The sequence below is a fragment of the Oryza brachyantha genome, chromosome 12, assembly GCF_000231095.2.
Source record: "Oryza brachyantha chromosome 12, ObraRS2, whole genome shotgun sequence".
NCBI lineage: Eukaryota > Viridiplantae > Streptophyta > Magnoliopsida > Poales > Poaceae > Oryza > Oryza brachyantha.
Window position 1 is genome coordinate 13016663 of NC_023174.2, and position 124464 is coordinate 13141126.

The 124464-nt window shown below is 39.6% G+C and overlaps 17 protein-coding genes and 1 long non-coding RNA gene across 28 annotated transcripts; 8 read left to right on the plus strand and 10 right to left on the minus strand.

The window, feature by feature from the left end:
• The first annotated feature begins 5205 nt into the window (after positions 1-5205).
• On the plus strand, positions 5206-8254 carry LOC102712039 (rho GTPase-activating protein 2). The gene is made up of 5 exons (XM_006664011.3): positions 5206-5732; positions 6490-6610; positions 6725-6844; positions 7003-7233; positions 7540-8254. The coding sequence occupies exons 1-5, from the start codon at positions 5371-5373 to the stop codon at positions 8029-8031; spliced, it is 1326 nt and encodes a 441-aa protein (XP_006664074.2). The 5' UTR covers positions 5206-5370; the 3' UTR covers positions 8032-8254.
• Positions 8255-8495: 241 nt separating this feature from the next.
• Positions 8496-12452, minus strand: LOC102711758 (VIN3-like protein 1). 2 transcript variants are annotated; one of them, XM_015843205.2, is made up of 4 exons: positions 12229-12452; positions 10725-11370; positions 9949-10259; positions 8496-9843 (listed from the first exon to the last, which is right to left on the minus strand). In XM_015843205.2, the coding sequence occupies exons 1-4, from the start codon at positions 12269-12271 to the stop codon at positions 8729-8731; spliced, it is 2115 nt and encodes a 704-aa protein (XP_015698691.2). In that variant the 5' UTR covers positions 12272-12452; the 3' UTR covers positions 8496-8728. The 2 variants fall into 2 exon arrangements, with proteins under 2 accessions (XP_015698691.2, XP_006664073.2); XM_006664010.3 differs by having other exon boundaries at positions 12040-12452.
• A 2390-nt stretch (positions 12453-14842) lies between these two features.
• On the minus strand, positions 14843-17141 carry LOC102712316 (DNA-directed RNA polymerase I subunit rpa43-like). 2 transcript variants are annotated; one of them, XM_006664012.3, is made up of 6 exons: positions 16911-17141; positions 16413-16564; positions 16065-16174; positions 15822-15907; positions 15244-15354; positions 14843-15143 (listed from the first exon to the last, which is right to left on the minus strand). In XM_006664012.3, exons 1-6 carry the CDS (start codon positions 17018-17020, stop codon positions 15008-15010), a joined length of 705 nt encoding a protein of 234 aa, XP_006664075.1. In that variant the 5' UTR covers positions 17021-17141; the 3' UTR covers positions 14843-15007. The 2 variants fall into 2 exon arrangements, with proteins under 2 accessions (XP_006664075.1, XP_015698511.1); XM_015843025.1 differs by lacking the exon at positions 16911-17141 and adding an exon at positions 16782-16840.
• A 2371-nt stretch (positions 17142-19512) lies between these two features.
• Positions 19513-24480, plus strand: LOC102712594 (phenylalanine--tRNA ligase, chloroplastic/mitochondrial). The gene is made up of 10 exons (XM_006664013.3): positions 19513-19809; positions 20233-20426; positions 20615-20821; positions 20895-21012; positions 21104-21180; positions 21293-21472; positions 22238-22282; positions 23261-23365; positions 23992-24105; positions 24187-24480. Exons 1-10 carry the CDS (start codon positions 19554-19556, stop codon positions 24235-24237), a joined length of 1347 nt encoding a protein of 448 aa, XP_006664076.2. The 5' UTR covers positions 19513-19553; the 3' UTR covers positions 24238-24480.
• Positions 24481-25106: 626 nt separating this feature from the next.
• Positions 25107-28660, minus strand: LOC102718419 (mitochondrial substrate carrier family protein ucpB). Of its 2 annotated transcripts, none has more exons than XM_015842699.2 (8): positions 28562-28660; positions 27286-27347; positions 26903-27139; positions 26659-26823; positions 26521-26570; positions 26308-26440; positions 25832-25869; positions 25107-25461 (listed from the first exon to the last, which is right to left on the minus strand). In XM_015842699.2, exons 2-8 carry the CDS (start codon positions 27322-27324, stop codon positions 25365-25367), a joined length of 759 nt encoding a protein of 252 aa, XP_015698185.1. In that variant the 5' UTR covers positions 27325-27347; positions 28562-28660; the 3' UTR covers positions 25107-25364. The 2 variants fall into 2 exon arrangements, with proteins under 2 accessions (XP_015698185.1, XP_006664603.1); XM_006664540.3 differs by having other exon boundaries at positions 28164-28659.
• Positions 28661-31225: 2565 nt separating this feature from the next.
• LOC102718704 (bifunctional 3-dehydroquinate dehydratase/shikimate dehydrogenase, chloroplastic-like) lies at positions 31226-36095 on the minus strand. 3 transcript variants are annotated; one of them, XM_040529260.1, is made up of 11 exons: positions 35797-36095; positions 35372-35477; positions 34846-35064; positions 33844-34190; positions 33656-33719; positions 33452-33557; positions 33236-33376; positions 32369-32517; positions 32127-32289; positions 31981-32028; positions 31226-31533 (listed from the first exon to the last, which is right to left on the minus strand). In XM_040529260.1, exons 1-10 carry the CDS (start codon positions 36036-36038, stop codon positions 31982-31984), a joined length of 1584 nt encoding a protein of 527 aa, XP_040385194.1. In that variant the 5' UTR covers positions 36039-36095; the 3' UTR covers positions 31226-31533; position 31981. The 3 variants fall into 3 exon arrangements, with proteins under 3 accessions (XP_040385194.1, XP_040385193.1, XP_040385192.1); XM_040529259.1 differs by lacking the exon at positions 31981-32028; XM_040529258.1 differs by lacking the exon at positions 31981-32028 and having other exon boundaries at positions 33844-34199; positions 35797-36094.
• Positions 36072-43476, minus strand: LOC121055959 (bifunctional 3-dehydroquinate dehydratase/shikimate dehydrogenase, chloroplastic-like). 5 transcript variants are annotated; one of them, XR_005812907.1, is made up of 11 exons: positions 43060-43476; positions 42416-42521; positions 41679-41897; positions 40351-40706; positions 39877-39940; positions 39675-39780; positions 39451-39591; positions 38772-38920; positions 38521-38683; positions 37222-37825; positions 36072-36131 (listed from the first exon to the last, which is right to left on the minus strand). XR_005812907.1 is itself a non-coding variant. In XM_040529255.1 (10 exons), exons 1-10 carry the CDS (start codon positions 43464-43466, stop codon positions 37719-37721), a joined length of 1818 nt encoding a protein of 605 aa, XP_040385189.1. In that variant the 5' UTR covers positions 43467-43476; the 3' UTR covers positions 36851-37718. The 5 variants fall into 5 exon arrangements, 3 of the variants coding, with proteins under 3 accessions (XP_040385189.1, XP_040385191.1, XP_040385190.1); XR_005812908.1 differs by lacking the exon at positions 36072-36131 and adding an exon at positions 36174-36190; XM_040529255.1 differs by lacking the exon at positions 36072-36131 and having other exon boundaries at positions 36851-37825.
• A 6471-nt stretch (positions 43477-49947) lies between these two features.
• Positions 49948-51630, minus strand: LOC102718980. Its single transcript, XM_006664542.3, has 2 exons — positions 51346-51630; positions 49948-50604 (listed from the first exon to the last, which is right to left on the minus strand). The coding sequence occupies exons 1-2, from the start codon at positions 51598-51600 to the stop codon at positions 50332-50334; spliced, it is 528 nt and encodes a 175-aa protein (XP_006664605.1). The 5' UTR covers positions 51601-51630; the 3' UTR covers positions 49948-50331.
• A 1159-nt stretch (positions 51631-52789) lies between these two features.
• LOC102719261 (acyl carrier protein 1, chloroplastic-like) lies at positions 52790-56341 on the minus strand. Its single transcript, XM_040529207.1, has 4 exons — positions 56149-56341; positions 53808-53918; positions 53337-53459; positions 52790-53251 (listed from the first exon to the last, which is right to left on the minus strand). The coding sequence occupies exons 1-4, from the start codon at positions 56221-56223 to the stop codon at positions 53123-53125; spliced, it is 438 nt and encodes a 145-aa protein (XP_040385141.1). The 5' UTR covers positions 56224-56341; the 3' UTR covers positions 52790-53122.
• A 9133-nt stretch (positions 56342-65474) lies between these two features.
• LOC102719546 (protein RTF1 homolog) lies at positions 65475-68108 on the plus strand. The gene is made up of 2 exons (XM_015843215.2): positions 65475-65604; positions 65691-68108. The coding sequence occupies exon 2, from the start codon at positions 65704-65706 to the stop codon at positions 67711-67713; it is 2010 nt and encodes a 669-aa protein (XP_015698701.2). The 5' UTR covers positions 65475-65604; positions 65691-65703; the 3' UTR covers positions 67714-68108.
• A 319-nt stretch (positions 68109-68427) lies between these two features.
• LOC102712871 (probable 2,3-bisphosphoglycerate-independent phosphoglycerate mutase) lies at positions 68428-71206 on the minus strand. Its single transcript, XM_006664014.2, has 5 exons — positions 70863-71206; positions 70315-70460; positions 69940-70216; positions 69169-69441; positions 68428-69088 (listed from the first exon to the last, which is right to left on the minus strand). The coding sequence occupies exons 1-5, from the start codon at positions 71187-71189 to the stop codon at positions 68609-68611; spliced, it is 1503 nt and encodes a 500-aa protein (XP_006664077.2). The 5' UTR covers positions 71190-71206; the 3' UTR covers positions 68428-68608.
• Positions 71207-71615: 409 nt separating this feature from the next.
• Positions 71616-78400, plus strand: LOC102713147. 2 transcript variants are annotated; one of them, XM_006664015.3, is made up of 13 exons: positions 71616-71783; positions 72967-73056; positions 73278-73364; positions 73677-73723; positions 73802-73859; positions 74411-74530; positions 74734-74859; positions 76078-76137; positions 76963-77183; positions 77268-77457; positions 77856-77931; positions 78031-78149; positions 78239-78400. In XM_006664015.3, the coding sequence occupies exons 2-11, from the start codon at positions 72981-72983 to the stop codon at positions 77918-77920; spliced, it is 1050 nt and encodes a 349-aa protein (XP_006664078.1). In that variant the 5' UTR covers positions 71616-71783; positions 72967-72980; the 3' UTR covers positions 77921-77931; positions 78031-78149; positions 78239-78400. The 2 variants fall into 2 exon arrangements, with proteins under 2 accessions (XP_006664078.1, XP_015698855.1); XM_015843369.2 differs by having other exon boundaries at positions 78035-78149.
• Positions 78401-86814: 8414 nt separating this feature from the next.
• LOC102719827 (HIPL1 protein-like) lies at positions 86815-91657 on the plus strand. The gene is made up of 6 exons (XM_040529870.1): positions 86815-87071; positions 89165-89915; positions 89999-90071; positions 90807-91021; positions 91380-91520; positions 91637-91657. The coding sequence occupies exons 1-6, from the start codon at positions 86815-86817 to the stop codon at positions 91655-91657; spliced, it is 1458 nt and encodes a 485-aa protein (XP_040385804.1).
• A 1689-nt stretch (positions 91658-93346) lies between these two features.
• Positions 93347-94110, minus strand: LOC121055951 (the record flags this gene model as incomplete). Its single annotated transcript, XM_040529220.1, has 2 exons — positions 93347-93949; positions 94039-94110. Coding segments are annotated over 2 exons (450 nt in total), but the record flags the coding sequence as incomplete, so codon positions are not given.
• A 1708-nt stretch (positions 94111-95818) lies between these two features.
• On the minus strand, positions 95819-97752 carry LOC102720107. Its single transcript, XM_006664545.3, has 3 exons — positions 97454-97752; positions 96781-96899; positions 95819-96385 (listed from the first exon to the last, which is right to left on the minus strand). The coding sequence occupies exons 1-3, from the start codon at positions 97659-97661 to the stop codon at positions 96101-96103; spliced, it is 612 nt and encodes a 203-aa protein (XP_006664608.2). The 5' UTR covers positions 97662-97752; the 3' UTR covers positions 95819-96100.
• A 2315-nt stretch (positions 97753-100067) lies between these two features.
• On the plus strand, positions 100068-105379 carry LOC102720390 (conserved oligomeric Golgi complex subunit 8). Its single transcript, XM_040529701.1, has 12 exons — positions 100068-100298; positions 100402-100554; positions 101910-102058; positions 102258-102335; positions 102413-102506; positions 102733-102807; positions 103117-103413; positions 103496-103563; positions 103660-103714; positions 103925-104063; positions 104230-104414; positions 104531-105379. The coding sequence occupies exons 1-12, from the start codon at positions 100140-100142 to the stop codon at positions 104900-104902; spliced, it is 1824 nt and encodes a 607-aa protein (XP_040385635.1). The 5' UTR covers positions 100068-100139; the 3' UTR covers positions 104903-105379.
• A 5190-nt stretch (positions 105380-110569) lies between these two features.
• On the plus strand, positions 110570-114753 carry LOC102713427 (E3 ubiquitin-protein ligase MIEL1-like). The gene is made up of 12 exons (XM_006664016.3): positions 110570-110735; positions 110967-111054; positions 111609-111653; positions 111750-111782; positions 111875-111952; positions 112042-112085; positions 112160-112200; positions 112661-112743; positions 112808-112899; positions 113008-113077; positions 113373-113411; positions 114116-114753. Exons 1-12 carry the CDS (start codon positions 110653-110655, stop codon positions 114284-114286), a joined length of 867 nt encoding a protein of 288 aa, XP_006664079.1. The 5' UTR covers positions 110570-110652; the 3' UTR covers positions 114287-114753.
• Positions 114754-116332: 1579 nt separating this feature from the next.
• Positions 116333-119405, plus strand: LOC107305407. Its single transcript, XR_001551558.2, has 3 exons — positions 116333-116653; positions 116888-117106; positions 118229-119405. It is a non-coding gene; the product is annotated as an uncharacterized LOC107305407 (long non-coding RNA).
• The last annotated feature ends 5059 nt before the right edge of the window (positions 119406-124464 follow it).

The window sequence follows — 124464 nt, forward strand, 5'->3', positions numbered from 1 at the left end:
AAATTTCTATAGGAATGAAATCCTATAAAATTTCTATGAAATTTCTTTGAATCAAATGGGGCCTTAGAAGTCTAGAAGGAGTTTTGAGAAAAATCCAACATCCTTCGTATGATACTAATGGGTGTGTACTCTAATGTCTTGGTCCCTTGGATAAAATCACTATGCAACTTGCAAAACCGTCCTAGGGGTTATAGAAAGAATTGTAAAACACAGAAAAAATATAGGAATGATCGTTTGATTGAACCACAGGAAAAACAAGAATTTGAGGAGAGATATAGACTCAAAGTATTTTTTTCCATGAGGTTCAATCTCTTGTTAAATTTTCTCCAAAACTTGCATAGTAAGTTGCATTCCATAGGAATTTCATAGGATTTATTCCTTTGATTCAAAGGGCTTTATAGCAAAAATTCCTATAGAAATAAAATCCTCTAAAATTCCTATAAAAATCTTTTGAATCAAAGGGGGCCTAGGCTTTTAGTGTTAAGAATACCGAGCAAATATTTATTTCAAACTTTATGGTGTACATATGGATTTTTTTAATCATCGTAAGATCAACATTGAAATTTTCTGGAGACTTGAAATACTGAGAAAATTAGGGCTCCCGTAGGTTGGATTTTCTTCTGAAATGCAAAATGGCTTATGAGTAAAATAATAATAATTTATGGGTAAAATATTTATATAAGTGTCGGTAGCGATTTAAAAGAAAATATTATAAAATAAACTACAATAAAAACCACAAAATTAACTCGAAAACTATTGTTTATAAATCACATTGTTTATAAGCAGAAATATAAGCAAATCGTGAGCGGAGGTTTTGCAGCCATCCAACCTGCAATGGATGGGTGAAATTAATGTGCTGCAACAATATGTGATGCACAATATGAATTGGTAGTACCACTCTATTTACTAAGAACAATTACTATCGGCAATGTTGACAGCTACTAGTGTTTCTTTTTAATGTACATGCTGACTTCTGTAAATCATTATAGTAGATTCTTCTCTGCCTTTACCTTTGTGCTTGGAATTTTGGATATGTTATATGTAGCCTATGAAATAATAAAAAGATGGAGACAATTTCTCCATATTCCTGTCCTATTCTTCTACCTAGACGAAGGTAGCGTTCGTTTCTTTCCTTCCTAACTGCTCCATTGTTTTCCATGCACACATTTATCAAATTGCTAAACCGTGTATTTTTTAATTAAAAATTTTCTATAAAAATTTTCTTTTGAAAAGTTATATTAATCCATTTTAAGGTTTCTAAGCTATTACTTAATTAGTTATGAGGTATTCCGTCTCTCTGTTATACGTGCCGAGGGGAGAAGTTCTGAATCAACAATACAGAACACAAACTAAGGCAATGTTAATTAGAGCATAATTAATTAAGTATCAAAATGAGATGTATCATTAGCTCGTAATTAATTAAGTATGAAAAACATGGAAAATTGATTTGTTTGAATTTTTAATTCTTCTATATAAAAAATGTTGCAAAAAATATACATTTAACAATTTAAAATTTGTGCCCATACAAAACAGAGAACTAGAGCCTCTTTGGTTGGAGGCCAAGGGCCTAAGAGGGTGTTTGGTTAAATGCTTCATATTGCTACACCACAGTCTAGTCATGTCATAGTTTTGTAGGTGATTGTTGCATTTGTGGCTAGTCAAACTTTTCATTCATTCGGACTTATCGCAGACTCAATTTTGTACATAAGTTCGTCTAAAGTGTGACCAACTATTTGCTAGCCACACTAAGACCGCGTTCGGAAGGACATGTATAAGTTAACTTATGGTATGGTACGCAAAACATAATAATAAATTAGTACATAATTAATTAATTATTAATTATTAAAAAATATAAAATAGATTAATATGATTTTTTAAAACAACTTTTCTATAGAAATTTTTAAAAAAAATACACCGTTTAACAGTTCGGAAAGTGTGCACACGAAAAACGAGAAAAGTAAGTTAACTAAGGGGAGCTTCCCGAACGCGGCCTAATTGTGGCAAGCCACAAATTGCCCAAGTTTTGATTTGCAAAATTAGCTACCATCGAAACAGATTCTAACTTTGTCGTAGCCCCAAGTTGCCGAAGGTGTGGCAAGCCATATAAAATATGGCCAACAAATTATTGGCCACAAGTGTGAGGGACTTGTTTACTTCGCGAAAAAATTTAGATTGTGTGTCACATCAGATATTTGACTGGATATCAAAAGATTATTTCGGTGACTAATTGAAAAACTAATTATATATAGGGTGTCAAGAAACCACGAGACAAATTTTGTAAGCCTAATTAATCTGTCATTAGCACATATGAGTTACTGTAGCAGTTATGGCTAATCATGGACTAATTAGGCTCAAAAAGTTTGTCTCATAAATTTCTTCCAAACTGTGCAATTAGTTATTTTAACTATATTTAATGCTATATATATGTGTCCAAAAATTCGGTGTGACGGGTGAATGTGAAATTTTTTGAGAACTAAACAGGGAGTATATAACATGTGAGTCAACGAGTTAGAAAAGCATGGTTTGTCACAATTGTATTATCTCCATTCAAAAAGACTTTATGTTTGACTATGTCTCCACAAAGACTATTATTAAGCAATTACTGCATTAAAGTTTGGTAAAATACGGAACAAATGCATTGGTATTTGAAAAAATAGGGGACAATGGGAGTGATTGTTTGGCATATTCACGAGAAAAGACAAATGACATATTTGCAAATAAAAACAATTTATAAATAAAACTTTATATATGTGTTCATAGCATTAAAAGTCTAGACTGAAAATAAACTACAATAAAAAAAACCCAAATATACTCTAAATTTAAAGTTAAAATTTCAAATTTTGGCTTATAAGCATAAGAAAAAGCGAAAAGGTACGACAGAAATACAGTAGGGTTTGAAAAAACAAAAGATATTATAGTTTTTATAGTTTTGTATGAGAATAAAGTTTTTTTTTGAGATACTGGTAATAATAACCAAATATTTACCCAACAAAATATGAGAGATGCATAACATGTAGCGTGTTAAACTGTAGGCACAAACCAAACAACCCCTAAGCCCAACCAAATCTTACATTCAAACAGCCCTAAAACTCTCATATTCAAATTTTAGACCACAATAACATTACTTCAGGATCCATTCTACCCCTCTACTAGTATCTGTGGGAACCGGATCCTAATGCTAATGCAGAGGGTGGCATTAGCTCAAATCTGATCCATTCATTTTTATCCAACGGCTGCAGCTAGCTCAATCACTTCTATTATCTTTGCTATTCTCTTGTTACTGTTACTAAATAAAGTAGTTTATGAGTCCTCTTTTTCACATTAATGCTAGTATTGTATTTCGTTTCATCTACAAAAATCATGGACTAAAGTTGTGTTAAGTATTTTGTTTGTTTCATTAAAATGGTCATAAGGCCAGTTCATTTTAGCTTAAAATGGCTTGCTACTCCATGTATTTCACTAACACATATTTTAAACCCTAAAATAGTGTGTTTTGTGTGAAAACTTCTACAAAGAAGTTGATTTTAAAATCAATTAAATATATTTCTTAACTTTTAATGATTATTACTCAATTAACCATGTCAATCATATTGCTTGTTTTGTGCATGGCTAATGAGCCAAGATGAACTGTTGAGCATGCCCTAAGTCAACACGCCCTAAGTATAGAAGGTAATTTACGTAAGGAAAATAGCACTATATAACCTAATATTGAGATATTAAGTACAAAATGCATCTTAAGAAGGAAGATAACGGTATAATCCTTAAGACCTTACACCAAATGTGGGCTCCCATCGTTTCGCTTTTAGGAAAAAATGTATTTTTATAAAAAAATAATTTGTGTAAAACTTTATACATGTTTCCATAGTGACTCAAAGAATAAATAGTAAAATAAATCATGATAAAAAATAACAAATCCAATTCTATAAGATATAATTTTTAAAGTTTGCTTATAAGCAATTGTAACATTATCACCAAGTCCACCTGTCTGAAATATTTTGCCTCCACCAAATGTTATAACATAAACCGGTTTGTTATGTTTGACGTTGTTGGTTTTTAAACATATTTTTGATCACCCATCTTATTAAAAATAAAACTATAACATAATTACTATTTATTTTGTCATGGTTTATTTTATTATTATGAAAATTTAAGCATGATATTTTTTTTCATATTTGTAAAAGAAAATAAATAAGATTGAATGGTCAAACATGTGTCTAAAAATCAACGATATCAAACATAAAAATAATCAGTGTAGCAATTAATATATACCATGCATGAGTAGACTACGTATTTGCTAAATCCAATTAAGCATAAGTTGAAGTTTACCGTTAGTAATTTTTTACATAAGAAGTTAAAAGATGGATATCATCCAATGGTCATGTACTGAGAGCACAACAAGGAAGAAGGAAACAAGTAAGGCCCCCTTTGATTCAAAGGAAATTCATAGAAATTTTAGAGGATTTTATTTCTATAGGAATTTTTCCTACAAAACCCTTTAGATCAAAGGAATAAACCCTATGAAATCCTACGAAATTCCCATGGAATGCCTCTTCCCATATAAGTTTTGGAGAAAATTTAACAAGAGGTAGAACCTCATGGAAATAATCCTATGAGTCTTTATCTCTCCTCAAATTCCTGTATTTTTCCTGTGATCCAATCAAACGACTATTCCTGCGTTTTTTCTATGTTTTACAATCATTTGTTTTATACTTATATTTCCTATCAGAATTCTATGTTTTTCCTATTTCTCCTGTTTTTTCATTCCTGTGATTCAAAGGGCCCTAATTAAGCTAAAAAAGCACCAGAGCTTGTTGTAGCCATTGGATGAAGATGGATGGATAGGATTGGAGCTAATGCCATCCTCTGCATTAGCTTAATGTTGAGGATCCGGTTCTGTATTTGTGTCACTCAAAACCTTCATTGTGCAAATTGTGTGTCTATAGTACAAATTTTTCAAAAACTTTCGTTGGTGACATAAAAAAGGCACACGAAAACAACAACAAAAAGAAACAGTCTGCCGCAGTCACACGCTTTTCGGTTTTCTGCGGCCAAAAGGGCGCGGTCGGGTTTGAAAAAAACCCTGCCCTACACATTTTACGACTCGCCCCCTCCCAATTCAAAAATATTTACATCCAGGTCCTTTCCTCTCCTCCCCCCTCATTAATGCTCTCTCTGAGCTCTCTGCCTCCAAGAAGACGAAGGCCATTGGTTGGTGCAGAGCGAGGAGAGAGAGAGGGGAAGAGGAGTAGGAGGGGATTTTGTATCCCCAGCTCCCGAGAAGCGGAGAGAGAGAAGCTTCGGTCCGTTCGTGAGATTTTTGGTGGCGAGTTTTGCAGTTCTTTCTTCCAAGAATCGGAGGAGGAGGAGGAGATGACGGGGGTTGTGGTGGTGTCGCCGTCGGGGTGCAAGGGGGGAGGAGGAGGGGCGGGGAGGGAGAGGGAGAGGCAGCAGCTGTCGGTGCTGGAGGCGCTGCTCGCGGCGGTGAGGAAGTCGGTGGTGGCGTGCAGGGTGGAGCGGGAGGACGGCGGCGGCGGTGGGTGGGGGGAGGATGGGGAGGGGGATGAGGAGGAGGAGGTGGCGGTGGCGGCGGCGGCGGCGATGGGTGAGATGGAGATCGGGTGGCCGACCGATGTCCGCCACGTCGCGCACGTCACCTTCGACCGCTTCCATGGTTTCCTCGGCCTCCCCGTCGAGTTCGCCGTCGAGATCCCCTGCCGCGTCCCCAGCGCCAGGTAATCAATCCCCCCCAGCATTTCGATCTCCCCCCAATCTCCATCAAGTTCAAATATTCTCCTATTTTCTGGACTTCTGCTTCGAATTTCCATTCAAAAATAGCATTTTTGCCGCAAATTTTAAATTTTTTCTTCAGTCCTTGCTCTTGTGAACTATAATGTATTAAGCAAAATTTGAGCTTGCAAGAGGTAGATCTGGCGATGCGGAGGGAGAGACGAGAGCTTCCGCCCGTTTCAATTCGGTTGTTGAACTGCCTTTCCCGTCATTGATTAGCTCTTGCTTTCAAAACAAGACTCAAAACAAAAGTACATCCTGGACAACAGGTTCAATCAATGTATGATTTAGATAGCGTTTATGGGGAGCGTAACAGGACGCTTGACTTATTCAGCTGATTGTGGTACTAGTGCATAAGTGCATTTGTACCTAATAATGCATTTATATCATTGTTTGCGATTTTGCGATATGGCCATTTCAAGATTTGTTATGGAGACACCGGAGCTTGCAACCTACTGTACAATTGTAGAAAAGCTGAATGAAAGTTTGAAGAGCAATTTTATCGTACTTGAGAAGGTACCAGGAAGAGGTACCAAATTTTACATAGAAAACAGTAGTACCTCGTAGTATTTGCTCAGGATGGGAAAAATGCTCAAGTTTGAAATTGATCGCTGGAGACAGATTGGCTTGCTGCTTGAATCGCGTTAGCTTGATGAACTGTGACCAAAGATGCTTACATTAGCCTCTGATTTTCCCCTGCAGTGCTAGTGTTTTTGGTGTCTCGGCTGAATCGATGCAGTGCAGCTACGATGGCAAGGGAAACTCAGTTCCCACTATACTGCTGCTCATGCAGGAGAGGTTGTATGCTCAGGGAGGCCTAAAGGTCAGGCGTCAGAAATTTGATTGTTGGCCCTCTTTGATTCTGTTTGATATGGATTTACAGTTTCATGACATCGAACATGGATTTGCATTTAATCCGAGTTTTTGGCATTTTAAGGCTGAAGGAATCTTTCGCATAAACCCGGAAAATGACCAAGAGGAGCATGTGAGGGACCAGCTGAACAAAGGAGTTGTCCCTGAGGACATTGATGTTCACTGTTTGGCAAGCCTGATTAAGGTACAATTATCCTCCTAGCAAAAACATGAGACAATCGTGTTCATGCAACCATATTTCCCTTCTCTTAAGATATTATCATTTACTTCCTGCTCTGAAGTCGTACAGCAATTCCATCATGGTTTTGCAAAAGGAAAGAACTAAAACCTTCTCTATCCCAGGCATGGTTCAGGGAACTTCCAGAAGGTGTACTTGATAGCCTCTCCCCTGAGCAAGTGCTGCAGTACAATTCCGAAGAAGAATTCCTAGAACTTGTGACGCTTTTGCGCCCCACCCAAGCAGCGCTCCTCAATTGGGCTGTTGAGCTAATGGCTGATGTTGTCGAAGAGGAGGAGCTGAACAAGATGAATGCTAGGAACATAGCCATGGTGTTTGCTCCCAACATGACTCAGGTAATCTTCATCTCAGTATTTTTTTAGAGTTGGCATGTGATATGTTCTTCAGTACTTTCTCTAAAAAAGATCAGACTAACCCCACATCTTTTCACTTCTGCTAATGCTTATAAGCCAAAGTTTAAATCTTCAACCTCAATTTAAAGTTGATTTTCGAGTTTTTTCACTGAAGTTTCTTTTCCGGCCTTTGCTTTTAGATCGCTAAGAATACTTATATAAAAATGTTATTCACAAATTATTTTTCATTTGTAAATATGTTGTTTGGCAACCCCCCTAAGGTTTACCTTATTTTTTTGTTCTATGCAGATGTCAGATCCTTTAACAGCCCTAATGCATGCTGTCCAAGTCATGAACTTCCTCAAGACATTGATCTTGAGGACACTTCGAGAGCGTGATGATGCAGCCAGCGGAGATTACACTCCATATTCATCTCCAGCTTCATCCAGTCAGCATAACGATGCTGAATACTACGGCAGCGAGCGAGACATGGACAGGAGCTGCGAGATGAGCGACATGCACAGCGAAATCAGCAGGTCCGGCCGACAGGTGGATTTCCTCGTGAGGTACAACACCTGCTTCGACGGCGAGCAAGAAGGCGTCGATCCCCTGAGCGACGTCGAGGAAGTGTTCTTGAAACAGCTGGAGAGCGATCTTGGAGTGGATAAACGAGAGGAAGGTGCGAAAGAACAGGATGAAGTAACCTCAGAGGTGATGGCTGTCAAAAGTGCTGAAGCTGAGCTGAATGTTGTTGAAGCAGGTGACAGACAGAAGGAAGACGGTGCAGAGCCGTTGCAATGACGAACTGTTCAATGTATTTTGAGCCTGTAGATCTCATGATTTGCTGTACTGGATTGTTTTCTCAACACATGGTTGAGTGTAGTGCTCAATGGATGTTTGACTGTAATGTAGCATTATGTAAACCTAGCTGATCCCTTTATCCTTGGATGTGGGTGATAATTAGTGTGTGTGTCAATGTTAGTGTCACGTGAGAACTGGGAATGCTGTTGCAGATGTGAATCAATGCCTTGAATCTCCATGTAATGATTTCCATGAGATGGTTGTAACAAACCAATTTTCCCTTGGTAATAATATTCATCATCGTGTAGCAGGAGAATGGATTTTCATCGACAAGTTGGATAGCATATGGAAGTTGGAATTTTGAATACAGGTACACCAGAATGACTATATTCAACTGGCTATACTTGAGGACAAAGAAGTTTATCTCATACATTTTTCCTGTTATAATTGAAGGAAGATATTGGTTTTTAAATATGATACGGGTATTCATTTCCCAGTAAACCAGATACAGACATTTAAAGTTGCAAAATATCATCATGATGGCTGGCTGGGCGCCAAGCACAGCATCAAAGCTAACTACATATACATTTATCAGTAGTTAAAAAGTAGCATTTCAGCAAAGTGGAAAATTGTGGCCCCTGCAATTTCTCCCCTTGCAAGAATATAAGATAGCGATTTCAGCTTTCACCTGGATGGATTAGTGCCATAACTTGCTGCAGAAACCCATTCTTGGCTTCTTACATGAAACAATTTCTTCAAAGGAATCCAAGAGCTGTGCTGCCAAGCTACTGGGATCATCAGCAAGGGTGCGGATAAAAGTGACCACAACCCTGCGCTCGTGTTCTGTCGATCTCAAGCTAAACCAGGTTAGAAATTTCATCCTAAAGTCCTTTTCGATGTGTCCAGAACATTCCAACCATCGTATAACCTTCACACAGTATTCATAGTTATCATCTAGCTGACCTAACCTACGGGAGAAGTGCTTGGGTGGGCTGATGAGCAAAGTGCTATCATCAGCACCAGTTTCTTGCTCTAAATAAGTCTCCTGCTCTAAGTCTGATGTCTGTTTCCGACTTTGTGATCGGGATTCCATGGCTGGTGCCTCTCCAACAAGCCCCTCTGCACAGGTATCAGACTCACCGCAACCATTTGACTTTCTCAGTCCATTCTTACCTGAAGTAGATATGTTCTCGTTCCGGAAGCTCTCTGTTGGCATCACTACCTCTGCGTTTAGGTCTGGGACTGAGGATTCATTAAGATCAAGCTCATGGGGAACAACATGTGCAACATGATCCTTATCATGTAATGCTGAATCACTTTGACAGCAAGAATCTTCAATCTCATCTTTGCAGGCCTCATTGGGGCAACCATTCTCCTCAGCCCAAGCTTTCCGCAGGACTTGACCCAGCTGATGCACCTGGAAGCCTGATGACCAGCCATTTCGACCCTTGCCATCCCTCTTGGCAGTAGATGAGCAACCTTCTGCACCATGTTCCATGTTCTTGTGAATGATTTCCACACTCTTGGTAAAACACTTACACTCTGAGTGGCCCAGATCACCATGCTCAGTAAATGAAATGATCCGGAAAGCATATTCTGTGCAAGGCTGCAAACTGGAAACCAGAATTCTTCTTTGGTCTTTGGGGAAAATTGCAGGCACCCGAGTGGAAGGTGGTTCTCTGCTATTCCAATACCAGAGTTTATAGCCTCTGATAGCATGATACTGTGAAGAAACAGCTTCTTTCAGAACCACAACTAACGATGAAGTTGTAATATCTTCAAATCTAAATCTGCAGGCAGCAGGAAGTGTATCTGCACCATGGAAAGAAGTCAAATGATTTGTAGAATTATTAATTTCATGTTGCATTCATGAGACAGAGGTAAAAATTATATATGCAAAGACTGTGAAATCATTACCAATTTGTTTTGTTTCTGCTTGACCATTTGACTTCAGCCACTCATCTGCCTTATCAATTGCTAAAGAGCAAAGTTGCTGCACATCAGCAGCCACAGGCAGTCGGCCAACAATTCCACGGGCCATCTTGGAAGACGTACCATCAAGGGGGCCCACCTCAGTTTCCAGCTTTGCTTTTGCATCTTCTACAATCTTATGAAACTCTTTAAAACGAGTTGTGCCATCCAATAGTCTGTGGCTCAAGTAAATGCGGGAACAAAGGATATCAACACGACGAGCATCTTTCGCAACCATTAGCTGTCTTTTCCAGCACCTGCATCACGTAATTCAAAAGAACCATAAAATAACCAACCAAATCAAAGGTGAAAATACACAGGAAGAAGTATTCACCACAACATAACCCTATAGTTGCTACTAGTTATAAATAAAAATATATATATATGATGCTTTAAACAATTACATTACTATGTTATCTTTCTGTTGTATGCTTCAACTTGAATATTTAGGGTACAAAGTGGTCTGCAGTTGCAGATATCGAGGAGCACTCAATAAAGTATTTGAAACCCAAACTAAATTAACCATATTAGTTTAGGATCAGCTATCTAATGAGAAGATCAGTGTTTTGAAACTCTAGCATTAAATGAAAAAAATCAGCAATTCTCTTGGTATAAGCCATCATCTAGCATGAATACTTTAAGAAAGTGTGTCTAAGGACATTCCCATAAAGAAAATAAGAATATTAAGGCAAATAGCAAGATGTCTAAGCAGAAACACTCACCCAAGTATTCCAATAACCTTTCCACATGCCGCGCAGCAATAGTTACCATCGAGCGGCATCGATTGACCAAGATCAATGCATCCTATCTTTTGATGCTGGAGTGCACATTCAATGTGGCAGGATGACTCACAGCAATCTCGGTCACCAGTTTCTGATGAGCAGACCAGCCAAAGGCTAGGATCTTTGTTGTCATCAAAAAGATGACAAATACAACATGAACACCTCTTACAAAATGTATTGTCAGAGGTCAATACAGCTTTGCAGGCTGCATTTTTACATATCCACGTACCAGGAGGCCTTGCATCCTGAAATGGTTCATTTCCACGTAGTTGGACAGGATGGTCCCCCTTCCTTGGAAGCTTTCTAGGAGCCTGGTTACCAGTGAGGCACGAATTGTTATTGCTATTCGAGACGAGTTTCTTGGAATCCATGTTCTTACATCTCTTTACAGCTGCTGTTCTTGGTATGTCTTCCACTGATTTGCATTTTGATGAGCTAGACTGTTTCTTTTCTGTGCTAACACTAGCATCATTCGACTCTTGATCTAGAAACCCCAGTTGTTCCAGGGTATTATCTGAAATGGTATTGCTATCATCAGCATGTCTATTTTCTTCAAGCGCACTTGCACCAATAGAAGTGTGTAATGCTAGCATGGCAAGAACAAAGCAGAAAAAAGAAGTTCATTAGTATGACCATGGACAACCTGAATCATCAGCAAGAACATAGTTCAGTTTCAGATAGCAGCCACACAAGGAAATCATAACACATTTATATACTCCTTTGAAACACTATCATTAGCACATAAATCCAAGTTAGATCACATAATTTAGGCCATGTGGGAAAAATCTCTACATAACCCTGCCAATAAAAGAAAAACAAAGTGGTTTGATGATGCTTGGAAGCAACAGTCTCATCCAAATAAGTATATCCAAGTCAATATAATAACCCGGACGTCGCATGACAGTTCAACTCCAACAGCGTTTTACAAGCATTTCTAATGATGCTTTAGCACAACTCGCCGATTTCCATCATGATCACAGCTAATATCATCTCGGTGTATTCACGCACAAAACTCCATACAGAAAAAAAAAATGCCATCTTTCACGCATATATCGAACCACAAAAATCGACGCAAGTAGCATGATCCACCACAACTAGATACGAGCTCATACTGCTGGAATCGAAGATTCCATATCCCATAAATTTGGCACCATTAAAGCATTAACCAATCCAGAATAATCTCACATTAATGCGATGACGCTTTCATCCCCTCTCCCCCCAAGAAAAGATAAAATCCCCTGGCTGAAAGATTTACCATTTTCAGCCACGCAGCAACCTCCATGAAAGCGGCTAATCAGCAAGCAGCAGCACGAGCACCAGTAACGCATGAGGAAGAGCAAGAACCGGATCGATCGATCCGTGGATCTCCGAAGGGCGGGTGGAGCCGGAGAACAAACGAGAAAGAACCAAAGCAGCGAAGCTTCAGTTCAGCTTTAGGGCTCACCGGCAGCAGCGAAGAGCCCCGGCGGCGGGTCCCCTCCGGCCATCCCGGCAGAAGTATATCAGGGACCTACGCGTCGCCGCCGCCGCAGGACTCCACGAGGCAAGGACGGAGACGACGGCCGCGGCTCCTCGGGCCTCGGCGGCGGCGGCGGTGGCGGCGAGGAAGGAGGAGTTTCTGTTGCTGCTGCTTTCCTCCCTTTCCTCTGCGAAAAAAGGAAGCTTTTTTCTTCTTTTCTCTCGTTGATTGATTTGTCGCTTTGGTGGTGGTGCGCCGGAGGCGAAGGCTGAGAGCGACCAGGCCAAGTGGGAGTATGGGCCGGGCTGGAAAAGGCCCGCGCAGATGGGCGGCCCACGCAGATCCAGACGCTTCCACGTGGGCCCCACATAAAGTTACGGTTTTTCGGAAGTTCTAGCAGTCGCTACTTCTCAGAGCAAGTTCTAAGCGAGTTAAATAGCATAGCCCACTGCTACTGCTAGCTCTAAAGTCAATCTAATAGGTAATTTATATAATAGTTATCTATAAAATATTAATACATGGTTTCACATGTCATATATAAATTAGTAGTTTACCTTCTTTCTCTCTCATCTTATCTATTTAAAATATACTTATAGCTGGTTTATAGCCTGCTATTGTACCTGCTCTCATAGAATCTCAATAAAGTCATAGGCTCCCTAAATATAGTTGAGTTTTGTAGTGACAGAATTTACGAAATGAACTAGAAATTAAAAGTTCATCTAGTTTTCTTATTTTAAATTATAACCTTCTCATTGGCTGCTTATTAGAAGAGAGCTAGAAAATCCTCATGTCCAGAGAATCCTCATGTCTAGAGCGGTGCTAACCGAAGGTTAACGGGTCATCGTGTTTGCAAACGAAAAATAATTTAGTATATTTATAGATAAAAAATAATTTATACATAAAAATTTTATATATATGTTCTTTAGATATCTAAAAGCAAAGGCTAAAAAATAAAATACGATAAAAATATATCAAAATTATTTTTAAATTTAACACTAATATTTTAATTTTCGCAGCAAAATGATAGCCCAAAAATCATTTTATTTTTTCTCTAAAAAGCCAAACCATCACCACCAATTCTATCTAACAATTCAATATCCTGCTTTAAACACTTCTTCTGGAGCTTCAGAGCATCTCCAAGAGAATGGCTAAATTTTGACTATCCAAATTAAAATTTAGTCATTCGTTTTAGTTTTAGCAACTCGAATTTTGAGAGTATCTCCAAGAGACTCTTCATCCTCACTCTCCAAATTCTAGCGAGGCGAGGATGACACGGGGGTTCCACCCATGTGGGACCCACGGATAACAACTAGTGAGGGAATGAGTTATTAAATTTGGCCACTAAGGATTCAAGTTTAGCTATTCAAATAACATGATAAGTCAAATAGCGACTCTCTTGAAGGACATTTTATATGCAAAATGACCAAATTTAAATATGTCAAGTGAGATGGTCATTCTCTTTGAAGATGCTCTCATGCTCGGGATCCAGCTTTCTGCGCCTAGTTTACATGTGCTGCTCACACGAGCTAACTTTATTTCACTTTTCTGAGCACTTATTTTAAAGCGCTAGACAATGTATTTTTAAGGAAGAATTCTTTCATATAAAAATAAAATAATTATCTTTTAAAATTTTACTATAATTAACATTTAGTTAATTATACGCTAATAACACATTGTTCTCCCTGCGCCTAAAAGATTCAACAAAAAGAACACGATCAAACCACGAACTATCATACAAAAAGAAGTTTAATCGAAAGAGTCACTACCGTGCCAGATAAAGTACGAGCCTGGATTTGATAAGAGTGTCTTTTGATTGGATTAATGGGGCTGGATGGGAGATGCCTACCTAGAATTTTTGGGATAAGATAACTAACAAAGGAATATATTCTTTTTAATATGTTGAATAAGTAGACCATCCAACCATCAGGAAAGCCGTCCATGTTTGCTGGTATACTCTAATTGGCTGCGGCGTGCCTAATTTTCTGTTAGCAAGTTTTTAATGATTTTTTTCTTCCTAATCATTTGCTCAATATATGATTTGATTAGAGTGTTATATTCATTACAATCAAATGTTTACTTAAATGTTTAAAGCAAGATCTCAAATTATTAGATTTTGAAAACAAATATATATAACAAATAAGCCCTACCATATTTTGGCATAACTCACATCTTTTCACTTATGCTTATAAGTCAAAAATTTAAAATTTCAAACCTAATTTTGAGATTTTTTTTGCCGAAGTTTATTTTTGTCTTGTCTTTTAGATCGCTAAGAATACATACATATACATATACACATACATATACATATATATATATACATATATATATATATATATATTATTTATAAATAGACAATCCCATCCATACAAACCAAACCCAAAAAAAAAATGATCATATCCAACAAAATACGGATAGCCATATCCCATTCACCCATTACTAAACCAAACACGCTCTAAATAGACGTTAAACCCGTGATGTCCTGCGTTTGTCTATTGTATCTACGTTAAAAAAAGGGAATCATATGTTGTTTGCAGGTGTAAATACTACAAAATCGCTCTCAGAGCTGTGGATTGTAGCTTCTGACCAGGCAAAACAACTATCTACTGAAATGGAACATGTCTCTCTCCAATGAGTATCCGCAGGCAGCACAAGCAATTTCATGTGTCCCCAAAACAAATCAGTGCTCTTCAGTAGCTTACCATGTTCCAAACTAAGAGCTAAACTTTGTACTACAACAGAATCCTTTGTAAACTTATAAAATGCATCATTCTTCTAAAGCCCTCTTTCGGGACTTGTGCGGTCGTTCAGAACTTATCACGCCATCTTCATTGTCCAATGTTCTGTGATCTTGTTCGTTCTGCTCAATTTTAATTCTAATATTGCCTGATCTCCTTATATGACTGCAAATTGAGCAGCACATGTATTACTCAAAAGCTAAAAAATGTTAAAGAGGGATAAAATATTAGTTTAACAACAGGGAATATGGTAACATATGCACACCTGTTGATTTCTGATGTATATTCGGCATCATGGATTGATAGCCAATGCATGGATCCAGTATGAGGTGGGATTAAAGATCCAGTTATGTGACAATTCATTTCTGTATCCACCCTACAATTGAACATCGGAAGAATGGACATGATTAATTTATGTGATTCAGAATGCACATGGTCACATTAACTATGTCCAATCACATCAGGATCTATCATGTGGTTCTTGTATAAATCTTAACATACCAGGATCTATCATGAGGTTCTTATATACATCTTATAGACATGAATCAAGCTAAAAAGCTAGTGCTCTATGCCCACTATGAAGTGGCATGGGTACCAGGAACACAGAACCCTGTCCATATTACTGACTCCACCTGACACATTATTTTAGAATGTACTATACTTCAGTTAAAGTTGCTAGTCTTGGGAACCCCTCAATCCCTCATCAGCACAGCAGGGGAAATATATTGATATCCCAGGACAGAACATGTATATGTGCAACATGCAGTCAATACAAAAAACATAGGAAAAATACAAATATATAAAAATACTCTTAACGATTTGAATCTGACAAAAAGCCTCTACCTTTTTACAGAAAACCGTATCATGCTTCCCTTTCTTATCACATGATGTTTGTCCGACCGGCTTATGAATTTTCCTCGATCACCTCTCTACATGAAAGAGGATATCAAATGTAACTGAACATAACTATCATTATAAGGATTGTTCAATTGGTAATAAGTGAAATTCATTCAGATTTATATAGGGAATAAAAAGTGTTAGTCAAATGTTCATCCCCCTCATTGTTAAGAGAAAAGCTGGTCTTACTCTTTTGAACTTGAACCTCTCATTAATATCATCTGACATGATGGCTGCTGAGAAAACCCCTAGTACAATGGCATGGATTGATTCCTTCCCAAGCAGTTCAACCTTCCCCTCTGAAGTTAGAAAGCATTTAAACATCAGAGCAATTCAAACTTTTACCACATAGCACACAAATAGCAATGTAACAGTGGCAAACATATTACAAAACAATGCAAAATTGGTCTCTTCAAGGTGCTGCAATTTCATACAATAAATATAACATGATGGTTTGAGCTAATGATACAAATGTTGTTCAGCAGGTCCATATCTACAATTCCAAAGTTAGCGGAGTCCACCAAGAATCGAACTTACCAAGGATCATGTCCGGCTGGGGAGAATAGAGCAGCAGATTCGCATGCACCAGTACGCCGAAAAATGGCACCAAACCATTCAGGATCTTCGCTTGACCACCATCGACGATAACCTCATGAGCTAATAACACACCGTCAAAGCGGTCTTCATACCTGTGCAGGATTACCAGTCATCCAAATGGCTCACCATATCAAAGCTCACTAAACAGAGAAACGAAATGACTGAAACTTTGCAACAGTTCCAGACATGGAATCAGAGTGCACGGCTTGTATAACCTATACACCATCTCCCTGAAACATCTAGTCTAGCTTAGCTGCATTGATCGATCGATCTAGTTCCAAACTAGAACTCCCAGAAATTTCACCATACATGTCTCCTCCTCTAATCCAACCAAGATCAGCGGAACCTCGCATTGCCCGACCGAGCGACGTACAGGGGGGCCGAGTAGGGATAGCTCTTCGCGCGGACCAAGGGAGTGGAGAGGAGAAGGGGACGCACGAGAAGAGGGTGGTGCTGAGCTGGCGGGCGACGGCGCGGCGGACGTCGGCGGCGTTGGAGGGGTGCACGTACACCGTCAGCTCGGCCTCCGCCTCCCGGAGCGCCTGCATCGCGGCGGCGGCGGCGGCGGCGAACCGTAAACCCTAGCCAGCGGCCGGGGGGATTGGAGCGTTGGAGGGTGGGAAAGCGAAGGAAACCGCGCGCGCCGTAGCGACTCGGGCGCACGGCCCACGTACACTATGGGCGGCTGCCCACAGGCTCCATAGCCAGTATACTATTCACTTATTAGTGAGAGCATCATCAAAGAATGCTACTACGTCCATTTCGTAATCCAATATGTTTCACTTTTTTTTAAGTTATTATTTATCTTATTTAAAAATTTAGTATAAATATAAAAAATAACAAGTCGTGTTTAAAATTTTTTTATAATAAATTAAGTCACTAACAAAATAAATAATATTTCCATAATTTTTTGAATAAAACAAATAGTCAAATAGTACAAGTAAAAAAGTCAAACAATATTTTATTTTATATATATTTACATTTGCTTATCTTAACAATATTGCTTGTAAAAATTACACACTATTCCAATAGAAATCTAAAACTGAATAACTTGTATTATGAATACAAATTTTTGTCATAAATTTAGGATACAAATGAGTTAATTTAGGTATGCGTAAATATTATAAATGTATTTGGTAACATGTTAGAGATATATCTTTAGTCTAATTCTCAAATTTTAGTATTAGGGCTCAATTTTAAACATCTCTTGGAGATGCTCACGTTATAAGATTTTTTGAACTTGTCTACATTTATTTATATGCTAATAAATCTAGAATATATATATATAATGTAAACATTAATATGGATAAATTTAGACAAACCCAAAAAATCTTATAATATACTCCCTCCGTCTCAATTTGATTGTCGCTTAATGAAAAACAAAATTCCTAGTATGATCGTCATATTTGTGTCGAACGACTGCTTCTTCTCGGGAGCGATGTGGACATTGCTTTGTTTTCGGATAAAAATCAATGCACGACCGTTGAGAGTTAATCTCTGAATGCACATGCAAGCTTTGGCCACTGAAAATTGGGTTTGTTTTAATGTCAACCTATTTTCAAGTTTGACTAAGTTTATAGGTAAACATAGCAATATTATCAACATAAAATAAATATTATAAAATATATTCGATATTGGATTTAATGAAAATAATTTGGTATATGGATGGTACTATAATTGTCTATAAATTTGGTTAAACTCGAAGAAATTTGATTTAGGGTAAATTCAACTGACTTATAATATGAAACGGATAAAGTATTTTTTTAGCTGGGATTGGGGAAAAGGTTTGTAAATTCTAATAAAATATTGTCCTATTTGTCCCAAATTTTAAAAACTTATAGTGTTTAAACTTTATCATATGCATGGTTATTTAATTTTGCTACTTCTCTGTCAATCACCTTATGTAGGGCATCTTTGGAACTTATGATTTTCATATGAAATATTTCAATTTCTCCAAGATTCTAATGAAATTCCTCTAGACCAAATAGTCATTTAATTCTTGAAAAAAGTTTACTATGGATACTTAAAACATGTATAGTCTTTGCTAGAGAACTCCACAAGAATGTGGTTTTGACCCTAGACACAATAAAAAATTGTTATTTGTTGGTGGATATCACACATATTATTATATGATTTCTTAAAATTTTAGAGAAAATAATCTATATATAATATATGTAATGACCGTTTTGCTACTGGAAACAATTGTCTCTCCCAACAAAGTTGGTTTGAGCAAGATACCATAGGCAGCAACCCATCATCCCCATGACCTCAAACCATAAGTTGAGCACAATGACTCCAGGGCCATTACAACAGATAAGGACGATGTGCTCAACCGACACATATTATGTTAAGATGAATCAGTGCTCGCGGCGGGCAACAATAAAATGAGTGCTATGGCGTCTTCCATCGGTATCATTATATATTAATATTTAAAATATAATGAATTGGAGATGATATAACGCGCTTGTATGAGCTTTATACATAATAATAGCCGGTGGGCGATGGTGTGGTATGTTTGAATGTTGAGTTTTCTAATTAGTGTGTTTCAACTATATAAAAGTAAAATGTATAGATACTAAAATGTTTATGTTTGGGACAGAGGAATTATGAAATGCATCATGGGTTCAAAATCATTGATCATAGATTTAACAATTAATTCACATATATAATAGCGTATGGACTTTGGGTGAAACATCTAAAAGTTATGGCTATCGATAAAATCAACGGAGTTTTAACATTATTGGATGTTGTTTTTGGTGATGTGGCTTAAATGTGTAGCTTCACGATATTTGTAGCTTAAATATATAACTTTACGATAGCTTTTGGTTCGAATATTTATAATATTTATACTCTTATAAAATCAACTTGTATTTCTCTTTTCCTTTTCAAAGTACTTTAATAAACTGAAATTTGGAGTGAAACCTATGTGTTCCTTCCAATCCAAGGATTATATTTTTTTCGCTATGAATTAGTATCTCCTTGACCACCGTTTCTTCTCCCCTTTAACCCCTTTCACTCATCTCCTACCTTTCGCTTTCACTCACCCAAGAAGCCCAAACCCCCCTCCCTCCCGCGGCAGCCATGCGCCCGCTTATCCGAAGCGCCTCCAGCCACCTCCGCGCTCGTGTCCGCGCCATGGCCACGCTCCCCGCGCCCCACGCCGCGCGCTGCTCCCCTTCCCGCGGCCCCGCGCGGGCCCCTGGTCCTCGCCCCCCGCTCGCGCGCTTCCTCCACTCCTCACCTCCGCCGCCGCCGGCGCTGCTCCGGCGGAGGGCGCTCGGGACGTCTGCCGCGGCCGCCGCCGTGGAGGTGGGCGGCGTCAAGATCGCGCGGGAGGGTGAGTTTGTCGCTGACTCCGCCCCTAAAGGCGGGATCTTGGGCTCTATAGTGGGCTCCGGGGAGAGCCGTCGTGTAGAGTTTGCGGGGTTTAAGTTGGGTAATCATGCCATTGTGTTGACAGCATTATTGAAGACTGTGTGGGCTAAGGGGTTTGCATCCTGGAACCACATGCTTAGGGTGTGAGTGTAGGAGTTACTGCTAGCCTTGTCAAAATCCCGGAAAGAATTGCTAGCCTTGTCGAAATTCCGGAACTGTTGTGAGTTTATAGTAGGTAGGTACTAGTAGTTTCAAGTTCTTGAGTTGCATGGTTCAAATCAGCGCATTCTAAGGCCTGAAGACAATATACAATGTGTCGTGCTCCATGTGATGTTGGCAGCTGCTGGATGTTTTGAATCCACTCATTTTCTTATGGCATTTGTAGATGTTGTGAAGGAAGGGGACCCGACAAACAATGTCCCGGACACAATTTACTCAAAGATTGGCCTGCAGCTGCATAGGAGGGATAATCACCCTCTAGGGATTCTGAAGAACACTATTTACGAATACTTTGATAAGAATTTTTCTGGGCTGTTTAACAAGTTCGATGACCTATGTCCTCTTGTTTCTATCAGGCAGGTATGGGCTAGCAATTGGTTGGTGTGATGTGTTTAACTGTTTGTTCCTTCCATTTTGTGCCATCTTCTACTGGCTTCACTTTGCACACTTTGCTTTTTTGTGGAATACATGCACAACTTTATACCTTACGTAAGAATGTTCTTTGAAGCATATGATTATTGCTAACCTTAAGGTCATGCTTGCTGCAGAATTTTGATGATGTCCTGGTCCCTGCTGACCATGTGAGCCGGAGTTACAATGACACATACTATGTTGATGCTCAAACTGTCTTAAGGTGTCATACCTCTGCTCATCAAGCAGAGCTGCTAAGGGATGGACACACACATTTCCTTGTAACTGGGGATGTTTATCGTAGGGATTCTATTGATTCAACTCATTATCCATGCTTCCATCAGGTAAAAAATATATCCAGATCACTTGAACTGTTTCCAAAGAAAGGTTTGTTTTGATGATCTTTTATACACGCAGATGGAGGGCTTCCGTGTCTTCTCTCCAGATGAATGGTCGGGTTCTGGCATGGATGGGACAGCATATGCAGCTGCAGACCTCAAGAAAACACTGGAAGGCTTAGCAAAACATCTATTTGGTAAACTATTTATAGGCTGTTCTGTCCTTATCATCAAGGAAATGATCAAATATGCATGCGTTGGTTTAATTATAGAGAAACATGTGTGCAGGTGCTGTGGAAATGCGATGGGTTGACACATACTTCCCATTCACTAACCCATCCTTTGAACTCGAGATATATTTTCAGGTTGTTATACAAGTGGATCTACCTATTCTCTTATGGTTTCAGGCCAAGTAAAGCATGTTACACAACCTATGTTGGCATGATTCTGATTTGATGAATTCTCTTGCCTTTGCAGGATGATTGGTTGGAAGTTCTGGGATGCGGAGTCACTGAGCAGGAGATTTTGAAAAACAATGGCAGGACAGATCATGTGGCATGGGCCTTTGGACTAGGTTTGGAGCGCTTAGCGATGGTCCTGTTTGATATTCCAGATATTCGACTCTTTTGGTCAAATGACAAGCGATTCACATCCCAGGTATTTCTACTATTAGTTATCCATCATTTTGCGCAATCTATTCTACATTAGTTTATATTCAGTAAATAAAATAAAATGATGAATATTTCTGGGCAAATTTGTTTATATTGAGTTGGCTACTATGGCCGTCCCATCTGTCTCATGATGATGTGTAAATCTGTTGCCAACATTACGGTTCTTCAGCCCTGTCATCTTTCTTAGAATGATTTGGTGAAGTCTGAAATGTATGTTCTATTTTCCTTCAGTAAAGTTAACTCTCTGCCACCTTTATTTACTCTCAAGGACTACATTTATCAATTTTCTCAATTATAAAATATGAATGTTAAATGTATCTAAAGGTTACTAGCAACAAACTTGAAGTTATGGTTAAAAAAAATGGTTCTTGATATAGTTCACTCGTAATAAATGATGATTTTGGTTTTACCCTATGCTCAATCTATACTTTCTTTAGTTAATTTACCATATTTTAAAGGACTAATTTCTTGTATACCACTAAAGTGATCCCTTTGGTGCCACTCATTGTGACACACTGACATCTGTGGTATGTAGACGATGAGTTGGTGGGGTAAACTTTAAGTGTCTGAATCACCCCTAGTTTAAATTTCTGCAGCAATATTTACAGGATCTAGTTTGGCTTTATTGACCTAATTTGGGGTTGGCAAGGCTGTCCCAACTTTGTTGCATTTACTCATATAGCGTTGTGGGTAAGATGTGAGTATTGTTATATAATATTATAACTAAAATGTGCATATTGTCATCTTTCAGTTCTCAGAAGGCAAGCTTGGTGTCAAGTTTAAGCCATTTTCTAAGGTATGTAGCCACAACTTTCCTTTACCATATGCAATCTATTATCTATGCATCATCCATTCTAGAATAGTTCAGTTTGGTATGCCAAGTGCTTCTTCATCTGTCTTGGAAAAGAGTAAAAATTTAAACAATTATAATAGCGGAGACAACATTTTGCTGGACTTCAGCACATCCACTTGAACAGATCAAACTAAAGTATTTCGGTGCTTGAAATTATTTTAAAGTGTCACTTACATTATTTGGACCATCTAGCAGAGAAGTTCGATTAAGAATGCAGTATTCAAATATGAAACTGTTTACATCAATAGTTCAATATGATTTGCATTTATAATACCCCAGCCTCTCCACGGGCTCCTGGGGCTCTACTGCAAGTACTCTCTCTGTCCCAGGAAAAAAAACAATTTCTGGGGGACGAGAAATTTGTTTTTTCTGGGATGGTGGTAACATAATCAGCAAATAAATTCCAAGATGTCCATGGTATATATTGCGTATATTGAATCTTTGAAGCTCCAAGCCAGGTTACACATGTCATATAAAAAAGTAATGATTAAAAGGGCAGATCTGAAAGAGCAATAATTTAGGTGAAAGATAGTATCCAGCACTTATTACCAATAATTCAGCAGTTTATCAATCTTTTTCCTCAGTGGACTTGTAAAACTGGTTAACTCCTGGTGATTACAATTGTTGGGTGCTATCTGTCATCTATTGTTGCCCTCTCTATCTTCTCTCTTGTTCTTGCTTTGCATATGACTTGTTTCCTGCAAGGTTCTCAATGTTAGAAATATATAAGCTGAAATATATTTGTAATGTTGAGTTGTAGTGCACCCGGTGCCTGTGGATGGATATATTGGTTAGCATTGCTTATCATAAATATATATTTACATTTTATGGCAATTGCATCAAGCATGTCCAATGATAACTTTAACTTGCTTATTTTTTGTATAAATTGCCGTGCTAACAGTTTTTTTGGCTGTTCTACAGTTTCCACCTTGTTACAAGGATATGAGTTTTTGGATCAATGAGGAATTTACAGAGAACAATTTGTGTGAGGTTGTCAGAGGAATTGCTGGAGATCTTGCAGAGGAGGTATGGGCCTAGTAAATTTGGTCCATAGCAGTAGATTGAATTTACAATACTGGAGTTAGTCATTTCAAGTTTGTTTTATTGTATAATTGTTCACTTATTATTACTGCAAAGAATAGCATAATGGCAAGGATTTCCATGTTTTAGTGGGTATTAAAGTTCCCGATTAGGTGAAGTATATGTGCTAGTCTTAACAGGCTTATAATTTTGTTTTATGTATATCTATGTTGATTGTTGCTAGTATTATGCCCTTTTTCAGAACAATTTTATCCGTATCCACACAACATGAATGCTTAATGCAAACTCCTTTATTGGAACATGCTTTAAGTATTTTAATTTCCTTAACTTAGATTATTACTCCCTTCATTTCATATTATAAGACTTTCTAGAATTGCCTAGATTCATCCATGAATCAATGCATATGTTTTATTATGTGTCTAGATTTATTAGCACCTGTATAAATCTAGGCAAATCTAGGCAAGACAGAAAAATGTCCATGGAGGGAGTAGCATTTACTGGTGAATCTGGAGGGCTAACTTTGGGCACCTAATATTAGTGCTTAGCAGTGTGGTGATATTTTGTGAGGCTCATCAGAATCCTAGCAAGCTAAAGTTTCTGCTTGTTTGCAGGTAAAACTAATTGATAATTTCACCAACAAGAAAGGAATGACGAGTCATTGCTATAGGATAGCCTATAGGTCAATGGAACGTTCACTTACAGATGAGGAGATCAACGACATGCAGGTATGTATCATGACTTCTATTATATGATTTCAGATACTGTATCTTTATTTTATAATGACCATATATGTAATTTGGCTGCAGTGGAATGTCCGAGAAGAGGTGAAAAATAAACTGAAAGTCGAGTTGAGATAAAATAGAGCTAATTCATGTGTTCAAGAAGAAATTGATTGTGACCATTTTCGTATGTACATTCATTGGAAAGTGTATTGATATATGGAGAAAATTCATCAGTTCTTTCTTGATCCTTGTATTCTGCTGAGATAAGGGAAAAAAAAAACCTAGCATCACTGGCACGTATGACTGTAACAGTAATAAGACTGCTCAATTTTGAATCAAACCAATATACGGAGAAACAAAATAAACAGCCATTTTGCAGCTCTTATTTTTCCTCCTTTGTACTACAGAATAAGACGATAAAATTGTTATGTATGAGCATGTCCGAGGCTTTTAACCTTTTGCTACTTTTATAAATATTCATAACAGATTTATCACTGGACTTATATATTATAGACTCGGAAGGGCCTACGTGTTATAGCAAGTGGCAAATCTGTTTTGAATACTCGTAAGAGTGACAAAAAGTAAAATTTCTTGTCAAATAATGATTGTTGTACATGATGAGGCCATCGTTGTAGAGCATGAAGAATTGAACCGTAAAAAGTTCCAGTACAAGTTATCTGACATTCATGTATTTTAGTGCATCATCTGTTTGTGGCAATTTGGAAGGAAATAAATAGCATTTCAATTCCTGTAGGACTTGGTGCTATTCATCCGAAATCGGACCATAAGATTCGAAACATTTATTAAATAATTTTTTCTTTTGTGACAACCAAGGCAAATCAAGCAATGAAGTTCCAACGATCAATATTTGTGCACATTGGCCATGCCGATTGTACATGCTCTCAACAAAAAAATAAAAATAAAAATAAATCCATCATGGATCTGATGCAGATTGAATTAGAATTTAGAAATAATTCAATGTATAAGATAATTGAATTATTCACTTCTGCTTTCTTCTGTATACTTTGTCAAATAATTGTTACTTGACAAGAAAGTGTGACTGTACCACTATAACAAATAGAGTTACATCATTTAATTGCAAGCCAAAACAAAAAAAATCTGGAAGGTGCTTGGAGTTCTGATGGATTTCCATCGGTGTAAATTGTAATGAATCCTTAAAAATGTTGATAATGCCTGGAGTTAAAGAAAAAATGCCACCAGCTAAGCATCTATTGGAATGCATCCTTCAATGTCATGCATTGTCAAATGGCAGTCATTCCTGCGAGTTCACGAAGCTTCTCACACACAACAAAGGTGATTGCTGTCTGAGGACCTAATCTTGCAAAGGCGGCAAACCCACTGCAAAAATGAGAGAAGCTGTCAGAAAATCTAGTTGGAAGAACATACAAGATCACTGGATATGGGCTACTTCACGTATAACCTGTATTACCTGTAAACCATGCAACATAAATGGCTAAATCCTGCAACAGAGCCTTCTACTTGTATATATTGACACACAGAACTTTCAATTTCTAACTTTTAATGCTCAAAAGCTTAAAATCAATGGAGACGTATACAGAAACAGTGCATGGATAAAGAGATAATCTACAATAAGCTCTCCTACTGATACTTGGTTTTACACCATTTTCTATATCAGTTAAGCTACGATGGATTTCTCCTTTTCCTCAGGCATGATGAGGAACTATTATATGCAATGCATGAGACTCACCCTTTATAAAGCGATGTTACGCCCTCTGTCAGAACAACCTGTAAACCAAGAAAGGATGAAATATCAGAAGATAGCAGACACTAGCAGACAGGTAAAAAAGGTCAGATAAACTGAAGTTGAGGATGTGCTAATATTTAGGTATTCTAGAACTATAATAGAAGGAAATGGTCATATCAGGAAATTTTTATACTTCATTTCAAACAAAAAGTATACAGTATGAGCTGCTTAGGCACCGCACGTCATCTGATAATTTAGAGCAGCCACCTCTTGTGTTGCCATTTTAGGCTTTCTTGTTAATTGCTGGCAATTTATAAACTAGTGCATTCTAATTTGTGTATAGCTTTTCTCAACTTGCACCCCTACCAACTAGTACTCAATCTGATGCTGCTTTTAGCAACAAATTTTAACGGTTCGCTAACAGCCCTTTTTTGTGAGGGCAAAGTTTGCAAACGGTTCCTAATTTAAAGGATGAATACCTGGTATGCACAATGGAAACCATTCCTGTATACTCTGGCACCTTTGCACTCACGTTGCAACATTAGCCTTGTTTTGATCATGTCTATAGGTGCAGTCGCGAGAGTACTAGCTGTTCCAGCTATGCAACTTGACCTTCGATCAGAAAGAAGATAGCCGTCAATTTATTTCATTGAAGGATAGGCATGGAATTTTAGGAAAAGAATTCACAGTACATGAAATGTAATTGGAGACCTTCTTCAAGTGGTGTCCATTTCAGCAATGCCTAAAGCAAATAGAGACAGAAAAAAACATAAGTTAAGATATTTAAAGGGCTGGTCATTATCATAAGGATACATCAGAATGGTACATACCTGCTTAGCCTCATCATAAGTAGCCATTTGTGATGCCGTGAGGCAGCCTGCCCTTGCCATTGCTGGGCCAACTCCTTTCCAAAGTGCTTTGATCCCTTCCTCTTCTACAATATTCTTAAGCACTCCGATTGTACTGGTTCTGCTTGTACTCATTTGTGATCTTACCTACGGGATGTGTTTAATCCATATCAAGCTCATAAAACAAGCCATATATTTTGATGAAGTACATACCTCAACAGCATACCTTCAAAACCTCTGTTGGATTCGTCAATGCAGTTGCCAGGGCACCTGCAATTACTCCAGATGCAAATTTAAAAGCGAAGTTTGTTGACCCAAATGCATAATTGCAGACATATTTGCAGGGCTCATATAATCCTAATCGAAGGCCACCATAGATGACAGATCTAGTCAATGCTGGTGCAAGTCCCAGGTAGAGTGACCTAGGCCCTTCCAATTGTACCATTTGTGTAAATATTGTCCCCTGACAGATTTCAATGTTTCATAGTATTAACATACTTAGAAACAAATTTAGGGTAACAAAACCTTATGCATAAGAAACCATTATATGGTGCGACACTGAGAACGTTGTACAAAGGAAACTGTATTATATTGTGTGAGACTGAGTACCATTCCAACTAAGTTTCCTCTTTGCCCAGCAAGCTGCATTTGGAGCCTAACTTTGACAACATCTGCAGGGAGAAAGTGATGGTACATATATAAGGAGTCACTTATGTTCCAGAAACAAAATATATGAATATCACGAATTTTCTTGTGTGTTCTATTCAAGTTTAGTTAAATCCTTCTGTGTTTAGTTTAGTTTAACTCCAAATCAGCCATTTTGTTTGTGGTGCATGAAAGTTATTTGTATATTAGACAAAAGCGTCATTCGCCGAATTCTTCTATCTTCTTTTCTAAAAGAAAAGGCGACAAGCTATATAAAATGTCTGAACGTTGGAAACCTCAGTTAGTAAGAAATTATATTCTAAATCATGTTCCTATTTTCTTTTGTGCAGTAAGCACAGAAAATTGCACTGAACACTCATAACCCTAAAATTATACCCATCCCTTCTCCAGTACTCGTCTCATCTCGGCTGGCTACCATGGAAAGAAAGATTATACCACCTCAAAAAAACAACCGAAACCAGACATTTTTCGCTGGTTTGCTCCACACAATCTACTCCACAAACAACCATGTTGCAATGTAGAAGGAATTAACATCGCTACAACGCAGGCATCTGATGGGTGGAATTAGACCTGAATTATGCACCCACAATTTTGCAAGCAAATCTCCTTTGCTCAAGTGCTCCCATTTTCCAATCCCCACGCACTACTCCAAACTAGATCTCACACTTCCAAGAATTTATAAAACATGTCATGAAAACCTAGCCAATGTGCTGCTCCATGTTCCACATCTCCTCCTAGGGTTTCCCATCCCCATCCTCTCATCCTGACACCACAAGCAGCAGCAGCGTGCTGAGAAAGAGAGAGCAGGTCGGCTGACTGACCGAGCGGGTGCGTGACGGCGGTGGCGGCGGCGACGGCGACGCCGCTGGTGCCGAAGTGGTACAGCGCGTAGTAGGACGCCGCCGCCCCCGGCGCGCCGCCTGGCGCCGGCTGCATTTCTCTTCCCCTCCTCGCGCGCACTATATCTCGGATGAAATCGACTCGGAAAAGATTGGCGAATAACTAAAAAAAAGAAGAGATTTTTGAGCTCCTCGAGGGAGAGTCTGGTCGAGAAGAGGAGCAATTTCCACCCGAGGTAGAAAAAAAGGAAGAAAAGATTGGAATTTTTCACACGGGATAGTTCAAGAAGCAAAGGATCAGGATCAAAGATTCGAAGGAACAAGAAACGGGGATTCGAGGTGAGGACGAAGAAGAAGATTTTGTCGGGATATTCACGCACCGCGCGCACACCTCCCAAACACACAATAGTACCACCTCGCCAATTTGCGTTCGCGATCACCCCCTTATAGGTGCCGTGGGCAGCTTCCAAACCACCCGCACGCGACGAAGTGAGCGAGCCCTTTGTGGCTCTGGAAAGTCCCCGGGCTTTTTAACCGCAGAGATGCGGCCGCGGCAACGCGGAAAGTCTCGCGCCCGCGCCCTCCTCTTCACGAAGAGAGGGGTCAGAGACACGTGTGGAGACCTTGGGCGCGGGCCGAGACTAATAAATGGCCAAATTTAAACAGTTATTCACTTGATCCAATTCTTGGATTAACAGAACGGGGCTTACGATCGTGTGCAAACCCTTTTTTTTTTTTTGTCTCACGATTTAACCCGGGCTTATCATCGTGCTTGATTTCCTTTTTCTCAATTTACACACTTAACCGGGCTTGCCATCGTGCTTGCTTCTCTTTTAAAGACATGAACTTGCTTGCCATCGTGCTTGATTTTTTTTTTCTTTTTTCAAATTTGCGCACTAATCTGGGCTTACATCGTGCTTGATTTCCGTTTTCTCAATTTACACACTTAACCGGCTTACTATCGTGCTTGTTTTTCCTTTTGAAGACATGAACTTGCCATCGTGCTTGATTTTCTTTTTTCCCAATTTTCACACTAATCCGGGCTTACCATCGTGCTTGATTTCCTTTTCGAAGACATGAACTTTTATTTGGTCAATTTACACTTGGGTCTACCACCTTGATGAAAAAAAAAACTCTTAATTTAACTTAAAAACCTCTTCTTGGAAAGAAAGCTAGTGCTCTTCTTGCCTTCTTGACAATGCACACGCACAACGAAAATTTCGTGAACCAGGGCTTTCGATTATGCCTGATTTTCTTTTTGAAAGACATCAACACACCATTTTTTTTATTTTCAAACGTCACCTCACCTAAAGTTTTGCAAACGACAGTACGCTGAATTTGTCTACTACCTACTTCATATAATCTACTAGTACTATTATAATTGAAAATAAAGAGTGTTTCAGTTATCCGCCTCTTGTAGTACTCACGCGTTTACGCGCTTAATTTGGTCGTATGTCTCTAGCCTTAGTTGCCAAAGTGCCAAACCAGATCCAATTCCATTAGGGGTTGAAAAAATCTACCAAGAACATGATAAACCAGTAGCAAGACTCCTGATAGATTGTCAGAAAAAAATTGCAAGAGGAGGTCGATCGTAGATCTTGGCGAGAGAGATGATGCTCACCTTGGAGAGGTCATGGAGATCCATGCCAGCGCCAGCGCCATGGCAGCAGCGGAGGGGTGCGACGGGGCGGCATGGTTTGGGGGTAGACGAGAGGGCTCTTGCCATCGGCGGCGACGGAGGCAGTGACCGGGAGAGAGCTAGCTATTCATGGCGGTGGCGAACAAGAAACATGACAAAAATCGGCAGAACCTCAGAGAAGTCACTCAGAATCCCTCCAGGTCTGCAACATCTTGATGAACTTGAGTTGCGGTGTCGTCGATGACCCTGACAGGACTTGCTAATCACTAAATCCTGCATAACTAATAAATGTAATTAAACTATCGTGGTTTTAATGATTTCTTGTTGAACTCGGATTCTTCTAGATAAGTTTTTCATTGGCTGATTGTGATCTTTCTAAAAACGTGTCCCCTGAATAATCTTACCAAAATTTAGCGTTATCAATGTTTTATTTACACTTTGTAAATACATATTAATACAATACAATTGATCTATCTGTTATCAAGTTGTGTCGTCTTGTCCTTGAGCGGTCGAACCAATGACATAAGGAAAATTAATATCTAACATGTTATTTCATCAATTTTAAGGTTATTTTATTTGTGCTAAAAAATTGGTTGATCGATTTTTTTCTACCATTCATCCCCTACGGTATGTTTGGTCTTGTATCTCAATCCTACAAACTACACATGTATCACTTTTCGTGCTCTCGCTAAATTATGATAACGTATTTTGATTGTTGCTTGAGGTGTGATATTATATTAGAAAATAATATTTTTGATGTTATTTTGCGCTGCGTGCCGCCTGTCCCCGGCTGCATTCCTCTTCCCCTCGAGCGCTCTATATCTCGGATGAAATCGATTCGGAAAACATTGGCAAATAACTACAAAAAGAAGAGATTTTTGAGCTCCTCGAGACAGAGTCTGGTCGAGAGAAGGAATTTCCACCCGAGGTAGAAAAGGAAGAGAAGATCGGAATTTTTCACACTTTCTTCTTTTGTTGTTTCTCAGTTCTGTTTTCCTTTCTTTAATTGCATCTTCCTCTCTCTCTCTCTCTTTTTTCCTTTCTGTTCTGTTTTTCTTTTGCTCTTCAATTGCATTTTCCTCGCCTCCGTTTCTATTATGTTTTTCTTGTACACTATTTCATGCTTATTACTATCATGTGTGCATCATCCATCATATGAAGATAAAACTGTTTTATTCTACCGTACAAAAATACTACAGAATTACTATTGTTTAAATGCGTGATTTTTTTTGTTGTCCATGTAACAGCCTGACATGGTATAAAAAATAATCTATTTTACTCTCGTTATCTAAAACCTGCTAATAGGGAAGGCAGAAAAACTTTTTTTCTTTACCATTAAATATCATAATGTATAATTCTGTGCCACTTAATACTATCGAAAGTTTAGAGAATATTGGATTGATGATAACGAATGGAACATGACATGATTTATTATTGCAAAACTACATATAATTCTGAGGAGCCTCACGAAATCTCCAAACAAGCTTCCTTCCTGATCTTTCATGCAACCATGTAGGGGCAAAAAACTTGTCCAATACAAAAATGTAATACAATTTGAGAGAATTTCAGTTGAAATCATCCCATAATCTACCCATAAATATAAGTAAACTCAACCACAGACTCACAAACGAGCCTTTTGTGCTGTCATCCCAACTCCATTTGCATCGGGATTAACCACGGAATTTGCCAGTGCTCGGAATTTACAATCGTCCACTGAAAAATAAAGAAAGTGTCTATTCAGTATTTTCCACATTGATATTGTAGATGATTGCACCCATTAATACATTATTAAGCTAGTGTCATTCAGTATTTTCCACATTGATATTGTACATGCTTGCAACCATTAAAACATTATTAAGGAATTAACAGGTTATGCAACCCTGATGACATATAAGCTCTCTAAAAAGGTTGAGCCAGTTCCCCCACAGGTTGAGAGAAAAAAAAGGGTTGAGTCAGAATATATCTTTGTTGAACGCCAAGTTAATATAGAAAAATGCAAACATGCTGAGATACTGAATCTTCACGATCAACAGGGTAATTGTGATAAAAATGGGATCCACACATGGTTTACAGACAGTGGTTTCTAAAAGTTGAGGGAGGACAAACTAGGACAAATTTTGTAGAATTATGATTGAAGGGGAAGTTGCTATTTGGACAAACCTTACTGTATCTTTGTCAGAACAATATCACGCATCAAGCTATCTGGAGCTGTACGACGAGGCATATGAGAAAGAAAGTAAGACATACGACTATAGATGGGTGCTTACTCGACAGCATAAAAGAAAATGAAAGAATAAAATAAATACCTGGCATGCCTGTAAAATGTTCAAACTGACCCATTGCTTGCCTTATGAACATCTCCAAACCACTAACTACTGTGGCTCCACACTCAGCAGCCTCTCGGAGAAGTCTGGTCTCCTTTGGTGTATAGACCGCATCAAAGACAACGGCATAAGATTTAAGTGCTTGCTGCAAAATTATGATTTGTCATTAAGGAAGGTAGAAGGTACTGAATACATAAGTCATTAAGTAAGAATAAGTTCAGAACCTTGGATAAAGGAGTTTCATTGACATTTGGATGCATTCCAATTGCAGTTGTGTTTGCAAGAATCATCCCTTCCTCTGGATGGTAATTTTCCAACTCCGTCAAAGTCAAAGCAGGCGCACCAAGTAAGTTACCAAGTTCTTGAGCACGTGCTGGAAAATTAAAAGAAAAAATGAATATATGTTGAACTCTGAACGTCATGCTCCTTGTCCTATTACACCTTTATCTCAATAAACCAATTGGCAGAAAATAGAAGTTTTTAAGGAAAAGAAACACTACTGAACTTAGGTAATACACAATTAAAATTCAAGGAAAAGCTTGTACTGCAAAGGTATCTACTTCTCCATGTATCACCCCAACTAGACTGCTCCAAACCAACCAACACATCCAAATAGGCACGGAAGTTTTTGAAAAAAAAAAAAGTAGTGTAAAATGGATTTTCTCCATCACTTATAGGGACAGACCTCAGTGAACTATTTCCATTTTTTCAGCAGAAATTTTCCTTTTTGTGTCCTGATGTGTACATCTAAATTTTGTGGAGTGATGACCATGGACATCAAACTCTATGAAATAATATTAATTTCCAAAAAAAATTATTGACTATTTGTAAATGTTTTGGTTGGTATGGAGCCCTTGCTAACGTGCTTTATGGAGCACTAGATATCTTAGCACGTACTATCTATAGGCTAGGGATAAACACTAATTTGGATTGAAAAGGTCTGAGCATTTATAGATGACTTTGCCATGAAAAGCTATCCAAAGTGAATGCTTACTTATAAGAAACAACATATTTAAAATAGTCCAAATGGAATGACACTATTTATAACTAAATGATTTAAATCAGTATCAAGTTATGGAAAATGTGCATACCAAAAGTGCGGTTTGCTATTACAACTCGTGCTCCCTTCTCTTTTGCACCATAAGCTAGTGCTTTCCCTGCCCCTCCAGCTCCAATAACAACAAAAAGCCTACCAGCCAATGGTGAAGCAGCAGTGTCCGTTGGTTGAGTAGCTGAAATTTTGATACACTTGTATAAATACTAAACAGAAGCAATCCTGGAACATAAATTACTTTGCATGTATAGACCTCTTATTCCATCCTCGATAGCAGAAATTGCACCAACATAGTCAGTATTGTAGCCTACAAGTTTTCCATTAGGTTTTCTGATGATTGTATTGACAGCTCCAATGTCCTGGAGAAAATTATTGCTTACAAATGTTACTTTGGATTTATCAAAAGGTTCAAAACATCTCCTAAATGGAAAAGCAAAAGAAATGCAGGTAAAATCACCTTGGCAATAGGGTCAACTTCATCACAGCACCTAACAGCAGCTTCCTTATGGGGAATTGTGCAACTGCATTCCAATAGATGAAATGGATAAGGTTACACATGGAATATTAGAGCACGCAGTCAAAAAACAAGTCTGAAAAAAATATGCATCAGAACAGAAGGTTGCTTGGCTCACAGAAATTATGTACCTGAAGCCAGCAAAATCTGGTGACGAGTATGTACTAAGAAAATTAGCCAGGTCATCCACCAAAAATGGCACATAAACAGCATTCAAACTCACTGATCTGAAAGCTTCATTATGCAAAATTGGGCTTTTACTGTGGCCAACAGGCTTTCCGATAATACCGAACACTTTAGTATCTGGACCAATCTGTTTGATGTTGTACACATTAATCAAATCTGTTATAGTTGGTTGCGCCAGCGCAGATTCTTTTCCTTTCTCAAGAGAGGCAAAGGTAAGGTATCCACCAAATTTGGGGCAAATCACTCGAGAAATAAAACCTCTATCATTCATCACCAGTCCAATGATTGGCACCTGCTTTTCCTAATGCATTATCCAAATAAAAGAAAATGTGAACTAGAAATCATATTCAAGCACTTGAGAAATGAGGCATGGGCGTTATCATATAGCATAATATTGTTCTCAAATGTGAGATGAGATCTCCTGAATCAATAATCTGTGCAATAGATGAAATGGCTAGCTACTAGTTTCACTCTAATCTACCATGTCACTACATACTTTTGCTAAGAAAAGTCCAAGAAAGATGCCTTACAAAGATGATTAGGATTCAAGCACCCATGATGATTTATATTTCTTAAGGGACATTACACCTTCATTACTATCCAGCTGTCCAGTAATAATCTATGTGTAGAAGTAGCAATTATTCTAACCCTGGATAATTGTACACCTTATTACCTAGAGACAGCCACTTTACAAACCTACATTTGAATTAAGAAATCCTCAGAATGTTAATATGCTATTTAGCAATCATTGTACTGAGGATATGTCAATAAAAGTTTTGACTAAAGTAGAATTCTCATGAAAAGTTTAATTCTTATTCAAGCTAACAGCCAATGAGAGACTGCAAGGCTGCAAGCTAGTGAGGTCAGAAAAAAAAACTACGTGGACTATATTACCAAGACACTAACACTTATGGATAAAACTGAACAGAATCATATGGTAAACTCACCTGACAATGTACAAGTGTTTGAAACATTTTTGCCACATCAACAATTTCAGTGGCAGTGGTTGCAATTTTCACTATGTCAGCTCCTGTTGCTTGTATCTGAGCCACCAAATTCCCAAGCTCCTCTGCTGAAGGAGTGTTCTCAAAGTTATGGGACGAAACAATGAGCTTACAAGTTTCAGGTTTCTTTCCAGAAATGAGTTTCATAAATTTGTCAGCAACCTGCATAAACAAGAAAATTACTATCATTCACTGGTTTGGAATAGATATCTACTATGAGTTTTCAGTATTGATAATTTTACAGAGTCGTGAGCTCAAATTGGCAGTTAAATAAGCATCACCATTGAAAAAAAAAACATTTTTACTCTGGGAAAGAAACCGGACAGGCCTACATTTTCCATTTCGTTTAGCTTAAAATAATGATACGCAATAAAATCAAATCACAAATATTTCTTTGAGGAGTTTGCGCGGGTGGACATAACCTTACAATTCAGTTCATCAGAGGAAAAAGAACAATGGTAAGTTTAACCTTAAGCTCAATATCAACATATTCAGCCCCCATCTCCATTGCCAATAGAAGCGCCTCAAACCGTGGCTCGTCATCGCCTTCATACTCACCTCCTTCCCACTTCGGCCTACGCAGGAAAACAAAAATAGATCAAAGAACACGCTTAGCTCTTTTAACGCTGCAAACAATCTGAAATGTCCCACAGGCGATTAACCGGATAAAAACTTGGATTTTTTTTCCTGTCATGTTGTGATGGCGCGAGGTAGAACTCTCAAGCATCTCCATTAGATTCCGCTAAAAACAGCTATAATAAATCTCTAAAAATCCCAAGATTCGATTCCGATTGCCCAATTGGAAGCGACCAAGTAGCTCTCTCCCTCTCTGACATGTGCAGTGCAAGTGCAGTTCCCCCCGAGGGGAGGAGGAGGGGGAGGGGGGGGGGGCACCTGTAGGTGACGAGGGCTGGGAGCGGGCGCGGCTGGGCGAGGAGGACGGGGAGGTCCCGGCGGGGCGCGAATCCCGAGAGGCGGTCGAGCCGGAGCTCCGCCACGTCGGCGCCGAGCGCCGCGGCGGCCGCCGCCTCCGCCGCCATCTCCCGCGGGGCACGCGCCGTTGCGGGCACGCAGAGCAGCGTCCTCGCCGCCGCCGCGGCCGCCGCGGGCGGGACCATCGCCGCCGTCGCCGACATGGCCGGAGCAGGAGCAGGAAGCCGGTAGAGGTGCAGCCGTGTGGCGGCTAGACACGGTGGTTGGTGGAAGACTGAAAGGTGGGGTTTTTATACCTGGAGATGCTCCTTCTCGGTCAAGGCCATTCCCAGCTCACGTTTGATATTCAGTATTACTACTAAACGAGAATATTAATGATGTTTTTAACACTTTAAAATTTAAATGAATAAGACAGTGCGTATATAAAACATGTTCACAATTCATACATAAATATAAATATAGCCAAGATGTCTTATAATATATAACGAATGATGTATTTGTATCGTAGGTCTATTATTGTTTAGATTCATCGAGTAATCAATATATGCATTTTAATTCATTAATGAATATAAATTTCATAAATACTAGAAAGTCTAGATCAAATTGAGGATATCAAACGAATTTATAAAAAGAGAAAATGAACGGGTTTTTATCATATCGTGTATCTAAGAAGCAGAATGAAACTCAAATCTAATGTAAATAAATCGTTCCATCCTATACTTTGGGAATGGAAATGAAACCTATCAATGTCACTAAATCGTTTCATAACATAATCTAACACTTAAATTATGGGGTCATTGGTCGGTTTTTTGAAGGAAAAAAAAAATAAAATGTCACATGCATAACGAAAAACAATATGTAAATAAAATTTTTATATATGTGCTCTTTGTGATTTAAAAGAAAAGACTAAAAAAAGGCTACCATAAAAGATCCTAAAATTAAATCTAAATTTAAAGCTAAAAATTTAAATTTTAACTTACAAACATAAAGAAGAAACAAAAACGAGTGTGTAAATTATATGATACTAGAGATGGCATAAGGAGTGATGCCAGCGTGGCAGTGGATCCGATGTGAAAGAGAAGCGTTGACACATGGGTTGAAGCACGCATGAACAGTGCAGTGTGTTGAGCTTGGTTAGTTAGGAACTTTTTGGTTTTTCTAAGATAGTGGAATTATTTTCTGTCCCCAAATAAACTAAAACCGATTATCATATATTTTACATGTCGAACAATATGATTATCAAAAGTAAACCTACTAATTACTGAACCCTAGATTGGCAATAGTTTGTCCATGAAATGGATACAAATCACCCCAATCACCAGTTCACCACCAAGTTGGTACAGAATCGTTACGGATGGATCAAGTATGTGGATTCTTGGACGGTACCTGAACTGCTCCTGCAGGAGTGAGCCAAGGACATGTCGACTTTTTTTTTTACTTTTTATACATTTTTAATAAATATTTTTATTAGTAAATCTCGAAGAAAAATATTTTCATCGTATGAACCTTTTGGCTATGTCAGCGTTGATAGCGTGACAAGACAACGATAGCACGCAAGCTAGTTGGCGCGGCATGCACGCTGTACCTGCCACGTCAAACATTCTGCGTGGCAACGTTGTCTTACCACACCAGTGTTACTGGCGTAACTAAAAGGATCATACGGTAAAAAATTTTGCATTTAAGGTTTAGTAATAAAATTATTTATTAAAAATGTTTAAAAAATAAAAATAAAAAATCAAACTGGTCGCCCTCAGCTCCTGCCCGCCGTTGTCCTGTGCACCGCCGTAGGGGCAAATAGTTGGTCCAATACAAAAATGTAGTACTATTTGACAAAGTTTCAGTTGAAACCATGTCACAAGCTACCCGTACATATAACGGTAAACTCAGAGACAGATACACCAACGAGTCTTATGTGTTGTGATCCCAGCTCCCTTTGTTGCATCAGGGTTGACCAAGGAATTTGCCAATGCTCGGAATTTACTAGCGTCCACTGAAAATTAAATAAAGATAATTGCCCATTTCAGTTGAGAATTGTAGATTTTTGCACCGTTAAAACATTATCACAATCATTCAACATGTTTTGCAGCCTTCGGGACATATAAGCTCTTTAACAATGTTCCTCGCAAAAAAAAAAAAGAGGTTGAGGCAGAATGTATTTTTATTGAATACCAAGTTAATCACAGGGATGGTAGAGATTTACTCCAGTCCAACAAAAAGTATCTCACAATAACAAATCGTTTTCTATCATTGGATCTAACAATGTCTATCATACTCAGCTAGTCTAATGATAGGAAATGATTTAGTACCTTGAGATACTGATATCTCGAGATACTTTTTGTTAGACCAGTGTAAATCTCTTTTTTAAAAAATACTTTAAGTTACCATATTTTTCAGCGTAAAAATTTAGTAACTCGAGATACAATGTCCCTTAAGATACCAAAATTTTACACTAAAATTTTTTATATACTATTCAAGGACGATAAAAAATCTAATTTTGTAGAAATTCTGACCGAAAGGAGGCAGCTATTTGACAAACATTACTTTATCTTTGTCAGAACAATATCATGCATCAAGCTATCTGGAGCTGTATGACCAGGCATATGAGAAACAATTTAAGACAAAAATACTACTGCAGACGATTAGTGAATAATGACATCAAGAAAAGGAAGGAACAAATATAGATACCTGGCATGCCTGTAAAATGCTCAAATTGGCCCATTGCCTGCCTTATGAACATCTCCAAACCGCTAACTACTGTGGCTCCACACTCTGCAGCCTCTCGGAGAAGTCTGGTCTCTTTTGGTGTATAGACCGCGTCAAAGACAACAGCATAAGATTTAAGTGCTTCCTGCAAAAATTATGATTGTCATTACATTTAGTGAGGAAGGAAGAAGGTGCTGAATACAGATGTCATTAAGCATGAGTAAATTCAGAACCTTGGATAAAGGAGTTTCATTGACATTTGGGTGCATTCCAATTGCAGTCGTGTTTGCAAGAATCATCCCTTCTTCGGGATGGTAATTTTCTAACTCCGTCAAAGACAGTGCAGGTGCACCAATTAAGTTGCCAAGTTCTTGAGCTCGTGCTGGAAAATAAAAGGAAGGAAAATATGTCGAATCACAAACACCATGTTCATTGTCCAATCACACCTTTATCTCTATGAACAAAACTGACAGCAAATACTCCTTCCGTTTTATATTATAAATTATTTTAGGTTTGTCGTACGTCAAATTTTTTCATGTTTGATCATGTTTATAGAAAAACGTAATAGCATATATAAGACCAAATTAGTTTCATTAAGCCCATTATTGAACATAATTTTCATAGTATTTTGTTTTGTACTAGAAATACTGCTACATTTATCTACAAATTTGGTCCTAAACTGACATACAATATGGAATGGAGGGAGTACAAGTTTTTAAGCAAAAGAAACACTACTGAACTTAACGACTCTTTCCATCTCAAAAAAATAGGAATCAAGGTGCATAGCTAATCAGCTCTGTTTTGGGGACGGAGGGAGTAGTACAAGGTTTAAGTCAGACTAAAAGTATCAAAGTTATGAAACTGTATATGATCAAATGATTTAAAAAGAAAAGTTATGAAAAATGTGTGTACCAAAAGTACGGTTTGCTATTACAACTCGTGCTCCCTTCTCTTTTGCACCATAAGCTAGTGCTTTCCCTGCACCACCAGCTCCAACAACAACAAAAAGCCTCCCAGTCAATGGTGAAGTGGTAGCATCGGTTGGTTGCGAAGCTGACAGTTGATTAAACATACACTTTGATGAACACTAATCAGGAATGACACTGGATATAAAGTATTGTGCATGGAGCAGAGACCTCTTATTCCATCCTCGATAGCAGAAATTGCACCAACATAATCAGTATTGTAGCCTACAAGTTTTCCATTAGGTTTTCTGATTATTGTATTGACAGCTCCAATGTCCTGGAGAAAATTATTGCTTACAAGTGTTATTGGATTTATCCAAGGGGTTCAAGAATATCCTAAATGGAAAAGGAAAAAAAATGCAGGTAGAATAACCTTGGCAATAGGATCAACTTCATCACAGCACCTAACAGCAGCTTCCTTATGGGGAATTGTGCAACTGCAGTCCAAATATCCAAATAAAAAAAGATAATGGTCAATACACTTGAAATGTTAGGGCATGTTTAAAGGCAGAGCCTCGTCCCTGTTAACAATATTATCTTATTTTATAAGTGTATGTATAAAGGTAGAGTCAGATATGATTTCTTCATTAATATAATAAAATATTTTTTATTACTCTTCTTTCCTTTTAATTTATCTCATGCAAAAAAAATTCCTTAAATAAATGCTAAGAGTCAACTCTAAACCGTTGTCATGCATAATAACCATTTTTCTTTCTCCTTCGCTCCTCTTTCCTCCATGTCAGCAAATTTGCATACGCGGCGTTTAAGAGAGTCAGCTAATAAACACCGTTATACGTGCTCTTAGAGCATGCAGTAAAGAAACAAGTCTTAAACAAATATTATGTACCTGAAGCCAGCAAAATCTGGTGAAGAGTATGTGCTAAGAAAGCTAGCTAGGTCGTCCACCAAAAATGGCACATACACGGCATTGAGACCCACAGATCTGAAAGCTTCATTATGCAAGATTGGGCTTTTACTGTGGCCAACCGGCTTGCCAATAATACCAAACACTTTAGTGTCTGGACCAATCTTCCTAATGCTGTACACATTAATCAGGTCTGTTGCTGTTGGCAGTGCAGGCTCAGATTCTTTTCCTTTCTCAAGAGAGCCACAGGTAAGGTATCCGCCAAATTTTGGGCAAAGCACCCGAGAGATAAATCCTCTATCATTCATCACCAGTCCAATGATTGGCACCTTCTTTTCCTAATGCATTATTTTCGAATAAAAGATATAGTGAGCTAGGAATCATATTCAAGCACTTGAGATTGAAACATGGGCATCAGCATACGGCATGATAATTTTTCCTCAAATGTGGGAACACCTGAATAAGTAATTAAGCTCGCATCATAAGTCCATTAATAACCAAGCTAGCTGCTGGTTTTACTAATCTATCATGAGTTAGGGTCCGTCTCCGGTGCATTCTACTGATAGTAAAATTTAATCGACACCGTTAATCTATATTTATCGGATAACTATGATTAAATTATACTACCAACAATATTAGGTATAATAGAAATTTGAAGTGGTAATATTATCCTTTTTATTGCGATCTTTATTGCCAAAAAACAAAATTACAAAATACTACTAATCAATTAATTAACAAAGTAAAAAATATATTTTTTTAATCAATGACTGAGATTAGTTCTACTGGTAGTATAATACTACCAGTAGAATGCACCGGAGAGGGACCCCATGAGTTAAGGGTAAGTATACCACTGTATACTTTTGCTAACTAAAGTGAAAGCAAGCTGCCTTGCACCAGATGGCCAGGATGCAAGCACTCACGATGATTTATATTTACAGTCCAGCTGTCCAGTAATGATTGTGTAGAAGTAGCAATTATTCTAACCCTGGATACTGGTACACCGTACTACACCTTACTACCTAGAGACAGACAGTATACCAATCTGCTTTTAAATTAAGAAATCCTCAGCATGTTAGCATGTTGATTTAGCAGTCATTGTCCTAAGTCTATACTGATAAAACTTCAGATTAACAAAAGTAGGATTCTCACGGACAGCATAATCCTTTCAAAAGCTGACAGCCAATAAGAGACTGAAAGTTAGTGAGGCAGCAAGAAACAGCTAAGTGGAATATATTCTTGATACAGAAATACATACCAAGACACTAATACTTTGGATTTTAAACTTGAAGAGAATCAGGTGGGAAACTCACATGGAAATGTGCAAGTACTTGAAACATTTTTGCCACATCAACAATTTCGGTGGCAGTGGTTGCAATTTTCACTATGTCAGCTCCTGTTGCTTGTATCTGAGACACCAAATTTCTAAGCTCCCCTGCTGAAGGAGTGTTCTCAAAGTTATGGGATGAAACGATGATCTTGCAGGTTTCAGGTTTCTTTCCAGAAATGAGTTTCATAAATTTGTCAGCAACCTGCATAAAAAATAACGATTACTATCAATCCATTGCTAGTTTTGAATGTATAGCTAACTGGTATGAGTTTTCAACATCAATGGTTTTACATAGAGCTTATCAAAGTGATTTAGGAACTTCGAAATTGTGAGCTTAATTTGGCAGGTTAATAAGTAGAGTTTTTTACCATCCTTAAAAAAATACCCTAAGGTATCATACATTTTAGTGTAAAAGGGGTGGTACCTTGAGATACTTTGTATCTTGAGATACCAAAAAATTGTACTAAAATTCTTGTTAACTTGAGATACTTTTTAAGGATGATAAAAAAGCCCTAATAAGTATCACCATTGCCCACAAAAGGAAACATTTTTTGCTCCTGGTAAAAAAACTAGACAAGCATGTATTTTTAATTCAGTTTACCTTAAAGCAAGGACAACTACCAAAATCAAATCACAAATATTTCAATGAGAAATTCACATGTCTGAACAAAACCTTGCGATTCAGTTGATCAGATGAAACGGAGTGAGGGTAAAGCCAACCTTAAGCTCAACATCGACATACTCAGCCCCCATTTCCATTGCCAGTAGAAGCGCCTCCAATCGCGGTTCTTCATCGCCTTCATACTCACCTCCTTCCCACTTCGGCCTACGCAAGAACATCATCAAAAATATGCTTAGCTTTTCAACACTACCAAAAAAAAAACAAATCTGAAATGTCGAAAGGAGATTAACCAACTTCTCCTATGTGGTGATGACACGAGACAGAGTAAAATTCTCATTCCTCTTCATCCAATTTCGCAGGAGGCATTATAGCGCGAGCATAATAAGTGTGCAAGGAGACACGTGGAGTAGAGAGAACAAACGAGCTACAGAGTTATAACCATCTACAAACTCTAGGACATCTAAGAACTTACATTAATGATAGTATATTTTTTTACCGGAAAATGATATAGTATATATTTATATGTAAATATTCTGTGTTAATTTTTAATGACATAAAAAATTAGCTAGTAGCTGGCTCTTCTACTGTGCTTGCGGTATCTGAAAATTCCAAAGATTTCAGTTCCGAGTTGGAAGCAACCCAAGCAGCTCTCCGTCATGTGCAGTGCAAATGCAAATGCAATTCCCAACCACGGCAAACCCCGAGCGAGGAGGAGACGAGGCGGCCGGGCAGCGGGGCTCACCTGTAGGTGACGAGGGCGGGGAGCGGGCGCGGCTGGGCGAGGAGGAGGGGCAGGTCCCGGCGGGGCGCGAAGCCGGAGAGGCGGTCGAGCCGGAGCTCCGCCACGTCGGCGCCGAGCGCCGCGGCGGCCGCCACCTCCGCCGCCATCTCCCGCGGCGCCCGCGCCGTCGCGGGCACGCAGAGAAGCGTCCTGGGCCGCGCCGCCGCAGATGGAGGCACCATCGCCGCCGCCGCGGTCGCCGGAGCCGGAGCAGGAGCAACCGTACTTGGTAAAAGCGGCGGGAGTGGGGGCGCTTTTATAGTCGGATTCGGGGGTGGTTTGATTCTGTCGAAACTCCCGTGGGAAGTGACGTCAGCATCCGACGTAGGCTGAGTTCTCCTCCCGCTACTAACCAACCCACCTTTCATCGTTCTTCGTTTTGTCGCGTTTCTTTTTTTTCTAAAATTTTTATACAGAAGTTATTTTTTAAAAAAAATTATTTATTATTTAATTTTTATAATTATTAATTAATTAATCATGTACTACGTTTTTCATGTCAGATATCTTTGATAAAAAAAAGCATATACCACTTGTAATAGGGAGTTTTTCCACGTAGGATAATTCCGTAAGAAAAGACATGTGCGCGTCGTGGTTCACTGGCTCACTGCTACCCCATCAGACGCTATAGCGGACAGTACCATACCATCTGACTCCCCTTATCTCTTCGTTCGTTGAGTTAGAACCAATTCGTCTTTTTTAACGTACTAGAGTAGACGGTGTGCGTTGCGCACCTGCCAGCTCATCTACGATTAAGACAATAAAACATTATTTTTAATAGTTGGGAATACTTTTTGTGTTAATTCACATTTCTAAGTATATTTAGTTTGCGAACAATATTTGTATATAAAAATATAATATTGATAGGAGTACAACGTAGCTTTCATTTGAGTACATATTGGATAAAAACATATAATTTTCGATGTGCTTGCATCAACTCCTCTCGTGCATGTTAGAGCGTGATCGAAACCATTGGTTCAAAAGCTTGTCTCGAAAGTATAAATTGGGCAATCTTTATATGGTTCTTCAGAATAATCGAACTGGCGTTGCAGTGATCATAGTGGCTGCCTTTCTTGGAGGGGTCTGGGATCCTTTGCTTGCTGGTGTATTGTTCACATTTGCTAATAATCTAAAGTGACAATTGGTAATGGCATTGCATATAAAGTAGTAGCAATCTGTGGTAATAACATGCATAAATGTGCACAACCAGACTACAAGCCATTTTTTACTAAACATATGTAGGCATTACTATTAAACCAATTTTATGATGGAACTATAAAAGAACATAAATCAAACAAGGTCGATAACAAAATAATGTCACTGTGCAAACAAGTTAGACAAAGGAAAAACATTTTCCTTCGAAAAACCAGCTACGGAATGTTTTGGGTCGGGGTGAATCACATGTCAAAAGGGAAGAAATTAGATAAGATGCCAAATCAAGTAAATTAGTGTTAACAGATAAAAATCTTACTACTAATGCTGAAGACACAGATGTCTATACTACCCTTTAAAACATAAATGTATATAGAGACTAATATTTCGTATTTGATACATGGTATTTTAGTGAGAACTGAGCAAATCCACAGAACAAAAGAATTCGAGAAAATGAGATGTGGCAGAGTTTATACTCTCAGAAGACTTTTATTAATATATACCTGAAAATAAGCGCTTGACGATATAAAAACAAATACATACTGACTTCCTATAAGTCACTAAAAGCACATAATGGATAACCCTTGCTATCTAAAGTTTAAATGGCAACCTGAGAAAGTTAAGGCCAATATATTGTTTACGAATTAGAAACGCCTCAGGCATAGTATAGTATGAAAGGTGGAGTACGCCGTTTGGGCACCCTACCATATATTTCGCGTGTGATTTAGTCAAAGGATCCAATATTAAACTTTTGGCCAGTCTGTTAGCCACCATTATTATTCTGCTAACTGAGAGAACATCTTAAGCTCATGGAAGATCATGTTACACAAGCTGACAAGAATTTGATTTTTTTTTTACAATTGTCAAACAGGCACATAATTAGTTTCATACTTAATGATAAGTTTGATCTAGACCTATGCAAGAACACAAAACATATTATGAAATCGGAAAAGGGATTATCACTCTGACATGATCATAGCACCTCTCCACCAATTTAGTTAGCCGAGTTAATGGACCTGAAGGTGTTATAGCTCCATCAATTCCCTTTTCTCATCTGAAAGTAGTCCAGATGAGGGAGGACACAATTCAGCTATTATTAAAACATAGAGAAATAAATTCATGGGTAATTTTCAGATAGGTAAATAATTGTTATCACCTCAAGTATAAATAATGGGTACATGGAAGAAGTATGCATAATTCTATTCGAATGAAACATATGTTTCATTCTTTAGGGGGCAAGCAAATAGTCAGGGTAGTTTATTCATCAATTATCAAAAAGGAAAGAACATGTAACTCTGAATTGGGAGAGGGATCTCAAAATTGTCTTACATCACCTTCTAGTTTGAATTCCAAACAGACAATATATCTGTCCTGAAAGAAAAACAATAAAATTAGTGTTGATGTACACATGTATCTGATCTAAGTTAAGCACCACACTTACCAATTAACCGACAGGATCATCAATTGATTATAGGATACATATATACTTAATTTGATTGAGCGAAAGCCTTGGTAAAATACTCTACTTGTATTCACACTTATAATTTGATTGAGAGGCAATAAGGTATAAAATCAAGCTCATGAATAATTTATGGAGTAAACATGAGAAGTGTAGTCCCAGTTAGAATTTCATAGGACTTACCGCAAACTGCAGCCCACATCCACCCAGGTCAAGACAATTAAAAATGTGGCCTTCCAATCTAGTATGACCAATGGCCATGGTAATATGTGTGATTTCTGCAACTAAAAGTGAGCCACATGAATTAGCTTTCAAGTAATGCTAATTAGTATTGTTAATTCCATCTAAAAATGTAGATTAATTCCTTTAGGATAGTCAATAAATTTAACTAAAGTATGAGCATCATGTGTATTTTAGAAATGTAGTTATATCATTTACTTCATGTAATCCAGATTTATAAAAGTATTTGAATAAACGGGAGCTACAAAAAATCATGCAACATAAACTGTGATAGACAACCTGAAAACAGTTATCTTAACCATGGGGTTGCACAAGAAAAAACCTACAACAAAGTAAATGCTCTGAGACAACACAAACCTTGTAATATGACTGGCCGGAGTATTTTAATAACATCATTCATAAAGTGCAAGCAAACAAATCAATAAGCCTGCAGACATATAATAGGAATGCAGGGCAATAAATTGATAAATATATATAGTAAATACTATCTCACCATTGTGGGCAACATTAGCACAAATCATCAATTGATGATTGCTAGCCTACCTGGAACAAATAAGAAAAATCATATTGATCAGAAAATTAGACGCATATTTCAATTGCTGTCTATGTTCTGCCTCCATGACATGTAAAATGATCATATATATTTTAAATATCGAAGTAAACATGATGGGCCAGTGTGCAACAAAATCAACAGAAATAACAAACTGCTTGTTTTATTTATAAGATGCGGATAATAGCAAACAGATTAGATCATCATACAGACACATATTTCAGCTCGTATCATATAGTAAATAATAAACAAGCCACTTCATAAATTGGACATCAAAACCATAGACAAATAAACAGGTAGGCGTGTTTGTCTGAAGTTGTGGATGCTCCCCTGATGCATAAAGCTGAAAAAGAAAATCTTTGCTAGGTAATAAGTCGGACACTACTGGCACTCCACCAACATCTAATCTACCATGATCGATTTGAGTATGAAGCAAGAATTGAACGTACCAGTCCAGTCCAGATGGAGGTGGCCCTATGCCGGCATGGTCTCAATGCGGACGAGGGGGTGGCTGAAGTCAGAGCAGCCAGTAGAGCAAGCAGGAGAGAGAAGGGAGAGGATGGTGGCAACAGAGCTTACCAGGTGTGCTTTCGTCAACCCGCGATCCGCTCGCAGCCGCCGCGCCGGGCTCCGCCCGTCTACGTCCCATGCTCCCCCGCGGCCGTCACGCCGAGCTCCGTCCCTAGCCGTCACCCCGCACAGAGCTCCACACTCCCCCGCCGCCGCCCTAAGCAGATGAAGATGAGGGAGTGAGAGAGACAAAAAAAGATGAACGGAGGATTAGCGCATAGTTTAGTGGGCCGTGTCATCGCTCCGAGCCCTCCCGGCGAGGCCGCGCCACTGGCCGAGCTCCCTCCTACGCCAGGCCAAGGTCCTCCTGGCGAGGCCGCGCAGCAGCACGAGCTACGCCTCGGGCGCACCGAGAGAGGGGTGATGAGAGAGGTGATCAGATTGAGGTGAGAGCCTAGCAGCTCGGACACGCAACACCCACCAGCTTTAACATTTACTCTGACAAGGCGGGCCTGCAGGTCTGCAGCACATGGAAGAAGAAAGCAGACAAACCATGCATCATGCACGCAGCTCACAACCCATACAAAAGAAGAAGGAACCAGCAAGCAACACGATGGGTGGAATTGGTCCATATAGGCAACAAACAACACCCCATGGCTACAGAAGAGCAGGCACAACAGCCAAGTGAGCCAGCCCCATGGCAGGCAAAAAGCAAAAAAAGGAACTGCATGGCCCACACAACAGTGACACAACAACCATGGACCAACCGCACCCGGCGTAGCAAATGGACCAAATGAGCAAAGAGCAGTGAAATGGAGAAGACGTGTATGCAGCAGAAGGACAATGAACAGCACCAAAAAGGCAAGCAATTAACACAGACAACAAGAGAGAACCGTAAGAGAAAGCGAGCCCACCATGCAGCCGAACGGCTCACCGTGCACCCAGCGCAGCCAGCCACAAAAAAGGTCTGCAAGAACGTGTCACCAAACTGCAATGTCCACGACAGCGTGAAATGCTGGGAGAGCCTCAAATCCCGGCCGGGTTTAAGATTTTAGATTTTAGATGTGTCATAGTATCTTTCTTTCACGCTGAAGCCGAGTTCGGCCACGTCTTATATATTTTTATGAGTAGGTTTATCGAACGGTTAAACGGTATGATTTTAAAAAAAATTATATAAAAAGTTGTTTAAATAATTATATTAATATATTTTATAATTTTTTATATAATTAATAATTAATTAATTATGTGCTAATCTATTACTACTTTTCTGCGCCGGTTACGTTTTCATATGCCGAATGCAGCCTTAGAGCAGTTACAATAGCAGGCTATAAGCCAGTTATAAACATATTTTAATGAGATAAGAGATGAGAGAGAAGAACAATAAGCTACAGATTTGCAGCCAGCTGCAACACGGACTCCAAGACGCAATATGTGTATGATAGGTGGGACACGGTAATATATGTTTTATAGATAACAGTATGTATTGACTATTAGATTAGCTATAGATAAATTAGAGTCAGTAGTTGACTGTACTATTAAACTTGCTATTAGTATCATTTCTTATTCAACATTGAGGATGTCCTAAGACCTCGTGTAATGTGTGCAGGGCTAAAGATATCCAACTGCATATGAAGATGTTGAGAAGCATGGGGTGCTTCCATCATTTGAGCTATGCTGATTAGGGGTATGCAAAGTAAATTTAAACCGAAATAACCGGACCGAATCCGAACCGGAAGAAACCGATTTTTTCGGTCGGTTTTTGTCAGTGGTATCAACTAACCGAAATACTATGAATTGTGATGGGCGGATGGAGTGATGGCTATGATTTATAACTTAAAAATGTTATAATTGATGCTATTTTGTTGAATTGATTTATTATAAACCATTGAGTATCTTGTGCTATTGAGTTGTCAAAAAAATTGTCCTAAAATAGGGTAGGTTCTCTAAAAAGTTTGTAAACACTCGTTATGTTCTTCTGTAGTCTGAATATGCTATAATTCAGTTATAGCCAAAACCGAAATAGAATTAACCGAAATTCTCAGTCTTGACTTCTCCCATAAACATTTCGATTTTAACTGTTAGCTAACCGAATTTTGCGGAAGCTGAAAACCAAATACCCAAGCTTACTGCTGATAAGAGGTGAAAAAAGAATGAAGCAACAAAAGGAATAATTTATTGCAAAAAAATTACATATGTATCATTATCAGTTTACAAGTCAATCTGGAATAAAGTATGATGACTTGACGAGAAAACCTCCAAAATCAACTTAGAATTAAGTTTTAAAATTCAAATTTTGGTTCCAACCAAAAAATTAAAAGATGGACGAGAAGTTAAAAGGCGCAGATTAAAAAAAATGTTGGGATGGCTAGAAAGAGCTAGTCATCCAATGAAATTAAGAAAGAAATGGAATTAAGAAAGAAGGAGCCACATATTTCCAGCCCTTCGTTCCAGACGAAAGGTGAGAGGTTTAGGATTTAAACCCTAGCTGCCAGGTTCACCATGGAACACCTATGCCAACTGCGCTAGATGCGCAGATTACAAAGCCAGTGTCATGGAGTCATTACTCGTACCCTTGTTTACTAGTGCTATCTAGGTATATGAATTTAGAAGGAACTTGGTAACTATAATATCAGAGGTGCAAAATCCGAATGGGATGCCAATGCCGATAGTGATGTCTCACTAATTTCCTTTTACTGTTGTTTCCCCTCTTTTCCTCTTTTTTTTGTCGTTTCCCCCTCCTTTTCTTTTTTCTTTTCCTTCCTTCATTTTGTCCCACCTGGCCATGCATGAAAAGGAACGGAGAGAAGGGGAGGCGAATTGAAGATGTTAGAAAAAAAAAAACTGGCCCCAATATCACCATCCATAGCCAAAAATGAAAAAGGAGGGAAAAGAGATAGGGACAAAATAAAATGTACAAAAAGAGGGAAACAGATTTGGGACCTTTCATGGTATATTTAACAAGCTGAGACTTCAGAGAGAGAGAGAGAGAAAAAAAAAGGAGCATTTTCAAGTATTATAGACTTTGACAACATTTGATTCAGAACCACCAGTAATATTTTCCTCAAAATCACGGTAAGCCGGTAACTGTTGTAGACAAGAAGCAAAATTTTGGATCAGTATATCCTTAGCACTATACTTACAGTTACAGGATTACATCTTTCCATTTTTCTCCAAACCAAGCACACGCACTCATGGACAAAGAAACCTGATGAGCCCAATTCAGTAAGCAAAGAAGTGCTCGTGCCAATCAGATCCGAGGAGTCGATTTCCTGCTAGAATGGTTTGCAAACAGCAAAACTCACCTAGCACTTTGCTTGCCCAGTGATCAGTCATCCGGTGACGACGACTCCATCCTCTGTGATATCAAACGCACCGCGGCATTGGCAGCCGAGAACGCCCCATGGAAGCTCTCCTGGTACGACAGCTTCTGCAGATCTCCGACCATCTTCAGTAGGATCTCTCCCAGGTCAGACTCTTTTGCTGTGAGGGACTCGTAGTATGACCGCGCAGCGGTGTTGCTGATGTCCACGTTGGCCGGCTCGGGGCAGTACTCGTCGTCGAGCCACTTGTGCAGTGTTTCCCTCAGCCATTCGGATTCCTGTCAGCAAGTAGAAAGCAGAGTTAATATCACATGGTAAGAACTGAGATTTGTAGCTGCAATTGAGCTTTCATATCAACTGAGTAGAGCATAATCACAGACAGGCATGAGGGAGAGATCATCTCTATAATTTGGAGTAAGAACAATGGGTAATCAGCTCAGAAGAAATGCCATTTCTTAATATGATCATCTACTTCCTTTTCAAAGCATTAGAAGATTATTCACAAGTATCGTTACTCATGCATACACTGCAACTGCAGAGTTTTCAGTTTCTACTTGAGCTTAGTTTCTCTTTGCATGAACAAATTCACTGGTTCCTTGTTGATTTCTTCAGAAGTCAGAACCGACTACCTTTTGGCATCCTAGCAGAATTCAGAGATCACTAGGTGACAGGAAAAGAATGCACTGTCGCATTCAAACAGAAGATAAATATAAGCAACCAGATGCTCACACAGACCACATGAACAGTACCAAATATGATTTCAACTAGCACAACACATTCATGTGCAAATTTGTTCACTGAGATAGCATAACATTTCAGGTTAACTTGCAAGTACTGTGACACAGAACTACTGCATAACTACCAAGATTCCTTCAGAAGTCATAAATATGGACATCAAAATTAAAACCTACTGATTACTGAACCCTAGATTGGAAATGATATCCAAGAAATGTACAGAAACCACCCTAATCACCACCAAATTGCTACAGGATCGAGGAGGTGGATTCTTGGGACAGTACCTGCTCTGCACCTGCAGGCGTGAGCCAAGAACTGGGCACCCTCAGCTCCTGCACGCGGCCGTCCTGCTCCCCGCCGCTCGCGCGAGGCGCCGGGAGGGCCCGCCACGGAGAGGAGGCTCGAGCGGAGGCGGAGGGCGAGGACCTGGCGGCGCTGCGCCGGGCAGCGAGGAAAGGTTGTGCCTTTGAGGTGGGAGAGGGGCGGCCATGAGCGAGGGCGAGGAGAGGGGAAGCGAGGGAGGTGGAAGAAGATGACATTTTTTTTCTTCCCTCTTCTTTTCACAGGTTCGTTTTGTCCAGATAGGTCCCGTTCAGTTCGAAAACTTTTTCAAAAACACCGCATCAAATCTTTGGACATCTAAATAAAATATTAATTATATATAAATACTAAAACTAATTATATAGTTATGGGAAAAATCGTGAGATGAATCTTTTAAGCCTAATTAAAACGTGATTAGTCATAAGTGCTACAGTAACCAACATGTTATAATGACGGATTAATTAGACTCAAAAGATTCGTCTCGCAGTTAGACAAAATCTGAAATTTGTTTTATGATTAGACTATGTTTATTACTTTAAATCTGTGCCAAAAATTTGATGGAATGTTTTTGAAAAAAATTTTATAAACTAAACAAGGCCATATTCTCTTGACTTCTGAAATTCTGAACAGAGAGCTCACAATCTGAACGAATTTTGGGAGGCTCAAAATACGCTTACCTTAACAGTTTTGTTTGAAATTAACAAGGAAAAAAAAAGGCAAGTTGAGGCGGAGTTACAGTAGGGTCAGCTTACATCCACGACGGTGAAATCTATGGTTGAATTATTTAGCTAATATTAGTAATAGAGATAACACGATGTGATTAGTGTATTCCGATCGTGATGACACCGATGATAAAATTTGTAAACCCTGATTCCTCTCCAGTTCTCTTTCTCAGATCTGCTTTCAAGCCTTCAATAGGTTTTTGCCTGTAATGTTTTGAAATTTTCTTTTTAGCTTTTTTCTAGTGGTTTATAGTTCTAGTGGAAATTGTGTAAAATTCCCACGTTTTGGAAGGAGACAGTGACTCATCCTATATATAACTCATTTTTTTTTACGCCGTTGGATCTTCATTTAACCCTTTATCTTATTTAAAAAATTATATAATTACTGACTATTTTATTATGATTTGATTTATTACTAAAGTAACTTTAAGTATGATTTATAATTTTGTATATTTGGATAAAATTTTTAAATAAGATGAAGATCAAACGTAAATAAAAAATCATCAGCGTCTAAGAAAAACAGAGGAAGTACAATCGATGTGGTTGTTGTTCCACCACAAGATTGCCATCCACCTCAAGCACAAAACATGGGACCATCAGTTCAGGAGCTGCTTTTCCTGTCCACAAGTCTACAATTACATCATCTCATTTAGATTTCAGAGTTTCAGAGGATGCGAACGCAGCAAGCCTCATCAGAGACCCAAAGGGAGATGAATCAGTGACTCTTGACAAGTTTATTATCACTTTTTCTACAAAAGTATACAGCACATGAAATGGAGGTGGCACAGAACAAAATGGTCTCAATTAATTTGCCTCATGTAGCCTGTGGCTTAGTACAAAACCCTATCCTGAATGATCGAGGGAAGAACAAATGAGGTAGTAGCAGTGTAGCACGAATGGCTCAACATACAGTACAGATGGAGCGAAAAATTTGGCCATAAATTCTAGTGGAATGAATCTCTCTCTCAAAATGCGATTGCGAGATCAAAATATCGCAGTGAGAACCAAGGTGCATTCTTTATGCAGCCTTCTCCAGTACAAGCTTCTCAATCAGGTTTGCTGCGTCCTGCACGGTTGCAATGTCCTGCGCGCTTGTTTCGTCAACGGTGATGTTGAATTCCTCCTCTAGGCCCATCACAATCTCAACCTACAGAAGAGATTCAGCATTAGTGAGTCTGTCACAGAGTTGTATTTTCAGAACTGCTGGAATTTTTTTGGCCGGCAGATGTTACCGTATCCAATGAATCAGCGCCGAGTTCAGAGAATTTTGATTCACCAGTGACAGCAGTCCCATCAGGGAGTACCAGTTGCCTCTTAACTATGTTACAAACCTTGTCAACTGTCTCTTTTTTAGCCTGTTCAAGATAACCAGTGATTACCAACATTATTAAGAATCAGTTCTCCCTGTTGTGGTATCAATTTCTTAATAATATTGATCAAGTGCAAATGAATCAAGCACCCATGCATCAATAGAAATATAAGAACCGTGCAAGAACTCAAGAAGCCCGTATTTAATTATATCTATTTACTTGCCAATTTACTAATGTTCCAACATCCAAACCAGTTTGGAATAGACAAAAAATTGCTCCAGACGCCTATGAAGATTGTTCAAAATACATGTACGTAGCAGAAAATGTGATGATAAACTCACAAAACATTAGCAGAACCATTGTTAGTGACTGAAGGAGAAAAGTTAAGCATACCGAGCAGCAAATCTTAAAACGAAGCTGACTTGGCCTTGAGCGAATGGACATAAAATTCATCCTCTGGCTGTTGAAGGAAACTGAACTCCGGCTCGAAATTTCATTAGTTGCCTGAAATGCACAGCAACAAAAGATGAGAGTACTACAGTGGCTAGTATGAATGAATGACATCAAATTAACAAGGAAATTTGCTTCATGGCATCGAAAAAACGCGTAATTAGCCGGTGAACACCGTAAGATCATAAATTTAGTGCAGGGCACCACAAAAGTGTGGTAATTAGCTATAGGGCACTCGGCCAATTTTTTATTATTTTCGGAGTCAAAAATTCTAAAAATGACGAGATTGCTCTCGGCGGCCAACCCGTTATGTCGACTGGGGCCAGTCGAACCAAACCCAGTTGGTCTCGGCGCCGCAACACACCTGAACCCTAGCCTACACAGCGAGTGAGCAGAAGGCGACAGTGCCGACCCAGCGGTGATAAGGGCGTATAACGGGTTGGCCACCGTGGGCAATCTCGTTATTTTTAGAATTTTTGACTCCGAAAATAATAAAAAATTGGCCGAAGTGCCCTATAGCTAATTACCACACTTTTGTGGTGCTCTGCAGCAAATTCATGATCTTACGATGTCCACCGGCTAATTACGCGTTTTTTCGATACTCTGTAGCAAATTTTGCCAAGTAACAATGTCCAGTCTGGTCAAGGAAATGCTAGTTTGTTTCGAAACTTTTGAGTGCCTGAACACAAGATTGCAACAAATAAACATACATACAAAGTGTTTCGTTAAACAGATTACTTCAAGTTGCTCCAACTATCCTCGCACACAAAAAAAGTTGCTCCTACTGGATGAACAACAAAAAGGGAGAGTGTTTGGCAGCTAGACTCATTTGTGAATCTAAATGCTCGCCAACCTCACTAACATTATGAAGCGGGAAAACAACAATATTTTTAATTCAATTAAGCACACAAAGCTAATATATCTACGGCACAAATATGAATTATCATGTGACATTAGCCTCCTGGCAAGCAACCAGCACATGCAAATCTCTGGTGAACGGAATGTTAGAGATATATACGGTTAGAGATAACAGAGTCCAATAAAAACTTTAGAGATAAAGATAAAATCGTAGAGAGATGCGATAAAATATTTATCTTGTACTCCAAGTTTTTATCTCCTATGTATGCTATAAATATACCCACGAAGGTCAGTACAATATACAACAGATCATAGGATTTCTCCCTATTCAATATTTTCCATATGGAACTCATCTGGTCCACGGTTAGAAATAACTTAACATGGACAATACACAAGGATGCAGCCACATATCAACCTCTGGTTTCGCATGTTGAAACCCAAGTATACATGTGGAATCCCATGAAGCAGGATACTCCAGGTCCACTAAGATGCACATGAAAATATTAGTCTACACTTGTAACAAGAAAGGACGGCATTTTATATTCAGCTAATGCATCAACATTGATGCAGAGAAGCCAAGTGTTGATAAAGAATCATTTTTTTAATTTCAGCAAGATCTAAAGCATGTGCTGCCATTTGCTGTCCTCAAGTGGTTCTCAGAACTCTTTTACAGTGTCTTTCAAACTAGGCTGCATTAGTTTTCTCAATTTTTATTTTAAAATAAGTCCAACGGACGATCCGATCCAGTTAAAACTTACAATGTCTGTTACTTTAAATACAGCATTTTTGGAATCTTTGCAGTTTGCACATTTAAATAAAGAGGAAATGCGACCATATGTTCATGAACCATGACATGACAAATTCCATCAACCCAAGGCTAATTTACTTCGTAGCTTATGTGTCAAAGCCTTTGCACCAATTGTTCTAAATTGTAATCACATTTGCATGCTAACCCACATCTGTCCATTTTGGGTGTAAGCTCTAAGCACTGGTTATGCTACACTGTTTTGGTCATTTTGGACATGTAATAATCATAGACAGACAAATTCCCCCCAATTGGAATAATATGTACCGAAGATAACAATACAAGTTATGCATTCTACATCGAGCTAGGAAGGAACTAACCTTTCAAGATATCGAGGAACATTGCTACCCAGGGAACCTAAATCTAATCGGAAGAGACCACAAAATCAAGCTGAGACAAACAATCCACAGAGCTAACCCAAGAATCCATCCATCCACACATCAAACCACCCAGCCAAAGAACAAATCCAAGAGAACGGAATCAGTTCGGTGTTCATCCCTCAAACCCTTCACAGAATCTGTCCGAGAAAGGCACCCCCCCCCAAAACCAAAATCAAGAAACGCCCCCCCCCCCCCCCCCCCCAAGAAATCAAATCAGCAGCTACAAGAAGAAGTGGTGGACCTGGCCGGGCAGCCGCCGGCGGGCGGCGGGCGGCGAGAAGGCGGCGGCGGCGGCGGCGGCGAGGGAGTGCGCCATGGAGTGAGGGGGAGGCGAGGTGTGGGGAGCTAGCTACCACGCAGTAGAGTGGCAGCAGAGCTCAGGTACGATGAATAGATAGGCTTAGGATAGAGCAGAACACATCGGTCCAAGAAAGCGGCAGATGCAGCTTTGCCGCGAACGAGAATGGCGATTGCCAATTATAGTAACAGCTTCGTAACCATTCATCTAAATTTGATTATCTATATCTTATATCTTAATTTAGATGATCATCTAAAATATTTTCATCTTTTATATCCATTTATACTTTAACGGATCATCTATATATATGTGGTATCCTCTATATCTATTTGGAGGATTAGAGAGAACATCTAAATATAGAGTTTCTCTCCTAATATGAATGACATTCAAAAATAGATTATGAGATAAATGTTTTGCTGGAGGTTAACTTTTACTCTTCATTCTGGAACATGGGATGAATGAGCTATTGGGGATGCTCTAAGGCCACCTCCAACAATAAAATAATATCTCTAACTATTCTAAAAGATAACTTTTCAGTAGTCTAGCTTTTAACAAATAACTTATGGTACAAATGACCTCACAATTCATTCTTACTTGATATTAAAATATGTGCAAAAGACTATCTCTTGATTAAAAGATGGTTTTTATCTCTATTCTATTAAAAAATTATATAGTATATAGATACCTATTGGAGATAAACTGAGGTCATATCAAATCATCGTAACACTACTGGTGAAACGCCAACAACGCAATCATTCAGCTGGAGTAATACTATGTTTTCCTATTTAAATAGACGATTCTATTAATAATCATTCATCTTATTTAAAAATTATATACAAATATAAGAAACTTAATTTACAATTAAGTTATGTTTGGCAATAAATCTCATTGCAAAATACTAAAAATTAAATACGTTATTTAATAAAAAAATGGTCAAATATGTATTTAAAAGTCAACACATTATGTATTAAAATATGGAGTACATAGTTTTGTTAAAAAAATTTCAAATAACCAAACAACGATAGATTTACTGAGGTTTGGATACGAGAACATTGTAATTGACATTTATTTAGCACATGCCGAAACGATGATGTACCAGCACAGTTATATGGACAAACAAAACCATGTTCTTATTCAATTTTATACCTCTTTTCTATCTTTGGGAGTTTGAGATGGTATTATTTTTCTATTATTTTTTTCTAAAGGAAGGACGAGTGTCATTTCATTTAAATAAGATAGTGAGTTGTACGGTGTGCGAGAAAAGAAAAAAGAAAAATGTCAGGCCTGTAAGTGGGCTTTAGGCCCTAGCTATCCAAGGCTGAACCACTCGTTGAGCCTTTTTTTGCCCGCCAGGACCCATGTCTTAGTCTCGTCCTTAATATTTTGCTAGTAGGTTAGTCGCCGATAGCTTCTTTTGTTGTTGGAATATTCTGCTGTTCTTTTCATTCCAGATCTCTCAGCCCACTAGCAACATGAGGGAGCATAGTGCCTTCTTTGGGGCCTCCTTTATGTTTGCCACTGCCTCTAAGATCGTTGAGGTGTCTGACAAGTGGTTAGGGTTTAAAATTCATTTTTTCGAAAACTTATATCTGTTATTATTATTTAACAAAGGTTGCATGCAAAATACATAAGGTATTTTGAACTCCGCAAGAGTGAGGTGTTGATTCTACCGATCGGCGGACAAGATGGAGCGTAACATATATGTATAAGATTGTAACACTCCCTTCTCGTAGGTGCTTGAGCAGTTGAGCTAGCTTTTTTCTACATTTCTAGATATTCGATCAGCTACATCATTTATTCTCCTTGACATCCATTTGACGTTGACTGGTTGATCATGCGTAAGGAGGTGAAATTTGGACTGCAGTGGCCTTATGCTCCAATGTCCTAGGTTAGATTCAAAGTCATGTTTGTTAATTGTATCCACTAAAGTGAAATTACTCGGAGAATGAGACTTCCCAAAATTTATGCTCGGAAATTCTCATTGAAATTTCAAAAAAAAAAATAACGATGTGGTTTAAAAGTTTTTCAAACTCCCTTTGCAAAATAATCCCCCAAAGCTAGTGCAATGATTTTAAATAATAGTTTACAATGATATATAGATTAGGTTTGGAATAATAAAAGGTTACCAAACTAAACTTTGTTAGTTAATACTGTAGGTTAAACACTTCATTATGTTCCCTCTGAACCGTGAGTTAAAATTTGTGGATTTTTGAATTCTTCTATCTCAAACTTCCAAATTTTACCGATATGACCTAGAACGGGTTGAAAATTGGGTAGGATGGAAAATGTTTGTCTGTTGCCCTAGGTTGTTTGGAAGAATGGCTAACCTATTCATCCGATAGCTTCTGAACATATTGAATTCTGTGCGGTAGAAATATAGAGAATTTAGGACCTCTCTAACTAATTATGAAAATTTAACTAGTCATGCATGTGACGATGCTCTGAAATATGTAGTTAGTTGCATTAGCAATTTTGTGTAGGCCAGTTCGTAGGTGCTAAAGTTTTAAGATTTTTCTAGTATATTTTAGACTCACGTGTGAAGAACTATGAATTAACCTGGACTTTTTAGGTCACTATTGTTAGAGGAGCTTGATCTGCGACGGTGGATGGGAGCACGAAGAGGAGTTAGGATGGAGTAATGGGCATGTCTACGAAAACCTCTCTGGTTTTCACCCTATTGAATCATCTATCTTATTTCCCTTCATAAATAGCTATCGGGGAGCTAGGATGGAGCGGCAGGCACGATGTCGAAAGTTGTATCCATCTATCCTCATTGGCTAAAGGTGGAGAGACATGAATTTTCTATGTTGGCAAAAACCACCAATAATCCTATCAAGAAACTTGATTTGTGTTGTACTCAAAATATAGGGATGCACTATACTTGATTTTTTTGGTTTAAGGATGCGAATAATTCATATTTCCCATTTTCCTTAATTTTTTTCATATGTTTTCCTATTTTAGAAAATCCCATATTTGTCTTCTTCTCCTAATTGTCACGGTTTTTCTTTTTTTTTTCTATTTTTTCAAATTTTATGTACCAAACTTACAAACTTTCAGTTGCTTTTAGATCACTAAGAATATGTATATATAAATTTTATTCACAAATTATTTTTTGTTTATAAATATGTCGTTTTCATCCCTGTTTTAGTAACATGACATATTATGGACAAGAATAAAAAAAAAGCAGCCAATCTTAGCTGAGAAATGCCTTGAAAGTTCGTATTAAGTGGTTGCTGGATTTGAATTATTTCCAAACTAGCTACGCCAAACAGTAGAATAGCATATCCATTTGGCTTGCAGACGTGCTCCACAGCTCCACTTGACATTATCAAAATTTTGAAAATATAAGGTTAAACGGCAATTATCCAAGCATGCCCTAACAACAAGCAGGAAGGCATCATACATACCGGTGTGATTATTCATCATATCAATATAAACCAAGAAGGAAAGCTTTTCTCCCATTCCGAAGTGTCATCATTGCATCCTTTTCACCGAAAATTAAAAACCCAACCTGTCAAGTTGCAAGAAATTAAGAATCCAAAACTAAATTTATGCAATGTGAAGATCATTTCAAAGGCAACAGGAAAAGTATGTACAATGGCGTTTCTTTACTTTTCAGTCACTTGAAAACGAAAGCAGACTAACATATTCAGATTTCAGAACCGCTCTTACACATCTGGAACCACAGTATTACAACGAATCATTCTCAAACAAACTGAGGGAAGAAGATAAGGGAGAGTTCTTTCTCCATTCCAAGTCTTAGAGAAGTTAGTTTAGGCATACTCCAGAACTTAGCTCAGGCAGCGAGGTGGAGAGATAGAAACTACTGAAAATATAGAGACACTAATGCATAATGTAGAGACACTAATGCATATGCGCTTGAAAAAGAAGAACCTTCTGAGAGGTTAACTATACTTTAGTTAGCGGAAAAAGGTTTGCAAAACTGTTTCTGTAGATCTCTATCTATATACGACGTACTTACAACCACTGTTGTTGTTGAGCGGCTACTCCATGTTCTTAAAGGACTTGCTTATGTACAGAACAAGAAGTAGTTACCCATCTGGATTGTCGGTCACTTGATCCAACTGTTAAATGAGGCAGGAAGCAAGTCTCTGAAGACTAACTTCATCATATCCTCCAATATCAACACTCTAGGGCGAATCCTGAAATCAGACCCTTGAGCGACGAGTGTTTTAATTGACTTGGAACGTGATGTTAACGTCAAAAATGCGATCACACAAAGGCATGGGAGTCGATCTTAGACAACTCCAGTGCAGGATCTAAATTCTTAGAATATGCGCAGGCGTGCCAGTCAGTTTGATCCTGCAATTGACAAGATAAACAGTAAAACAAGCTGATCGGCTTGCGAGCCGATAGGTGACTAAATATCCAGCCGATCGGATACTGATGCAGCAGCGTTTAGCCGATAGGATGAACGATCGGCTATAAAAGTTTGGATCGGCTAGAAATTCACTAGAAATAGACTTAAAGTAAATATTAGACCAATGCGATCCGCCAAGTTACCTATTAATCTTAGTCGATCGGACAAGCCCCTCTAACCAGATCGAACTAGACATACAGAGATTGGACTTAACCAAGACAGTATGCAGTCAAGCACGATATGATTATAGGAAACATGAAGATCAATAAGGCTAATAAATAAACCGACGAATTACTTGAAATAAACAATGAATCATATGTTACGATCGGCTAAAACCAATTTGCATGTAATTCTTATAAGCCGATGCAACATAAATAACCGCCGATCTAACTAAATCAAGCTGGTTGGTATAAAAACAATGCAGTAAGGCAATCGGCTGCTCTATTGATGTACATATGATAAGCATGTAGATCGGCACAAATCATCGGTTATAGACGACGGATAAACACCCAAGATCTATAAAATACCTAGCCTAGATTGCTAAGAATAATCATAGAAGATCGGACCCAACCGAGACAGTTCAAGATTAAACCTAGCAATGTCAGACTAGATACCAAATAGATCTAGATTGCTATCAAGCCGATGAGCCGATGACTGATAACCTATCGGGTGGTACTCCGATAGAACAATGAGCAAAATACATCAATCTGATATAAACTATCTGACAAACGCAATCTACTAGATCGGACCTAACCGAGACAGTAATAAATTGAATATATGTCAAACAGCAAATATCAAACCCACGTAGATTGTCCAAAGTGGTCGACCAGATCAACTTGACACACGAAAGTGATCTAAGTTGAACCTGATACGATAACTAGCAATCGCACAACTAGATTAGAAGATCAGACTGAACCGAGACAATTCTAATCTAGCCGAACGATTACCGTGGCCCCGCAGAACGATGGACTTACCCCTCCACCGGAGATCGAGACGATGCAGCCCCGCGTCAGGTGTCGTCGGAGTTGAAAACCTCGGGCAAGAGGGTGCCGATGCACCGAAAATATTTGATCTAATTGATGTGTAAATGATTTACAACGAGCCCGGGCATACATATTTATAGCCTCGGGTGAATGCTAGTGCGTGTCAGACATAACTCTTAATAGATAAAAAGAAATAACAAACTCCTACGTAGATTCTATCTCTAACATACGAGTCTCGATTGGACTTTAACTTCCTTAGAGATAAAATAAAAATCCTAACTAACTCTAATTAATAGATAAATTTGCGTCATCAAGCCCTGAATCTTCACGATTCCTTCTCGAATTCAGCTTCTTGTGGATAAGATTTTCTATCGACGATTGCATCTTTCCTTATCTAAATCCAATATGGAAATTTATCAAATTTTGGTGTTAACACGTGCATCTTCACAAAATATTATTGTCACCCTTGCGATAGCTCTTCTTTGGTTAGTCACAATTGGATCGTTTAGTAAGAAATTATTATCGGAGTTCACATTGCTGAAATAGGAATTCAAGAAAGATTGAGGCCCCAGGTAACTTCATCCTTGTAAAATTACATAATGTAAGTCATTACTCAATATTAAATAAATTTCATTGTTCTAAAGTATGTCATCCATATTTGTTATATGACATCATTAACTTTTATGTTTATGTTTAACTATTCGTATTATTCAAAAAATATAGTTATTAATTATTTTTTTATAATTTGATTTATTATTATGAGAACTTGAAGTATGACTTATAATTTTGCATATTTAGATATATAATTTTGCATTTATTTGGTTAACCAGGAGTTGAACAGAAGGTAATTCAGTCATGTCCAACGATATAATATGCCAACCCTTCTCTTCTCGTCTGTTGTTACAGGAACATACTAAAAGTATGTTCTGCTCTTTTATAATACGATTGTAGCTTTAAGTGGACAAATCCCTCAAGTTAATGTGGAGAATAGTTACATCCTATAAAAATAAGTATTCATTTAGTTTTCTACGATCAGCACTTGCACTTTTGCAAAAATATCATAAAGATATCTTTTGAATCAGTATTTGAATCTTTATGTGCACTTAAAAAATAGTAAATTGTTTATTCACACTGAGCAAGTGAATAAAACAAAAAATAAGTTTACAACATAAGAGTTCAGAGCTTTGTGGTTGTCTATGAATTAGCGGTCACACTAATGTTCTTCTTTACAAAAAAATAAAGGGTGCAAACATGCATGTGAAACAAGCACTATTCACATATTATATCTTTTTTTTATTCTCTTTCGGTGTTGTGCTTAAACAAAAATTTGCTCTATATTAAATAAGCCATGCAACTTCATTTTAGTTAGTTAGTATAAAAAACTATGGAAAGAACTTCTTTTAGACATCAAATTTTAGTTAACTCATGATAATAAATTTAGAGATTTTCATTTTGTTACTGTTGGTACTAATTATTTTGTAGAATTGGTGGGGGTAAGGGAATAGAGGAGTTGATTTGTTTTTGTGTCTTACTAAATAGTTAGGCTTGTGTGGAGTAAGTTGTTAGCTAGCTTTCATTCACTTTAATGTGCAAGAGTACATCAACTTCACCTACCCTTGGATGCCTATTTATAGGCCACAATCCAACCTATTGGATGACTAGGTTAAATTATTCTACAAGTAAGTAGATTATTCTAGACCACATGAACATATATAGGAATACTACATTTTTCTAGAGATTTACATATATTTCTACTACTTGACTATTGTTTCATGAACATTTGAGAGGCTAGAAGTTTTCATATATTTCTGGCTATTACTTGATATTTGTTTCATGAATATGATAGGTTTAGCCATGCATGAGTTGGCTAGAAGTTTCAAGAAATAAATTAGCTTCTCAACCATGCATGATTGATCTACATGTTTCAAGACATACATTATCCTCTTAGTTATTCATGAGGTATCAAGAAGATTTAAGAAAATGAATTAGCTTCAACAGTTGCTAAAGAAATAGCCAAAGTGCTAAGCACCATTTAATATATATACTCCTATAAATAATAAACTAAACAATTTACATACCTGCATCATGAGAAGCTTGAATTACGTGCTCTCTAGAGGCTACATTCAAGAGATGAGGATTCGAGATGCTGTTGTACGTGATCAAGAGTGAAGCTTCGTGTTTACCGAAATGCGGCAGCGCGCCGGAAGGTCAAGGTGGCTGCAGGGTGGGAGTAGCAGTGGCAGGAATCAGAGGTGAGCTCCTCATAGTGGATGGCAGCGAGCGACGAGGGTTTCCTCCCCGTGGTGAGGTAAGGAGTCACAGCGCCAAGCCTCTCTACCTCTCCTGCACGCGTGAGGAAGGTCGAGGTAGCCGGTTGTAGGACGGGAGCAGTAGTGGCAGGAGTTAGAGGCGATTAGCAGAGCGAAACCTCGTAGCGGACAATGGCAAGGGTGTGGCTGTGGCGGGCGCCGGGCCTTCCTTCCTCCCCGGTGCTGATTCAAAATGAGAGCCTCGGGAGTTGGAACAAGCTTACTCCGCAAGCTACATCATCGACCGTCTGATCCAATATGGTCCAACCGCTCTGATTTGTTGTTCCCGGCCAAGAGGGCACGAAACGGATTGCTCCATCGCCTCGGCTGCTACTGCTCTTAGCCTAGTATTTATGGGAATTTTCTCTTAGCCTAGTATTTATGGGAATTTTTTCTCGTTCCGTTCAAGACAAGGGTATTGTGTGTTCGGCTATTCCTACAACTTATCTAGATTCTCTTATTTTTCGGGCGCACGCTTTCCGAACTACTAAACGGTGTGTTTTTACAAAAAAAATTATAGAAAGGTTCTTTAAAATATCATATTAATCTATTTTTATTTTTTATAGTTAATAATTAATCAATCAGGTACAAATCCATTACTACGTTTTCCGCGTCGGATAACTTACTCCAAAACAATACAAAACGAACATGGTCAAGATAGGTTGCGTTCGGTAGGTTGGTTGTTAACCAGTGTGAAAAACGTGGTAATAAATTAGTATATGATTAATTAATTTTAAACTAAAAATATATTTGAGAATATTTTGCAGGCATATTTTTCTTGAATTCTCAAAATTTAATTTTAGAAATAAGTTTAGACATATGTTTAAGAGCAAACTGTGAGAATTTAATCTTCTACTTTTTTATTGTCTAATTCTTAAAATTTAGTTTTAAAGATAAATTTAAATATATGTTTGAGAGCAATATGGCCATTCATAACTACACACCCCCTCACCCATCCCACCTCCGAAAAGAAAAAAAAATACGTGGCTACAAAAGCACTGAAAGTCAAGGCACGAACACAGTGCTATGCAAAGAGCAAAATATGACAATGTGTTCTCCTATTAAAGATGAAAGATAAAATTTTATCTAATTTTTTAATAGCTATTTAATAGTATAAATGATAAAAATAATTACTACAAAGTTAAAAAATAAGTAAGATGATGAATTTTTGTGTACAAACTTCTAACTCACTGTTTAGCGGTTTGGAAAGCACGTCTATAAAAGTAAAATAATTTAGATAAACGAATGCATATATACCAAGATTATTTTTGTAGAGCACATATTATCCTAGCAAGTCTCTAATACTATTGTTGCCTAGTAACTAACCACCAAATATATTTTAAAAATCATATATTATTAAAAATTACAGTCTATACAATAATTGGCCAAAAAGTACTAAGTCTGAATATTTAAAATTGAAACAACTCCAATAATCAAATTAGCAAATTTTATTTGACACTCTTTTTTCTCCTCCTTTCAAAACCAAATCACATGCTCACTATCGGGTGGGTTTATTGGGCTTTAAGGGCCCAAGTCTAAAGCCCTCTTGAGGCCCATGATCCCAACCAAAATCTAGGGCCGGCGCACTCTCCTCCTCCCCTTCCGCCGCGACCGCCGTCTCCGCCGCCTCGAGCCATCCACCACGGCGACCTAGCGACCGAGCAGGGCAGCGGCCACCCTCTTCGTCCCCACCAGCGTTCGCCGACGCTGTTCCGGCTGTCTCGAGGTGGGTCTCATCTTCCCGCTGTTCCGCGCTGTCCCAGATCCCTGGCGTTTCTTGGTGTGACGGATTTTGGTTCGTGGATCTTGTAGGATTTGGTTGGCCATGCCGGACAACAACCTGGAGGATCTGCTGCTGCAGGCGGCGGGGCGGACGGGGGCGGGGAAGGGCGGCGGCCAGGCAGCGCGTGGGTCGTCGAGCCAGCGGTGGTCGCAGCAGCGAGGGAAGCGGGGGTCGTCGTACTCCGGGGGGAGCGGCTCGGACGACGATGAAGCGGGGGACTCCGACGACTCGGACGCCGCGCCGACCCTCTCGAGGAAGCGGCCGCCGTCGGGGTCGCAGGTGCCCCTCAAGAAGAGGCACCAGCCGGAGAAGGGCGGCGGCGGCGGCGGAGGGAGGGGCGGTGGGTGGCAGGAGGGGGACGACGATGACGAGTTCGACGAGGGGAGGCGCAGCGGCGACGATTCCGACAGCGCGCCGTCCGTCGGGAGTGACCTGTACAAGGACGAGGAGGACAAGGAGCAGCTGGAGAAGCTGTCGGAGCTGGACAGGGAGATGATCCTGGCGGAGCGGAGCGCGAGGATCGATGACTACAAGCTGAAGCAGCTGGCGAGGGCGTCGTCGTCAAAGACGGAGAAGTCCCGGAGGGACAGCAGCCCTCCGCCGCCGCTGAGCCGCGCGCGGTCGTCGACCAGGACCGACAGGTCGGCCGCCAAGAGCGCGCTGGACGAGCTGCGGGCCAAGCGGATGAGGCAGCAGGATCCGGAGGGGTACCGCAACAGGTTCAAGGATCTGATCCCGCAGAGCGGCTCACCCCCAAGGCGCAGGGCTGCGAGCCCTCCCAGTGATGGTAGTAATGATGGTGATAACAGGGGGAGGACGAATGACCATGGGAGGATTACCGATGATACTCGGGACGATGAGTTTGATGAGTCGCCCAGTAGGCTTGATCCTCTGAAGTTTGATGATGTGAAGAGTATTACCCTAAGGAGATCGAAGCTGGTGAAATGGTTCATGGAGCCCTTCTTTGAGGATCTTGTGTCTGGGTGCTTTGTGCGGCTTGGGATTGGCAAGACAAAATCAGGCATCCCCCAGTACCGGCTGTGCATAGTTAGAAACGTGGATGCGAATGATCCTGATCGGCATTACAAGCTGGAGGGCTACACGACATGCAAGTACCTCAATGTTGTGTGGGATAATGAGACTACTGCTGCTCGGTGGCAGATGACTCAAGTATCAGACTCCTTTCCCACCGAAGATGAGTTCAAGCAGTGGCTACAAGGGGCTGAGAAGAATGGTGTGCGCATACCAACTCGGCAGGAAGTATTAGAGAAGAAAGAGGCCATTCAAAAGGCTTACACCTTTGTGTATTCAGCAGATACTGTAAAGAAGATGCTGCGAGAGAAGAAATCAGCTGTCCGACGTCCTATCAATGTCGCTGCAGAGAAGGATCGGTTGAGGAATGAGTTGGAGATGTCCCTGGCCCGGAGGGATGAAGCTGAAGCAGAAAGGATCCGTACAAAGCTGAATCAGCTGCAGAATATGTCGCAGCCAATGTCAAATAATGTGAAGGCTGCCAAGTTGGAGGCGATGAACAGGAAGAACCGAGCTGACAACTTCAAGAACGCATCTGAAATGAAGCCTGTTAACACAAGTTTGAAGGCTGGAGAGGCTGGTTATGATCCCTTTTCAAGGAGATGGACAAGATCAAGAAATTACTATGCAGCAAAGCCTGAAGGTGAGAATGCTGAAGTCCCCAATGGTGACAGTGCCAGTGCAGTAGCTGGCAATGAAGATAAGAAGAATGGGCCGCGAGGTGGTACAGCAGCCACAGCAGCAGCTCTAGTGGCAGCAGCAGACGCCGGAAAGCTGGTTGATACCAATGCGCCTGTAGATCTGGGAACAGAATCAAATGTGCTGCATAATTTTGAACTCAGTATATCACTGGCTGGTCTGGAAGAATTCGGCGGTCCCAAGGGTCTCTTTGATGGTTATATGGCCAGGAAGCAGAAGATAGAAGCAACCATGGGTTACAAGGTCCCTGACAATGATGGAAGGAGGCATGCTTTAACCCTGACTGTTAGTGACTACAAAAGGCGACGGGGTTTGCTCTGAACTTCTGAGGTTATCTGTGCCTCTGCTTGCTGTTTGATGGATTCATCTGACTTCTTGGCCACAAGCTCATCGGCACCACACCATCGTGTAAACTTGTCCGGATGATCACTTGCATTTGCATTTTAGCTTTGAGAGTATAACAGGATGAGAGAAGCAGATTACACATTTTCTTCTCATAAATAAGACATGTATGACTGATTTGAGTTGTTGACATTTTTTCGCGTTTATATTTGTGGAGCGTCTTATTAGTTTATCCTTGTTGCTCTGCATAAAACAAGCGATGTTTAGAGAGTGATTAGAAATGTTCTGTTGTACGTGTACACTATTTATTTGCCATGAAAAAGGAAAAAAAATACTAGTCAAGTTCTTAATGTTCCTTAATGGTTTCGATCAAATGCACATTCTGCATATCAAATTCATGTGTATGATACAATGGCAATGGTCCCCGAACCCTAATACCTTAAGCAAAAAATTTTTTGCTGCTGGAAGAATGCAAAATCGGCGAAAATCGGCATAAAGCTATGTGTAAGTATAAGATTTTCTGTAAAGATAAGCTGAGCATCCCAGGGAGCTTCATACGCTGAACTGCTCACGAAAGGAATACACAAAAAGGCTTAAAACCTCCATTACAGGTTACAGAAGCTATTAAGCTCAATTGCGAGGCTGCTGCAAACAGCAGCAGATTTATGTTTATGCTCTCTGCACAAAGTTGGATAATTTTACACAGCAGGTCAGATCGTTTATGCTTTTGCGTACACGCTCAGGATTCAGGGGAAAGACTTATTCATCTCAGGTTGAGCCTTTGTTTCTCTGATATATACTTGTTTCAATTATTACAGAGACATGGAAGTCTTAAGGTCAAAGGATTACACAGACGTCAGCACTTGAACTGACACTAATCGTTCTTTGCTTTGATGAACTTCTTGATGATGCCCATCATCTCACTTCCAGGGAATCGTCCAAGGCAGCCCCTTGCAGCGGCTATCTCGTTGAATTCACTGACAGAATCGCCGCAGAAAGCTTTGCGCTGATCAGAATTGCGAGCAGCTACTTCTATGATCTCTGATACATCTTCTCCAGATTTCACTGAAGGAAGTGGGAAATCATCTAGGGGGAAGTTGATGACATTGTCCTCCCCAATAGTTCCTACGAAGTCTCTCAGTCGGCATAATGCGAATGGAACGGGTTCAAAGCTATGGTCACCATACTCAACAGGAGTAGAGTGGTCTCCAGTGACACAAAGGAAATACTGGTATTGCCCAGACTTTTCAGCTTCCCACAGGAGTCTTGCAAGTTGACCAATAGCACGATCAACAGCTTCTAGGCCCAGTACCTTCAGCTTGACAGCCTTATCATGACCAGCATCATCGATGGCCTGCTTAACCATTATAAATGAAGCTATCAGAATGGCACAGTTAATATAAAGTTCAGAAAGTACCTGAATTCTATTTTCACCTTTATGTGCAAGAAACCAAAATCATATCCATTTTCCTTTCCAGATTTATATTCATCCTCTCCGGGCACAAAAACACGAGGTGGCATATCTAGAGGGGCAGATAGTGCCTTGGCTATAGCTTTAGCTTTGGAAGTCAATAGAGTTCGATAATCACCAGTTGCTCCAGGTGCTTCAAGGATATCAATGCCCAATGAAAGCCCCAGCCCAGCTATTATCTTTGTAGGAGCCACCATGCATGGTGCAAGTCCATGCTTGGTTTCAAAGGCAGGTACCTGATATAGCCACACAATACTTCAATAAAAAGATTGAAAGGAGGTTTCAGTGGTATCTAGTTCCAGTACAGCAAAATATGTCAATTGTCAAATAACACCAGTAAATTCTCAATTCTTTGAGTTTTTCCTTCATCTTGTTTTGAGTTCAGAATATGCTTGTTGAAAATAGTTCTCTTAGAGAATAAAATTATCCAATGGAAGGTCTGACCAAAACTGCAAATATTTTTCCTTCTGACCTTTGAATGATTTAATCTTTGTTTTGTTTAAAAGTTAAGAAAACTGCAACAATGACCTGAACAAGGTGGCCTAAGCATAGGCTGCTACAACATCCAATGATCACAATGACAGCTTGACAAGATCTGGACCGTGTTCATCTATAGTATTTAACAACATAATGAATTGGAAAGCTCTCCAAACTTTTGTCATATTGCTAACCTCAAGAGGGCCACAGAAATGATGGACAGAAAGCAAGACTAAAATTAGGTCATTTAGACTAACCTCAATCCGGATACCACAGCCTCGCAATAACACCACATTTGCAACGTTCTTCCCCTCGGCAGCACGCTTTGCATTTATAGGGTGAGACACCAGTATACGTGTGATCTCCTTAGAAAGCTCATTGACCACAGCTGCGGTGTTTTTAGCTTCTTCTGAATCATCCAGAGGTTCAGCCTTTAAATGCAGGCGGTTGTCCTTCAATGGATCAGTTCCAGAAATATTCCCACTCAACCTTGGTCCTTTCACAACCACGCCACACCTGTGTTCGGTAGCATACCTGCAGAGCAGTGGCCAGCAGTGTAAGTTGCTGTAACAAGCTAAAAGCAAACTACATAAACACTTCGATGCCCATGAAGAACATAATGGATGTTATACCTTACTCTCACTACATATTCAGGAAACGATGGGAGCTTCATCCCATCCAACGCAGCGCAGAGGATTGGCCCTTCCTCCTCAAAGTGCCGATCCGCCCTTCTGCTGACAATGATCCCTGTGCTCTCATCCAACGTAGCAAAGTTTGACTGCAAGCAAGCTATGCCCAAAATTTAGTGAAGGAAACTAATGCAATCAACAATTGAATAATGCTTGCCACAAAAAAATATATAAATATCACTTCCAAGTGCCATTCTATGATCTGAGCCATTACAGCACTACTGGCTAGTTAGATGTTATGAACACGGTACAAATTCTGATAAAAATGAGCTGCAACTTAGTATTTCCATTTCAAGAACATATAATCTAAGCCATTTTTAACTAGGCATGCAAAACAACAAAAGGAATCTTGTTTAACCAAGAAATAGAAATATAGAATACACGCTACGATCCAAACTAGCACTAATCAATTATGAATACCAGAGTAAAACCTAGACTAGTTTAGTAATTCCAGAGGAACTCGCATAATTTGGTGCTCCGAGAAACCCAACCTTGAAGGCGATGTCGCCGGGGGCCATGGCGAGGCCGGCGCCCATGGACTCGAAGGCGCCGCGGCCGCGGTAGTAGACGCGGGGGTCGTACCCCAGCAGCGAGAGGTGCGCCGTGTCGCTCCCGCAGGCGAGCCCGGGCTCCACGGGGTCCATGAGCCCCACCACCCCGGCCGCCGCCACCGCGTCCAGCCGCGGCGCCGCCGCCGCCTCCAGCGGCGTCCTCCCCCCCAGAGACGGGATGCTCACGTCCCCGATCCCGTCCACCAGCACGAACGCCACCCTGCTCCTCGCCCCCCTCCCCCCCGCCGCCGCCTCCATCGCCGCCATCGCCGCCGCCGCTCGCATTCGATCTCTCTCTCTCTCTCTCTGCTGCTTCTGATGCAGGAGCTGGTTGAGTCGGACCAGGTCGGTGCGGGGTCCGACCGGGTCGGTCTCGCGCGGTAGTACAAGATGCGACCGAGCCCGACTGGCTCGGGCGGGCCACAAATCTGCAACACTTGGCGCTCGCCTCGCCTCGCCTCCTCCCCCTTCTCCGCATCTCCGCCTCCCCCTCGCCGCCGGCGATCGCCGGAGGTGCGCCACCGCGCGGAGGAGATCCCGCGCGTGCGCCCTCCCCCCTACCCCAACTCTCCCCCGCCCGCCGCGTGTCCCTGTGGGGGGGTGGGGGGGGGCCTCCGCCTCTACCAGCGTGTTTTTTTTTTGGGGGGGGGGGGGGGGCATGTGACGCGGGGGGGGGGGGGGGGTGGGGGGCGCGACGCGGCGTGGTGGGGAGAGGAGGCGCCGCCGAGGGGGAAGGCGGGCGCGGATGCGGCAGCGGCGGCGGTCCGGTGGTTGATCCCCGAGAATTTTGTTGATTGTTTGGATTGTGTTGGGAATTTTTTTTTGAGAGCGACGCGTCCTCTTCGAATTTGTTTGTTCCAGGTGAGACTCGTCAAACAAAAAGAAAATCGTCCATGCTTGTTTAGATGGTTATTTGGTCAGTTTTTGGTTCGATGTGATCTGTCGTGAAATGCCGTGGAATCTGCTGCAAAGACATTGCTGACCTCTGATTTGCACATGCCACATTATTAGATTGTATTGGATGAACTACTGGTTGGCTCTGTGCGCATTGTCAACTGGAACCTTGAAATGTGGTTTGATCTGAGTTTTGGTGAGGACACATGGTGTAGTTGCTAGATCAAATCTGAAGTGCCAGTGTCGTAGGAACTTCTGTTTATTTTTGGAGCAATATGAGATGCTGGAGTATTAACTGTGTAATATGGAGCGATTTTTAAAGTTTTTTTTCTGGTAAGTTTAGGGTTCTTCTTACAATTTTAGTTTGATCTTTTGTGGGTGTCGAATCTTTTGATGGAACACCCAAGTTATCTTTTTGGCCAATACAGGCTGACGAGTGTGGACCACAGTTTTGTTTGTGAGCAGTTAACATATGAAATGCATAACAAAATGCTGTAAAATGCAATTATGATAATTTTAAGTATGGAATTGATGTGCTGATCTTGTGAATGAAATTGTAGCCAACACAGGCTGACTAGTGTGGCCTTGATTTTGTTCACTATCTTTTAAGTGCTAACTGTATGAAAGGTGTAACAAAATGCAATTACGATAAAATTACTAGTAAAATTACTAGGAGAGTTTTTAGTTTGAATTGTAATTGTACTAGTGTTTGATCATTCTTCCTTTATTTTTTCTTTTGAATTCAGGCACGCAGCATCAAATTCATGATGGTAGCATTGAAAATGTGACATGTCAAAAATCAAACATCAGTGTTACTTTTTGTTCCAGTGTTTGAGTAGACCATCTGGTTTGTAGTTTGAAATGCAATTTGAACCACAAAATGGTACTCTAGATGTTCATACCATATGGTTTTATCTGTGGCTTGTATGGTCTCATATAGTACCTGCATTTGAAATTTACCAGAGGTGATGCATGCATTATACACGCATATTTCTGTTTATTCCTGGATATAGTAACTGTTGGAAAAACTACTTTCATTCTATTGGGCATATAATCTAGGTACTACTTGTGAATTAGCTGTAACGTTCACAGTTGCACCACAAAAGTTCATTGCTCCAACTGATATATTGTGATTGTGGCTGTAATACAGATTGTTACTACAAAATGGTTTGCATGTCTGGACATTTTAAAATGGCTTCTGTGCTGAAGCTTGTTATGATGGAAAATCATGCAGCACCAGGTAAACTCTGACTGATTTGTTAGATTCTTTTGTGCCTCCATCTTGTTTATTCACTAAGTATAGAGGATTCTGAATTTCTGATACCTAGAGCCAAACCTAGACTAACTTATATTAATCTAACTTTGGACAGTCCACATAGCATTGCAGTTCCACGTATGCAGTGACATTGTATACCTGCTATGTATTCGAGATTGAATATATTCCACCCCTCATTTTCGCAGATGACCTGACCGGTGATAAGGGTGCTGCACAGATCCTACACAAACAACTTATTGATGCACATGAACCAAATTTACTTGACGAAGATGGTATGTTCCCTTTTCTAGATCATGTATTGCAGTTATTTCCTTTATGACCCCAGCCTGTCTATATCTTGTGGCCCTGCTTTGCTAGGTAGAGTTGTCAGGTGTCAGCATTGTGCAGTATGTGTTCATTTGGTTGGATGTGATTTCTCTGTTTCTTTACTGTTTCTAGGTAACATGTTCAGTATTCTCTATTTCTACTATGTTGTGTTTGCTTTGTAAGGGTGGTGCTAACTGCTATTATACTGTATATTGTAGTTCACACTTAACATTTGATGTCATAACTTATATTTTTAGCTATTCTACAATGTTGTGCAGATATGCATATATTTGGATCAAAACCTATGGCTGATCCGTTGGACCTGGTATTTTTTTATGATGTTCTGTGTTGCTCTCCATTCATAATTGTTTCATTCAAGTTGTGCTGACATCCTATATTTAAGGTCTGTTGTAATACTTGCAAGAAGCCAATAAAGGCCAGCCAATATGCAGCTCATGCAGGTATCACACCAGACATTATTTTGGTGCAAGTGTAGTGACTTGATTTTTTAATCCATTACTGTTGTTCTGCAACAAAACTGTGAAGTGTGAACTCTTAATTTAGCATGAATCCCGACTTTTGAATGCATAAAGTACATATGTTTCAATGTGCATATGCTGATATGCAAAAGTTTATAAGTTATTAGTACTTTATTTGATTTTATCCATGACAACTTGTGCACAATTGTTCAAAGATTGGAAAATCTTCTGCAGCCATGATACAGTGGAAACATCTTATACTTATATATCTTGATAGAATAGTACTTTATTAAATTTAATTATAACAGGCGATGTATGTGGAACTTCCATTTAAAGTATTAATTGCACAACCAGCCAATAACCTTAGTCAACATGGACTATGTTTTTCATATTGTATGTCTGATGTGTTGACTAGAAAGCTATATTCGTGTTAGCCCTCCTTCCTCCTCTTTGAAGAGTATTACTATGAAACCATTTCCAAGGAAGCAGATAAGTTGAAAAATACATTTATAAGTTTATTTTGACTTCTGCAGAGCGATGTAGTTCAGGGAAGGTAAACCCAAATGATTCAATGGGAACGGGTATAAATGATGATTGTACTACCAAGAAGCCCCCAAAGAAGGGGAGAAAAATAAAGCTGACAACTAATGGAAGTATCCTATTGCTTATGGAGTATGGACAAGAGCCTGCTGTTTTTATTTGTTTTACTGATTGCCATGAATGCCTACATGATGCTAGTTGCATTCTCATCATCTCGATGTGGAATATTTTCCTTCTTACCTGCTGTTTGATAACTGTTAACTGGATCCTCCATGTTGTGGAACTTTGCGAGCTTTGCTACCTTGACATCTGATAGATCAAAAAGTACATATAAAAGTGAAAACAAAGTCTCAATCTGAAAACAAGAACATCGCCAATGGTTTTGAGTTGGACAATGTACATGCCAGCAAAGTTCAACCTATATGTTCCACTACTGATCAAAGTAAGCAGTACTTTCTTTCTTCTTCCACTAGTCAGAAATGAGTTTAATCATTGAATGTCATTGTCCTATTCAAACAAAGTAACTTCGATCTCAGTTATATCACAGTAACATAGTAAAACCTATCAAAACTAGAATGTTATTATGATAATATTTCTGTTTTTTTACTAAAGGTAGTACAACTGAATGTATAGCTAGTGTAACTGAATGTTACTATGATAATATTTCTGTGTATTTCTGTTTTTACAGTAACATAGTAAAACCGAATGTATAGCTAATGTAAGTATCCTTACAGATGTTCAAATTAAAAATAGTTTGACTTTATTTATTCTATTTTTACTAAAGGTAGTAGCTCAATCCTAGTATTTGATTTGGTTAGTCATTTATTCTATCATTTTGGTTGAATTCTTTCTAGGGACATTTCATCATTCTATATAGGCTGCATTCTTTTAGCCTAGGTTATTCCTCAGCTTTTGCATGCACTATTACCGAACTGTTAAATGGTGCATTTTTTTTACAAAAAAAGGTTTCTATATTTATCATCTCACATTTGTAATGTAGATTTTCAATTTTATAATAGTTAATTTCATCGTTTATAAGCTATTAAATAGCTATCAGGAAATCATATAATCTGTCGTCTTTCATCAACCAAAAAAACACAACCATAATGCTCAAATGTTATTTTCTATGGTGTTAGCAGCGAATCAGCCTCCCCACCTACTCCGATTGTAATTTTTACAAATTACTCCTTTAACTTCTTAATATTAAGAAACAATCAAATCTAAATGGATAACCATATATGAAATCAAATTAAGGGGAATATTCCCTATAGAAAAAAGATGGATAACACTTTTCATGGAATATATATTTTTATTTATTTAGCCAATATTATAATATATTTTGTTTTATCCATAACAAAAGCATGGGACTAGTATTGTTAAGTGTATCCATAGCAAGAAATTTTGTTTTCTGACATTTGGTTCGCATGATTGTTATAAATTCGTGGGCCTTGTGCAAGTATCTCAAATCTATTTCTGGTTTGCCCCTTAGATATATTTTTAATTGAACAATATAATTTTTTGTGGCTTTTCTCAATAAAAAATGCTCTTCAGTTTATAATCATATTTTGATTGTGCCAAAAACCAAAATACTGATGTATTGTTTTTGTCATGCGCTTATGCTAGGGCTTATTTGCATGTTTTTTCGTCTTTTGCACTATAGGGTTGAAAACATCTGCCAACAATGCAGCTATCACCAGTGTACCTGGAGGTCACCGTAGAGGTACAAATTACTTCTCAGTAACGAAGCAGTTGATTTAGGAATGGATACTTAAGTCATGTGCTTTGTAGTGAGATACTATTTAATTATATCAGTGCTCTGGGTTCCTATGCTGATGCTATCACACAAAGTTATGATTTTCTCTTTTCTAAAGAAGTGATTTATATGTTCCAGAAAACCTTAACTTGTCAGAAAGCTGATGGTTGTATTGATTGTAACCCCCCACATATCAAGCATATTCTGATTTCTGAGCGTTGTATTTATATTCAGAATACGCTTGATATGTAGTGGTTACAATCAAGTTTTTTTATTGTAGTTGTAGCAATGAAGGGTTGGGTGGCATGTGTGCAACATTGCTTTGTAAATTTTTTGCCAAATGGAGCCATGTGGTATTCACGTGGCATATGTTCTGGTCCTATGTCTTGTCAGTTGAGTGCAGAACTTTGTCACTTTGTGAATTAATGAAAGTGGTACCCTGAAACACCAGAAGGGAAACAGATTTTGTCCTTGGTAAAATACTTAAAGTAGTAGCCTGAAACACAAGAAGGGAAAGCATATGTTTCCTGGTACGTGGTACAATTGTTTCCCTACCATGATAAAGGTTGATGCATTCATTCAATTTGGGCCAAATAAAATTTACTCCTTAACTTCTACAGCAGTAAATGTTAGGCTGGTCTTCACTATTCCATTTAGCTGTGACTCTTATTGAGGTGCATGTTTCATTTTTCATATCTTGCTTTTGCTTCAGTCTAATTATCTTATTCAATTCCCATTGTGCTATTATTTTTGGTCCGACATTTTTGTAATTCTCATTTAGTCTTTTATCAGATGCCCCAGTTCCTCTTGCAACAAAAGTGTACCACTCACAGGGAAACTACCGGCTGCGATTGGAACTCGGTCAGATTTACCGCCAATCATGTCCAGAGCATTCAGGCAGCTATTCAATTCAGAACTCATCACAGGAGAATGGCGTGATGGCTTCATATTTATCACCAAGAGATAATTCATCGTTAAATATTGCTCAGAAGAGCTTTATTCCTCAAACAAAGGTGAAGTGCCTCTTCCTCGTGAGCATGGCATATAACTGCATGTTCCTTACTCAATAATGCATATGTTCTTGTGGTGCCCCTCAGTCTATGGACCAGCTTCTTGCGAGCACACCAGAATCATGCCCAGTAGTCCCTCAGCAAGTAGCAGCAAGTGTGCCAAACCGACCACAGGCAATGAGTTCTCAGAAAGCAGATTTTCACATATCTGCTGTTAAAAACGAAATAGCAAGAAGCAGATGCAGCAAAGATGTTGTTCAACATTCAAAAAACACAGGTTAGAAAAGATCATTCTCCTGTAAAGTCTGATTAGATTCTTGAAACTGTTCCAAGGGTACCAAATATGTATGTAAGTGTCAGTTTATGGCAATTAAGACATCACAGAAGAAATTTAAATCTCAGTGCCTCAGTGCACTGCTACCTTATATACCCTAAAAGTAATCTAGGAAAATGGCATCATGGAATTTGCAATCCATCAGGTGAAAGAAAATCTCTAGGGAAATCAGGTATCTCAAATATTGTTTGTGAACAAACTCATATTTTGGATCTTCAATGAATTTTGTGTCAATAATCGATTGTTTTAACTTTTTCAGTGAAGACTTTGATGCATAGTAACTTCCTCAGGCAAAATGAGGCATGATCCTTTCACCTAACTACAGTTTTCCATTGTCTTAGGTAATAAGAAGGCGCATCAGCAAAGAAACGGAACAGTACCTGTGATTAAGTCCTCAGTAGACTAGCCCATTGAGTGGTATCTACTGTCTTTGTTTCCTGTTAATTTCTAACATGGCTCACAACTCCAGCATTTGTTGATTGATTTGCTGGTCTGTCTTTTGGTGTTTTTTGGCAGATAGCTTATTGATGTAGCGGCTTCATCTGTGAACAGTCTTTCCTTTTTGCTCTTTTCAAATGGAAATCTGGTTCTCGGAATGATCTTGGACTGGACAATCTGAATACAAGATCATTTTGGTAATGTCCAAATATCTGGAATTTAGGGAGGAAAAGGTTTACAATCTTTCATATTTATGCTCCTAACCTGGTTTCATCTATTTGTGCAGGTTCGTTAACTCTTGCAACATGCTAACAACTTTTTACTCCATCTCTGATGATGGAATTACCTGTAAATATCGTGGCTGCAAAGTCCTTTCTTTTCTGCTCACCATGTTATAAATGACAGGACGATGAACATTTTCAATATAGCATTTATCATTTCATAGCAATCTTTGCAAGTTTTCTTGTGCAAAATTCCATTTCCTGCCGTTGAAGGCGATACAAGAATAACAGAGAGCCTTGAGTTGTCAGGGCTACATGTACAGCAAAGGCACGACAAAAATTTCAATTTGGATCAGAATTACAGTTCTGTTAAAAAATCTCACATCCCGTTCCAAGATGAATTTGCTAAAAAACATGAAACATCACAAGCACTGTGTCACGTCCGGAGTTTTATCCCAAGCCTAAAATCGTAAAAGAAATTCGTAAATAACAATTGGTTTAATTAACTCAGGAAAAATCCCTCTAAAAGGAATTAATTCAATTAAATCGAGGCTCGCAAATCGACTAACTGGATTTAAATTCAAATTGCAGAACAATAAAATTTGATCAAACAAATTAATTTAAAACTCGGCAAAAGTGGGGTTTTCCTTTTTCCCTTCTTTTTCCTTTCTTTTTTTCCTTCCTTCTCAAATTGGGCGCCGAAGTCCAATTTTCCTCCCTCCCTTTTCTTTTTCCTTTTCCTTTCTCTTTTTCCCTTCCCGGGCCGGCCCATCCGAGCCGGCCCACTTCCTCTCGGCCGGCCCAGCCGACCGGCTCCAGCCTCCTCCGCCCGCGCGCACCCCGCCTATGTCGCCGCCCGGCCCAGCTCGCCCGCTCGCTCGCCCGCGCTCGCGGCGAAGTCCGTCTCGCCTCCCTCCTCCCTTGCGCCACTGACAGGCGGGCCCCGCCTGTCAGCGACCAAGCTTCGTCTGCGCCAGCCCGCGCCGCGCCGCGCCAGCCGACTCTGTCTCCGCCCGACTCCTCCGGACGCCGCGCCGCCGCTGCAACCACCGCCGCAACTCCCGCCGCCGAGTTCGCCGCGTACCACCGCCGCAACTCCCGCCGCCGAGTTCGCCGCGTCGTCGACTCGGTCTCCACCGGCTGCTCCGCCCTAGCCGGCGCCGCCACCTATAAAATCCCCGCGCCGCCGCCCTGCCGCCACTTTCCCCCTCTCCGCCCGACGCTCCCCACCGTCGCCGTCAGCCGCCGATCTTCTTGTCGGCCGTCGGACGTCGCCGCCCACCGGCGTCACCGCCGCCGCCGCTACCTCGCTGACCTCCCGTTGGCCTCCGTCGCGGCCGGTGTGCACCCGAGTGTCGTCGCCGCCCTTCGTCCTTCCCGCCGCCGTGCCCGTCGTCTCGACGCCGTCAGCCGATCTCGTCACCACGCGTCGCCAGTCGCCGCGTGTCTGCGTCATCACCTCCGCCCCGCCCTCGCCGACGCGCCGCCTTCTTTGTCGCCGCTGGTGAGCGTTTCCCCTCTCCCTCTCCCGTTCCCTCCATCATCGCCTCCGAGCTCACCCCCGCGCCGTCGTCGTCGGACTCCGTCGCTCACCAACCCCCTGCCAGACCGTCGCCTAGCTCCGCCGTTGTCACGCTGTCCTCGCGCCACCCGCGCCTTCCCGCATGGCCGCTTCCCGCGTCCGCCCGCCGTCGCCGTGCCGCTGGTCGCCGTGCGTCGCGCTCGGTCGCGCGCCACGCGCAGTCGTCGGACGCCGGTCGTTGTCGTCGCGCCGTCGTCGCCGCCCGCTGGTCGCCGCCCGACGTCGTCGCCGACGCCGTCGTTGCTGCGCCGACGCCGCCTCCCCGGCTGAACGCCGCATCCCATCCCCCTCTCCCTCGCGACGCCGTCGCTGAGCCCCTCCGCCCGCCGCACTGCTGGCTGACTCACCGCCGCGCCGCCCCGATCCCTCTCCCTCTCGGCCGTGTCTCCACGCCGCCGTTCCCCACTTCGTCGCAATCGTCATCTTTGCGTCGCCGTCGCCCCTCCGCCCACCACAACCTTCATCTCCGCCCTTCGTCACCGTCTTTCCCTCCCGCCGCTCGCCAGTCGCCGTCGCCGCTGTTCTGCCGGGTTGCGCCCGTGCGTCGCCGCTCGCCGGTCGTCGCCGTCGCGCCACCGTCGCCGTGCGCCGCTGCCGCCGCGTCGCCCGCCGGTCGCCGCCGTCCGCCCGAGCCCGCGCGCTCTGCTCCTCTCTGTTCCCCTCCCGCTGACGAGTGGGCCCCACTCGTCAGTCGTTCCCCGCGCCCCGCCTCCTCTCTCTCCTCCTCGGGCCCGCGTGTCAGTCTCTTCCTCCCCCTCTCTCTCACCGACAGGTGGTCCCCACCTGTCAGCCGTCAGTTTCCTCTCTGCTCGCTGACGTCAGCAGCCCCATTAATTGCGCAATAATTGATTTAGGACTTTTCTGTTTAGCTAAAAAAACCCAGAAAACTTCTAAAATTCATAAGTAATTCATCTAGTCTCCGTTTAGGTCCATTCAAGTTTCATTAAATTCATAAAATTGTCAAGAATCCATTAAAAATAGTTTCTTTCCCTGTTTCAGTAGTTTTATAGCCTGTTTTGTTGGTTTTGCCTTGTTTGTCGTAGGTTTTGACCCCGTCGCAGCGCCGTTCGCTCCCGAAGTCATCGCCGAAGTTCCTCGTGGGTCTAAGCAAGGCAAGTGGCACCCTTCTTTGATCATATTGAACCTATGCTTATAAAATCCCCCGCTTTTACATTCAAACATGCATTGTTTTATGCAAATCTATTTATTGTATTTATCTATTGGGAATTTACCAATATATCCGCTGATTCTCATTTATTATTGTCATCCCAGGGTTAATTTGACTAGAATTAGGGTTAGTCAATGCTTAGTCATGCTTAGTTCAACTAGCTCACCAATTATTATTTAATTATTGTTGCACTTTGGTAGACCTTTAATGGTTGTAATCATTATTAATATCCCGTTGAGGATTAATACAACTAAAATATTGCTTATGGTGGGCTGTGGGTGCATGGTTTTGAGAGTCGTGCCCATGGCAATTAAGGACCGGTTCTCAGGAAACCCTGAAGGTCTTACACGTACTAACCACAAGCCAGAATGGGCAACGGTGAGACTCGTAATCTAGCTTGTCCCTATTCGACGTACCCAGGCAAGGGTAGGCGTGATGGAGTATGGACGGGCAATCGTGGTGTAACAAAAGCTTCTCCTGCTTCCGGATCTACCAAGGCACAAGAGGGGACTGCCCGACTTGGTGTAAAGGAGGGGGTGAAACCTGAAGTGTGGTGCGATTGTCTAGGGAGGGCTGGGTGAAAGGTCTTATCATGGTTTCCGTACTGAGGTATCGTGGTGATACGTTGGGGCATGGTAACATGCTTGGCAGCCATGTCTTGTGGGTAAAGTTGTACACCTCTGCAGAGTAAAACTATTTGAATAGCCGTGCCCGCGGTTATTGGGCGAACTGACAGACTCACTGGGATTAGTTGAACCCCTTTAATAATTTTATTAATCTTGGAATTGGTTTGACCCTGCGCAATGTGGTGTAATGTTGGCAGTGGTTTGGGTCTGTCGCAACGTGGTTTAACGTTGGACAGAGGGTTGACCCTGTCGCTACGTGGTGTAACGTTCGACAGCGGTCTGGGCCTGTTGCAACGTGGTGTAACGTTGGACAGTGGATGTTTATTTTAAATGTTACTTTACCTTTTATTTCAGTTTATTTTATCTACTGCTTTGCTAAATTACTGCAGCTTTGTGCAATTTAACCTTATCCTATCCTTGATACCCTATTGCATTCATTATTCTCCCTCTCTTGGGTGTTACTTGTTGAGTACGGCGGTTTGTACTCAGCCTTGCTTAATTTTTCCCCCACCAGAGCAAGTGCCAGAGCCTGTGTCAGAAGAAAGTTGTTCCGAAGGTTGAAGTAAGGTTCAGTCCGCCGTCAAGAATGCCTGTGGTGTGGAGCCGTCTTCGCCAGCTGAAGCTGAAGAGTAGATGGTTTAGTTTGTTTTTCTTTTTCCGCTACATTTCGATAGATAATTGTTTTTATTTGTTTTTAAGTCGTGGAACTGTGTATTAATTTGTCATAGTGTGTACTCGGGCTGATGCCTGGACCGTGATGTAATACATGCTATTGTTCGGAAATTTGGTGTAAATTTCTGGGCGTGACACACTGCAGCTTGCAGTGCCAAAAATTACTTCCACATTCTGCTTTAAAGTTTGAACTCCTAAAAAGCCTCAAGTTTCAATGTACAGCTCAAATTCCATCCCAATTGTCGATTCCTAATGCTGAAATTTTAAGAAAGCTTTGGTTGTAATGTTGGAGTAACAAAATGGTGTGCCGTTGCCCATGACCCTGGCGGAGCCCTCCTCGATCGCCATCGGCGCACCAGCCGGCGTCGCACACCCCGTGCCGGCCGCTGCGCCTGGCCACTTCACCGGATTTTCTCGCGCCAGTCCGATCGCAGCCAAGCGGTGAAGCAAACCGTCTCCACTGACCTTGGGTCATAATAGGGGTGAATAAAAAGCTTGAAACTTGTGGCTTGGATCAGCTCGTATTGAGCTCGGCTCAGATCTGCTCATACCCGTAGTCTTGATGAGTCAAATCGAGCTGGTGTTTTAGCTCGTGAGCTTTTAACAAGCTCGCACACGAGCTACTCGTTTAGCTCATTAGTACTATTTAGATCTTCTTAGCTAGTGTTTGGCCCTATAATCATATCTAAACTATTATATCTAGTGAGTAATTTGTTAGTTTGTATCCATTCTTATATTAATATATAATAAAATGATAAATTTATAAATTATAGGGATAATTTAAATGAGCCGAACCGAACTAGGCTTTTAGCTTGTTAATGTTACGAGCCAAGCTGAGCTGGTTTGTTAAGATATCAAGCCCAAACGAGCCGAGCCGAAATGTCTCGTTATCCACCCCTAGGTCATATGACACACCATTGGGTTTTGGGCTTCAGACAGCCCGACACTCATATGCTTACCCTCTCGGCAAGGACAAGGCCAAGTCTTGAGAGGTTGCGAACCAAGTCATGAGAAACATGTCTCGTATCGCTAACAACTAGTTATTAAGTATAGATCGAGAAACATCACTTTATTAAAAAAATCATCGACGAGGTTTGACTCTCTAGACTCTCTTTAGCTTTACGTCAACAAGTATTCATCCATCATGTGTTTTCACTATTTGAGCAATTCATGGGATAATTTACAAATCAAAATACGTGTTTTTTTTCTTTTTTTTTTTCTAATCAAGCCTTACCGAGCTATTCGAGCTCAAGCTCGATCGCCGGGCTCGCGAGCCTTAAGCTTAGCTTGTCTAGTATTCGAATCGAACTATCACGAGTCGAGCTTGAGATGTTTATGAGCTCACTAATAATGGATTCCGCCCTGTGCCGAACTATTCGATACATACGACAGTCATACAGGTGACAACTGTCAATCTCATTTCAGGCAGCGTTTAGGTGGAGAAATTTTTTAGAAGAGAGGTCACGTTAACGCGTATGATCACACATTTAAAGTATTAAATATAGTCTAATTACAAAAAAATTTCACCCAAAAACATCGCATCGAATCTTTAGACACCTAAATGGAGCATTAAACATAGATGAAACAAAAAAACTAATTGCACAGTTATGAGAGAAATCGTGAGACGTCTCGTGGTTTACTGTAGGCCAAACATCGAACGTTTGGCTGGATGTCAGAAGCAGTTGTCGGACACGAATGAAAAAACGAATTTTACAGCTCGACTGGAAACCGCGAGATGAATTTTTTGAGCCTAATTAAGCCGACATTAGCACATATTGGTTACTGTAGCACTTATGGCTAATCATGGACTAATTAGTCTCAAAAGATTCGTCTCAAGATTTATCCCATAACTGTGTAATTAGTTTTTAGTTTTATCTATACTTAATGCTCTATTTAAATATCCAAAAATTCGATGCGATGTTTTTGAGAAATTTTTTGGAAACTAAACACGCCCTAACTACGTGCTGACGTTGCTCTCCCATCCCATCGACTTGTGCCGACCAAAGCGCCGCCCGTGCTGCTCGACGTGGCCGGGCTCCGGTTTTGCTCCAGCCGCGGCGTCGGCGACCTCAGCTGCTCCGATGCCGCCGACGACGCCGCGCCGGTTCGAGGCGATGGGCATCAACCGCGCGCACGGAAGGCGGTTCGTGATTATGATTTATGCTATAGATTCATATGTCACCAACCATCCTAAAAAAAAGTAAAGCATTAACGATATCTTTCACAAGAGCAAGCAAATTAATTTTCAAAGAGCTGTGAGAATGTAATGCAACTTACACAAGGTTATATAAAGAATTTAAATTAAATACATGTTACCGAGATTGGCGAATATTTGTGATGATGCTCGGCTCCATTGTTAAATATAGTGAGAACCACTTTCTTGAATAAGCCAAGCTTTCAATGCCTCTCCATGTACCTCTATTCTCATTTGAGCAAATTTAGGTCCCAACAAAATTGGGTCCATCAATATTGATTACCGATTATGAGGCACCCAAATAACCCTCCTTTTAGGTACAAGTGTAGATAAACCAAACATATCTTGCAAACACATTGTGTTGCCTATTTCTCCTAAGTACATAATCATCACACATAATAGTAGGCTTAGGAGTGTTAACTATGAGACTATGTTTACCAATATGTCCCTTTCTTCGGTAATTGTAGCAAGATAGGCTTTGATCTCTATGAGTTGTCTTCTTCCTTGCTTCTTGTTGGTTTGTCTCAATTTTGATGATTTTTGCACTTCTCATCATTTTTTTGGGGGACACACCAAGGCAAAGTGTCTCGTCTCGTAGCAACCAAAACATGTAATGTGAGAGTGGCTTTTGACCATATTCTTCTTACCATCTTTTCTTCTTATCATCTTTACTTGTAGCTTGGTACTTTCTTGTATGTTTTCGCAATGTCTTGTCTTCTTAGCATTCTCCTTGCAGTGAAAACCAATCCCACAGTTGTCATTTGTGCTTATTTGCATGCTTAATATTTGTTTGACCTTTCTGATTTTACTCTACAAGATCAGCAACTATATCAGATCTTTACCCGGTGGCTACTACTATTGTTCACTCATACTTGGTATTATATTCATTAACTAATACGATGAAACTTTTCTAAAGCCAAAATTCCTTTCTTTAAAATTTCTTAGCTTGCAACGCCAATAAGCCAGGCATGACAGATAAACTATGCCACGCTAGTGAGCCGGAGATGGCTGCCCCGGGTCAGGCCTAGCCACGGCAAAGTTCGTGGCGTGGCAGCGCCCATGTTAGGTGTGGCGAAAAGATTCATTTCTAGAAGTATTTTTTGTCGCGGTCTATCCTTAAAATTATTTATTTTACTATTAATAGGACAGCGTGTTATATGGGTTATGTTAATTCTAATTGTGTAAATTAAAATTAATTTTAAAAATAAAATTGAAAATACAATTGTATGTCTTATCGAAAATAGTATATTATGGTTAGCACACGATTGAAGGGGCCAAACGCAAAAATTCGTCGAACCGTCGTCACCGCCTTCACTACCATCCGTCGCCCCGTGTGTCACGTAGGCTTTCTGCCCCCTCCTAGAAGGAGACAGGAGGTTAGATCTGTGATATTTTCAAAATAAAAAAATCAATTTTATGAATTATTTAATAAATAAAATTAAACATCCAAAAAGGCGCGTCGGCCCACGAGCGACGCAGCAGACGCAGTCACAGCGCGACGCAGCGGTAGCGCGCAAGCGCACGCGAGAAGCTCTGCGCAGAATCGTTACTCTCTTGTAATAGTGTTTGTATGTGTATATATATAAGCTGACCTTTATGATATTAGAGATATAATAGTAGAGATTAGTTTGTAATATACGGAGTTAGGCCATGTTTCTTTTAGCATGAGATTATTATAATTCGGATTATTGGAAGTAAGCTGAAAGAAACAGACAACTTATTGAAATAGTTTATTATAATCTAGAGCCCAGCTTATTATAATCTAATAAGCTCATTTAGGTGAGTTTTTTCTAGCTTATTAGGTGAAAAATTACCCTCCATGCCACCCTACTCTCTCTTTAGACTTGCAAACACAATAATCTAGACTCTAATAATTTAGGAAAGAAACAACTCACAATTTATTTTATTACAGATTATAACAATCTAGCTTATAATAATTTGACTTAATAACCTAGATTATAATAATCTTAAGTTGAAAGGTCTTATTAGTATAGACCTCAGCGTGCTTTGCCGCCGTTTGCCCTTTTGTCCGGTTTCCCCTCCCCGCGCGCCCCGCGTAAATATATACCTACGTACGGTCTCGGCGCACCTCTCCCCCTCTCCAAACGACGGCGTTGCCAATGGCGGCAAGTAATCTCAGGCTGGTCCTGCCGGTATTGTACGGTAGTCTTCTGCTTGCTGGCCGGAAACGCCAGCCTCCCGCTCTGCACAGACCAGCTAGGGTAAGCCATTTTTCTCGGATCTAGCTTGTTTCGGTGTATGCGATCGAGCAGCTTCATCAGCTGCTCGCCGTAGTTCGTTTTCTTTGTGTCGATCGGTTCCGTGGGCAAGCTCCTTTGCTAGCTTATTATATTAACTACGTACTGACGTTGCTCTCCCGTCCCGTCGGCTTTGTGCCGATGAAAGCGCCGCCCGTGGTGCTCGACGTGGCCGGCCTCAGGTTCTGCGCCAACCGCGGCGTCGGCGACCTCAGCTGCTGCGATGCCGCCGCCGACGCCGCGCTGGAGAGCCGGTTCGAGGCGATGGGCATCAACCGCACGGGAGGCGGCCGCTGCGCCGGCCTCATCAAATTCATCATCTGCGAGGTAGCAATCTTTCTCTTCATTTTCACTTCTGTGACTGTGAGCAGTGGAGCTTTGGTTTCCCAACGGGAAAGGTCGGGTTGAAGACGAAGATCGATCATTTCTCGTGAGAAATTCGGTTTCGGTGGGCCGAAATTCCGAATGCATGTGGCCTTTTTAATGGGCCTAGTTTGGAGCCCAAACAGATGAGGCCCAAATTGTCTAGTACTACTCCCTCCATATATATTTTTATGTATGACACCGTTGACTTTTAGAATTACGTTTAATCATTCGTCTTATTTAAAATTTATATCCAAATATGCAAAATTATAATACATACTTAAAGTTTCTATAATAATAAACAATATTATAATAAAATAATTAATAATTATATAATTTTTTTGAATAAGACGGATGGTCAAACGTGGATAAAAAAAATTATAGAGGGAGTCAAATCTAAAAAAAGTCAACGACGTCATATAAAAAAAATATGGAGGGAGTCGTTTTGATAGTTTTTTCCCCAGTCGCAGGAAGAAACCGTCGCCGTCGCCGGCGTCGAGACGCCGGGCTGGTGGAGGACCCATGTCCTCTTCCTGTACGGCTTCCAGGTCTCCTCCCGCTTTCTTTCCATTGCTCGGGTTTCGTTTGATTTCGTATTGATTTCCACAAGTCAACGGCATCGTCGGTTCGCCGACCGCCGCGCGCTGGGGGTGGGTCTAATTAGCGATTGGTCGCGGACGCACTGCGCGAGCGAACGGATCATCGCTTGATCGCTTCTACGGTTCTACCTTTCTCGTAGGCCCACACGCCGCCGGCCCAGCAAAATCGTCCGGACTGCCCGCTGCCGTGCACCAGCTGCTCCCCTCTCTCTCACACGCACGCACGTACGTACGTACGTACGTACGTGTGTGTATATATATATATATATACTTTATAAATATAATATTATATCTACAAACTTTAGACATGTAAAGTTATATTAATAAACTTTATACACGTAAAGTTATATATATAAACTTTATACATGTAAACTTTTGTATATATAAATTTAATATATACACACATACATACACTCCATATGAAAATATAAAAACTATATATACATAAACAATTATAGATATAAACTTAATATTGAAAAATCTATATACATATAAATTTATACATATTTATACATGTAAACTTTATATACATAAAGATAAAATTTCTATTTTGTAAAAATAAAATAACCTTACACCTTGCAAATACTGGGCCTTAATCTTCTTAGCCCATTAAATCTCCATTGCTGGCGGCCCAACAGTGCACGGCAGCAGAACAATGCACTGGTTTTTGAGAGTGTTCACGCGCGCTCGCGCGGGCGAATTAGCCTTTTCGGCGCGCTGGTTGGTTGATGCGGCGCACCGCCGGCATGGCCGCCTGGGTAGGCCTCCGCTCGACCAGGGGGCGGAGCCAGAGCAAAACAGGAAGTGGTGTTACTCGCTTGCTTTTTAATGTTTTGTGGATAAGTTTGTGTGTGTGTATATATATATATATATATTAGAAATAGATAAACTCTAGATAAAAGTTTTGTGGACCAGTTCCTGCGCCTAACACAGCTCCGCCCCTGCGCTCGACGTCGGGCGGTTACTAGGACTAATCAAAATCAAATTGAATATATGTAAAAAAAATCCAAATATTCATTTCTCGCTTTATGCAATTGCATATGCAACCATGGAAATAGGACATCATTGTCATGTGTATCTTCGGATGATCAGATCTGCCCGCCTGTATCTGTTCTGTTGCTTTGCTACATCTCTAAAATCTCAGTTCAGTACTAGTTATTTACTAGCATAAAAGCAGACCAAGTAGATATTTTTTATATATAATGGATAGAGATCCGGCCTCCATAAGTACATATAGCCGAACAGAACAAGTAGATGAGTGTACATGTGGAGGTTTAGTGAAATCCATAAATATTTATGGATCCATCTGTTTCAGGACACACTGAAGAGCTGCGGCGTTACCTATTCGTATTTCTAGAATCAAAGGGTGCGCAGAAAACAGTTTTGTACATAATGCGACTGATGAACAACCACATTTTTCTTCTTGTTCATTTCAACATTAATCTTTTTTATGAATAAATTTATTGATGTTGTACTGATCATTTTCACTGTTTCTTTTCATCTTTTCAGAAATGAAATCCATTCTCCAGTGAACTTTTCAACACAGGATCTGCCACAAAGGCAATTCCCCTCTTGTGCAGTTCTTCTCATTCAGAGGACCCTAGTCACAGCGAGGAGAAGTACTGTGAGAAAGTTTGGAAACATTGCAAAAGCACAGCAATATCAAACTCTCCTTTTCAGCCCTCTGCAAAAGAATATGCTGGCTTTACCAGACCATCTTTCATGCCAACTGATTTTTGGTCAACAGAAAATGAATTCTGTGCAGCATTTGCCAGCACACCAAACAACCAGTCATCATGCTTCAATGGATATGGTGCTCTGTCTAACACCAGGAAACTTTCAGCATCTCCTAGTGGGATGTGCCTTGAGAAGATTAGTGATGGACCCTACAGTAGCATGGTTGCTCACCCCGATGGCTCGAGCAAGGCCTTCTTCTCCAGTCAAGATGGGAAGATATGGCTGGCTGCCATTCCTGAACAAGGGAAGGGTGATATTCTGCAACTCGATGAAACGGACCCTTTTCTTGATCTCATGCCTGAAGGCTATCTCGGTTCGGAGTTTCGATTTGTGAGCACAGCATTTCATCCGGATTTTACAAACAATGGCCGCTTCTTTGTTTCCTACATCTGTGATAGAACTCAGTCACCCAGCTCTGCTTCCAAGTGTTCATGTGACTGTGATCTCTCAAAGCTCGGCTCTGTTAACTGCAGCTACCCTTGCCAGTACAGCCTTGTTGTGTCAGAATATTCTGCAAAAGGTCCCTCATCTAACTCTTCTGAGGTATGAATTTTACTGCTTTCCTTGCATTCCATCATATTTATATTCCTGGTTGACCATTATATTTCCATTGTTTTCTCTGCTAGTCAACATATGCTGATCCATCTGAAGTTAGACGAATCTTTTCCATGGGATTACCATATGCATCTAACCAAGCTGGTCAGCTCCTTTTCCAACCTTCTGAGGAATACCTATTTGTCCCGACGGGAAATAGTGGCAAGAAGATAAAAAATCACTTCTCGGAAAAATCTTGAAGCTCAATATCAATGATCTTCCAGGTAAGTTCAATGAGTTAATACATTTGAGTTGTTCCATTTGTCATCTTCATGGTATATTTTGTCTTTTCGATATTTGTTCCTGTAGCATTTCGTTGAGGCTATGTTGTATAAAGGGTGATGTTAATAATATTTTTTTTCATTTTGAGAAATATTATGTTTTCCTGTTTGTGGGCTGTAGAGAGAAATGCAATTGGTCCAATACCTTTAGATTTGGTAAATTCTGGGAAACCACAACATCTTCCCAAAATTTTCACTTGAGTCTCACTTCTTTCAGTTTGCAAATTTAGTCAGAGTTCTTTTAGAATCAGTTCATAATACTATTGTTTTATTTTCTTGTAAGTAGGACCAAGACAATGAAAACAAGAATCTTACGCAAACAGGTCTGCTAAGCTAACAACTGGCATGCTAAATTTTAGTCTGATGGCAGGCTTGTTTAATGCTACCAGTAGATGCAGTTCTTGTTAGGTAATTTGTACCGCGCTATGGATGATGAAATGATTAAAATCATGTGCACTCACTAAGTATAGACATCTAGAGGAAATCTGAAAAATATTGTTCAATCTTTAAGATTGACATTAGTCACAGTAACTTGTTAAACATTTTCATTTCTAAACAGCAAATATTTCTGAGCTACCTTCTTTTGAGCTTGCAGAGCTGAACGAATCTGCTAGCAAAAGCTTATGCGGTAACTATACCATTCCAGTGGACAATCCCAGTGCTGATGATAGTGGCTTAAGGCCAGAAATTTGGGCCTTTGGTCTAACAAACCCTGGGAGGTGCAGTTTTGACTCCGCGAAGACATACCACTTGTACTGCACAGATGATGCCGAGGTATAATCTTAAAACTATAAACAACATAGGAATTAGTCATTTATTGTACTCTACTGCACTGCAAGAGTTATGAAATTACCCTTCTAATATGACGTTCCTCTCTCTCTCTCTCTCCCCGCTGCACTTGAAAATGGTAATATGAATTTTGTGGCTTTACTAGTTTAGACTTTAGAGTAAAATTATGATTCACCTTAAGTTTGAAAATAGAATAGAGAAATGCATGTACCAAAACGCATTAATACAACTTGTGACCTCTGAATGACAATTGATCTTGATCTACTTATATAGCACCAGAAATTTGGAATACATTTCCAAGCTCAACCCAGTTTTCTTCATACCGGTGTTGTTTCATGTTTAGGGAGAATACAAAGTGGTAGACTTGATATCAAAAGGTGGAAACTACAAGTGGAGCGATGTGTACAAGGGCCATACTGGTGCCCCTCCACCGTGGGCAGCTCAAGGAACAAAACCATCAGATAGCATCATCTTCCCAGTGATGGTAACACCCCAACTGCCTCGATTGTTGGTGGATTTGTGTACCGTAGGTCTACTGACCGCTGCTTGTATGGAAGGTATTTATTGTTTTCTGAGTATTACACTTTCCTTGTTATCAAGAGTAAACCTGACCTTCAATGACTAGTTTCAAGGCATGCTCATGTGCTGTTCGGTTAATAACTTAATAGTTAATGTGGTGCAGGTACCTGTTTGCTGATATGTACACATCTGCCTTATGGAGACAACTGATGGCAAATACACCTCCAATGCCATTCACTTCAGATGCTCTAGGGAGTCCCCAATGCCCTGCAACGACTCCACAAACAACCCTCTTGGCTCCATATTTTCGTTCGGTGAGGACAACAAGAAAGACATGTTTATCTTGACGAACCAAAGCAGAGATGACTTCCGGTGGTAAAGGAGTGGTGCCATTGGTGAAATACGCCATTGTAAGTTTCCTGGTCTTGGTCTCAACTCTAGTGGGTGCAGGCTTGTGCTGTGTGTGCAAGGGAAATAACCAACTCTTCGTGGGCAACAAGATAGAGAGTGTGAATGTGAACAACAATGGCGCCACTCCTGCGAAGCCAAGCATATCATCGATCATTAAATTAGAGCCAGTGTTTAGTGCCTAGCAATTGTGTTTAGTGCTGTCTGGCTGCCTATAGAATCCTTGTGAGAGCTAAGAGTATACATTTATGCAAATCTGTATGTTGCATTGTTGAACCATACGATCATCCTGTTGTATTTTTGAGATTTCGTGACATGTTGTATTCCATCCGGATAGTCCTTCAATTGTGTTAATTACTTTATTGGTTAATTGAAAGTATAGATTGCCCAAAACATAATATATTGATTTCACAGCATGATGAAGGGCATTGGCTTCTCTAAAGTCTGATTATATCCTTGAATCTCTTCCAAGTGAATCAAATATTTATGCAAGTAATGCCCCGTTAATGGCACCTATGCATCTGTTCAGTATATGTTTGGCATTAAGGCAGCACACAAGAAACTATCTTATACTCTAAAAGTAACCTAGGAAAATGGATAACATCGTTCAATTTGCAATCCTGATTTCAGGGTGAAAGAAAATCTCTAGGGGACTTAGGCATCTCAAACATTATTGGTGAGCAAACCAAATAACAAACTCTTATTTCAGTTCATGAATAAATTGTGTCAGTAATCCTCTATTTTCAGTAAAGGCTTATATGTATCAGTACTTTTGAGTGATGCATAGAAACATCTTCAGAAAATGAGGCATTTTCGTTTTGCTCAACTAAAATTTTCCATTATCTAGATAATAAGAAGGCACATCAGCAAAATAAATGGATCTGTATAATTAAGACATTAAGTCCTCAGTAAAGTTAAGCCATTTTTTGATTGATTTGCTGGTGTGTTTTTCTTTTTTTTCGGTTTTCGCAGCTTGCTTATTGGTGTAGCGGCTTCTTGTGAGAACAGTTTTTCCTTTTGTTCTTTTCAACTGGAAAACTGGTCCTCGGAATTGATCTTGGATTGGACAATCTGAATACAGGATCATTTTGGTAATGTCCAAATCTCTTGAGTTCAGGTAAAAAAAGGTTTACTCAATCTTGCATATTTACTGCTTCTTCTGTCCTAAAATTTCTTAATCCACTTATGATGATGGAAATTGGCTATACTTTTCTGCTCACCTTTTATAAATTGACAGGACGACGAGCATTTTCAATATGAACTTTTATCATTTCAAAACGATCGTTTCGAAGTTCTCTTGTGCGAAATTCCATTCGTTGTTGTTGAAATCGATACGAGAACAAAATCGTGTCAAAATCCCTCATCTCATTCCCAATTCTCAAATGGGGTTTTGCACAGAACATGAAACCATCACAAGCATTGCAGGCTTGCACTGCCAAAAAATTCATTTCCTATTTAAAACGAGTTTGAACTCCTTAAGAAAAAAGCCTCAAGATGCAAAACGAAGCTTTAAATTCCATCCGATTCTAAACTCCTAATTTTGGTTGTAATATGGAAGAAACAAAATGCCATCGCGGCGTTCGATCGATCACGAAGCCGCGTCATGGATCACTCGATGCCGGCGATGTCGGCCTTGATCATCTCCCGTATGTCCGGCGCCGCGGTGGCCGCGGTGACCGTGACCATGGCGGCCGCGCCCTCCTCGCCGCCGCCGGCGCGCGCCAGCGTCGCGGCCAGGACCTCCACGCCGCGCCGGTCGAACGCCTCCAGCACGCGGCACAGCGCGCCCGGCCGCCGCCACCGCGCCGCCGGCAGCCGGGCGGCGAAGCAGACCGTCTCCCGGCACGACACGGACACCTCCTTCCGGGCGGCGGCGGCGGCGCCGCCTCCCGTCTGCACCGCCCTGTACGCCTCCAGCACAGCGACCGTGTCCTCCAGCACCTTCACCTGCTCCGCCGCCGCCTCCACGACCTCCACCCTGCTCGCCTGCAGCCATTGACATGCAAGAACCAACCGATCAACAAGGCGACCATCGCCGCCGTGGCTCGCCAAGAAACCGGAGTAAGAAGACGAACCCGGTAGCGGAGGCCTGGGAGCAGCGCGGCCAGCTCGGCGTAGAGCATGGCCACGGACGGCTGCTGCAGCCGCCGCCGCCGCCGCGGCGGGAGCTCCCCCTCCGTCGCCGCGCACGCCAGCCGGCGCCCTCCCGCCGCCATGGGTGTCGTCTCGACGGCGCTCCCCTCCTCCTCCAGCTCTCCCCGTCGCGCGTGCGATAGCGTCGTCAAGAAGCGGAATGGCTTTGGCCCCGGGCGCGCGGGCTAGCTTGTGGCCATGTGAGCTGCTGCTGCTGCTCGGCTCGGTGTTCGGCTTTTTGGTGGTTGTTGTGAAGCCAGAAAGGGAAGCTGCAGGGGGGCTGGCCATGGCGGTGGACAGTGAAGAGACACCACGAGAAGTTGCTATTTTGGGAAGAAGGTGGCCTTCCCAAAGAGACAAGACAAGGTGGCAGGTTTCGCTTGAGGAAAAGGTGAAATAATATATTTACAAATGAAAAATAATTTATAAATAAAAATTTTATATACGTATTTTTAGAGATTTAAATGTAAAGATTAAATAGTAAAGTATGATGAAAAACGTTAAACTTAAGTTTAATATTTCAAATTTTGGTTTATAAGTATGGCCGCGTTCGATTAGGTGAGAGGGAGAGTACATGATTAATTAGTTAGGAAAACATTATTAGTTACTACCTAGACTATTCGTCTTATTTAAAAATTTAGTACAAATATAAAAATGACAAGTAATGCTCAAAATTCTTTTGATAACAAAGTAAGTCACAAGTAAAATAAATAATATTTTCATAATTTTTTGAATAAGATAAATAGTTAAACATTACAAGTTAAAAAGTCAAATATCTTACATTATAAAACAGAGAGAGTATTAATTATTAAAAAATATATAAAATAGATTAATATGATTTTTTAAAAACAACTTTTCTATAAAAAAATATATCGTTTAGCAGTTTGGAAAGTATCGCGCCGAAAACATAGGAGCTAAGATAAATTAGCCCAAGATTGTCTTGGTGTCTCTTTTTTCAACTATTTTCTTTCTACCGCAACTTTGGCATTGCAGCCATCAACTCACCTCCAGTGCAATAATTATGCACGAATAGCTCATTGCATTAGTAGAACATATACTTCAGCCGCATTCGGCAGGGAGAATGTTATCAAAGTTTTTAATAGTTCGGAAAGTGTGCGGGTGGAAAACGGAGGTATCTGGATAGGTTATTCTTCTGTTTCTATAAAAGATAGCTTTCTGGATTTGAAGCTTGGTACAGTGTGTCTAGATTCAAATATAGAATTTTGTTTTTCTTAAGGATGGAGAGAGTACGAGTGGATGATGAATGGATAAAATTGAGTTTATAGCAATTATCCAATGACACAATTCACAAATGAATACATTAACTATTTAGAGCTTATTCGGTTCAAAAGATTTCCAAAGAAATTTTGTATGAATTGAAACCTCAGTATTTTTCTGTAAATACCATTCATTTCATATGACCCTAGCCAATTTCTTAAAATTATATCGTGATGGGTTAATTTCAAAGAATCCTTAGCATGAGGCGAGACCTCGTAGAAAATTTCTTTTGGATTAAAGTTACCATAACACCCTATTCCTTTACTTTTCCTATTCATATAATTTTGTAATCCTATAAACTGAATAAGCCTTAAAACCCCCTCGGAGAAATGTTAGATGAAGAACAGAAGAAAGTTCTAAAACATAGTCGTGTTTAATTTAATAGCTTGAGAAGCATATTCGCCATAATTCATAATCCACAAGTCCAAAAGAACGGGAGATGTACTATCTATCAATCCATGGTGTGAAAATTAGGATCGGTCTCCACTCAAAGTTTTTGGCAACAAAAATCATAGTATGAATTAGCACTTGGATCATCAGTGACAATCCAGTCATTTCCTGTTTCTCTTATATCCAATCATCTCGCCTCACAAGTCACACATGAAAGAAATCAAAAGTGCGTGCATCATCAGCATGGCATTGGAAACCAGGAAAAGATTTACAGTGTGGAGTAACAGAAGCCAGTCGAAACAAGCAGGTCACCATTAGCACGTAATTTAGCAACATTTACTTGTTTGAGATTTCTAGTGCCGTCTCCAGCAGATGCTGGATCCTGTATTTCATTACAGGCTGCCCAGATCTTGTTTTCTTGAACATCTTCTCCCTCAAATCTTTCCGCCTTGCTTCAGACTTCTCCTGCTCCTCCCTCTTTGCCTGAATTATTGCTTCACGCTCCTTCTTTGCCTTCTCATCCTCTGCATGTTTCTTCTCATACTCGTCCTTCAAGCTTGGCGCAACACGCTTCTTCTTCTTACTATGCAACTTTGGCGCATCATTTGCATCAACTCCTTCCTATAATATAAGTTTAAATTGCATTAAATCATCATAATGTAGTAACTTTTGATCTACTCTGTACAATTTTAGATGGAAGAATTTTTTTAGCCAGGTTGGCCGCAGAGAAGGACAGCCGATTGTATCAAGATAATTGGAAGAAAATTACAAGGTGCAAATTACAAACATGATTTGGCCTTTACAGAATCCTGTCAAAAGCCAGGACTTCAGATGTATGAATAATTAATGCCAAATATGAGCTCTAGTTTTATATAGGAAGATCCTAATATAGAAACCATAAAAAAAAAGATGAAAGATTATCAGAATAATGTAGCAGCCCATCATTGTTTCAGCCCTGAAGTGTTATTCGTTTTGGTTGCACTATTACTACAACTAAAAATAACACCAAAGATTACCTTTGGGTTTGGGTTTGGCAGTGGAAGTGGAGGAGGACCGTCTGACTGATTTAGTTGCTTCTTTGACCTCTTATACTTGCTAATCAATTTAGCATTCTTGTAGAATTCTTTCTGCTTCTCTGCAGATTAGAGCAATGATTATTGTAACAGTACATTTAGCAACATAGAATAGTACTGCTGAAACTAAATGGCAACAATAGCATTTGCCACACACATTGCTAGAAGATTTATATAAAGCTTTTGAAACAAGAAAAAATAGGGGGGCTCAACTGATATATAACTCCACTATTAAGCATGAGTGCCACCATTAGCATCCAGTCTGAACATGTTTTACAATGGACAAATATCTGCTATCCCATACACTTTCCATCAGAGTAACAGATAAAATTGCGTAACCATCTAAGCATTGACAGTTCTAGCCACTTCCACATCAGTGAATTTCGCATGCATTTGTCCCGTTAGATTATTCTTGAGCCAACGAACAATTGCCTAATCAGTTGACGTGTCACGAAGAACCTTAACCCTAACACGCACAAACGCAGTGATCCACGGAATATCTAATGATGCGTAACCAATCAGTTAATCTGCAATCCAAATCATCCACGGAATCCTCGAGCACCCACATGGGAATCAGATCGAGGGCGCGAAGGTTAGCAGTTAGCGGTGTACTCACTGATGAGCGCGGGGTTGTAGCCGGTGTTCCTGGACTTGGCGTTGGCGAAGGCGGCGAGGGAGAGGCCGCCGCCGCCGCCGCCCCCGAGCCGCTGCTCGTTCCGCCGCCTCCCCCCGCCCCACCTCCCCTTCCCCTTCCCCTTCCTGGGCCCCTCCTCTCCTCCTCCCCCGCTTCCAGCGTCTTCACCGCGTGGCGGCGGCCGCTTCATCGGCGCGTTCTTCTGGCGGTGGCGCGCGCCGGGTGGTGGAGGGACGGCGAAACCCTAGAGGCGCCTTGGCCGTGCGGAGCGATAGCGGAGAAGCGGCGGCGGCGACAACGAAAGAAGAATTTGGCGGTAACTGGGCTTGGGCTTTGAGGTCAAAGTGCGAGCCCAGCGAGATGTCGAATTTGAAACGAAATCTGGTGAATTTCGTTTCAAATTCGACACCGGCTGATTGGTTTGGGGGAGCTCCGGTTTTTTTCCTTATTTTATGAAAGAGTAAATTTCAGAAAGAAAAAACCATGTTTATGGTCAAAATTGTGGAAAAATGTAGGTATTATGACTTGTAGCATATATAATACTATGAATTATGATTCTAAGCTTTCGTAAAACCTTGCTTGCATTTAGCTAAGCTTTTACTGTATTTGCAAAGTATCTAAGAAATTTCTAACTATTGTTTTTTTATACATGTGGTTGGTTTAATTATTTTATATTTTAAATGACATCATTTATATTTGCACGATATTTCAATAAAATGGTATTATAAGAAACTGTAAAATTTGTAATTATATGCTACAAATTATAATACCCATGGTTTTTGAAATTATAATATCCAGGGTTTTCTGAACATTACAGTTTTTGAAACGACCTCCGAAATTTGGATGATGAACAATTGCAATATTTAAATAAATTGAAATAATTTTGTGGACATTGCATGTAATCCTTTAACTAAAAAATATTACATGTTTACGATAGTACGGCAAATTGAGATTGCCAGTTTTATCCTAATTTTCATTTACGAGGGAGTGTTTGTTTTATCAATGGGCTGTTCATTTTGTTACCAACATAAACCCTATCAAATTTTGCCAAGGGCAACAATCTATAACATTATCCAAATTCCCTCTCACAAAAACTTGAAAAAAGCAACAAACAAATAATACTTTTCCATTTCGGCCTTACCAAAAATATTGAAAATACCAAAATTTGGCGCAACCAAAGTTGGGTGTGGGTTATTTAGGCATCAAATTGAACATCCACGGTATATTTCTTCATTCGGCTTTAAACATTTGCTTTTCGAGGGATAAATTTCAATATTATTTCTAAAAACTAAACTTCTTTGTTATGATTGTTTCACAAATATTTTAGATCTATGGAAAACTAGTAAGGTAGTATTAGAATTTGTGTGTGACCAAAGTTTCGCTAAGCTTTCCACTTAAAAATAGGTTTCAGTAGAAAAAAATAAAGGCTCCTTTGGAACACATTTGTTTAATCAAATTTTCACGTGAAACAATTCAATTCATTTTCATAAAATTCCTCCGGAAACTTTTCCAAGCTGAATAAGCACTTAGGCCTCTTTCAAATGTAGGAATTGCACAAGAACTTTGAAGGAAATGAATCGTTTTTTTGTAAAAATTGGTAAATTTTTTTGTTTCAAAAGATCCTCATATTACAAAATTTGGTAATTTGGGGCAACATTATTGATCTATTTCAGACTGCTACAACAACAACATATATATTTGTCATAAAACCGTAACTTTGTTGACATGCTACCGATACTAACAAATAGGGTCCACATGTCATGCAATGGTTTCTTACAGAGGAAAATAATGAGACACCTCGATAGGACACGGTTAGCATATGCACGGTGTTGTATGCCGCATTAGGTGCCACATTGCACCGTTATTTCATTGGGTTGAACTATAACGACATGGTCTGATTGAGATACCACACTCGGTTAGTGAAACTAGGTGAGAACCTTAATTATGTGCACCCATGTCGCTATAGTGTAGCCAGATGAAGCGCTAACTAAGGTAGCACCCGGCATAGCATGTTACTAAGGTGCATGCGCTAACTTGTCTTGATGACGTATCTTTCGTTTTATCCATGGCTGCTGGTCAGACCAACTACATGGAATGTCAGCCCCTTCACAATAAGGGTAATGTGTTTGAGTAATTGAAATTTTGTGATAATTTTCTTCATTATTATTGTAGCAATATGAAACATGTCGTTAATGTTTAGCAAGATATAGCAATGTTTATGTTATTGCAAAGGTCTCCGAAACCAATTTTCAGCATAGAATGATAATCATGGTTTTGTAACAATAATTATGATTATCATGATATTCATGGTTTTCGCGGCGGTTATACCACTGGCTTTGCAAACTCTGGGTTGATAGTTTAGTCGTGTAATACTTTCGTTTCATATTATAAGGCTTTCTGAATTTATCTAGATTCATTCATGTATTAATAAATATATTTGTATATGTGTCTAAATTTATTAATACACAAATAAATATAGACAATAATAGAAAACCATGTAACGTACACGAAGGGAATAGTTCTTTGAAATTTACTCTAATCCAAAGGACTAAACTGCAAAACCAGCAAAACCTCCAAGGTCCTAACCGCAAAAAAACTCCCACCCTTCTTCTCCCTCCTTCCTGCTCCTCCACTACTCTCCCTCCAGATCTCGCCCACCCCCACCGCCATGGACGTCCTCGACGCCGGCCACCGCGCCTCGCCGGAGGCCCCCTCCGCCTCCGCCGCATCCGACATGTCCGGCGCCTCCGTGCTCCCGCTCGCCGGCGCCGCCTACCAGCCCTACGTCTCCGAGCTCCTCTCCTTCTCCATCGAGCGCCTCCACAAGGTAACCCCCTGCGCCCGCGGGCTCTGGCTGATGCTTTCACTTCTCGATGGGGGGATGGTGATCTGATGGTGTGGTGCGTGTATGTGTGCGTGTGTGCGCGCAGGAGCCGGAGCTGCTGCGGGTGGACGCGGAGCGGGTGCGGCGGCAGATGCAGGAGGTGGCGGTGGAGAACTACGGGGCCTTCATCGCCGCCTCCGAGGCGCTCTCCTTCGTCCGCACGCAGCTCGAGGGGTTCGACAGGCACCTGGAGGCGCTGGTAACGCGGCTGATACTGTGACCCTAGTACGAGAATTCCGTTGCTCTGATGGGAACGAGTAGATCCCTGCTTGCTCTGTTGCGCGGCAATGTGAGGTGGAGTGATCCGATTGGTGATTTAGCTTGAGTTGGAAATGTGATGTCGAGTGATTCGATTTGTTGCCCAATGCTGTAGACTGTAGTACCTAGATCCCACTTTAGTGTTCATGAAATTTAATGCGTAGGTTTGCATTTGTGTGTTGATGGGCTTGCCCTGCCCTGGTTGATTATCATATCATTAGTTTTGAGTTTTGAGTCAGTGAAGACTTCTGTTCTTGTTCGAGCCATTCAGTTATTGACCACTGAGAATTACATGTGCTATAATTGATTGTTGTGGGGTGTATCATATACTAACTTTCCCTGATATAGGATATATGTACTTTTGTTCCCGTCGAACCAATTGATGTGATCACACCATACCTTGGGATGCCAAAGGTTCTAGCTTCTCTACTCGAGGGAGTAGAGACAATCATACTGTTAATTGTTGCAGGTATGCTGGCGAGAAGTGACACTAATTACCTAGGATGAAATAGACATGGATCCTTGCTCATGGGTCCAAAGTATTAACAGTGGAGTTCATGTTCTCACATTGAGGACAGATCAGATTGTTTTTATTTCGACGTGTTATCTTATGTGAATTTTATGATGGATAGACCACAGCACTATCAGTTAATGGGGGTTACAATGACAGTTTCAATGAAAAATCTGGTGCCCTATGTTTTCTATTCAAGGATAGTTGAGTGGCAAACTTCAGTTAGTGGGTTGTAAACTTGCAATACCATTGGATGATCTGATCACTTTTAGTAAATATAAATCTTTCGCATTGATATCCTAGCTGTGGGCTTGTTCTTGTTGCCCAAAATTTCAGAATAGGCAACACCTTAAGCACTCTCTGCAGTGTCATGGTCATTTGCTTTCATAATAGATTTGAGGTACTTGTAAAGATCATGAGACCGTTACATACAAAATCGACTGGATTCATGGAACCACTTTATGGCAATGTTGTTGGTATCACTGATTGCTTGTTTATTAGCAAAACTAGTAATAGAGTTGGTGCCACTTTTAAAAGACCAATAATCAGGTTAATGTTTTCTTTTTCTGGCAAGGGTTGTTATGCTCTCTTTTGTGCTTGCTTAAGCTGAGACAATTTCTCTGACTTCTGGAAGTTGTATATTCTGATTTTAGTTATATCGATGATTTTAGTTATGCTATAGACCAAAACTGCAGCCTTTTAGTTTTTTTCCCGTTTGAGATGTATTCTTAAAAGTTTGGCATGTAATCTTTGTCCCTTTATTTACACTTATAAACTTATTACAGATAGAGGAGATACCAAATTTAACATCCGGCTGCACTGAGTTTGTTGAGTCAGCACAGCAAATTTTAGAAGAGAGGAAGCTCAACCAGACTTTACTAGCCAATCACAGCACACTGCTTGATCTTCTGGAAGTCCCACAACTGATGGACACGTATGTGACATTTTTCCTTATAATTTCTTGAGTATCTTCACTTCATGTTGAGTTGTTTGATGTTGTTGATATGCAATTTGGTTCTTGATGATTCCTTAATTTGTGTAACCTCCAGATTCATGTTACTCAGTAAAACATGGTTTGAGTTGTATAATTGATGAATCATGAACAATTTCAATTAACAATCTACTGCTCACAGATGCATACGAAATGGGAACTATGATGAGGCACTTGATCTAGAAGCCTTCGTTAGTAAAATATCGAAGTTACACCCTGAGTAAGTCATTTGACATAATGGTTATTGTGGCCTTTGTTATTGGCAATTATTTTAACTGTATGCCATTTCAATTGAAGTTTACCTGTTATCCAAGGATTAGCTGCTGAAGTCAAGAAGACAATACAGTCATTAATTTCACAGCTTCTCCAGAAACTTCGATCAAATATTCAGGTGATTGTTTTTGTGTATACTAACAATTCCTGACTAGGACCATTATATGTTTCTCATTTCCTCCATTTGGTCTATTCAAGTTGACCACTGTACAGAACGACAGATCATATTCTGTAAACAGCCAAGTTCATTGTGTCATTAATTTCATTTCTTTTTCAAATTTGCTTGGCATTGTCTCCTCTTCAGAACTTCGGTATCTAACTCCTGGTCATTTGACTGTCTGCAGTTGCCTGAATGCCTCCGTATTGTTGCACATTTGCGCCGCATTGGAGTTTTCAGTGAATCAGAATTGCGCTTACAGGTATTCTGAATTTCTGATGTAATCTGGATAGAACTATATGTCAGTATACCGCTTTACATTTATTTTTTAACTTGAGTAATTCATTTGTTACCCTAAACCCTTAGTTCAAAGTGGTGGTCCAGAGTACTACAAACTACTAAATGGAGGATTTTAATTGTAATAATGATATTTCATTTAGCTCAAAGTAGTAGTCCAGATTTCTATAAACTCTTAATGGAAGAATTTTAATAGTTATATTTCATCGAGTCAAATTCACTGGATGATGCATATTGAGTAGTTCCTCTCTCCTAATTCTGATATAATTTCTAGTTCTTGAGATGCAGGGAAGCTTGGCTTTCTGGGATTCTTGATGACCTGGACCAGAGGAATGTATATGGGTACCTCACAGGCATGGTGAGTTGCCACAGGACACATCTATTTGATGTTGTCAATCAATATAGAGCAATATTCAACAATGACAAGTCTGGAAGTGATGAGAACTACGATGGTGGATTGCTTTTCAGCTGGGCAATGCACCAAATAAGTAATCACCTGACCACACTTCAAGTTATGTTGCCAAATATAACAGAAGGTGGCTCTCTGTCCAACATCCGTGATCAGTGCATGGTATGCTTCTGCTTCAAAGTAACAGTTATTAGATTGTAATTGTTGGATTCATTGTAAATTTTGATCACTTTTCATCTTGCAGTATTGTGCAATGGGCCTTGGCTTGGTTGGACTGGATTTCCGTGGTTTGCTTCCACCAATATTTGAAAAGTAATTGGCATTTACTTCCAAATTTGACCCCATGTTAGATTATTCACACTGCAAACTGAACCTGTTTCTTATTGATGATGTTATTGCTTGATGCAGAGCGGTTTTAAATTTGTTTTCAAAGAACATGAGTACAGCAGTCGAGAATTTTCAGGTAATGCAAAATGTATAATATTGTTATGGATGTGGATGTATCATTTAATTCTTATTTAGATAAATATAGAATAAATTCAAGTTACAAGCTTCATGGTACTGTTTTACTTGGTCTTTTCAGCCGTAGTCCACATTTTCTAATCTCTACTCTTTCTTCCTCAAACATTACTATAGCACTATAAATTCACCATTTTACCTTCCATCATGGTAGGTTGTTCTGGATTCACATCGTTGGGTTCCCATGCCATCTGTTGGCTTTGTAGCAAATGGAGTTGTGGATGAGACTTCTGATGATGTGACGCCGCCTTCTGTTTTAATGGAACATCCACCTCTTGCAGTGTTTGTTAATGGTATGTTCTGTTGATCTTTGCCCCCTTCCCCTCTCTTTCACATACAGGAATTCAAGAAGCCTATTATGAGATATTGAAACTATACATCATCTGTTGACTCTAATGTGTCATGCTTGTAATGGCTGTGAAAAGTTGACATGCCATCTGTTTAAACTATTTGGTGTAGGTGTTTCGGCGGCAATGAATGAGCTAAGACCGTGCGCACCACTGAGCTTGAAACATGTACTTGCTGAGGAGGTCGTGAAGGGATTGCAAGCGGTTTCTGACTCCCTAGTAAGATACAACGCCATGCGGATGCTGCGGGGGAATGAGTCCTCTCTTTTCCTTTCACTTTGCCAGGCATTTATTGAGGTATGGACTGGGGAAAGAAACACATGTTCCAATCCTCAAACCTATAATAGGTCAAATTATGATGGTGATATTTATATAGTTCTAGAGAAGGATCACAAATTGATTTATCCTTTCAGGTCGCATATCCTTATTGCTCTGCATGCTTCGGCCGATGCTACCCGAATGGAGCAATATTGATCACAGAGCGCCGAAGCACATTCGACGCAGTCAGCCAGCTGCTGACTGTACCTGCAAGGTCCAACAGTTCAGAGATCAGCATCGAACGGAGGCAATCAGGCAGCATTGAAAGAAAACAGTCTGAAGGCATCGAGCGGAAGCAGTCAGGAGGCATCGAAAGAAAGCAGTCGATCGATGAGGCTTCTGGGACAGCAGCCACGGAGAATGGGGTCACAGCTGACGGACCACCGCCGGTGGCAAACGATGATTCTGGGACCTCTTCAGCACCAGCTCAGCCTGATGTGCAAACAGCTGCAACAGCAAGTACGTAGCTTGAACCTTCTTAATGCGGTATTATTGCCTTTTGATGGAACCTGTCGAAGTTCTTGGTCATGGCCTGGTTGTCGTCATCCAGCAAGTGTTTGTTTCTACGGCAAAATTATACTCGATGAGAGTTCAGTTCGCGTCTTTTCTCATGGTCCCACAATGTATACAAGCATCACACACCAAGATCTCTGATCTTAATTTGTACAATAACATCCATTAAATTTTTAGCTGGCCACCATTAGTCCATACCTAGATGTTGTAGAGTGAAGTTTGTTTCAGGGTGACAATAAATCGATAATTTGAAGTGATCGTGCTACCTTGATGATTTCACCTCTACGACTATCTCCTACAGTCGTTTCGCGTACTTGTGTTTATATTCTATTTTTTATGCACCAAGTCCCTAACACATGTAACTATCTAGTAAATTGACTCCTATGTCTAATAGGTGTAATACAAGTACGAAAAAAGAGAAAAAAAATCAAACTATTTACCACCTCCGTTTTATATTATAAGATTTTCTAAGTTTTGTTTAGATTCATCCAAGTATTAATGTATATGTTTTGTATATATATCTAAGATTTAGTAGTATATATATGAATCTAGGTAGGTCTATAAAGTCTTATAATATAAAACGGAGAGAATAGACGTTAAAAATAACCAGGTTGTATATTACTCGGCATGTATTTTAGTCTGTTTTGATGGTTGAGATAAACGGATAAACCTGATAGTCGAGATGTGTGAATATTATCGACCATCGAGGTAGGTGTGCCGTGCTTATTCCTTTTTGGAGTTTTGATAGCAACAAGCTGTAGAATGAAGCTATGGAAGTATGAAACGGATGGATTTGGATACATTGACGTCAGTAGGGTAAAACGGTAAAGTTAGCTACATAGAACAGTGACTCTAGGAGGTTTATAAGCCATTTGAAAACGAGACTGGGGACAGAGAAGCGGATCATATGACTTTTAAGTTAAAAGGGAGGTTGTCTCTAATATATGGGGGCTCCATAGGCTACATATCAGTGTCCTAAGTGCCTCTGGCTTAATGTAAGAGGAACTCGTTCCGATATAGACTAGTAAGGTGCGGTGAGCATAGTAAAAGAATCGGACTGGACATCTACTCGTTCTGGCCGTCGTTTCATCGGTTCACCGGTTAAGCCACTGGTTTTTATTGATTAATATGTAATTTAAGTTATATTATTTTAATATACAACCATCATAAATTAAATAAATATATCTATTATTACATGACCATACTATCAAAAGAGTAATTATGGTATAGTAACCTAATAAATTCATAATACAATACTTAAAAAATCAGTTCAATTTCAAAAACTATCCGGTTTCAGCTTTTTACCAATTCAATTATAGAGATGGTCTTTGACCAAACGACAAACGACTAAGGTTGTCGGTTCCGATATTTGATTCAACCATCGGTTGGTCCTATTTTTTGCACTATGACGGTGAGGAGAGAAGAGAGAAGAGAGCGTGGGAGGGGCAGCCAAAGCATACTGGAGACAATGACAACGAGTATTTCAACGATCCCTTCATCTTTCCAATCATCGGTGACACCCGAACTCCAACAAATAAAATGCGTGTTGGAAAATATATTAACTTCTAGCATTTAAAATATGTTCCACGACATATCAACTTCTACGTCTACATTCTCTTTTTATCCAAACACAAACTTTCACCACTAAATTTTTCCTAATATTTTCTTTTCAACTAATAACGACTCTCAATCATGTAATCTTATCAACTTAGGCCATGCTCGGTAGCAAGGTAAGTTAAGCACACAAAAAATATAAAGTAATAAATTAGCACATGATTATTAATTATAATTTTAAAAATTGAAAAAATAAATTAATATGATTTTTTAATGTAACTTTCCAATAGATTTTTTTTGGCAAAAAAAGTATCTTTTAGCGGTTCGGAAAGCGTACGCGTGAAAAAAGAGAAAAACTGTCATAGTTATCCCACCGAACTAAAGCGGCCTTAGACATGCTATACTAACTATAGATCTTATATTATATGATGGAAGGAGCATATGAATTCTTAGGGGGAGAAAGCATGAACCACATGACCGAGGGTGATTGTTTGGCCAAACAAACTAATTGTAAACAGAAGATAATTTATAAATAAAATATTTATATATATTATATATATATATATTATATACATACATACTAGCAAAATGCCCGTGCGTTGCAACAAAAGTTTAGAAAATTATAAAAATGTTTGATTAACACATGCTTGTTTAAAGATTATAGCTGACATGTAATGTCATAAAGAGAGATATTAACTACCAACACTTTCAAATATACCAGTAACAGGGGTTGGAACGGGATATTTGAGAATAGTAAATTGTTGCAAATGGAAGCTGATAATTGAAAGTAGTAAATTGTACTCAACATGTACAGCCAAAAATGGGAATTAAACATTTAATTGATGATCACATGACTTTTGCTGTGTACAATAGGTTTGTAGTAATATCAAATAACTAAATAACTATTTTTATTGTTGAATATTGCTAATACATTTAAGAATTTCTTGTACACCGTAAGGAATGTTGATTTCACCCTCGTTCTGCTTATACGTCAACAGATGTGCTAAAAAATGTTTTCTTTGTTCGTATTCATAGCCATCCTGCAAATATTTTTACATATGTAAAATCAAGGTTGACATCTTATTTTAAATAATAGTATTTAATGGAGATTGGTAGTATATGATACTGACCTTTAAAACCGGAAGGTGTAATTCTGAATCCGTCCACGTGCGCATAAAAAGGAAAACAAGATAACCATATAGCTCGCTGATAAATTAAATTGTTAGCTATCTTTATGCTAGAAAATTAAACTGCTGTAGATATAATTAATAAATATCAATTGGTTTTAAAGAAACTTACTTGTTGTGAGTTGGAATATTTGATACGATATCTAGTTCCACTCGTTTTCCACACGCACAATTTCCAAAGAGTGTATTTTTTACAAAATTTTCTATAGAAAAGTTACTTTTAAAAAATCATATTCATCTATTTTATATTTTTTTAATAATTATTTTATATTAATTAATCAGCTAGCTGCAGTTAATCAAGTCGCAAAAAAAATAACAGTCAAGTTGCCTGACCTAGGATTTGAATAAGGAACCTGTTGACTGCAGGAGGAGAGCCATCTCCACCATGCCATTGTTGCTTGCTTTGTTCTTGAGCTTAAGCATATTACTCTGCTTGTCGTGCGGACACACAGGGAAGACAAAGGAATTAGGGACGTTGCTGCTGCTGATGACGTCATCATGATGTATTGCTAACGTCATCACGAACGGACCAAATTCCCCGACGGAATCATTACCGCCTTTTATAATAGTATAGAGCTTAACGAACTAAAAAATAAAATTTAAAAATAAACAAATATAAGCTTAAAAATTTAAATTTTGTTTTACCCGTATAAATAAAGGGAAAAGACAAGAGCTTGAGCCAATCAAGCGGTGGAATAAAATAAAATAAGCCAGCGGAGCCGAGGGAAGATGCATGCATGAGATGGCATGGCATGGCATGGCGGCAAAATGGGATGAATGATCGATCCGTCGCCTCAGCCGGTGGCGCTGGGCTCGTGCAGCCCATGCCGTGCGTGCGCATCTCGTCGTCGTCTTCTTTTCTTTTCCGTTGTCCCCGTTGTCACCTGCCATCAGCGAAATCACCCACATCTTCCAGAGTTCCCAAGTAGAGTAGTCCTGTTTCGGTTCCAAAAATATTTAAGAGAGATGACGGTTATACATTTAAATTATTAACCATAGTCTAATTATAAAATAAATTTTAGATTTTGACCGAAAACCGTGAGACAAACTTTTCAAGTCTAATTAATTCATCATTAGCACATATTGGCGACTGTAGCACTTATAGCTAATAATCATATACTAGTTAGACTTAAAACATTCGTCTCACGATTTCTTCCGTAAATATGTAATTAGTTTTATTGTTTATATATATTTAATATTTTATTTAAGTGTTTAAAGATTTGATGTGATGTTTTAAAAAAAGTTTTTACTAGCAACTAAAATAGGCCGAGAGAAGGGCCTCACCTGCCTGCCTGACCTGACTGGAGTCGATCTGGAGACCAGAAGAGATAGACCTGCTGGCACCGGCAGCTCTGCCCTCTCACCACCTGAATTTTGTTACTGTGTGCCGCTTGTTGTATTGTATATCTAAATACACACTTGTATTTTTTTCGTTTCCGCTTATACGTATAAGTTAAAATTTAAATTTTTAACCTTAAACTTAGAGCTGATTTTTGACTTTATTTATTACAGTTTATTTTTCATCCTTGGTTCTTGAATATGTATATAAACATTTTATTTACAAATTTTTTTCGATTGTAATCATACCGTATGGCTTTTTTATGAAAAAAACACCCATACAGTTCAAATTTAAACCATGTGGTTGTATTTATTATAGAACAACTATAGTATTTATAAACTACTCCATCCGTCCTAAAATGAGACAATTTTTCAGTTTTTAGATACAATGTTTGACTCTTTGTCTTATTTTAGAAAAACTACGATTTTTTATATTTATTAGATAATAAAACATAAATACTACTTTACGTGTGACTATTTTTTAAATTTTTAATAAAATTTTTTAAATAGGATGGATGGTCAAACGCTGGACACAGAACTCAAAAATAGTTTCTTTCTAGGACAGAGGGAGTATTTCTCTGTGCTTATACTTGTAAACGAACCATTCATCCTAAACGGTTGCAAAGAACGGCACACATCGCTATTTACATCATAAAAGAACCATACTAGAGATGTCATGACTCATGAGAGTTCCGTAGACAATAAACATTATAGAAAATCAAGTTATTGCTCCCCTCCTAAAATATAACATTTCTCATACAAATTTAAACTAAAGGCAAGATATTTGATTTTTTTCCTCTCCATAAATTGGCGATTTAATTGTTTCACATGCATTAACTCATATGATCCCGATATACTATGCTCACGAGTGTCCACATAATTAAAGTGACAATGAAAATTACATGTTTGGGATACAGAGAGTTGTAGATTATAACGCATTGTCTTCGTCGAAATGATTTATGGGGAAATCTATGGAGTATATTCATAGACCTATATGACACCTATCATTTACAGTAGCAACTTTATATTAAGACAAAATTTAAATTTTAAAACTTAATTTATGATTTTTCATCATGGTTTATTCTATATGTTTTTCTTTTGTATCGCTGTGTATATGTTTATAAGCGTTTTAGCTGCAAATTATTTTCTGTTTGTCGAAACACGATTTTGTTTTTTTCTTCAAAAAACAAAACAATGAGAACCTAAATGTGTGATAAATAATTTGATAAAAAAATGTATGTGTCAGCTCCATTGAAAAACAGTCTCGATATATGTACGATCTAATTATACTACCTATATATGAAATAATTAGATAAAGAGGATTACGTGAGTGCCACTGCAACCTTGCAGTGAACGAATTACATCGCATCGCATGAAAGTTAGAACGGTTGAATCGTAACTATAACAATTTTCTTGGAAAACCACCTCCATGTCAAATCCATGACCTTTTTCCTCAAAATCCATTTTTCTTTCCCCATCTCCGTCAGATTGGGCACATGGGCCGCAGTTAATGCAGAGGTGGACCCCACCCGCAACCCGATAAAACTCTCGTCTTTCCGGACTCCTTATTTTACATCCGGGGTCCCTCGCCGCCGCCGCCGCCGACGCCGACGCCGACGGGGAGGATGGGAGGGGCGCGCTTCCCCGGTGAGGAGGACGAGGCGGGCGACGGAGTCCCCCTCCGCGACGTCGGCAAGATGGAGCACGGGTGACCTCCGCGGCCTCCTCCTCCCTCTCCTCCTCTCCTTTTTGTTTGGTTGCTTCGGATCGGAATGGCCCGGAGCTCGCTGCCGCGGCGGCGTTTTTTTGTGCTTTTGTTGCGTCGAATTTCCCTTTTTTGGGATTTTGTTGATCTGTGCTTTGCTTTGGTTTTGCTCGATTTTAGTACTGAGTGAATCCGCTCCCCTCCCTCCTCCCCTCTCCTCTGTTGGTTCTGCAGGTGCGAGCATTACAGGAGGAGATGCAAGATCGTGGCGCCCTGCTGCAACGAGGTCTTCCCTTGCCGCCATTGCCACAACGAGGCCACGGTAACCGCGATGATCCGTGCTCTAAGTTGCTCTATCCGTTCTGCTGTTTGGGAGGACTTGTGGGATGCTAAATGTTCAGTTAGTTAGTGCTGTGCCATCCAATTAGTTGATCCTAGCAAGGGGAAGCATGTATGATGCAGAGGTAGTTTTTTGGCTGTCTGGACGAGGAAACTAGAACATTAGATCCCCAATTTGTCCAAACATGAGTCCTGAATGAAGCTGACTAGTTTGAGCTCCTTGGTACGTACTAATTGGTAATCTACCATTTTGGAAAAACTTTGTTTTGCTTCAGTACCATGTATGATAAGGACTTGTTTGGATAAGGAAAAAAAGTAAATGAACTGCATCCAACACAGGAACTTGCTTTAAAATCATTTGGGAACAAGCACACGCGGATGGAATTTTTGTAATCCCTTGCAAAAGTTGAAACTGAAGCTATTACTATTATGTTGATGATGTGTAAAGATAAGCTAAAGAGAAACTCTGTTCTAACCGCATTATGCTCTGTTGAGTGTAAGTAGTTTTGATGGCATTGATATTGTTTTTCATTGTAGGCTTCAGGTGATCGGCATACCATTTGTCGCCAGGATGTTGAAAAAGTATACCTCTCATGCCGTCTCTAGTTTGTTTTCAACAATTAACAGACTTTATTAGGTCCAGAAATTCTGTAAGGCTAACTTTATTCTTTCCTGCAGGTAGTATGTTTACTTTGTGATACCAAACAGCCGGTAGGACCTAATTGCTAGAAGCTATTTTTTCAGTACCAGTGTCACATGAGGAGACCATTATATACATACACTGACTTTATTTTGTTTTTCAGGTGTCACAAGTCTGCATAAGCTGTGGGGTCAATATGGGGGAGTACTTTTGTGATGTATGCAAGTTTTATGACGATGATGTATGTTCTCACATTTGGTTTCTGTAGTTATATGCCTTTTGGGTGGTCCTTATCCATTCACAGCTGATGCATTGGTCTTTTTGCCACAGACAGAAAAAGGGCAGTTTCATTGCTACGATTGTGGCATATGCAGGTGAGCATGAAACAATAGTTCAGAAATACCTTGTGAAACAAAGATCTAACTCTGTATGTGCTTTAATCAACCAGGGTTGGTGGCAAGGAGAATTACTTCCACTGCACAAAGTGTGGTATGCGTTATCTGGACTAGTTTGATATGCTCACTTTTAGATATATCTTTCTAATTTGTGTTGATATCGTGCTAATATTTTTGTCCTTTTGGGTAATCTACATGATGAATTGGGAAAATTTCTATTCAATGAATTGCATTTGAAGGCTATGCACTTCTTAACTGCTTAAAGACCACTGCATATAACCATCATATATTGCCAAAATAAGTATTAGAAGTCATTCTTTGTAACTAATGAGTGTGGTATGTAGATCATGTCAGCATGCCATAAATGTGATCACAATCTGGAGGAATCATATTGCATTTAGGTGATGGTAAATTTAGAAATTATAAAAAAGTTCCCCATATGGTTTATTGCATAGCTCTCTATCCAAAAGAAAAAACATAAATATGATGACTCAATTTTTTTCTGGTGATAGTTATGCGTAATATTTATTAATTAGTTTTACTGCAATTTGTAGGGTCTTGTTATGCTGTTGCTCTGCGTGACAACCATCATTGTGTGGAGAACTCAATGAGGCAGAATTGCCCAATTTGTTATGAGGTAACTTTGAGAACTTGCACTCTTCCTGACTAGCAAGATGATAAAACTGGAATTTCCTGTGCAGTATCTATTTGATTCATTGAAAGGAACACGAGTTCTTGATTGTGGACACACGATGCACATGGACTGCTTTTCTGAGATGGTGCATCATAACAAGTAAATCCCTCCACTTATTGCCATTATTCATTTCTTAATACTTCTGTGACACCATAATTACTTGCCTTTTTTTGGAGGCTTAACTAGTTGGCTATTTGGCTTACACAGGTATACTTGTCCAATATGCTCCAAGACAGCTCTTGACATGACACATCACTGGGCATTGTTAGACCAAGAGGTATTGATAATTTCTTTTCTACAGGTTATATGTAAAGAGGCATGGTCAAACAAACTTGGTAATGACTAATGACTGAAAAACAAGCATATTCACACTGCAGTGCATGAAATAAGAAGAAACATTATTAGAACAAAACTAGTTGATGATCTACTGGCAGACAAGCTGGGTAGAGTAAAAGCTACTCAGGCAGACTGGCACTCCACAAGCATCTTTCTCTCATGCTGACAATTATGATGTTTTCTTTTAGAATGTTTTGGTGCTTTCTTAAATAACAAAATGATGTTTTCTTTTGTAGATTGAAGCAACAATTATGCCTCCAGTGTACCGATACAAGGTATTCTTTTCTTTTTGGACTTACTTCACAGTCCAACCTGCTTCCATTGCCAGACTGAAGGTTATGCTAGTCAACTGGTAGTAGTTAATAAGAATATACTCTCTCCATTTCATAATGTAAGATTTTTTAGCCTTACCTAATTTCATATGGATGCTAATGCATCTAGACATATATAAATCATATACATGGATCAATGAATTAATCTAGTTAAGGCTAAAAAGTTAAATAATATGAAACAGAGGTAGGCCACGTTTTTCTCCCCCTATTACTAACCTAGATTCTTCCGTTTTTCGTGCACACGCTTCCCGAATTGCTAAACGGTGTGTTTTTTGCGAAAATTTTCTATAGGAAAGTTGCTTTAAAAATCATATTAATCTATTTTATAATTTTTTTATAACTAATAATTAATTAATCATGTAGCAACCTATTACTACGTTTTTACGCACCTGATAATTAACCTACAGCCGAACGCAGCCGTAGTATGTTTCTCAGTTCTAAGGTTCAGAACTGACCCTGAAACCTTTTTCTGCTGCCCACTACTATATTTGGCAAATTATCCATTTTCAATTAAAGATGCAACAAAACCAGGAAACTTCATTGTAACATATACTGCTGATGATTACTATCATCATAAATCACACAAAATATGACAATACCCAGATTTAAGCTAACAGTTAGTTTTTCTCTCGTCCTCAAATTGCTAGGTTTGGGTGCTCTGTAATGACTGCAACAAGGTCTCAGAAGTGAACTTCCATGTGATTGGCCATAAGTGCAGCCACTGCAACTCGTACAACACTCGATCAACATCACGGCCTGTGGATTCATCAGGAAGCAGCTCTCCATCAACATCAGATTCATCTGAAAACAATCCATAGGTAACAACAGGCCATGTTGGTTTTGCCCACCAGATCTACATTTCACATAATCAACCCCAGATTCATACATACAACAAGTAGTAGAAGGAACATTGTTTTGCGGCGAGCCTATGAAGTACACCAACAACGCCATGACCGGCTGGCCCCTGCCATTTCTTCAAGATTCAATTGACTGCTTGAATCTCCATGTGTTGGAACTGCTACTAGACCAAAAACACACACACACTATGATGATTATACCGGATGTTGTGTTGAATCTTTATCACAGCTATGGCTGTTATAACTGTGGGTGAAAATGAAACCCATCATGTTACCCAGGAGCTAAATCTTGATTTTTGCAATCCATCCAATCCATAGAAAACGGGTATATGCTTATACTACGTGGGATACTTGATATTGTGAATTTGTGATGGTTCAGATTTGCCGCAGTGAGGCAGCAAGTGAACAATCTACCGAAGATTCAATGAGCTGATAACCATTTTAATTAGACTTCATTAAACAATAATATTAAAAAAAGTTCTCTTATCAAGTCACACGCAGAAATTTTTTTATTAAATAAACTTTTTTAGAAAGTAATTTTTTTTATTAAACCACCGGGCAAAAATTTTCCAAAACTAAACCTTTTGGCTTGTGGTGGCAATGCTGCCACGGTGGCAATGCTGCCACGTAGCCTACGTGACTATTGCTACGCCATCGCGCCAATGTTGGTGGCGTGGCCAAAAGGTTTATACGATAAAAATATTTTTCTCGAAAGTTTAGTAATAAAATTATTTATTAAAAATGTTTAAAAAATAAAAAAAATTTAAACACAGCCATCAAACTTTTCTGTCGTACGTATGAAGGTAGTGATCCAATATGGTGGGTTTAGGGCTGGATAACGAGCCAGCTCGGCTTGGTTCGGCTCGTTAAGATAACGAGTTGGCTCGGCTCGTTATCATAACGAGCTAAAAACCCAGCTCGGCTCGACTCGTTATAAAGCTCGAGCTGGCTTATTAGGCTCGTGAGCCATGCATAAAAAGTTAACCTAAATAATTTTTCAATAGGTTATATAAGCAAATTTTCATTTCAAACATGCAAATCATATGAAATTGATTTAAATATTAAATTTTAAACCAACAAATCCATAGTAAACCTATGAAGTACTGAACACATGCATTCCAGGGTGAAATCAATGAACGACGATAAATCTTGTGTCTTTGGTCTAGCTCGTTAGGCTCACGAGCCAGCTCGAGCTGGCTCGTTATCTCTAACGAGCTAAAATACTAGCTCGGCTCGTTAGAAAAATGAAACGAGCCGAGCCGGTTTGTCACGATTCAAGCGAGCTAACGAGCCACGAGCTTTATGTTCAGCCCTAGGTGGGTTGGATTTTAGGGCACCTTTGAAATGCAGGAATGGAATAGACGGAGGAATAGAAATAACATAAGAGTTTTGATAGTAATGTCAAACCAGAGAATATGAACATAAAGTTATAATGAAAATGGAAGCAAACTTGATAGGACTAACTTAAGGATCCTTGTTATCAACCTTTATCAACAATGGATTAAGTTAAGACTCGACTCGGCGATGAGTTGAGGTCCAAAATGTTTATGGATGCCAGATGACAAAATTAAATGCAACGCGTCATATGTTGGATAGATACAGTACATGAGAGATATTCACGATGGACTTCATTTGGCGGTATACAAAGGTACAGAAAAAAGGGGGCTTTTACAAATTTATTATTGTATTTTTCTAAATTACAAGAATGCCACTAGCATTTTTATAATATTCCAGCGGTAGTTTCAAACCAATGGCAAATTCAGGTAAAAAGAAGAAGAGAAGAGTGAGAGTGGAGACGGCCCAAGGCAGGGGGAATAATTAACTTTTTGTCACTCTTAGAAATGCTGCTAAGATATTTGCCACTAGGTCCACATATCGTAGACACATGAGGGCCCACATGTCATAGATAGCGAGTGACAAATATGTTATATGCCATTTTTAGAAGTGGCAAAAAGTTAAATGCCTCAAGGCAGGGAGGCCCAAACCTCAATTCGTCCATCCCTCAATTCGTCCGGCCCAGCCAGACGGTGGCCTTGGCAGGCGGCACTGCAGCTTCGATCCGGGCGGCGCGGCATCAGCTCCGGCGCGCCGTGGGAGGGAAGAGCGGCGACCCGACGAGCTACAGGATCCAGGCCACGCCGAGGCTGTCTCGCTCTACGTTAACCATGATTTCGTGTGCTATGTTTTGTCGCAGCGGGAGGAGGTGGTGGTGGAGCTCGAGAGGGGGGGACCTCAAGGTGTTCGACGATTTGCTCAAGTGGGCGTCGCGCGTGGAGAAACATCAAACTTCCACATGGTTTTTGGGCTAGCCATGGTAGAAGACTGAAGGTGATCATCCTGGTTCTTTCTTCCTGCTTCAGCAGGCAATTCACATGAACAGTTTGAGCATAGAAACATCATAAACATATCTGAAATTTTGCCATAAGCTATTCTGTGTCTCCACCAATGGACTTAGCAATTTAGCATCATGCTCACACTTGAGAGATGTGTATTGAATCCATGCCATGACTAAGTGAGTTACTATAAGACAAACCCAAAGTTAGTGATTGCTAGCATGTTCAGGTTGGTTTCATGAGACTGGCTGCAGTACTGAAGAATCAAATTAAAGTGAATACTTCAGTGTGTTTCTTGCGACGCACTGCGTTACACGTTGATTCCAGGGGATCCTCTGAAGGCGTGGTGCACCACTGCTTTGACATACAGCAACGCGCTTGATGCCGAGCGGGTACCGTCATCCTGTCGAGGCATCGTGCGTGCAGTTCGTCATCGAATCAATCCAAGGTACCCATCCTCCTCCTTTCAGCGTCAACGATTGTACAATCTAGTATGGTGCATTGATTCTCTGTACACAGCTCTAGTGACACCGTATTGATTGATAATGGTGTGCATATATAAAAGGCATTTGGAAGCCAAGGGGAGGTATTAGCTCTGACATTTGGGGCCTCTGATCAAGTACAAATCCTGTGGGGAGACTTTATGGTCACTCTGTTAGCGCCATGGATTTGAAAGATTGGATGCTTCAGTTTCAGTTTGGGATTACATCTGCATATATTTGATAGTTAATTTTCCATATTCTCTATGCCTTTCTTCTTATCCTTTTTGCATTCGCGCATGCATCCTTTCGTGTCAGCGATGCATTTGAAGATTGAGAAAATGCTATCCTTTGAACAGACTGTGGTGCTCAAATACCATGGCTCTTTCACAAAAACATTACGCGTATTGAAAGAACAAAAGAAAGAAGCATCCCAATCAATACATCACATCGAAAGAGGATTTGCTGAAGGTAAAGATGAGAGGATGATAGAGCCAATAGGAATTATATTCATCTAGTCGAGATAATGTTCAAATTGGAGTTTTAAGTCATTAAATTGGATATGTGATATGTTAGGATCTGGGACTGCAAATTGCTGAGCTAGCCTGGTTTAGGTTTCAGGTAAGGTGGCTCATGCTCATGCCTATCAGAAAATAGAGCTTGTTAGGTCTCCCACTTGCACAAATGGCATGGCGCAGGCCAAAGCATAAGATCCTCTTAAGGTGTCGGCACATCATGGACTGACTTTAAGGCATATTGCTGCAATGTAGGTTAGGTCTTGTTTTGCACATGTTAAAGAATCATGGGTACAGTGTCGAAATGCAATAACAAGTACAGTGCTGAAATGCACTCTCACACAGCTGCAATTAATACTACACCAGATAATGAAAATACAGAAGTAAATATTAATTTAGTAATACTAGCTACATTTACTACAATTTGAGCAACAGTTGTACAAGATCCAGTGCTTGAACCTAGCATGAAATAATTAAGCTATAGTTGTTGTCACATACGTAAACCTCAGAATTTTATTCTGGTGCAACGAAGTACCCGAGCTTTATTCTGAGCTAAATCATACATTCTTCTTGCAGGAGCCAAGAGCATTGAATACCCCTTGAGAATGTGAGGAGTCAAGGGCTGATCAAACACCAGAATCATAAGATTCTGGGCTCTGGAGCAGTGGAGATTGCTCTACAGAGCACTAGCTTTTTCTTTCCCCTCTCTTGTTTTACCAGGTGAGAGCTGTCAAGGGAGATATAGAGGATAAGGATATCATTCTCTTGTCCTTGTGCTGGATGTTTGCGTCATGCATTAAAATATATATAAAAAATAAAATAAAATGTCAGATAATATCGTACTTTCTGCTGATGCCTTCAGCATCATACAGGTAGCAACAGTGACATCGCATCTTTTCCTCTCACTCTCTCTCTAACCTTGTTAGCTTTAGCCCTTAGAGAAGTTTTGCAGGAGGAATTCAGCGAGGATATTGAAAAGCAAGATTGCACCGTCGGATTTCGGCATCGCAGCGCCTCATATCTGATAAGGTCAGGCCGATGATGATGTGGTTTGCAAAGCAGAGGCAGCTAAATCTTCAGGAAAAAAAAAGCAGGCAAGTTGGACATATTCCGTGCCACCGATAAGGTAGAGAGAGCGAGCTGTGCATGCTGGATGCTATTCTGAACCTGAGGGCACTGATCCCTGGTTACTTCGAAAGCAACTCGATCAGCTGGCTGGAATCAGTTCCATGTGTCGCAAGATGGAGCGTGGCGGCCGTACCGTCTCAGTATTGGCCGTCGCCGTCGGTTATTGTCGTCGTTCGCCGACAAATTCTCTGTAGAAATGTGCTTGGAGTTGAAGAGTAGCTAAGCTGGCACCATGGTATTTTCAGGCCGAAGTATAGGCATGCACTGGTATAGTACTGGTATCACACTGTATCTGGTCTCACCAATGCAAATTTGCAATCTAGGACTTTCAGTCATCTAGCTAGCACATGCATTGCAAGGTTGTGCTTCCATATCTTTGTCACTGTAGGCATATATTTGTGCATTACTCATCCTGATCATTGACTCAATATGTGATCTGATCAAGAAACAGAAAAGGGGAGATACTGATATATGGAATATATCTTGTATATGATGATTGTGTTACTCTACTAAGCTTTGTGCTTGTAGAAATACCAAGCAATTGGTGTGCTGCTGTAATTGGTCAAAAGGATTATACTCCACATGTATGATTGTACCTAACTGATCACAGTACTTTCTTCAGTCACAAAAGCATACCATTTTAGATGTCTCTATATTAATGCAAAATATTTGAAAATCCGATAAAATATTATTAATATTATTATTATTCAGTGGTTTTAAAGTTTAACTTCAAACACATCAGAAATGACATAAGATTGTGGAAGCCTCTAGAACAAACTAGCTCCAGTACTTATGTTATCTTTACCTAAGCATCAGAAGGAGCGATGAACAACAACCAGTCTGCCTCACTGTCCCTGTTGACCCTGAACTCCAGCTAGAACAATATCTTGATGAGATTCTAATTAAGCTAGAAAATCTCATCAGATTGAGCATCTTTACACACGTAGTCACGTCAAGTACTACATCATTCGATTCTGGCCCGTATGGATGAATGCCGTCGATCGCTATCCTCTGGCCACGTGTTGCACAACTGAAGTATACATAGTACGTACTCTGGCTAATACTAGTCTCTTATGACTCACTTGATCATCATTTGTCAAAGAGGCATGTAGAGCATCTTGATTATATACTACATATTCAATCAAATAGATGTCACTTTAGAGGTTGACATGGTCTCCACTACAAAGCCAAGTTAGAACAAACTATGAGAAAGTGCAGCATAGAGTACAACTCATAGTAAACCAAAACAAACTAGTCATAAACAGTGGCGGATCAAAAAAACATATTAGGAGGAACGGGTGTCTTCTTCAATTTTCTTCCAGACTGCTTCCTAACACCTCAAACCCTTTCTTCCCTTCCGTACTGATAGAAATTTTGTTGGGAGAGCTAAGGGGGCTCCAATGGTACGAATAGAGTAAGAGAGGTTTTAGCCCACCTAGCATAGATGGCAGATCAGCCCCTGGCCATGTATATGGCATAGACATGGTGCAAGAAGTCATGGAGTTCAAATCATAATAAAGTTAAGTCACATAACTATACATGAGGTTTCAATCCTATATAGTTCACCAAGGTTAATAGTTCAATTATAGAGAGGTACCCATGTGCCCTAACCCTTCAATAGAATTAACTACCTGAATTTTGTGCATAATTTTGCATAGATCTAGACTATGGCTTATTTGTTACTGATATCAAGGGAAACATGGTGGATGGATCCTTTTAGCCCTCTCTTTATGATATAATAGATTAGACACATATCAAAGATTCTGAAGGGGCCAGTGATGGTAGTCTCCAACATTTTATCACTCTTGCAAAATTAGAGCAAGTCACTTTATGGAGAAACACAGAAGCACCTCCCTAAATTAGAGGCCCTTTAACTATTACTCGCTCCGTTAATTTAATTTTACAAGGCGTATTTTGATTCCAAAGTATTTGAGAATAAACTTTGACCATTGGTTTATGATGAAATATAATCTTAATAGCTAAATATAGTGTGAAAGCACATTGAGGTATACAAATCTATTGTATAACGCTTATATATACACTAAATATACTTACAGTTTTATTAATTGTTGATCGATCAAAATCTTCAAAGTTTGATTTTTTTTTAAAAAAAAATCAAAATGCACCCTATGAAGAACATATGTATTACATATTATATCACATCCGAGGAAGAAAATAACATTGTTGCATATTTTTATGATAGTAAATTGTGCTCTAATTTCCTGTGCAATAACGCGGTCAGTACTTTGACTAACGCGGTCAGTGAGTGGATATAATTTGTAGTACAATAATTTGTATCAAAACTAGCCCTCATATTTTTGCCTTTTCTTCTGCTTACAAGCCAAACTTTGAATTTTCAACTCTAAATTTAGAGTTGATATATGGGTTCTTTATCGTAGTTTATTATTTAGCCTTTATTCTTAGATCGAAAAATACGTATACAAAAGTTTTATTCATCCCTTGGCTTTTTCCCGCCAAACAATGTCACATCCATTGGCTCTTCTGTAATGTACAGGGCTGCCGTGTGGACAGAGCTTTCTGTCTTCTGCTCTAGTAAGGCCTTGTTTAGTTCCTAAAATTTTTTCCAAAAGCATTATATCGAATTTTTAGATACCTAAATAAAGCATTAAATATATATGAAAAAAAACTAATTGCACAGTTATGAAAGAAATCTTGAAACGAATCTTTTGAGACTATTTAGTCCATAATTAGCCATAAGTGCTACAGTAACCAACATGTGCTAATGGCGGATTAATTAGGCTCAAAAGATTCGTTTCGCGGTTTTTAGGCTAGCCGTGAAATTCGTTTTTTCATTCGTGTCCGAAAACCCCTTCCGATATCCGGTCAAACGTTCGATGTGATGTTTTTACCAAAAAAATTTGACAACTAAACACCATCTAAAATGAATTAGCATTGGATCATAGCAAAAGCACTGTTTGCGCACCAAATATATTATTCTCATGTTTTATTGTTGGTCACAATGTAGCACATATATATCATGCATCCTAGTCGATTTTTTGTAGATCAGTGCATGTATCTGCATTTTTCCCCTTCAATGCGAGATCTCTAGCACTGTACGTTACCCATAATCCTCACCCCTTGCGGCAACCTCATGTGTAAAAACTGATTAAACAAGCCTAAAATGCATCCTCTAGCTTGTTAAGATCTCTGTACGTACTACTAACTCTATTTCATAGGGTAAAAGATCGATTTTCTAATCTTGTCTAAATTTATTTGTTGATAAATGTATATAATTTATATGTGTCTAGATTCATTAGCATCCATATACATGTAAATTTAGACAATGCTAAAAAGTCTTATATTGCGAAACAGAGGGAGTAGCTAGTTTATCAAATTGCTATCGATCGTCAAGTTGTTTAGCAGATTGAGCTTGGTTGTATGTTTTTGTGCTAATTAAATTGCGTCATGGAGCAAATTTAGAATTAATATGGATCGCCAATTTTGCAAGTTTATGTGCTAAATTTGTACTCACTTTGCCATGTTGTGTGTGTGTATCTTACCAAAGATGTTCCATATATATATTCTCACTGCCAAGAGTGCATAATATCCCAATCATCTATTTAGTAATGTTGATGAGAATTAAATAAGATCTATTTTACTAGTAACACAAGAAAAATCCAACATTGATGGAAATTAAATTTAATTGGTGAGTCACTTCAATAAAGAGATCGAGTGTATCTAAATTTGTTCCGATTAACATCTGAGATCGATTAGTTGAGTTCATCGACCGACCAACACATGTGATATGCACAGGTGGCATTGCTTGCGCTTCTGAGATAACGACACTGCCAAATGGGTGGATTCTTTTTTTTTTATTATTGTCATCTCTCTTTCGTTTTAGGTTTCTTTGTGAATTAATCGACCAATATAATAATTAATGATTTTTGTGTCTCAGTGGCATGGCATTGGATGGAACCAAAGTATTGCTATATAATATATGCTTTTTGGCTCTATCTATATATCTTTGCAGAATCTTGCATGATTTGTGCTTTGCTAGCTACTAGCTTTTGATCTCTTAGCTAGGTAGTAGTAGCTAGCTAGCTAGGCACATCTGGAGTTGACAAGAAACTGACATAATGTATATATTTCATAGAGAAAGAGAGTAGAAATTGTCTAGTTTTGTATTGTATAATGTGTTAGGCCGCGTTCTTAATTTTTTCGAGATATATATCTTAACCGATATTATATCATTTTCTGTGCGCACATTTTTTTATGGCTAAACAATGTGTTTTTAGAAAAAAATCTATATAGAAAAATTGATTTAAAAATCATATCAATCTACTTTTTAAGTTTTTTACAATAATTAATTAATTAATTAATTAGATACTAAGAACAGGGCCTTAGTGTGCATATATATACTATGTTTTGTTTGTTTGAAACATCATTATAAAATAAAACAAATCTAAATTTGAGGTTTTCAGTTCTCAATGGAACTACTTTTACTATTCATTTTGATAGAGCAGTACATAATTAAAATGCATAATTCAAATAAAAACTAACATTTTGGGGTACATCAAATATCCAAATTCCTAAAATTACAAGAATTCATAAACTGTCATGAATACCTGCTGTTAGAAGCAAAGGTATCACTACTGATATTAAATATTGGTAATGTACATAGGTGGAAACTGTGAAAATTAATGTCACACACACACGTGTGTGTGTCTATGCATGTACTATGCATGCTTGATAGGTATATTTTAGTAGTCATGAGTGTTTTAGCATCTTGCTTTTGTTAATCACCCGTCATTTTAACATAATGGACATGAAATTTATATTTCAATGATTTTTTTAGCAAAAGGAGTCTGCCTTGTGAGTTAGCTTGCAAAATATATAAACGTACATGAACCATTTTGGAACTATTTGAATTAAAATTAAAGAAACCAGCAGGCACGCAAAATAGCATTTGTATCACTGAGATGCATGCTCAATATATATGTACTGCTCATAATTAATTGGCCTGAATGATAAGAACTTACCAAAATCTAGATTTGTTATATGGATTAACTTGCTGCCTTATATATACCGGTGAAGGTATATGATATGTTTCTGGTGATGAGGTACCAATATATATGTATATATAACGCTTTTACAGAGCTAATTGTAAGCTCACATCCAAGGGTGTGTTTAACCTTAATATATTTTTTTTATTCTAGATGGTTTTTTATCAATAAAAAGGACCAGATTATATGCCATTAATTATAAATTGCCCATGCATGATACATGTATCTCAGATTCTCAGCCAGTACAAACAAGAAAAACAAATGAAGTCTGGGTTAACCCTTAACCTTGTAACTCCTCTGAAAAATGCACAGATTAGCTAGCTAGCGAATAGATGATATATATATATATATATATATATATATATATATATATATATATATATATATATATATATATATATATATATATATGAGAGTAATTAAGCTGAAAATACAAATTCTATATGTGATTTTCTTTGCGTGAATAATCAAGATTATGTATACACTTATTATAAGGATTTTGACAACTTCTTGAGAAAGCTTAATTAACCTGCCAGATTTAGCCATGTCAAAGGAAAAAATGGCTCCCATAAGCACACACTTAAGAGAGATTCGTTGTAGGTCAACGCAACAAAATATTCCAATATTCTTTGGGCCATGTTGAAAAGACGATTCGATGCA

Bases quoted from the DNA above. Each gene is read 5' to 3' on its own strand.
- LOC102711758 (XM_006664010.3), bottom strand. From the start codon at position 12,112: ATGCGTTACTGGTGCTCGTGCTGCTGCTTGCTGATTAGCCGCTTTCAT. The intron at 10,260-10,724 runs GTGAGTGTTTCT...TACGTGATGCAG, and splicing joins AAGGTTATTGGAATACTTGG to GTGCTGGAAAAGACAGCTAA. The intron at 9,844-9,948 runs GTAATGATTTCA...TCCATGGTGCAG, and splicing joins AGCAGAAACAAAACAAATTG to ATACACTTCCTGCTGCCTGC.
- LOC102713147 (XM_006664015.3), top strand. From the start codon at position 72,981: ATGGTTTGCATGTCTGGACATTTTAAAATGGCTTCTGTGCTGAAGCTT. The intron at 73,724-73,801 runs GTATTTTTTTAT...CCTATATTTAAG, and splicing joins TGGCTGATCCGTTGGACCTG to GTCTGTTGTAATACTTGCAA. The intron at 74,531-74,733 runs GTATCCTATTGC...GACATCTGATAG, and splicing joins AAAGCTGACAACTAATGGAA to ATCAAAAAGTACATATAAAA.
- LOC102712594 (XM_006664013.3), top strand. From the start codon at position 19,554: ATGCGCCCGCTTATCCGAAGCGCCTCCAGCCACCTCCGCGCTCGTGTC. The intron at 19,810-20,232 runs GTGAGTTTGTCG...TGGCATTTGTAG, and splicing joins CGTCAAGATCGCGCGGGAGG to ATGTTGTGAAGGAAGGGGAC. The intron at 24,106-24,186 runs GTATGTATCATG...ATTTGGCTGCAG, and splicing joins AGGAGATCAACGACATGCAG to TGGAATGTCCGAGAAGAGGT.
- LOC102712039 (XM_006664011.3), top strand. From the start codon at position 5,371: ATGACGGGGGTTGTGGTGGTGTCGCCGTCGGGGTGCAAGGGGGGAGGA. The intron at 5,733-6,489 runs GTAATCAATCCC...TTTCCCCTGCAG, and splicing joins TGCCGCGTCCCCAGCGCCAG to TGCTAGTGTTTTTGGTGTCT. The intron at 6,611-6,724 runs GTCAGGCGTCAG...TGGCATTTTAAG, and splicing joins ATGCTCAGGGAGGCCTAAAG to GCTGAAGGAATCTTTCGCAT.
- LOC102720390 (XM_040529701.1), top strand. From the start codon at position 100,140: ATGGACGTCCTCGACGCCGGCCACCGCGCCTCGCCGGAGGCCCCCTCC. The intron at 102,336-102,412 runs GTAAGTCATTTG...TTTCAATTGAAG, and splicing joins ATATCGAAGTTACACCCTGA to TTTACCTGTTATCCAAGGAT. The intron at 102,808-103,116 runs GTATTCTGAATT...TATAATTTCTAG, and splicing joins AATCAGAATTGCGCTTACAG to TTCTTGAGATGCAGGGAAGC.
- LOC102718419 (XM_006664540.3), bottom strand. From the start codon at position 28,278: ATGCAGCCGGCGCCAGGCGGCGCGCCGGGGGCGGCGGCGTCCTACTAC. The intron at 27,348-28,163 runs GTCAGTCAGCCG...TTCTCCCTGCAG, and splicing joins CGCCGTCACGCACCCGCTCG to ATGTTGTCAAAGTTAGGCTC. The intron at 27,140-27,285 runs GTACTCAGTCTC...GAAATCTGTCAG, and splicing joins GAGGAAACTTAGTTGGAATG to GGGACAATATTTACACAAAT.
- LOC102712316 (XM_006664012.3), bottom strand. From the start codon at position 17,020: ATGCAGGCGCTCCGGGAGGCGGAGGCCGAGCTGACGGTGTACGTGCAC. The intron at 15,908-16,064 runs GTAAGACCAGCT...TCTTTCATGTAG, and splicing joins AGAGGTTCAAGTTCAAAAGA to AGAGGTGATCGAGGAAAATT. The intron at 15,144-15,243 runs GTGTGCATATGT...CTCAATTTGCAG, and splicing joins TATACATCAGAAATCAACAG to TCATATAAGGAGATCAGGCA.
- LOC102713427 (XM_006664016.3), top strand. From the start codon at position 110,653: ATGGGAGGGGCGCGCTTCCCCGGTGAGGAGGACGAGGCGGGCGACGGA. The intron at 111,654-111,749 runs GTATACCTCTCA...TCTTTCCTGCAG, and splicing joins GTCGCCAGGATGTTGAAAAA to GTAGTATGTTTACTTTGTGA. The intron at 112,086-112,159 runs GTGAGCATGAAA...TTAATCAACCAG, and splicing joins TACGATTGTGGCATATGCAG to GGTTGGTGGCAAGGAGAATT.
- LOC102718980 (XM_006664542.3), bottom strand. From the start codon at position 51,600: ATGTCATCTTCTTCCACCTCCCTCGCTTCCCCTCTCCTCGCCCTCGCT. The intron at 50,605-51,345 runs GTACTGTCCCAA...ACTTGCTGACAG, and splicing joins CGCCTGCAGGTGCAGAGCAG to GAATCCGAATGGCTGAGGGA.
- LOC102720107 (XM_006664545.3), bottom strand. From the start codon at position 97,661: ATGAAGCGGCCGCCGCCACGCGGTGAAGACGCTGGAAGCGGGGGAGGA. The intron at 96,900-97,453 runs GTGAGTACACCG...TCTAATCTGCAG, and splicing joins CTACAACCCCGCGCTCATCA to AGAAGCAGAAAGAATTCTAC. The intron at 96,386-96,780 runs GTAATCTTTGGT...CTTATATTATAG, and splicing joins TGCCAAACCCAAACCCAAAG to GAAGGAGTTGATGCAAATGA.
- LOC102718704 (XM_040529258.1), bottom strand. From the start codon at position 36,038: ATGTCGGCGACGGCGGCGATGGTCCCGCCCGCGGCGGCCGCGGCGGCG. The intron at 33,720-33,843 runs GTACATAATTTC...ATTGGAATGCAG, and splicing joins CCAGATTTTGCTGGCTTCAG to TTGCACAATTCCCCATAAGG. The intron at 33,377-33,451 runs GTCTATACATGC...TCAAAATTTCAG, and splicing joins TATCGAGGATGGAATAAGAG to CTACTCAACCAACGGACACT.
- LOC102719261 (XM_040529207.1), bottom strand. From the start codon at position 56,223: ATGGCGCACTCCCTCGCCGCCGCCGCCGCCGCCGCCTTCTCGCCGCCC. The intron at 53,919-56,148 runs GTCCACCACTTC...TGTGCATTTCAG, and splicing joins GCCGGCGGCTGCCCGGCCAG to GCAACTAATGAAATTTCGAG. The intron at 53,252-53,336 runs GTAACATCTGCC...TCTCTTCTGTAG, and splicing joins GCGCTGATTCATTGGATACG to GTTGAGATTGTGATGGGCCT.
- LOC121055959 (XM_040529255.1), bottom strand. From the start codon at position 43,466: ATGAAAGGTGGGTTGGTTAGTAGCGGGAGGAGAACTCAGCCTACGTCG. The intron at 38,921-39,450 runs GTACACACATTT...TTTATTTTCCAG, and splicing joins AATAGCAAACCGTACTTTTG to CACGAGCTCAAGAACTTGGC. The intron at 37,826-38,520 runs GTATCTATATTT...TTTAATTTTCAG, and splicing joins GCATTTTACAGGCATGCCAG to TGGACGCTAGTAAATTCCGA.
- LOC102719546 (XM_015843215.2), top strand. From the start codon at position 65,704: ATGCCGGACAACAACCTGGAGGATCTGCTGCTGCAGGCGGCGGGGCGG.
- LOC102712871 (XM_006664014.2), bottom strand. From the start codon at position 71,189: ATGGCGGCGATGGAGGCGGCGGCGGGGGGGAGGGGGGCGAGGAGCAGG. The intron at 70,461-70,862 runs GTTGGGTTTCTC...GCTTGCTTGCAG, and splicing joins CCGGCGACATCGCCTTCAAG to TCAAACTTTGCTACGTTGGA. The intron at 70,217-70,314 runs GTATAACATCCA...ACTGCTCTGCAG, and splicing joins GAATATGTAGTGAGAGTAAG to GTATGCTACCGAACACAGGT.
- LOC102719827 (XM_040529870.1), top strand. From the start codon at position 86,815: ATGAAAGCGCCGCCCGTGGTGCTCGACGTGGCCGGCCTCAGGTTCTGC. The intron at 89,916-89,998 runs GTATGAATTTTA...TTTCTCTGCTAG, and splicing joins CCTCATCTAACTCTTCTGAG to TCAACATATGCTGATCCATC. The intron at 91,521-91,636 runs GTAACACCCCAA...CTTGTTATCAAG, and splicing joins GCATCATCTTCCCAGTGATG to AGTAAACCTGACCTTCAATG.